Source organism: Macaca mulatta, chromosome Y (genome assembly GCF_049350105.2).
Source record: "Macaca mulatta isolate MMU2019108-1 chromosome Y, T2T-MMU8v2.0, whole genome shotgun sequence".
Taxonomy (NCBI): Eukaryota; Metazoa; Chordata; class Mammalia; order Primates; family Cercopithecidae; genus Macaca; species Macaca mulatta.
Genome location: NC_133427.1, coordinates 15308900 through 15453078, shown reverse-complemented (window position 1 = coordinate 15453078; position 144179 = coordinate 15308900).

Below are 144179 nucleotides of genomic sequence, written 5' to 3'. Positions count from 1 at the left end.
GCACCTCACGGAGTTACACTCTTCTCTTCAGTGATCAGTTTGCCAACACCGTTTTCTTGAAGCTTGCGATGAGATACTTCTCAGCGCTAGCAGCTTACGGTGACAAAGGAAATATCCTCAGATAAGAAATGAAAGAAGCTTCCTCGGGAATTGCTTTCAGATACGAGACTTCAGCTCCCAGAGTTACATCACTGTGTCTTGGAGCCGTTTCCTAGCACTGTTTTTGTGGATTCTGAGAACCGATAATTTAGGATGGGAACTGATAATTTCGGCTGGGAGGCAGGAACTATCCTCCGAGAAAAAGCGGAAGGAAGCTTTCTGAGAATCTGCTTTGTGATGTGTGAATTCATTTCAAAGGGTTACACCACTCTTTCATGAGGAGTTTGCTACCACTGTGTTTGTAGAATCTCACGAGTGATATCTTGGATAACGTTGAATCCCATGGTGAATCATGAAATCTCCTCAGACAAATCTGCAGAGAGGCCTCCTCTGAAACTCCTTTGCTGTGGGTGACTTCGGCTCACAGAGTTCTACCATTGTTTCCCTTGAGACGCTTGCTAACAGTGTTTTCGCAGAATCTGCTCTAAGACACACAGTGGGGCTCCGAGACCACAAATAACCTCAGCTCGAAAACGAAAAATAGAAGCTTTCTGAGAAACTGCTTTGTGATGTGTGACTTCAACTCACTGAATTACACCTGCGTTTCATGGAGCCGTTGGCTACCCCCGTTTCTGTGGAATCTGGAAACTGATATTTCAGACCCCTTTGAGGACTACGGGGCCAAAGGAAATATCAAAAGGCTTTCACCACTCTTGGGAGCACACGGAGGGATATGGTGAGAAAAGAAAGGTCCTCAGATAAAAACTGGAAAGAAGCCTTCGGAGAAACTGCATTGTGACATGTGAATGCGACTCCTAGACTTCCACGCAACTTTTCACTGACCCGTTTGCTAACTCTGTTTGATTGCAGTCTGCACTGGGCTATTTCTCAACGCAATGAAGCCTACGGTGACCCAGGAAATATCGTAAATGAAAACTGGAAAGAAGCTTTGTGAAATATCCTCCGTTACAAAGGAGAAAGAAGCTTTCTGAGAAACTTCTTTGTGATCTGTGAATTCATCTCACAGAATTGCAGCTTTCTCCTAATGAAGCCCTTTCCGAAGACTGTTCTCGTGGAATTTGCAAAGTGATATTTGGGAGCTCACTGAGGGCTCCGGTGAAAAGGAAATAGCCTCAGATGCACACTGGAAAGAAGCTTTGTGAGAAACTGCATTGCGCTGTGTGAGTGCACCTCCCAGAGTTACACTTTTCCGTGATGAGTTTGACAAGACCGTTTCCTAGAAATCCGCAATGGGAGACTTCTTGGAGCTACGCAGCTTACCGTGACAAAGGAAGTATCCCTAGATAAAAATGACAGAAGCTTCCTCAGAAATTGCTTTCAGATACGTGACTTCATCTGACCGAGTTACATCACTGTTTCTTGGAGCCGTTTCCCAGCACTGTTTATGTGGATTCTGAGAACTGATATTTCGGATGGGTTTGGAGAGTGTGGGGAGAAAGGGATTATCCTCCGAGAAAAAGCAGGGTGCAGCTTTCTGAGAAACAGCTTTGTGACGTGTGAGTTCATTTCAAAGGCTTTCACCACTCTTGGGAGCACACGGAGGGATATGGTGAGAAAAGAAAGGTCCTCAGATAAAAACTGGAAAGAAGCCTTCAGAGAAACTGCATTGTGACATGTGAATGCGACTCCTAGACTTCCACGCAACTTTTCACTGACCCGTTTGCTAACACTGTTTGATTGCAGTCTGCACTGGGCTATTTCTCAGCGCAATGAAGCTTACGGTGACCCAGGAAATATCGTAAATGAAAACTGGAAAGAAGCTTTGTGAGAAACTTCTCAGTGAAACGTGAATTCATCTCACAGAGTTCCCACTTAGTCTTCGCGAAGCAGTTTGCTAACACCGTTTTCCTGGAATCTGCGTAGTACTATCTGGGAGCGCATTGAGGGCCCACGGTGAAAACGGAAACATCCTCAGATCGTAACGAGAAAGAAGCTGTCTCCGAAATTGCTTTGTGATGTGTCAGTTCACCACACAGAGATTCACCTTCCCTTCTTGTAGCCCTTTGCCAGCACTGTTTCCCTGGATTCTGCAAAGTGATATTTGGGAGCTCATTGAGGGCTACGGGGAAAAGGAAATAGCCTCAGATAGAAACTGGAAGGAAGCGTTCTGAGAAACTGCATTGCGATGTGTGAATGCAACTCACAGAGTGACACTTGTCTCTTCAGTGACCAGTTTGCTCACACAGTTTCCTTGAAATCTGCCTTGGGATGCTTCTTAGCGCAATGAAGCTTACGGTGACAAAGGAAATCTCCTCAGAAAACATTAAAAGAAGCTTTCTTAGAAACTGGTTTGCGATGTGTGAAATCATCTCCCGGCGTTACGTCGGCGTTTCGTGGGGCAGTCGTTTAACACTGTCTCTCAGGAACCCGAGAAGGGCTACTTTGGATGGAATTGAGGCCTACGCTGATGAAGGACATATCCCCCATTAAAAACGTGAGAGAAGCTTTGTGAGACACTTCTCTGTGCTACGTGAATTCAACACATAGAGTTACAGCTGAATCTTCAGGAAGCAGTTTGCCACCACTGTTTTCCGGGAATCTGCAAAGTGATATTTGGGGGCGCATTCAGGGCCCATGGTGCAAAAGGAAACATCCTCGGACCATAACTAGAAAGAAGCTGACTCAGACATTGCTTTGTGATGTTGAATTCCCCACACGGAGCTTCACCTTTACCCTCTTGTAGCAGTATGCTAACACTGTTTTCATGGATTCCGCAAAGGGATGTTTGGGAGCTCATTGAGGCCTATGGTGAAAAGGGAAATATCCTCAGACACAAACAAGAAAGAAGTGTTTTGAGAAACGGCGTTGGGATGTGTGAATGCAACTCACGGAGTTACAGTTTTCTCTTCAGTGATCAACTTGCTCACACAGTTTTCCTGAAATCTGCCATGGCATATATTTCTTAGCGCAATGAAGCTTACAGAGGGCATAGCCTCAGATAAAATGAGAAAAGAAGCTGTCTTAGAAACTGGATCGTGATGTGAGAATTCATCTCACAGAGTTACACACCCCTTTCGTGGAAGAGTCATTTAACACTGTCTTTGAGGAACCTGAGAAGGGCTACTTCGGTTCGAATTCAGGCCTACGCTGAAATACCCTCGATGCAAAACGTGAGCGAAGCTGTGTGAGAAACTTCTGTATGATACGTGAATTCATCACACAGAGTTACAACTGAGTCTTCAGGAAGCAGTTTGCTAACACCGTTTTCGTGGAATCTGCAAAGTGATATTTGGGGGCGCATTGAGGCCCATAGTGAACACAGAAACATCCTCCGATATTAACTAGAAAGAGGCAGTCTCAGAAATTGCTCTGTGATGTTGAATCCACCACACAGAGATTCACCTTTACCTTCTTGTAGCAGTTTGCTAACACTGTTGCCGTGGATTCTGCAAAGTGATCTTTGGGAGCTCATTGTGGGCTACGGGGAAAAGAAAATATCCTCAGATAAGAAGCGGTCAGAAGCTTTCTGAGAAACTGCATTGCGGTGTGTGAATGCACCTCACGGAGTTACACTCTTCTCTTCAGTGATCAATTTGCCAACACCGTTTTCTTGAAGCTTGCGATGAGATACTTCTCAGCGCTAGCAGCTTACGGTGACAAAGGAAATATCCTCAGATAAGAAATGAAAGAAGCTTCCTCGGGAATTGCTTTCAGATACGAGACTTCAGCTCCCAGAGTTACATCACTGTGTCTTGGAGCCGTTTCCTAGCACTGTTTTTGTGGATTCTGAGAACCGATAATTTCGGATGGGAACTGATAATTTCGGCTGGGAGGCAGGAACTATCCTCCGAGAAAAAGCGGAAGGAAGCTTTCTGAGAAACTGCTTTGTGATGTGTGAATTCATTTCAAAGGGTTACACCACTCTTTCATGAGGAGTTTGCTAGCACTGTGTTTGTAGAATCTCACGAGTGATATCTTGGATAACGTTGAATCCCATGGTGAATCATGAAATCTCCTCAGACAAATCTGCAGAGACGCCTCCTCTGAAACTCCTTTGCTCTGGGTGACTTCGGCTCACAGAGTTCTACCATTGTTTCCCTTGAGACGCTTGCTAACAGTGTTTTCGCAGAATCTGCTCTAAGACACACAGTGGGGCTCCGAGACCACAAATAACCTCAGCTCGAAAACGAAAAATAGAAGCTTTCTGAGAAACTGCTTTGTGATGTGTGACTTCAACTCACTGAATTACACCTGCGTTTCATGGAGCCGTTGGCTACCCCCGTTTCTGTGGAATCTGGAAACTGATATTTCAGACCCCTTTGAGGACTACGGGGCCAAAGGAAATATCAAAAGGCTTTCACCACTCTTGGGAGCACACGGAGGTATATGGTGAGAAAAGAAAGGTCCTCAGATAAAAACTGGAAAGAAGCCTTCGGAGAAACTGCATTGTGACATGTGAATGCGACTCCTAGACTTCCACGCAACTTTTCACTGACCCGTTTGCTAACACTGTTTGATTGCAGTCTGCACTGGGCTATTTCTCAGCGCAATGAAGCCTACGGTGACCCAGGAAATATCGTAAATGAAAACTGGAAAGAAGCTTTGTGAAATATCCTCCGTTACAATGGAGAAAGAAGCTTTCTGAGAAACTTCTTTGTGATCTGTGAATTCATCTCACAGAATTGCAGCTTTCTCCTAATGAAGCCCTTCGCGAAGACTGTTCTCGTGGAATTTGCAAAGTGATATTTGGGAGCTCACTGAGGGCTCCGGTGAAAAGGAAATAGCCTCAGATGCACACTGGAAAGAAGCTTTGTGAGAAACTGCATTGCGCTGTGTGAGTGCACCTCCCAGAGTTACACTTTTCCGTGATGAGTTTGACAAGACCGTTTCCTTGAAATCCGCAATGGGAGTCTTCTTGGAGCTACGCAGCTTACCGTGACAAAGGAAGTATCCCTAGATAAAAATGACAGAAGCTTCCTCAGAAATTGCTTTCAGATACGTGACTTCTTCTGACCGAGTTACATCACTGTTTCTTGGAGCCGTTTCCCAGCACTGCTTATGTGGATTCTGAGAACTGATATTTCGGATGGGTTTGGAGAGTGTGGGGAGAAAGGGATTATCCTCCGAGAAAAAGCAGGGTGCAGCTTTCTGAGAAAGCTTTGTGACGTGTGAGTTCATTTCAAAGGCTTTCACCACTCTTGGGAGCACACGGAGGGATATGGTGAGAAAAGAAAGGTCCTCAGATAAAAACTGGAAAGAAGCCTTCGGAGAAACTGCATTGTGACATGTGAATGCGACTCCTAGACTTCCACGCAACTTTTCACTGACCCGTTTGCTAACACTGTTTGATTACAGTCTGCACTGGGCTCGTTCTCAGCGCAATGAAGCTTACGGTGACCCAGGAAATATCGTAAATGAAAACTGGAAAGAAGCTTTGTGAGAAACTTCTCAGTGAAACGTGAATTCATCTCACAGAGTTCCCACTTAGTCTTCGCGAAGCAGTTTGCTAACACCGTTTTCCTGGAATCTGTGTAGTACTATCTGGGAGCGCATTGAGGGCCCACGGTGAAAACGGAAACATCCTCAGATCGTAACGAGAAAGAAGCTGTCTCCGAAATTGCTTTGTGATGTGTCAGTTCACCACACAGAGATTCACCTTCCCTTCTTGTAGCCCTTTGCCAGCACTGTTTCCCTGGATTCTGCAAAGTGATATTTGGGAGCTCATTGAGGGCTACGGGGAAAAGGAAATTGCCTCAGATAAAAACTGGAAGGAAGCGTTCTGAGAAACTGCATTGCGATGTGTGAATGCAACTCACAGAGTGACACTTGTCTCTTCAGTGACCAGTTTGCTCACACAGTTTCCTTGAAATCTGCCTTGGGATGCTTCTTAGCGCAATGAAGCTTACGGTGACAAAGGAAATCTCCTCAGAAAACATTAAAAGAAGCTTTCTTAGAAACTGGTTTGCGATGTGTGAAATCATCTCCCGGCGTTACGTCGGCGTTTCTTGGGGCAGTCGTTTAACACTGTCTCTCAGGAACCCGAGAAGGGCTACTTTGGATGGAATTGAGGCCTACGCTGATGAAGGACATATCCCCCATTAAAAACGTGAGAGAAGCTTTGTGAGACACTTCTCTGTGCTACGTGAATTCAACACTTAGAGTTACAGCTGAATCTTCAGGAAGCAGTTTGCCACCACTGTTTTCCGGGAATCTGCAAAGTGATATTTGGGGGCGCATTCAGGGCCCATGGTGCCAAAGGAAACATCCTCAGACGATAACTAGAAAGAAGCTGACTCAGACATTGCTTTGTGATGTTGAATTCCCCACACGGAGCTTCACCTTTACCATCTTGTAGCAGTATGCTAACACTGTTTTCATGGATTCCGCAAAGGGATGTTTGGGAGCTCATTGAGGCCTATGGTGAAAAGGGAAATATCCTCAGACACAAACAAGAAAGAAGTGTTTTGAGAAACGGCGTTGGGATGTGTGAATGCAACTCACGGAGTTACAGTTTTCTCTTCAGTGATCAACTTGCTCACACAGTTTTCCTGAAATCTGCCATGGCATATATTTCTTAGCGCAATGAAGCTTACAGAGGGCATAGCCTCAGATAAAATGAGAAAAGAAGCTGTCTTAGAAACTGGATCGTGATGTGAGAATTCATCTCACAGAGTTACACACCCCTTTCGTGGAAGAGTCATTTAACACTGTCTTTGAGGAACCTGAGAAGGGCTACTTCGGTTCGAATTCAGGCCTACGCTGAAATACCCTCGATGCAAAACGTGAGCGAAGCTGTGTGAAAAACTTCTCTGTGATACGTGAATTCATCACACAGAGTTACAACTGAGTCTTCAGGAAGCAGTTTGCGAACACCGTTTTCGTGGAATCTGCAAAGTGATATTTGGGGGCGCATTGAGGCCCACAGTGAACACGGAAACATCCTCCGATATTAACTAGAAAGAAGCAGTCTCAGAAATTGCTCTGTGATGTTGAATCCACCACACAGAGTTTCACCTTTACCTTCTTGTAGCAGTTTGCTAACACTGTTGCCGTGGATTCTGCAAAGTGACATTTGGGAGCTCATTGTGGGCTGCGGGGAAAAGAAAATATCCTCAGATAAGAAGCGGAAGGAAGCTTTCTGAGAAACTGCATTGCGGTGTGTGAATGCACCTCACGGAGTTACACTCTTCTCTTCAGTGATCAGTTTGCCAACACCGTTCTCTTGAAGCTTGCGATGAGATACTTCTCAGCGCTAGCAGCTTACGGTGACAAAGGAAATATCCTCAGATAAGAAATGAAAGAAGCTTCCTCGGGAATTGCTTTCAGATACGAGACTTCAGCTCCCAGAGTTACATCACTGTGTCTTGGAGCCGTTTCCTAGCACTGTTTTTGTGGATTCTGAGAACTGATAATTTCGGATGGGAACTGATAATTTCGGCTGGGAGGCAGGAACTATCCTCCGAGAGAAAGCGGAAGGAAGCTTTCTGAGAAACTGCTTTGTGATGTGTGAATTCATTTCAAAGGGTTACACCACTCTTTCATGAGGAGTTTGCTAGCACTGTGTTTGTAGAATCTCACGAGTGATATGTTGGATAGCGTTGAATCCCATGGTGAATCATGAAATCTCCTCAGACCAATCTGCAGAGAGGCCTCCTCTGAAACTCCTTTGCTGTGGGTGACTTCGGCTCACAGAGTTCTACCATTGTTTCCCTTGAGACGCTTGCTAACAGTGTTTTCGCAGAATCTGCTCTAAGACACACAGTGGGGCTCCGAGACCACAAATAACCTCAGCTCGAAAACAAAAAATAGAAGCTTTCTGAGAAACTGCTTTGTGATGTGTGACTTCAACTCACTGAATTACTCCTGCGTTTCATGGAGCCGTTGGCTACCCCCGTTTCTGTGGAATCTGGAAACTGATATTTCAGACCCCTTTGAGGACTACGGGGCCAAAGGAAATATCCTCCGTTACAAAGGAGAAAGAAGCTTTCTGAGAAACTTCTTTGTGATCTGTGAATTCATCTCACAGAATTGCAGCTTTCTCCTAATGAAGCCCTTCGCGAAGACTGTTCTCGTGGAATTTGCAAAGTGATATTTGGGAGCTCACTGAGGGCTCCGGTGAAAAGGAAATAGCCTCAGATGCACACTGGAAAGAAGCTTTGTGAGAAACTGCATTGCGCTGTGTGAGTGCACCTCCCAGAGTTACACTTTTCCGTGATGAGTTTGACAAGACCGTTTCCTTGAAATCCGCAATGGGAGACTTCTTGGAGCTACGCAGCTTACCGTGACAAAGGAAGTATCCCTAGATAAAAATGACAGAAGCTTCCTCAGAAATTGCTTTCAGATACGTGACTTCATCTGACCGAGTTACATCACTGTTTCTTGGAGCCGTTTCCCAGCACTGTTTATGTGGATTCCGAGAACTGATATTTCGGATGGGTTTGGAGAGTGTGGGGAGAAAGGGATTATCCTCCGAGAAAAAGCAGGGTGCAGCTTTCTGACAAACAGCTTTGTGACGTGTGAGTTCATTTCAAAGGCTTTCACCACTCTTGGGAGCACACGGAGGGATATGGTGAGAAAAGAAAGGTCCTCAGATAAAAACTGGAAAGAAGCCTTCGGAGAAACTGCATTGTGACATGTGAATGCGACTCCTAGACTTCCACGCAACTTTTCACTGACCCGTTTGCTAACACTGTTTGATTGCAGTCTGCACTGGGCTCGTTCTCAGCGCAATGAAGCTTACAGTGACCCAGGAAATATCGTAAATGAAAACTGGAAAGAAGCTTTGTGAGAAACTTCTCAGTGAAACGTGAATTCATCTCACAGAGTTCCCACTTAGTCTTCGCGAAGCAGTTTGCTAACACCGTTTTCCTGGAATCTGCGTAGTACTATCTGGGAGCGCATTGAGGGCCCACGGTGAAAACGGAAACATCCTCAGATCGTAACGAGAAAGAAGCTGTCTCCGAAATTGCTTTGTGATGTGTCAGTTCACCACACAGAGATTCACCTTCCCTTCTTGTAGCCCTTTGCCAGCACTGTTTCCCTGGATTCTGCAAAGTGATATTTGGGAGCTCATTGAGGGCTACGGGGAAAAGGAAATTGCCTCAGATAAAAACTGGAAGGAAGCGTTCTGAGAAACTGCATTGCGATGTGTGAATGCAACTCACAGAGTGACACTTGTCTCTTCAGTGACCAGTTTGCTCACACAGTTTCCTTGAAATCTGCCTTGGGATGCTTCTTAGCGCAATGAAGCTTACGGTGACAAAGGAAATCTCCTCAGAAAACATTAAAAGAAGCTTTCTTAGAAACTGGTTTGCGATGTGTGAAATCATCTCCCGGCGTTACGTCGGCGTTTCTTGGGGCAGTCGTTTAACACTGTCTCTCAGGAACCAGAGAAGGGCTACTTTGGATGGAATTGAGGCCTACGCTGATGAAGGACATATCCCCCATTAAAAACGTGAGAGAAGCTTTGTGAGACACTTCTCTGTGCTACGTGAATTCAACACTTAGAGTTACAGCTGAATCTTCAGGAAGCAGTTTGTCACCACTGTTTTCCGGGAATCTGCAAAGTGATATTTGGGGGCGCATTCAGGACCCATGGTGCCAAAGGAAACATCCTCAGACGATAACTAGAAAGAAGCTGACTCAGACATTGCTTTGTGATGTTGAATTCCCCACACGGAGCTTCACTTTTACCCTCTTGTAGCAGTATGCTAACACTGTTTTCATGGATTCCGCAAAGGGATGTTTGGGAGCTCATTGAGGCCTATGGTGAAAAGGGAAATATCCTCAGACACAAACAAGAAAGAAGTGTTTTGAGAAACGGCGTTGGGATGTGTGAATGCAACTCACGGAGTTACAGTTTTCTCTTCAGTGATCAACTTGCTCACACAGTTTTCCTGAAATCTGCCATGGCATACTTCTTAGCGCAATGAAGCTTACAGAGGGCATAGCCTCAGATAAAATGAGAAAAGAAGCTGTCTTAGAAACTGGATCGTGATGTGAGAATTCATCTCACAGAGTTACACACCCCTTTCGTGGAAGAGTCATTTAACACTGTCTTTGAGGAACCTGAGAAGGGCTACTTCGGTTCGAATTCAGGCCTACGCTGAAATACCCTCGATGCAAAACGTGAGCGAAGCTGTGTGAAAAACTTCTCTGTGATACGTGAATTCATCACACAGAGTTACAACTGAGTCTTCAGGAAGCAGTTTGCGAACACCGTTTTCGTGGAATCTGCAAAGTGATATTTGGGGGCGCATTGAGGCCCACAGTGAACACGGAAACATCCTCCGATATTAACTAGAAAGAAGCAGTCTCAGAAATTGCTCTGTGATGTTGAATCCACCACACAGAGTTTCACCTTTACCTTCTTGTAGCAGTTTGCTAACACTGTTGCCGTGGATTCTGCAAAGTGACATTTGGGAGCTCATTGTGGGCTGCGGGGAAAAGAAAATATCCTCAGATAAGAAGCGGAAGGAAGCTTTCTGAGAAACTGCATTGCGGTGTGTGAATGCACCTCACGGAGTTACACTCTTCTCTTCAGTGATCAGTTTGCCAACACCGTTCTCTTGAAGCTTGCGATGAGATACTTCTCAGCGCTAGCAGCTTACGGTGACAAAGGAAATATCCTCAGATAAGAAATGAAAGAAGCTTCCTCGGGAATTGCTTTCAGATACGAGACTTCAGCTCCCAGAGTTACATCACTGTGTCTTGGAGCCGTTTCCTAGCACTGTTTTTGTGGATTCTGAGAACTGATAATTTCGGATGGGAACTGATAATTTCGGCTGGGAGGCAGGAACTCTCCTCCGAGAAAAAGCGGAAGGAAGCTTTCTGAGAAACTGCTTTGTGATGTGTGAATTCATTTCAAAGGGTTACACCACTCTTTCATGAGGAGTTTGCTAGCACTGTGTTTGTAGAATCTCACGAGTGATATGTTGGATAGCGTTGAATCCCATGGTGAATCATGAAATCTCCTCAGACCAATCTGCAGAGAGGCCTCCTCTGAAACTCCTTTGCTGTGGGTGACTTCGGCTCACAGAGTTCTACCATTGTTTCCCTTGAGACGCTTGCTAACAGTGTTTTCGCAGAATCTGCTCTAAGACACACAGTGGGGCTCCGAGACCACAAATAACCTCAGCTCGAAAACAAAAAATAGAAGCTTTCTGAGAAACTGCTTTGTGATGTGTGACTTCAACTCACTGAATTACTCCTGCGTTTCATGGAGCCGTTGGCTACCCCCGTTTCTGTGGAATCTGGAAACTGATATTTCAGACCCCTTTGAGGACTACGGGGCCAAAGGAAATATCCTCCGTTACAAAGGAGAAAGAAGCTTTCTGAGAAACTTCTTTGTGATCTGTGAATTCATCTCACAGAATTGCAGCTTTCTCCTAATGAAGCCCTTCGCGAAGACTGTTCTCGTGGAATTTGCAAAGTGATATTTGGGAGCTCACTGAGGGCTCCGGTGAAAAGGAAATAGCCTCAGATGCACACTGGAAAGAAGCTTTGTGAGAAACTGCATTGCGCTGTGTGAGTGCACCTCCCAGAGTTACACTTTTCCGTGATGAGTTTGACAAGACCGTTTCCTTGAAATCCGCAATGGGAGACTTCTTGGAGCTACGCAGCTTACCGTGACAAAGGAAGTATCCCTAGATAAAAATGACAGAAGCTTCCTCAGAAATTGCTTTCAGATACGTGACTTCATCTGACCGAGTTACATCACTGTTTCTTGGAGCCGTTTCCCAGCACTGTTTATGTGGATTCCGAGAACTGATATTTCGGATGGGTTTGGAGAGTGTGGGGAGAAAGGGATTATCCTCCGAGAAAAAGCAGGGTGCAGCTTTCTGACAAACAGCTTTGTGACGTGTGAGTTCATTTCAAAGGCTTTCACCACTCTTGGGAGCACACGGAGGGATATGGTGAGAAAAGAAAGGTCCTCAGATAAAAACTGGAAAGAAGCCTTCGGAGAAACTGCATTGTGACATGTGAATGCGACTCCTAGACTTCCACGCAACTTTTCACTGACCCGTTTGCTAACACTGTTTGATTGCAGTCTGCACTGGGCTATTTCTCAGCGCAATGAAGCTTACGGTGACCCAGGAAATATCGTAAATGAAAACTGGAAAGAAGCTTTGTGAGAAACTTCTCAGTGAAACGTGAATTCATCTCACAGAGTTCCCACTTAGTCTTCGCGAAGCAGTTTGCTAACACCGTTTTCCTGGAATCTGCGTAGTACTATCTGGGAGCGCATTGAGGGCCCACGGTGAAAACGGAAACATCCTCAGATCGTAACGAGAAAGAAGCTGTCTCCGAAATTGCTTTGTGATGTGTCAGTTCACCACACAGAGATTCACCTTCCCTTCTTGTAGCCCTTTGCCAGCACTGTTTCCCTGGATTCTGCAAAGTGATATTTGGGAGCTCATTGAGGGCTACGGGGAAAAGGAAATTGCCTCAGATAAAAACTGGAAGGAAGCGTTCTGAGAAACTGCATTGCGATGTGTGAATGCAACTCACAGAGTGACACTTGTCTCTTTAGTGACCAGTTTGCTCAAACAGTTTCCTTGAAATCTGCCTTGGGATGCTTCTTAGCGCAATGAAGCTTACGGTGACAAAGGAAATCTCCTCAGAAAACATTAAAAGAAGCTTTCTTAGAAACTGGTTTGCGATGTGTGAAATCATCTCCCGGCGTTACGTCGGCGTTTCTTGGGGCAGTCGTTTAACACTGTCTCTCAGGAACCCGAGAAGGGCTACTTTGGATGGAATTGAGGCCTACGCTGATGAAGGACATATCCCCCATTAAAAACGTGAGAAAAGCTTTGTGAGACACTTCTCTGTCTACGTGAATTCAACACATAGAGTTACAGCTGAATCTTCAGGAAGCAGTTTGCCACCACTGTTTTCCGGGAATCTGCAAAGTGATATTTGGGGGCGCATTCAGGGCCCATGGTGCCAAAGGAAACATCCTCACACGATAACTAGAAAGAAGCTTACTCAGACATTGCTTTGTGATGTTGAATTCCCCACACGGAGCTTCACTTTTACCCTCTTGTAGCAGTATGCTAACACTGTTTTCATGGATTCCGCAAAGGGATGTTTGGGAGCTCATTGAGGCCTATGGTGAAAAGGGAAATATCCTCAGACACAAACAAGAAAGAAGTGTTTTGAGAAACGGCGTTGGGATGTGTGAATGCAACTCACGGAGTTACAGTTTTCTCTTCAGTGATCAACTTGCTCACACAGTTTTCCTGAAATCTGCCATGGCATATATTTCTTAGCGCAATGAAGCTTACAGAGGGCATAGCCTCAGATAAAATGAGAAAAGAAGCTGTCTTAGAAACTGGATCGTGATGTGAGAATTCATCTCACAGAGTTACACACCCCTTTCGTGGAAGAGTCATTTAACACTGTCTTTGAGGTACCTGAGAAGGGCTACTTCGGTTCGAATTCAGGCCTACGCTGAAATACCCTCGATGCAAAACGTGAGCGAAGCTGTGTGAGAAACTTCTCTGTGATACGTGAATTCATCACACAGAGTTATAACTGAGTCTTCAGGAAGCAGTTTGCTAACACCGTTTTCATGGAATCTGCAAAGTGATATTTGGGGGCGCATTGAGGCCCATAGTGAACACGGAAACATCCTCCGATATTAACTAGAAAGAAGCAGTCTCAGAAATTGCTCTGTGATGTTGAATCCACCACACAGAGGTTCACCTTTACCTTCTTGTAGCAGTTTGCTAACACTGTTGCCGTGGATTCTGCAAAGTGACATTTGGGAGCTCATTGTGGGCTACGGGGAAAAGAAAATATCCTCAGATAAGAAGCGGAAGGAAGCTTTCTGAGAAACTGCATTGCGGTGTGTGAATGCACCTCACGGAGTTACACTCTTCTCCTCTGTGATCAGTTTGCCAACACCGTTTTCTTGAAGCTTGCGATGAGATACTTCTCAGCGCTAGCAGCTTACAGTGACAAAGGAAATATCCTCAGATAAGAAATGAAAGAAGCTTCCTCGGGAATTGCTTTCAGATACGAGACTTCAGCTCCCAGAGTTACATCACTGTGTCTTGGAGCCGTTTCCTAGCACTGTTTTTGTGGATTCTGAGAACTGATAATTTCGGATGGGAACTGATAATTTCGGCTGGGAGGCAGGAACTATCCTCCGAGAAAAAGCGGAAGGAAGCTTTCTGAGAAACTGCTTTGTGATGTGTGAATTCATTTCAAAGGGTTACACCACTCTTTCATGAGGAGTTTGCTAGCACTGTGTTTGTAGAATCTCACGAGTGATATGTTGGATAGCGTTGAATCCCATGGTGAATCATGAAATCTCCTCAGACCAATCTGCAGAGAGGCCTCCTCTGAAACTCCTTTGCTGTGGGTGACTTCGGCTCACAGAGTTCTACCATTGTTTCCCTTGAGACGCTTGCTAACAGTGTTTTCGCAGAATCTGCTCTAAGACACACAGTGGGGCTCCGAGACCACAAATAACCTCAGCTCGAAAACAAAAAATAGAAGCTTTCTGAGAAACTGCTTTGTGATGTGTGACTTCAACTCACTGAATTACTCCTGCGTTTCATGGAGCCGTTGGTTACCCCCGTTTCTGTGGAATCTGGAAACTGATATTTCAGACCCCTTTGAGGACTACGGGGCCAAAGGAAATATCCTCCGTTACAAAGGAGAAAGAAGCTTTCTGAGAAACTTCTTTGTGATCTGTGAATTCATCTCACAGAATTGCAGCTTTCTCCTAATGAAGCCCTTCGCGAAGACTGTTCTCGTGGAATTTGCAAAGTGATATTTGGGAGCTCACTGAGGGCTCCGGTGAAAAGGAAATAGCCTCAGATGCACACTGGAAAGAAGCTTTGTGAGAAACTGCATTGCGCTGTGTGAGTGCACCTCCCAGAGTTACACTTTTCCGTGATGAGTTTGACAAGACCGTTTCTTTGAAATCCGCAATGGGAGACTTCTTGGAGCTACGCAGCTTACCGTGACAAAGGAAGTATCCCTAGATAAAAATGACAGAAGCTTCCTCAGAAATTGCTTTCAGATACGTGACTTTATCTGACCGAGTTACATCACTGTTTCTTGGAGCCGTTTCCCAGCACTGTTTATGTGGATTCTGAGAACTGATATTTCGGATGGGTTTGGAGAGTGTGGGGAGAAAGGGATTATCCTCCGAGAAAAAGCAGGGTGCAGCTTTCTGAGAAACAGCTTTGTGACGTGTGAGTTCATTTCAAAGGCTTTCACCACTCTTGGGAGCACACGGAGGGATATGGTGAGAAAAGAAAGGTCCTCAGATAAAAACTGGAAAGAAGCCTTCGGAGAAACTGCATTGTGACATGTGAATGCGACTCCTAGACTTCCACGCAACTTTTCACTGACCCGTTTGCTAACACTGTTTGATTGCAGTCTGCACTGGGCTATTTCTCAGCGCAATGAAGCTTACGGTGACCCAGGAAATATCGTAAATGAAAACTGGAAAGAAGCTTTGTGAGAAACTTCTCAGTGAAACGTGAATTCATCTCACAGAGTTCCCACTTAGTCTTCGCGAAGCAGTTTGCTAACACCGTTTTCCTGGAATCTGCGTAGTACTATCTGGGAGCGCATTGAGGGCCCACGGTGAAAACGGAAACATCCTCAGATCGTAACGAGAAAGAAGCTGTCTCCGAAATTGCTTTGTGATGTGTCAGTTCACCACACAGAGATTCACCTTCCCTTCTTGTAGCCCTTTGCCAGCACTGTTTCCCTGGATTCTGCAAAGTGATATTTGGGAGCTCATTGAGGGCTACGGGGAAAAGGAAATTGCCTCAGATAAAAACTGGAAGGAAGCGTTCTGAGAAACTGCATTGCGATGTGTGAATGCAACTCACAGAGTGACACTTGTCTCTTCAGTGACCAGTTTGCTCACACAGTTTCCTTGAAATCTGCCTTGGGATGCTTCTTAGCGCAATGAAGCTTACGGTGACAAAGGAAATCTCCTCAGAAAACATTAAAAGAAGCTTTCTTAGAAACTGGTTTGCGATGTGTGAAATCATCTCCCAGCGATACATCGGCGTTTCGTGGGGCAGTCGTTTAACACTGTCTCTCAGGAAACCGAGAAGGGCTACTTTGGATGGAATTGAGGCCTACGCTGATGAAGGACATATCCCCCATTAAAAACGTGAGAGAAGCTTTGTGAGACACTTCTCTGTGCTACGTGAATTCAACACATAGAGTTACAGCTGAATCTTCAGGAAGCAGTTTGCCACCACTGTTTTCCGGGAATCTGCAAAGTGATATTTGGGGGCGCATTCAGGGCCCATGGTGCCAAAGGAAACATCCTCAGACGATAACTAGAAAGAAGCTGACTCAGACATTGCTTTGTGATGTTGAATTCCCCACACGGAGCTTCACCTTTACCCTCTTGTAGCAGTATGCTAACACTGTTTTCATGGATTCCGCAAAGGGATGTTTGGGAGCTCATTGAGGCCTATGGTGAAAAGGGAAATATCCTCAGACACAAACAAGAAAGAAGTGTTTTGAGAAACGGCGTTGGGATGTGTGAATGCAACTCACGGAGTTACAGTTTTCTCTTCAGTGATCAACTTGCTCACACAGCTTTCCTGAAATCTGCCATGGCATATTTCTTAGCGCAATGAAGCTTACAGAGGGCATAGCCTCAGATAAAATGAGAAAAGAAGCTGTCTTAGAAACTGGATCGTGATGTGAGAATTCATCTCACAGAGTTACACACCCCTTTCGTGGAAGAGTCATTTAACACTGTCTTTGAGGAACCTGAGAAGGGCTACTTCGGTTCGAATTCAGGCCTACGCTGAAATACCCTCGATGCAAAACGTGAGCGAAGCTGTGTGAGAAACTTCTCTGTGATACGTGAATTCATCACACAGAGTTACAACTGAGTCTTCAGGAAGCAGTTTGCTAACACCGTTTTCGTGGAATCTGCAAAGTGATATTTGGGGGCGCATTGAGGCCCATAGTGAACACGGAAACATCCTGCGATATTAACTAGAAAGAAGCAGTCTCAGAAATTGCTCTGTGATGTTGAATCCACCACACAGAGATTCACCTTTACCTTCTTGTAGCAGTTTGCTAACACTGTTGCCGTGGATTCTGCAAAGTGACATTTGGGAGCTCATTGTGGGCTGCGGGGAAAAGAAAATATCCTCAGATAAGAAGCGGAAGGAAGCTTTCTGAGAAACTGCATTGCAGTGTATGAATGCACCTCACGGAGTTACACTCTTCTCTTCAGTGATCAGTTGGCCAACACCGTTTTCTTGAAGCTTGCGATGAGATACTTCTCAGCGCTAGCAGCTTACGGTGACAAAGGAAATATCCTCAGATAAGAAATGAAAGAAGCTTCCTCGGGAATTGCTTTCAGATACGAGACTTCAGCTCCCAGAGTTACATCACTGTGTCTTGGAGCCGTTTCCTATCACTGTTTTTGTGGATTCTGAGAACTGATAATTTCGGATGGGAACTGATAACTTCGGCTGGGAGGCAGGAACTCTCCTCCGAGAAAAAGCGGAAGGAAGCTTTCTGAGAAACTGCTTTGTGATGTGTGAATTCATTTCAAAGGTTTACACCACTCTTTCATGAGGAGTTTGCTAGCACTGTGTTTGTAGAATCTCACGAGTGATATGTTGGATATCGTTGAATCCCATGGTGAATCATGAAATCTCCTCAGACAAATCTGCAGAGAGGCCTCCTCTGAAACTCCTTTGCTGTGGGTGACTTCGGCTCACAGAGTTCTACCATTGTTTCCCTTGAGACGCTTGCTAACAGTGTTTTCGCAGAATCTGCTCTAAGACACACAGTGGGGCTCCGAGACCACAAATAACCTCAGCTCGAAAACGAAAAATAGAAGCTTTCTGAGAAACTGCTTTGTGATGTGTGACTTCAACTCACTGAATTACTCCTGCGTTTCATGGAGCCGTTGGCTACCCCCGTTTCTGTGGAATCTGGAAACTGATATTTCAGACCCCTTTGAGGACTACGGGGCCAAAGGAAATATCCTCCGTTACAAAGGAGAAAGAAGCTTTCTGAGAAACTTCTTTGTGATCTGTGAATTCATCTCACAGAATTGCAGCTTTCTCCTAATGAAGCCCTTCGCGAAGACTGTTCTCGTGGAATTTGCAAAGTGATATTTGGGAGCTCACTGAGGGCTCCGGTGAAAAGGAAATAGCCTCAGATGCACACTGGAAAGAAGCTTTGTGAGAAACTGCATTGCGCTGTGTAAGTGCACCTCCCAGAGTTACACTTTTCCGTGATGAGTTTGACAAGACCGTTTCCTTGAAATCCGCAATGGGAGACTTCTTGGAGCTACGCAGCTTACCGTGACAAAGGAAGTATCCCTAGATAAAAATGACAGAAGCTTCCTCAGAAATTGCTTTCAGATACGTGACTTCATCTGACCGAGTTACATCACTGTTTCTTGGAGCCGTTTCCCAGCACTGTTTATGTGGATTCTGAGAACTGATATTTCGGATGGGTTTGGAGAGTGTGGGGAGAAAGGGATTATCCTCCGAGAAAAAGCAGGGTGCAGCTTTCTGAGAAACAGCTTTGTGACGTGTGAGTTCATTTCAAAGGCTTTCACCACTCTTGGGAGCACACGGAGGGATATGGTGAGAAAAGAAAGGTCCTCAGATAAAAACTGGAAAGAAGCCTTCGGAGAAACTGCATTGTGACATGTGAATGCGACTCCTAGACTTCCACGCAACTTTTCACTGACCCGTTTGCTAACACTGTTTGATTGCAGTCTGCACTGGGCTATGTCTCAGCGCAATGAAGCTTACGGTGACCCAGGAAATATCGTAAATGAAAACTGGAAAGAAGCTTTGTGAGAAACTTCTCAGTGAAACGTGAATTCATCTCACAGAGTTCCCACTTAGTCTTCGCGAAGCAGTTTGCTAACACCGTTTTCCTGGAATCTGCGTAGTACTATCTGGGAGCGCATTGAGGGCCCACGGTGAAAACGGAAACATCCTCAGATCGTAACGAGAAAGAAGCTGTCTCCGAAATTGCTTTGTGATGTGTCAGTTCACCACACAGAGATTCACCTTCCCTTCTTGTAGCCCTTTGCCAGCACTGTTTCCCTGGATTCTGCAAAGTGATATTTGGGAGCTCATTGAGGGCTACGGGGAAAAGGAAATAGCCTCAGATAAAAACTGGAAGGAAGCGTTCTGAGAAACTGCATTGCGATGTGTGAATGCAACTCACAGAGTGACACTTGTCTCTTCAGTGACCAGTTTGCTCACACAGTTTCCTTGAAATCTGCCTTGGGATGCTTCTTAGCGCAATGAAGCTTACGGTGACAAAGGAAATCTCCTCAGAAAACATTAAAAGAAGCTTTCTTAGAAACTGGTTTGCGATGTGTGAAATCATCTCCCGGCGTTACGTCGGCGTTTCTTGGGGCAGTCGTTTAACACTGTCTCTCAGGAACCCGAGAAGGGCTACTTTGGATGGAATTGAGGCCTACGCTGATGAAGGACATATCCCCCATTAAAAACGTGAGAGAAGCTTTGTGAGACACTTCTCTGTGCTACGTGAATTCAACACTTAGAGTTACAGCTGAATCTTCAGGAAGCAGTTTGCCACCACTGTTTTCCGGGAATCTGCAAAGTGATATTTGGGGGCGCATTCAGGGCCCATGGTGCCAAAGGAAACATCCTCAGACGATAACTAGAAAGAAGCTGACTCAGACATTGCTTTGTGATGTTGAATTCCCCACACGGAGCTTCACTTTTACCCTCTTGTAGCAGTATGCTAACACTGTTTTCATGGATTCCGCAAAGGGATGTTTGGGAGCTCATTGAGGCCTATGGTGAAAAGGGAAATATCCTCAGACACAAACAAGAAAGAAGTGTTTTGAGAAACGGCGTTGGGATGTGTGAATGCAACTCACGGAGTTACAGTTTTCTCTTCAGTGATCAACTTGCTCACACAGTTTTCCTGAAATCTGCCATGGCATACTTCTTAGCGCAATGAAGCTTACAGAGGGCATAGCCTCAGATAAAATGAGAAAAGAAGCTGTCTTAGAAACTGGATCGTGATGTGAGAATTCATCTCACAGAGTTACACACCCCTTTCGTGGAAGAGTCATTTAACACTGTCTTTGAGGAACCTGAGAAGGGCTACTTCGGTTCGAATTCAGGCCTACGCTGAAATACCCTCGATGCAAAACGTGAGCGAAGCTGTGTGAAAAACTTCTCTGTGATACGTGAATTCATCACACAGAGTTACAACTGAGTCTTCAGGAAGCAGTTTGCGAACACCGTTTTCGTGGAATCTGCAAAGTGATATTTGGGGGCGCATTGAGGCCCACAGTGAACACGGAAACATCCTCCGATATTAACTAGAAAGAAGCAGTCTCAGAAATTGCTCTGTGATGTTGAATCCACCACACAGAGTTTCACCTGTACCTTCTTGTAGCAGTTTGCTAACACTGTTGCCGTGGATTCTGCAAAGTGACATTTGGGAGCTCATTGTGGGCTGCGGGGAAAAGAAAATATCCTCAGATAAGAAGCGGAAGGAAGCTTTCTGAGAAACTGCATTGCGGTGTGTGAATGCACCTCACGGAGTTACACTCTTCTCTTCAGTGATCAGTTTGCCAACACCGTTCTCTTGAAGCTTGCGATGAGATACTTCTCAGCGCTAGCAGCTTACGGTGACAAAGGAAATATCCTCAGATAAGAAATGAAAGAAGCTTCCTCGGGAATTGCTTTCAGATACGAGACTTCAGCTCCCAGAGTTACATCACTGTGTCTTGGAGCCGTTTCCTAGCACTGTTTTTGTGGATTCTGAGAACTGATAATTTCGGATGGGAACTGATAATTTCGGCTGGGAGGCAGGAACTCTCCTCCGAGAAAAAGCGGAAGGAAGCTTTCTGAGAAACTGCTTTGTGATGTGTGAATTCATTTCAAAGGGTTACACCACTCTTTCATGAGGAGTTTGCTAGCACTGTGTTTGTAGAATCTCACGAGTGATATGTTGGATAGCGTTGAATCCCATGGTGAATCATGAAATCTCCTCAGACCAATCTGCAGAGAGGCCTCCTCTGAAACTCCTTTGCTGTGGGTGACTTCGGCTCACAGAGTTCTACCATTGTTTCCCTTGAGACGCTTGCTAACAGTGTTTTCGCAGAATCTGCTCTAAGACACACAGTGGGGCTCCGAGACCACAAATAACCTCAGCTCGAAAACAAAAAATAGAAGCTTTCTGAGAAACTGCTTTGTGATGTGTGACTTCAACTCACTGAATTACTCCTGCGTTTCATGGAGCCGTTGGCTACCCCCGTTTCTGTGGAATCTGGAAACTGATATTTCAGACCCCTTTGAGGACTACGGGGCCAAAGGAAATATCCTCCGTTACAAAGGAGAAAGAAGCTTTCTGAGAAACTTCTTTGTGATCTGTGAATTCATCTCACAGAATTGCAGCTTTCTCCTAATGAAGCCCTTCGCGAAGACTGTTCTCGTGGAATTTGCAAAGTGATATTTGGGAGCTCACTGAGGGCTCCGGTGAAAAGGAAATAGCCTCAGATGCACACTGGAAAGAAGCTTTGTGAGAAACTGCATTGCGCTGTGTGAGTGCACCTCCCAGAGTTACACTTTTCCGTGATGAGTTTGACAAGACCGTTTCCTTGAAATCCGCAATGGGAGACTTCTTGGAGCTACGCAGCTTACCGTGACAAAGGAAGTATCCCTAGATAAAAATGACAGAAGCTTCCTCAGAAATTGCTTTCAGATACGTGACTTCATCTGACCGAGTTACATCACTGTTTCTTGGAGCCGTTTCCCAGCACTGTTTATGTGGATTCCGAGAACTGATATTTCGGATGGGTTTGGAGAGTGTGGGGAGAAAGGGATTATCCTCCGAGAAAAAGCAGGGTGCAGCTTTCTGACAAACAGCTTTGTGACGTGTGAGTTCATTTCAAAGGCTTTCACCACTCTTGGGAGCACACGGAGGGATATGGTGAGAAAAGAAAGGTCCTCAGATAAAAACTGGAAAGAAGCCTTCGGAGAAACTGCATTGTGACATGTGAATGCGACTCCTAGACTTCCACGCAACTTTTCACTGACCCGTTTGCTAACACTGTTTGATTGCAGTCTGCACTGGGCTCGTTCTCAGCGCAATAAAGCTTACGGTGACCCAGGAAATATCGTAAATGAAAACTGGAAAGAAGCTTTGTGAGAAACTTCTCAGTGAAACGTGAATTCATCTCACAGAGTTCCCACTTAGTCTTCGCGAAGCAGTTTGCTAACACCGTTTTCCTGGAATCTGCGTAGTACTATCTGGGAGCGCATTGAGGGCCCACGGTGAAAACGGAAACATCCTCAGATCGTAACGAGAAAGAAGCTGTCTCCGAAATTGCTTTGTGATGTGTCAGTTCACCACACAGAGATTCACCTTCCCTTCTTGTAGCCCTTTGCCAGCACTGTTTCCCTGGATTCTGCAAAGTGATATTTGGGAGCTCATTGAGGGCTACGGGGAAAAGGAAATAGCCTCAGATAAAAACTGGAAGGAAGCGTTCTGAGAAACTGCATTGCGATGTGTGAATGCAACTCACAGAGTGACACTTGTCTCTTCAGTGACCAGTTTGCTCACACAGTTTCCTTGAAATCTGCCTTGGGATGCTTCTTAGCGCAATGAAGCTTACGGTGACAAAGGAAATCTAGTCAGAAAACATTAAAAGAAGCTTTCTTAGAAACTGGTTTGAGATGTGTGAAATCATCTCCCAGCGTTACTTCGGCGTTTCGTGGGGCAGTCGTTTAACACTGCCTCTCAGGAACCCGAGAAGGGCTACTTTGGATGGAATTGAGGCCTACGCTGATGAAGGACATATCCCCCATTAAAAACGTGAGAGAAGCTTTGTGAGACACTTCTCTGTGCTACGTGAATTCAACACATAGAGTTACAGCTGAATCTTCAGGAAGCAGTTTGCCACCACTGTTTTCCGGGAATCTGCAAAGTGATATTTGGGGGCGCATTCAGGGCCCATGGTGCCAAAGGAAACATCCTCAGACGATAACTAGAAAGAAGCTGACTCAGACATTGCCTTGTGATGTTGAATTCCCCACACGGAGCATCACCTTTACCATCTTGTAGCAGTATGCTAACACTGTTTTCATGGATTCCGCAAAGGGATGTTTGGGAGCTCATTGAGGCCTATGGTGAAAAGGGAAATATCCTCAGACACAAACAAGAAAGAAGTGTTTTGAGAAACGGCGTTGGGATGTGTGAATGCAACTCACGGAGTTACAGTTTTCTCTTCAGTGATCAACTTGCTCACACAGTTTTCCTGAAATATGCCATGGCATATTTCTTAGCGCAATGAAGCTTACAGAGGGCATAGCCTCAGATAAAATGAGAAAAGAAGCTGTCTTAGAAACTGGATCGTGATGTGAGAATTCATCTCACAGAGTTACACACCCCTTTCGTGGAAGAGTCATTTAACACTGTCTTTGAGGAACCTGAGAAGGGCTACTTCGGTTCGAATTCAGGCCTACGCTGAAATACCCTCGATGCAAAACGTGAGCGAAGCTGTGTGAGAAACTTCTCTGTGATACGTGAATTCATCACACAGAGTTACAACTGAGTCTTCAGGAAGCAGTTTGCTAACACCGTTTTCGTGGAATCTGCAAAGTGATATTTGGGGGCGCATTGAGGCCCATAGTGAACACGGAAACATCCTCCGATATTAACTAGAAAGAAGCAGTCTCAGAAATTGCTCTGTGATGTTGAATCCACCACACAGAGATTCACCTTTACCTTCTTGTAGCAGTTTGCTAACACTGTTGCCGTGGATTTTGCAAAGTGATCTTTGGGAGCTCATTGTGGGCTACGGGGAAAAGAAAATATCCTCAGATAAGAAGCGGAAGGAAGCTTTCTGAGAAACTGCATTGCGGTGTGTGAATGCACCTCACGGAGTTACACTCTTCTCTTCAGTGATCAGTTTGCCAACACCGTTTTCTTGAAGCTTGCGATGAGATACTTCTCAGCGCTAGCAGCTTACAGTGACAAAGGAAATATCCTCAGATAAGAAATGAAAGAAGCTTCCTCGGGAATTGCTTTCAGATACGAGACTTCAGCTCCCAGAGTTACATCACTGTGTCTTGGAGCCGTTTCCTAGCACTGTTTTTGTGGATTCTGAGAACTGATAATTTCGGATGGGAACTGATAATTTCGGCTGGGAGGCAGGAACTCTCCTCCGAGAAAAAGCGGAAGGAAGCTTTCTGAGAAACTGCTTTGTGATGTGTGAATTCATTTGAAAGGTTTACACCACTCTTTCATGAGGAGTTTGCTAGCACTGTGTTTGTAGAATCTCACGAGAGATATGTTGGATATCGTTGAATGCCATGGTGAATCATGAAATCTCCTCAGACCAATCTGCAGAGAGGCCTCCTCTGAAACTCCTTTGCTGTGGGTGACTTCGGCTCACATAGTTCTACCATTGTTTCCCTTGAGACGCTTGCTAACAGTGTTTTCGCAGAATCTGCTCTAAGACACAGAGTGGGGCTCTGAGACCACAAATAACCTCAGCTCGAAAACGAAAAATAGAAGCTTTCTGAGAAACTGCTTTGTGATGTGTGACTTCAACTCACTGAACTACACCTGCGTTTCATGGAGCCGTTGGCTACCCCCGTTTCTGTGGAATCTGGAAACTGATATTTCAGACCCCTTTGAGGACTACGGGGCCAAAGGAAATATCCTCCGTTACAAAGGAGAAAGAAGCTTTCTGAGAAACTTCTTTGCGATCTGTGAATTCATCTCACAGAATTGCAGCTTTCTCCTAATGAAGCCCTTCGCGAAGACTGTTCTCGTGGAATTTGCAAAGTGATATTTGGGAGCTCACTGAGGGCTCCGGTGAAAAGGAAATAGCCTCAGATGCACACTGGAAAGAAGCTTTGTGAGAAACTGCATTGCGCTGTGTGAGTGCACCTCCCAGAGTTACACTTTTCCGTGATGAGTTTGACAAGACCGTTTCCTTGAAATCCGCAATGGGAGACTTCTTGGAGCTACGCAGCTTACCGTGACAAAGGAAGTATCCCTAGATAAAAATGACAGAAGCTTCCTCAGAAATTGCTTTCAGATACGTGACTTCATCTGACCGAGTTACATCACTGTTTCTTGGAGCCGTTTCCCAGCACTGTTTATGTGGATTCTGAGAACTGATATTTCGGATGGGTTTGGAGAGTGTGGGGAGAAAGGGATTATCCTCCGAGAAAAAGCAGGGTGCAGCTTTCTGAGAAACAGCTTTGTGACGTGTGAGTTCATTTCAAAGGCTTTCACCACTCTTGGGAGCACACGGAGGGATATGGTGAGAAAAGAAAGGTCCTCAGATAAAAACTGGAAAGAAGCCTTCGGAGAAACTGCATTGTGACATGTGAATGCGACTCCTAGACTTCCACGCAACTTTTCACTGACCCGTTTGCTAACACTGTTTGATTGCAGTCTGCACTGGGCTATTTCTCAGCGCAATGAAGCTTACGGTGACCCAGGAAATATCGTAAATGAAAACTGGAAAGAAGCTTTGTGAGAAACTTCTCAGTGAAACGTGAATTCATCTCACAGAGTTCCCACTTAGTCTTCGCGAAGCAGTTTGCTAACACCGTTTTCCTGGAATCTGCGTAGTACTATCTGGGAGCGCATTGAGGGCCCACGGTGAAAACGGAAACATCCTCAGATCGTAACGAGAAAGAAGCTGTCTCCGAAATTGCTTTGTGATGTGTCAGTTCACCACACAGAGATTCACCTTCCCTTCTTGTAGCCCTTTGCCAGCACTGTTTCCCTGGATTCTGCAAAGTGATATTTGGGAGCTCATTGAGGGCTACGGGGAAAAGGAAATAGCCTCAGATAAAAACTGGAAGGAAGCGTTCTGAGAAACTGCATTGCGATGTGTGAATGCAACTCACAGAGTGACACTTGTCTCTTCAGTGACCAGTTTGCTCACACAGTTTCCTTGAAATCTGCCTTGGGATGCTTCTTAGCGCAATGAAGCTTACGGTGACAAAGGAAATCTCCTCAGAAAACATTAAAAGAAGCTTTCTTAGAAACTGGTTTGCGATGTGTGAAATCATCTCCCAGCGTTACATCGGCGTTTCGTGGGGCAGTCGTTTAACACTGCCTCTCAGGAACCCGAGAAGGGCTACTTTGGATGGAATTGAGGCCTACGCTGATGAAGGACATATCCCCCATTAAAAACGTGAGAGAAGCTTTGTGAGACACTTCTCTGTGCTACGTGAATTCAACACATAGAGTTACAGCTGAATCTTCAGGAAGCAGTTTGCCACCACTGTTTTCCGGGAATCTGCAAAGTGATATTTGGGGGCGCATTCAGGGCCCATGGTGCCAAAGGAAACATCCTCAGACGATAACTAGAAAGAAGCTGACTCAGACATTGCTTTGTGATGTTGAATTCCCCACACGGAGCTTCACCTTTACCATCTTGTAGCAGTATGCTAACACTGTTTTCATGGATTCCGCAAAGGGATGTTTGGGAGCTCATTGAGGCCTATGGTGAAAAGGGAAATATCCTCAGACACAAACAAGAAAGAAGTGTTTTGAGAAATGGCGTTGGGATGTGTGAATGCAACTCTCGGAGTTACAGTTTTCTCTTCAGTGATCAACTTGCTCACACAGTTTTCCTGAAATCTGCCATGGCATATATTTCTTAGCGCAATGAAGCTTACAGAGGGCATAGCCTCAGATAAAATGAGAAAAGAAGCTGTCTTAGAAACTGGATCGTGATGTGAGAATTCATCTCACAGAGTTACACACCCCTTTCGTGGAAGAGTCATTTAACACTGTCTTTGAGGAACCTGAGAAGGGCTACTTCGGTTCGAATTCAGGCCTACGCTGAAATACCCTCGATGCAAAACGTGAGCGAAGCTGTGTGAGAAACTTCTCTGTGATACGTGAATTCATCACACAGAGTTACAACTGAGTCTTCAGGAAGCAGTTTGCTAACACCGTTTTCGTGGAATCTGCAAAGTGATATTTGGGGGCGCATTGAGGCCCATAGTGAACACGGAAACATCCTCCGATATTAACTAGAAAGAAGCAGTCTCCGAAATTGCTCTGTGATGTTGAATCCACCACACAGAGATTCACCTTTACCTTCTTGTAGCAGTTTGCTAACACTGTTGCCGTGGATTCTGCAAAGTGATCTTTGGGAGCTCATTGTGGGCTACGGGGAAAAGAAAATATCCTCAGATAAGATGCGGAAGGAAGCTTTCTGAGAAACTGCATTGCGGTGTGTGAATGCACCTCACGGAGTTACACTCTTCTCTTCAGTGATCAGTTTGCCAACACCGTTTTCTTGAAGCTTGCGATGAGATACTTCTCAGCGCTAGCAGCTTACGGTGACAAAGGAAATATCCTCAGATAAGAAATGAAAGAAGCTTCCTCGGGAATTGCTTTCAGATACGAGACTTCAGCTCCCAGAGTTACATCACTGTGTCTTGGAGCCGTTTCCTAGCACTGTTTTTGTGGATTCTGAGAACGGAGAATTTCGGATGGGAACTGATAATTTCGGCTGGGAGGCAGGAACTATCCTCCGAGAAAAAGCGGAAGGAAGCTTTCTGAGAAACTGCTTTGTGATGTGTGAATTCATTTCAAAGGGTTACTCCACTCTTTCATGAGGAGTTTGCTAGCACTGTGTTTGTAGAATCTCACGAGTGATATCTTGGATAGCGTTGAATCCCATGGTGAATCATGAAATCTCCTCAGACCAATCTGCAGAGAGGCCTCCTCTGAAACTCCTTTGCTGTGGGTGACTTCGGCTCACAGAGTTCTACCATTGTTTCCCTTGAGACGCTTGCTAACAGTGTTTTCGCAGAATCTGCTCTAAGACACACAGTGGGGCTCCGAGACCACAAATAACCTCAGCTCGAAAACGAAAAATAGAAGCTTTCTGAGAAACTGCTTTGTGATGTGTGACTTCAACTCACTGAATTACTCCTGCGTTTCATGGAGCCGTTGGCTACCCCCGTTTCTGTGGAATCTGGAAACTGATATTTCAGACCCCTTTGAGGACTACGGGGCCAAAGGAAATATCCTCCGTTACAAAGGAGAAAGAAGCTTTCTGAGAAACTTCTTTGTGATCTGTGAATTCATCTCACAGAATTGCAGCTTTCTCCTAATGAAGCCCTTCGCGAAGACTGTTCTCGTGGAATTTGCAAAGTGATATTTGGGAGCTCACTGAGGGCTCCGGTGAAAAGGAAATAGCCTCAGATGCACACTGGAAAGAAGCTTTGTGAGAAACTGCATTGCGCTGTGTGAGTGCACCTCCCAGAGTTACACTTTTCCGTGATGAGTTTGACAAGACCGTTTCCTTGAAATCCGCAATGGGAGACTTCTTGGAGCTACGCAGCTTACCGTGACAAAGGAAGTATCCCTAGATAAAAATGACAGAAGCTTCCTCAGAAATTGCTTTCAGATACGTGACTTCATCTGACCGAGTTACATCACTGTTTCTTGGAGCCGTTTCCCAGCACTGTTTATGTGGATTCTGAGAACTGATATTTCGGATGGGTTTGGAGAGTGTGGGGAGAAAGGGATTATCCTCCGAGAAAAAGCAGGGTGCAGCTTTCTGAGAAACAGCTTTGTGACGTGTGAGTTCATTTCAAAGGCTTTCACCACTCTTGGGAGCACACGGAGGGATATGGTGAGAAAAGAAAGGTCCTCAGATAAAAACTGGAAAGAAGCCTTCGGAGAAACTGCATTGTGACATGTGAATGCGACTCCTAGACTTCCACGCAACTTTTCACTGACCCGTTTGCTAACACTGTTTGATTGCAGTCTGCACTGGGCTATTTCTCAGCGCAATGTAGCTTACGGTGACCCAGGAAATATCGTAAATGAAAACTGGAAAGAAGCTTTGTGAGAAACTTCTCAGTGAAACGTGAATTCATCTCACAGAGTTCCCACTTAGTCTTCGCGAAGCAGTTTGCTAACCCCGTTTTCCTGGAATCTGCGTAGTACTATCTGGGAGCGCATTGAGGGCCCACGGTGAAAACGGAAACATCCTCAGAACGTAACGAGAAAGAAGCTGTCTCCGAAATTGCTTTGTGATGTGTCAGTTCACCACACAGAGATTCACCTTCCCTTCTTGTAGCCCTTTGCCAGCACTGTTTCCCTGGATTCTGCAAAGTGATATTTGGGAGCTCATTGAGGGCTACGGGGAAAAGGAAATAGCCTCAGATAAAAACTGGAAGGAAGCGTTCTGAGAAACTGCATTGCGATGTGTGAATGCAACTCACAGAGTGACACTTGTCTCTTCAGTGACCAGTTTGCTCACACAGTTTCCTTGAAATCGGCCTTGGGATGCTTCTTAGCGCAATGAAGCTTACGGTGACAAAGGAAATCTCCTCAGAAAACATTAAAAGAAGCTTTCTTAGAAACTGGTTTGCGATGTGTGAAATCATCTCCCGGCTTTACATCGGCGTTTCGTGGGGCAGTCGTTTAACACTGTCTCTCAGGAACCCGAGAAGGGCTACTTTGGATGGAATTGAGGCCTACGCTGTTGAAGGACATATCCCCCATTAAAAACGTGAGAGAAGCTTTGTGAGACACTTCTCTGTGCTACGTGAATTCAACACATAGAGTTACAGCTGAATCTTCAGGAAGCAGTTTGCCACCACTGTTTTCCGGGAATCTGCAAAGTGATATTTGGGGGCGCATTCAGGGCCCATGGTGCAAAAGGAAACATCCTCAGACGATAACTAGAAAGAAGCTGACTCAGACATTGCTTTGTGATGTTGAATTCCCCACACGGAGCTTCACCTTTACCATCTTGTAGCAGTATGCTAACACTGTTTTCATGGATTCCGCAAAGGGATGTTTGGGAGCTCATTGAGGCCTATGGTGAAAAGGGAAATATCCTCAGACACAAACAAGAAAGAAGTGTTTTGAGAAACGGCGTTGGGATGTGTGAATGCAACTCACGGAGTTACAGTTTTCTCTTCAGTGATCAACTTGCTCACACAGTTTTCCTGAAATCTGCCATGGCATATATTTCTTAGCGCGATGAAGCTTACAGAGGGCATAGCCTCAGATAAAATGAGAAAAGAAGCTGTCTTAGAAACTGGATCGTGATGTGAGAATTCATCTCACAGAGTTACACACCCCTTTCGTGGAAGAGTCATTTAACACTGTCTTTGAGGAACCTGAGAAGGGCTACTTCGGTTCGAATTCAGGCCTACGCTGAAATACCCTCGATGCAAAACGTGAGCGAAGCTGTGTGAGAAACTTCTCTGTGATACGTGAATTCATCACACAGAGTTACAACTGAGTCTTCAGGAAGCAGTTTGCTAACACCGTTTTCGTGGAATCTGCAAAGTGATATTTGGGGGCGCATTGAGGCCCATAGTGAACACAGAAACATCCTCCGATATTAACTAGAAAGAAGCAGTCTCAGAAATTGCTCTGTGATGTTGAATCCACCACACAGAGATTCACCTTTACCTTCTTGTAGCAGTTTGCTAACACTGTTGCCGTGGATTCTGCAAAGTGATCTTTGGGAGCTCATTGTGGGCTACGGGGAAAAGAAAATATCCTAAGATAAGAAGCGGAAGGAAGCTTTCTGAGAAACTGCATTGCGGTGTGTGAATGCACCTCACGGAGTTACACTCTTCTCTTCAGTGATCAGTTTGCCAACACCGTTTTCTTGAAGCTTGCGATGAGATACTTCTAAGCGCTAGCAGCTTACGGTGACAAAGGAAATATCCTCAGATAAGAAATGAAAGAAGCTTCCTCGGGAATTGCTTTCAGATACGAGACTTCAGCTCCCAGAGTTACATCACTGTGTCTTGGAGCCGTTTCCTAGCACTGTTCTTGTGGATTCTGAGAACTGATAATTTCGGATGGGAACTGATAATTTCGGCTGGGAGGCAGGAACTCTCCTCCGAGAAAAAGCGGAAGGAAGCTTTCTGAGAAACTGCTTTGTGATGTGTGAATTCATTTCAAAGGGTTACACCACTCTTTCATGAGGAGTTTGCTAGCACTGTGTTTGTAGAATCTCACGAGTGATATCTTGGATAGCGTTGAATCCCATGGTGAATCATGAAATCTCCTCAGACCAATCTGCAGAGAGGCCTCCTCTGAAACTCCTTTGCTGTGGGTGACTTCGGCTCACAGAGTTCTACCATTGTTTCCCTTGAGACGCTTGCTAACAGTGTTTTCGCAGAATCTGCTCTAAGACACACAGTGGGGCTCCGAGACCACAAATAACCTCAGCTCGAAAACGAAAAATAGAAGCTTTCTGAGAAACTGCTTTGTGATGTGTGACTTCAACTCACTGAATTACTCCTGCGTTTCATGGAGCCGTTGGCTACCCCCGTTTCTGTGGAATCTGGAAACTGATATTTCAGACCCCTTTGAGGACTACGGGGCCAAAGGAAATATCCTCCGTTACAAAGGAGAAAGAAGCTTTCTGAGAAACTTCTTTGTGATCTGTGAATTCATCTCACAGAATTGCAGCTTTCTCCTAATGAAGCCCTTCGCGAAGACTGTTCTCGTGGAATTTGCAAAGTGATATTTGGGAGCTCACTGAGGGCTCCGGTGAAAAGGAAATAGCCTCAGATGCACACTGGAAAGAAGCTTTGTGAGAAACTGCATTGCGCTGTGTGAGTGCACCTCCCAGAGTTACACTTTTCCGTGATGAGTTTGACAAGACCATTTCCTTGAAATCCGCAATGGGAGACTTCTTGGAGCTACGCAGCTTACCGTGACAAAGGAAGTATCCCTAGATAAAAATGACAGAAGCTTCCTCAGAAATTGCTTTCAGATACGTGACTTCATCTGACCGAGTTACATCACTGTTTCTTGGAGCCGTTTCCCAGCACTGTTTATGTGGATTCTGAGAACTGATATTTCGGATGGGTTTGGAGAGTGTGGGGAGAAAGGGATTATCCTCCGAGAAAAAGCAGGGTGCAGGTTTCTGAGAAACAGCTTTGTGACGTGTGAGTTCATTTCAAAGGCTTTCACCACTCTTGGGAGCACACGGAGGGATATGGTGAGAAAAGAAAGGTCCTCAGATAAAAACTGGAAAGAAGCCTTCGGAGAAACTGCATTGTGACATGTGAATGCGACTCCTAGACTTCCACGCAACTTTTCACTGACCCGTTTGCTAACACTGTTTGATTGCAGTCTGCACTGGGCTATTTCTCAGCGCAATGAAGCTTACGGTGACCCAGGAAATATCGTAAATGAAAACTGGAAAGAAGCTTTGTGAGAAACTTCTCAGTGAAACGTGAATTCATCTCACAGAGTTCCCACTTAGTCTTCGCGAGGCAGTTTGCTAACACCGTTTTCCTGGAATCTGCGTAGTACTATCTGGGAGCGCATTGAGGGCCCACGGTGAAAACGGAAACATCCTCAGATCGTAACGAGAAAGAAGCTGTCTCCGAAATTGCTTTGTGATGTGTCAGTTCACCACACAGAGATTCACCTTCCCTTCTTGTAGCCCTTTGCCAGCACTGTTTCCCTGGATTCTGCAAAGTGATATTTGGGAGCTCATTGAGGGCTACGGGGAAAAGGAAATTGCCTCAGATAAAAACTGGAAGGAAGCGTTCTGAGAAACTGCATTGCGATGTGTGAATGCAACTCACAGAGTGACACTTGTCTCTTCAGTGACCAGTTTGCTCACACAGTTTCCTTGAAATCTGCCTTGGGATGCTTCTTAGCGCAATGAAGCTTACGGTGACAAAGGAAATCTCCTCAGAAAACATTAAAAGAAGCTTTCTTAGAAACTGGTTTGCGATGTGTGAAAACATCTCCCGGCGTTACGTCGGCGTTTCGTGGGGCAGTCGTTTAACACTGTCTCTCAGGAACCCGAGAAGGGCTACTTTGGATGGAATTGAGGCCTACGCTGATGAAGGACATATCCCCCATTAAAAACGTGAGAGAAGCTTTGTGAGACACTTCTCTGTGCTACGTGAATTCAACACATAGAGTTACAGCTGAATCTTCAGGAAGCAGTTTGCCACCACTGTTTTCCGGGAATCTGCAAAGTGATATTTGGGGGCGCATTCAGGGCCCATGGTGCAAAAGGAAACATCCTCGGATGATAACTAGAAAGAAGCTGACTCAGACATTGCTTTGTGATGTTGAATTCCCCACACGGAGCTTCACCTTTACCATCTTGTTGCAGTATGCTAACACTGTTTTCATGGATTCCGCAAAGGGATGTTTGGGAGCTCATTGAGGCCTATGGTGAAAAGGGAAATATCCTCAGACACAAACAAGAAAGAAGTGTTTTGAGAAACGGCGTTGGGATGTGTGAATGCAACTCACGGAGTTACAGTTTTCTCTTCAGTGATCAACTTGCTCACACAGTTTTCCTGAAATCTGCCATGGCATATATTTCTTAGCGCAATGAAGCTTACAGAGGGCATAGCCTCAGATAAAATGAGAAAAGAAGCTGTCTTAGAAACTGGATCGTGATGTGAGAATTCTTCTCACAGAGTTACACACCCCTTTCGTGGAAGAGTCATTTAACACTGTCTTTGAGGAACCTGAGAAGGGCTACTTCGGTTCGAATTCAGGCCTACGCTGAAATACCCTCGATGCAAAACGTGAGCGAAGCTGTGTGAGAAACTTCTCTGTGATACGTTAATTCATCACACAGAGTTACAACTGAGTCTTCAGGAAGCAGTTTGCTAACACCGTTTTCGTGGAATCTGCAAAGTGATATTTGGGGGTGCATTGAGGCCCATAGTGAACACGGAAACATCCTCCGATATTAACTAGAAAGAAGCAGTCTCAGAAATTGCTCTGTGATGTTGAATCCACCACACAGAGATTCACCTTTACCTTCTTGTAGCAGTTTGCTAACACTGTTGCCGTGGATTCTGCAAAGTGATCTTTGGGAGCTCATTGTGGGCTACGGGGAAAAGAAAATATCCTCAGATAAGAAGCGGACAGAAGCTTTCTGAGAAACTGCATTGCGGTGTGTGAATGCACCTCACGGAGTTACACTCTTCTCTTCAGTGATCAGTTTGCCAACACCGTTTTCTTGAAGCTTGCGATGAGATACTTCTCAGCGCTAGCAGCTTACGGTGACAAAGGAAATATCCTCAGATAAGAAATGAAAGAAGCTTCCTCGGGAATTGCTTTCAGATACGAGACTTCAGCTCCCAGAGTTACATCACTGTGTCTTGGAGCCGTTTCCTAGCACTGTTTTTGTGGATTCTGAGAACCGATAATTTAGGATGGGAACTGATAATTTCGGCTGGGAGGCAGGAACTATCCTCCGAGAAAAAGCGGAAGGAAGCTTTCTGAGAAACTGCTTTGTGATGTGTGAATTCATTTCAAAGGGTTACACCACTCTTTCATGAGGAGTTTGCTACCACTGTGTTTGTAGAATCTCACGAGTGATATCTTGGATAACGTTGAATCCCATGGTGAATCATGAAATCTCCTCAGACAAATCTGCAGAGAGGCCTCCTCTGAAACTCCTTTGCTGTGGGTGACTTCGGCTCACAGAGTTCTACCATTGTTTCCCTTGAGACGCTTGCTAACAGTGTTTTCGCAGAATCTGCTCTAAGACACACAGTGGGGCTCCGAGACCACAAATAACCTCAGCTCGAAAACGAAAAATAGAAGCTTTCTGAGAAACTGCTTTGTGATGTGTGACTTCACTCACTGAATTACACCTGCGTTTCATGGAGCCGTTGGCTACCCCCGTTTCTGTGGAATCTGGAAACTGATATTTCAGACCCCTTTGAGGACTACGGGGCCAAAGGAAATATCAAAAGGCTTTCACCACTCTTGGGAGCACACGGAGGTATATGGTGAGAAAAGAAAGGTCCTCAGATAAAAACTGGAAAGAAGCCTTCGGAGAAACTGCATTGTGACATGTGAATGCGACTCCTAGACTTCCACGCAACTTTTCACTGACCCGTTTGCTAACACTGTTTGATTGCAGTCTGCACTGGGCTATTTCTCAACGCAATGAAGCCTACGGTGACCCAGGAAATATCGTAAATGAAAACTGGAAAGAAGCTTTGTGAAATATCCTCCGTTACAAAGGAGAAAGAAGCGTTCTTAGAAACTTCTTTGTGATCTGTGAATTCATCTCACAGAATTGCAGCTTTCTCCTAATGAAGCCCTTTCCGAAGACTGTTCTCATGGAATTTGCAAAGTGATATTTGGGAGCTCACTGAGGGCTCCGGTGAAAAGGAAATAGCCTCAGATGCACACTGGAAAGAAGCTTTGTGAGAAACTGCATTGCGCTGTGTGAGTGCACCTCCCAGAGTTACACTTTTCCGTGATGAGTTTGACAAGACCGTTTCCTAGAAATCCGCAATGGGAGACTTCTTGGAGCTACGCAGCTTACCGTGACAAAGGAAGTATCCCTAGATAAAAATGACAGAAGCTTCCTCAGAAATTGCTTTCAGATACGTGACTTCATCTGACCGAGTTACATCACTGTTTCTTGGAGCCGTTTCCCAGCACTGTTTATGTGGATTCTGAGAACTGATATTTCGGATGGGTTTGGAGACTGTGGGGAGAAAGGGATTATCCTCCGAGAAAAAGCAGGGTGCAGCTTTCTGAGAAACAGCTTTGTGACGTGTGAGTTCATTTCAAAGGCTTTCACCACTCTTGGGAGCACACGGAGGTATATGGTGAGAAAAGAAAGGTCCTCAGATAAAAACTGGAAAGAAGCCTTCGGAGAAACTGCATTGTGACATGTGAATGCGACTCCTAGACTTCCACGCAACTTTTCACTGACCCGTTTGCTAACACTGTTTGATTGCAGTCTGCACTGGGCTATTTCTCAGCGCAATGAAGCTTACGGTGACCCAGGAAATATCGTAAATGAAAACTGGAAAGAAGCTTTGTGAGAAACTTCTCAGTGAAACGTGAATTCATCTCACACAGAGTTCCCACTTAGTCTTCGCGAAGCAGTTTGCTAACACCGTTTTCCTGGAATCTGCGTAGTACTATCTGGGAGCGCATTGAGGGCCCACGGTGAAAACGGAAACATCCTCAGAACGTAACGAGAAAGAAGCTGTCTCCGAAATTGCTTTGTGATGTGTCAGTTCACCACACAGAGATTCACCTTCCCTTCTTGTAGCCCTTTGCCAGCACTGTTTCCCTGGATACTGCAAAGTGATATTTGGGAGCTCATTGAGGGCTACGGGGAAAAGGAAATAGCCTCAGATAAAAACTGGAAGGAAGCGTTCTGAGAAACTGCATTGCGATGTGTGAATGCAACTCACAGAGTGACACTTGTCTCTTCAGTGACCAGTTTGCTCACACAGTTTCCTTGAAATCTGCCTTGGGATGCTTCTTAGCGCAATGAAGCTTACGGTGACAAAGGAAATCTCCTCAGAAAACATTAAAAGAAGCTTTCTTAGAAACTGGTTTGCGATGTGTGAAATCATCTCCCAGCGTTACATCGGCGTTTCGTGGGGCAGTCGTTTAACACTGTCTCTCAGGAACCCGAGAAGGGCTACTTTGGATGGAATTGAGGCCTACGCTGATGAAGGACATATCCCCCATTAAAAACGTGAGAGAAGCTTTGTGAGACACTTCTCTGTGCTACGTGAATTCAACACATAGAGTTACAGCTGAATCTTCAGGAAGCAGTTTGCCACCACTGTTTTCCGGGAATCTGCAAAGTGATATTTGGGGGCGCATTCAGGGCCCATGGTGCAAAAGGAAACATCCTCAGACGATAACTAGAAAGAAGCTGTCTCAGACATTGCTTTGTGATGTTGAATTCCCCACACGGAGCTTCACCTTTACCATCTTGTAGCAGTATGCTAACACTGTTTTCATGGATTCCGCAAAGGGATGTTTGGGAGCTCATTGAGGCCTATGGTGAAAAGGGAAATATCCTCAGACACAAACAAGAAAGAAGTGTTTTGAGAAACGGCGTTGGGATGTGTGAATGCAACTCACGGAGTTACAGTTTTCTCTTCAGTGATCAACTTGCTCACACAGTTTTCCTGAAATCTGCCATGGCATATATTTCTTAGCGCGATGAAGCTTACAGAGGGCATAGCCTCAGATAAAATGAGAAAAGAAGCTGTCTTAGAAACTGGATCGTGATGTGAGAATTCATCTCACAGAGTTACACACCCCTTTCGTGGAAGAGTCATTTAACACTGTCTTTGAGGAACCTGAGAAGGGCTACTTCGGTTCGAATTCAGGCCTACGCTGAAATACCCTCGATGCAAAACGTGAGCGAAGCTGTGTGAGAAACTTCTCTGTGATACGTGAATTCATCACACAGAGTTACAACTGAGTCTTCAGGAAGCAGTTTGCTAACACCGTTTTCGTGGAATCTGCAAAGTGATATTTGGGGGCGCATTGAGGCCCATAGTGAACACGGAAACATCCTCCGATATTAACTAGAAAGAAGCAGTCTCAGAAATTGCTCTGTGATGTTGAATCCACCACACAGAGATTCACCTTTACCTTCTTGTAGCAGTTTGCTAACACTGTTGCCGTGGATTCTGCAAAGTGATCTTTGGGAGCTCATTGTGGGCTACGGGGAAAAGAAAATATCCTCAGATAAGAAGCGGAAGGAAGCTTTCTGAGAACCTGCATTGCGGTGTGTGAATGCACCTCACGGAGTTACACTCTTCTCTTCAGTGATCAGTTTGCCAACACCGTTTTCTTGAAGCTTGCGATGAGATACTTCTCAGCGCTAGCAGCTTACGGTGACAAAGGAAATATCCTCAGATAAGAAATGAAAGAAGCTTCCTCGGGAATTGCTTTCAGATACGAGACTTCAGCTCCCAGAGTTACATCACTGTGTCTTGGAGCCGTTTCCTAGCACTGTTTTTGTGGATTCTGAGAACTGATAATTTCGGATGGGAACTGATAATTTCGGCTGGGAGGCAGGAACTCTCCTCCGAGAAAAAGCGGAAGGAAGCTTTCTGAGAAACTGCTTTGTGATGTGTGAATTCATTTCAAAGGGTTACACCACTCTTTCATGAGGAGTTTGCTAGCACTGTGTTTGTAGAATCTCACGAGTGATATCTTGGATAGCGTTGAATCCCATGGTAAATCATGAAATCTCCTCAGACCAATCTGCAGAGAGGCCTCCTCTGAAACTCCTTTGCTGTGGGTGACTTCGGCTCACAGAGTTCTACCATTGTTTCCCTTGAGACGCTTGCTAACAGTGTTTTCGCAGAATCTGCTCTAAGACACACAGTGGGGCTCCGAGACCACAAATATCCTCAGCTCGAAAACGAAAAATAGAAGCTTTCTGAGAAACTGCTTTGTGATGTGTGACTTCAACTCACTGAATTACTCCTGCGTTTCATGGAGCCGTTGGCTACCCCCGTTTCTGTGGAATCTGGAAACTGATATTTCAGACCCCTTTGAGGACTATGGGGCCAAAGGAAATATCCTCCGTTACAAAGGAGAAAGAAGCTTTCTGAGAAACTTCTTTGTGATCTGTGAATTCATCTCACAGAATTGCAGCTTTCTCCTAATGAAGCCCTTCGCGAAGACTGTTCTCGTGGAATTTGCAAAGTGATATTTGGGAGCTCACTGAGGGCTCCGGTGAAAAGGAAATAGCCTCAGATGCACACTGGAAAGAAGCTTTGTGAGAAACTGCATTGCGCTGTGTGAGTGCACCTCCCAGAGTTACACTTTTCCGTGATGAGTTTGACAAGACCGTTTCCTTGAAATCCGCAATGGGAGACTTCTTGGAGCTACGCAGCTTACCGTGACAAAGGAAGTATCCCTAGATAAAAATGACAGAAGCTTCCTCAGATATTGCTTTCAGATACGTGACTTCATCTGACCGAGTTACATCACTGTTTCTTGGAGCCGTTTCCCAGCACTGTTTATGTGGATTCTGAGAACTGATATTTCGGATGGGTTTGGAGAGTGTGGGGAGAAAGGGATTATCCTCCGAGAAAAAGCAGGGTGCAGCTTTCTGAGAAACAGCTTTGTGACGTGTGAGTTCATTTCAAAGGCTTTCACCACTCTTGGGAGCACACGGAGGGATATGGTGAGAAAAGAAAGGTCCTCAGATAAAAACTGGAAAGAAGCCTTCGGAGAAACTGCATTGTGACATGTGAATGCGACTCCTAGACTTCCACGCAACTTTTCACTGACCCGTTTGCTAACACTGTTTGATTGCAGTCTGCACTGGGCTGTTTCTCAGCGCAATGAAGCTTACGGTGACCCAGGAAATATCGTAAATGAAAACTGGAAAGAAGCTTTGTGAGACACTTCTCAGTGAAACGTGAATTCATCTCACAGAGTTCCCACTTAGTCTTCGTGAAGCAGTTTGCTAACACCGTTTTCCTGGAATCTGCGTAGTACTATCTGGGAGCGCATTGAGGGCCCACGGTGAAAACGGAAACATCCTCAGATCGTAACGAGAAAGAAGCTGTCTCCGAAATTGCTTTGTGATGTGTCAGTTCACCACACAGAGATTCACCTTCCCTTCTTGTAGCCCTTTGCAAGCACTGTTTCCCTGGATTCTGCAAAGTGATATTTGGGAGCTCATTGAGGGCTACGGGGAAAAGGAAATAGCCTCAGATAAAAACTGGAAGGAAGCGTTCTGAGAAACTGCATTGCGATGTGTGAATGCAACTCACAGAGTGACACTTGTCTCTTCAGTGACCAGTTTGCTCACACAGTTTCCTTGAAATCTGCCTTGGGATGCTTCTTAGCGCAATGAAGCTTACGGTGACAAAGGAAATCTCCTCAGAAAACATTAAAAGAAGCTTTCTTAGAAACTGGTTTGCGATGTGTGAAATCATCTCCCGGCGTTACGTCGGCGTTTCGTGGGGCAGTCGTTTAACACTGTCTCTCAGGAACCCGAGAAGGGCTACTTTGGATGGAATTGAGGCCTACGCTGATGAAGGACATATCCCCCATTAAAAACGTGAGAGAAGCTTTGTGAGACACTTCTCTGTGCTACGTGAATTCAACACATAGAGTTACAGCTGAATCTTCAGGAAGCAGTTTGCCACCACTGTTTTCCGGGAATCTGCAAAGTGATATTTGGGGGCGCATTCAGGGCCCATGGTGCAAAAGGAAACATCCTCGGACGATAACTAGAAAGAAGCTGACTCAGACATTGCTTTGTGATGTTGAATTCCCCACACGGAGCTTCACCTTTACCATCTTGTAGCAGTATGCTAACACTGTTTTCATGGATTCCGCAAAGGGATGTTTGGGAGCTCATTGAGGCCTATGGTGAAAAGGGAAATATCCTCAGACACAAACAAGAAAGAAGTGTTTTGAGAAACGGCGTTGGGATGTGTGAATGCAACTCACGGAGTTACAGTTTTCTCTTCAGTGATCAACTTGCTCACACAGTTTTCCTGAAATCTGCCATGGCATATATTTCTTAGCGCAATGAAGCTTACAGAGGGCATAGCCTCAGATAAAATGAGAAAAGAAGCTGTCTTAGAAACTGGATCGTGATGTGAGAATTCATCTCACAGAGTTACACACCCCTTTCGTGGAAGAGTCATTTAACACTGTCTTTGAGGAACCTGAGAAGGGCTACTTCGGTTCGAATTCAGGCCTACGCTGAAATACCCTCGATGCAAAACGTGAGCGAAGCTGTGTGAGAAACTTCTCTGTGATACGTGAATTCATCACACAGAGTTACAACTGAGTCTTCAGGAAGCAGTTTGCTAACACCGTTTTCGTGGAATCTGCAAAGTGATATTTGGGGGCGCATTGAGGCCAATAGTGAACACGGAAACATCCTCCGATATTAACTAGAAAGAGGCAGTCTCAGAAATTGCTCTGTGATGTTGAATCCACCACTCAGAGATTCACCTTTACCTTCTTGCAGCAGTTTGCTAACACTGTTGCCGTGGATTCTGCAAAGTGATCTTTGGGAGCTCATTGTGGGCTACGGGGAAAAGAAAATATCCTCAGATAAGAAGAGGACAGAAGCTTTCTGAGAAACTGCATTGCGGTGTGTGAATGCACCTCACGGAGTTACACTCTTCTCTTCAGTGATCAGTTTGCCAACACCGTTTTCTTGAAGCTTGCGATGAGATACTTCTCAGCGCTAGCAGCTTACGGTGACAAAGGAAATAACCTCAGATAAGAAATGAAAGAAGCTTCCTCGGGAATTACTTTCAGATACGAGACTTCAGCTCCCAGAGTTACATCACTGTGTCTTGGAGCCGTTTCCTAGCACTGTTTTTGTGGATTCTGAGAACCGATAATTTCGGATGGGAACTGATAATTTCGGCTGGGAGGCAGAAGCTATCCTCCGAGAAAAAGCGGAAGGAAGCTTTCTGAGAAACTGCTTTGTGATGTGTGAATTCATTTCAAAGGGTTACACCACTCTTTCATGAGGAGTTTGCTAGCACTGTGTTTGTAGAATCTCACGAGTGATATCTTGGATAGCGTTGAATCCCATGGTGAATCATGAAATCTCCTCAGACCAATCTGCAGAGAGGCCTCCTCTGAAACTCCTTTGCTGTGGGTGACTTCGGCTCACAGAGTTCTACCATTGTTTCCCTTGAGACGCTTGCTAACAGTGTTTTCGCAGAATCTGCTCTAAGACACACAGTGGGGCTCCGAGACCACAAATAACCTCAGCTCGAAAACGAAAAATAGAAGCTTTCTGAGAAACTGCTTTGTGATGTGTGACTTCAACTCACTGAATTACTCCTGCGTTTCATTGAGCCGTTGGCTACCCCCGTTTCTGTGGAATCTGGAAACTGATATTTCAGACCCCTTTGAGGACTACGGGGCCAAAGGAAATATCCTCCGTTACAAAGGAGAAAGAAGCTTTCTGAGAAACTTCTTTGTGATCTGTGAATTCATCTCACAGAATTGCAGCTTTCTCCTAATGAAGCCCTTCGCGAAGACTGTTCTCGTGGAATTTGCAAAGTGATATTTGGGAGCTCATTGAGGGCTCCGGTGAAAAGGAAATAGCCTCAGATGCACACTGGAAAGAAGCTTTGTGAGAAACTGCATTGCGCTGTGTGAGTGCACCTCCCAGAGTTACACTTTTCCGTGATGAGTTTGACAAGACCGTTTCCTTGAAATCCGCAATGGGAGACTTCTTGGAGCTACGCAGCTTACCGTGACAAAGGAAGTATCCCTAGATAAAAATGACAGAAGCTTCCTCAGAAATTGCTTTCAGATACGTGACTTCATCTGACCGAGTTACATCACTGTTTCTTGGAGCCGTTTCCCAGCACTGTTTATGTGGATTCTGAGAACTGATATTTCGGATGGGTTTGGAGAGTGTGGGGAGAAAAGGATTATCCTCCGAGAAAAAGCAGGGTGCAGCTTTCTGAGAAACAGCTTTGTGACGTGTGAGTTCATTTCAAAGGCTTTCACCACTCTTGGGAGCTCACGGAGGGATATGGTGAGAAAAGAAAGGTCCTCAGATAAAAACTGGAAAGAAGCCTTCGGAGAAACTGCATTGTGACATGTGAATGCGACTCCTAGACTTCCACGCAACTTTTCACTGACCCGTTTGCTAACACTGTTTGATTGCAGTCTGCACTGGGCTATTTCTCAGCGCAATGAAGCTTACGGTGACCCAGGAAATATCGTAAATGAAAACTGGAAAGAAGCTTTGTGAGAAACTTCTCAGTGAAACGTGAATTCATCTCACAGAGTTCCCACTTAGTCTTCGCGAAGCAGTTTGCTAACACCGTTTTCCTGGAATCTGCGTAGTACTATCTGGGAGCGCATTGAGGGCCCACGGTGAAAACGGAAACATCCTCAGAACGTAACGAGAAAGAAGCTGTCTCTGAAATTGCTTTGTGATGTGTCAGTTCACCACACAGAGATTCACCTTCCCTTCTTGTAGCCCTTTGCCAGCACTGTTTCCCTGGATTCTGCAAAGTGATATTTGGGAGCTCATTGAGGGCTACGGGGAAAAGGAAATAGCCTCAGATAAAAACTGGAAGGAAGCGTTCTGAGAAACTGCATTGCGATGTGTGAATGCAACTCACAGAGTGACACTTGTCTCTTCAGTGACCAGTTTGCTCACACAGTTTCCTTGAAATCTGCCTTGGGATGCTTCTTAGCGCAATGAAGCTCACGGTGACAAAGGAAATCTCCTCAGAAAACATTAAAAGAAGCTTTCTTAGAAACTGGTTTGCGATGTGTGAAATCATCTCCCAGCGTTACATCGGCGTTTCGTGGGGCAGTCGTTTAACGCTGTCTCTCAGGAACCCTAGAAGGGCTACTTTGGATGGAATTGAGGCCTACGCTGATGAAGGACATATCCCCCATTAAAAACGTGAGAGAAGCTTTGTGAGACACTTCTCTGTGCTATGTGAATTCAACACATAGCGTTACAGCTGAATCTTCAGGAAGCAGTTTGCCACCACTGTTTTCCGGGAATCTGCAAAGTGATATTTGGCGGCGCATTCAGGGCCCATGGTGCAAAAGGAAACATCCTCAGACGATAACTAGAAAGAAGCTGACTCAGACATTGCTTTGTGATGTTGAATTCCCCACACGGAGCTTCACATTTACCATCTTGTAGCAGTATGCTAACACTGTTTTCATGGATTCCGCAAAGGGATGTTTGGGAGCTCATTGAGGCCTATGGTGAAAAGGGAAATATCCTCAGACACAAACAAGAAAGAAGTGTTTTGAGAAACGGCGTTGGGATGTGTGAATGCAACTCACGGAGTTACAGTTTTCTCTTCAGTGATCAACTTGCTCACACAGTTTTCCTGAAATCTGCCATGGCATATTTCTTAGCGCAATGAACCTTACAGAGGGCATAGCCTCAGATAAAATGAGAAAAGAAGCTGTCTTAGAAACTGGATCGTGATGTGAGAATTCATCTCACAGAGTTACACACCCCTTTCGTGGAAGAATCATTTAACACTGTCTTTGAGGAACCTGAGAAGGGCTACTTCGGTTCGAATTCAGGCCTACGCTGAAATACCCTCGATGCAAAACGTGAGCGAAGCTGTGTGAGAAACTTCTCTGTGATACGTGAATTCATCACACAGAGTTACAACTGAGTCTTCAGGAAGCAGTTTGCTAACACCGTTTTCGTGGAATCTGCAAAGTGATATTTGGGGGCGCATTGAGGCCCATAGTGAACACGGAAACATCCTCCGATATTAACTAGAAAGAAGCAGTCTCAGAAATTGCTCTGTGATGTTGAATCCACCACACAGAGATTCACCTTTACCTTCTTGTAGCAGTTTGCTAACACTGTTGCCGTGGATTCTGCAAAGTGATCTTTGGGAGCTCATTGTGGGCTACGGGGAAAAGAAAATAACCTCAGATAAGAAGCGGACAGAAGCTTTCTGAGAAACTGCATTGCGGTGTGTGAATGCACCTCACGGAGTTACACTCTTCTCTTCAGTGATCAGTTTGCCAACACCGTTTTCTTGAAGCTTGCGATGAGATACTTCTCAGCGCTAGCAGCTTACGGTGACAAAGGAAATATCCTCAGATAAGAAATGAAAGAAGCTTCCTCGGGAATTGCTTTCAGATACGAGACTTCAGCTCCCAGAGTTACATCACTGTGTCTTGGAGCCGTTTCCTAGCACTGTTTTTGTGGATTCTGAGAACCGATAATTTAGGATGGGAACTGATAATTTCGGCTGGGAGGCAGGAACTATCCTCCGAGAAAAAGCGGAAGGAAGCTTTCTGAGAAACTGCTTTGTGATGTGTGAATTCATTTCAAAGGGTTACACCACTCTTTCATGAGGAGTTTGCTACCACTGTGTTTGTAGAATCTCACGAGTGATATCTTGGATAACGTTGAATCCCATGGTGAATCATGAAATCTCCTCAGACAAATCTGCAGAGAGGTCTCCTCTGAAACTCCTTTGCTCTGGGTGACTTCGGCTCACAGAGTTCTACCATTGTTTCCCTTGAGACGCTTGCTAACAGTGTTTTCGCAGAATCTGCTCTAAGACACACAGTGGGGCTCCGAGACCACAAATAACCTCAGTTCGAAAACGAAAAATAGAAGCTTTCTGAGAAACTGCTTTGTGATGTGTGACTTCAACTCACTGAATTACACCTGCGTTTCATGGAGCCGTTGGCTACCCCCGTTTCTGTGGAATCTGGAAACTGATATTTCAGACCCCTTTGAGGACTACGGGGCCAAAGGAAATATCAAAAGGCTTTCACCACTCTTGGGAGCACACGGAGGGATATGGTGAGAAAAGAAAGGTCCTCAGATAAAAACTGGAAAGAAGCCTTCGGAGAAACTGCATTGTGACATGTGAATGCGACTCCTAGACTTCCACGCAACTTTTCACTGACCCGTTTGCTAACTCTGTTTGATTGCAGTCTGCACTGGGCTATTTCTCAACGCCATGAAGCCTACGGTGACCCAGGAAATATCGTAAATGAAAACTGGAAAGAAGCTTTGTGAAATATCCTCCGTTACAAAGGAGAAAGAAGCTTTCTGAGAAACTTCTTTGTGATCTGTGAATTCATCTCACAGAATTGCAGCTTTCTCCTAATGAAGCCCTTTCCGAAGACTGTTCTCGTGGAATTTGCAAAGTGATATTTGGGAGCTCACTGAGGGCTCCGGTGAAAAGGAAATAGCCTCAGATGCACACTGGAAAGAAGCTTTGTGAGAAACTGCATTGCGCTGTGTGAGTGCACCTCCCAGAGTTACACTTTTCCGTGATGAGTTTGACAAGACCGTTTCCTAGAAATCCGCAATGGGAGACTTCTTGGAGCTACGCAGCTTACCGTGACAAAGGAAGTATCCCTAGATAAAAATGACAGAAGCTTCCTCAGAAATTGCTTTCAGATACGTGACTTCATCTGACCGAGTTACATCACTGTTTCTTGGAGCCGTTTCCCAGCGCTGTTTATGTGGATTCTGAGAACTGATATTTCGGATGGGTTTGGAGAGTGTGGGGAGAAAGGGATTATCCTCCGAGAAAAAGCAGGGTGCAGCTTTCTGAGAAACAGCTTTGTGACGTGTGAGTTCATTTCAAAGGCTTTCACCACTCTTGGGAGCACACGGAGGGATATGGTGAGAAAAGAAAGGTCCTCAGATAAAAACTGGAAAGAAGCCTTCGGAGAAACTGCATTGTGACATGTGAATGCGACTCCTAGACTTCCACGCAACTTTTCACTGACCCGTTTGCTAACACTGTTTGATTGCAGTCTGCACTGGGCTCGTTCTCAGCGCAATGAAGCTTACGGTGACCCAGGAAATATCGTAAATGAAAACTGGAAAGAAGCTTTGTGAGAAACTTCTCAGTGAAACGTGAATTCATCTCACAGAGTTCCCACTTAGTCTTCGCGAAGCAGTTTGCTAACACCGTTTTCCTGGAATCTGCGTAGTACTATCTGGGAGCGCATTGAGGGCCCACGGTGAAAACGGAAACATCCTCAGATCGTAACGAGAAAGAAGCTGTCTCCGAAATTGCTTTGTGATGTGTCAGTTCACCACACAGAGATTCACCTTCCCTTCTTGTAGCCCTTTGCCAGCACTGTTTCCCTGGATTCTGCAAAGTGATATTTGGGAGCTCATTGAGGGCTAGAGGGAAAAGGAAATTGCCTCAGATAAAAACTGGAAGGAAGCGTTCTGAGAAACTGCATTGCGATGTGTGAATGCAACTCACAGAGTGACACTTGTCTCTTCAGTGACCAGTTTGCTCACACAGTTTCCTTGAAATCTGCCTTGGGATGCTTCTTAGCGCAATGAAGCTTACGGTGACAAAGGAAATCTCCTCAGAAAACATTAAAAGAAGCTTTCTTAGAAACTGGTTTGCGATGTGTGAAATCATCTCCCGGCGTTACGTCGGCGTTTCGTGGGGCAGTCGTTTAACACTGTCTCTCAGGAACCCGAGAAGGGCTACTTTGGATGGAATTGAGGCCTACGCTGATGAAGGACATATCCCCCATTAAAAACGTGAGAGAAGCTTTGTGAGACACTTCTCTGTGCTACGTGAATTCAACACATAGAGTTACAGCTGAATCTTCAGGAAGCAGTTTGCCACCACTGTTTTCCGGGAATCTGCAAAGTGATATTTGGGGGCGCATTCAGGGCCCATGGTGCAAAAGGAAACATCCTCGGACCATAACTAGAAAGAAGCTGACTCAGACATTGCTTTGTGATGTTGAATTCCCCACACGGAGCTTCACCTTTACCCTCTTGTAGCAGTATGCTAACACTGTTTTCATGGATTCCGCAAAGGGATGTTTGGGAGCTCATTGAGGCCTATGGTGAAAAGGGAAATATCCTCAGACACAAACAAGAAAGAAGTGTTTTGAGAAACGGCGTTGGGATGTGTGAATGCAACTCACGGAGTTACAGTTTTCTCTTCAGTGATCAACTTGCTCACACAGTTTTCCTGAAATCTGCCATGGCATATATTTCTTAGCGCAATGAAGCTTACAGAGGGCATAGCCTCAGATAAAATGAGAAAAGAAGCTGTCTTAGAAACTGGATCGTGATGTGAGAATTCATCTCACAGAGTTACACACCCCTTTCGTGGAAGAGTCATTTAACACTGTCTTTGAGGAACCTGAGAAGGGCTACTTCGGTTCGAATTCAGGCCTACGCTGAAATACCCTCGATGCAAAACGTGAGCGAAGCTGTGTGAGAAACTTCTGTGTGATACGTGAATTCATCACACAGAGTTACAACTGAGTCTTCAGGAAGCAGTTTGCTAACACCGTTTTCGTGGAATCTGCAAAGTGATATTTGGGGGCGCATTGAGGCCCATAGTGAACACAGAAACATCCTCCGATATTAACTAGAAAGAGGCAGTCTCAGAAATTGCTCTGTGATGTTGAATCCACCACACAGAGATTCACCTTTACCTTCTTGTAGCAGTTTGCTAACACTGTTGCCGTGGATTCTGCAAAGTGATCTTTGGGAGCTCATTGTGGGCTACGGGGAAAAGAAAATATCCTCAGATAAGAAGCGGTCAGAAGCTTTCTGAGAAACTGCATTGCGGTGTGTGAATGCACCTCACGGAGTTACACTCTTCTCTTCAGTGATCAGTTTGCCAACACCGTTTTCTTGAAGCTTGCGATGAGATACTTCTCAGCGCTAGCAGCTTACGGTGACAAAGGAAATATCCTCAGATAAGAAATGAAAGAAGCTGCCTCGGGAATTGCTTTCAGATACGAGACTTCAGCTCCCAGAGTTACATCACTGTGTCTTGGAGCTGTTTCCTAGCACTGTTTTTGTGGATTCTGAGAACCGATAATTTCGGATGGGAACTGATAATTTCGGCTGGGAGGCAGGAACTATCCTCCGAGAAAAAGCGGAAGGAAGCTTTCTGAGAAACTGCTTTGTGATGTGTGAATTCATTTCAAAGGGTTACACCACTCTTTCATGAGGAGTTTGCTAGCACTGTGTTTGTAGAATCTCACGAGTGATATCTTGGATAACGTTGAATCCCATGGTGAATCATGAAATCTCCTCAGACAAATCTGCAGAGACGCCTCCTCTGAAACTCCTTTGCTCTGGGTGACTTCGGCTCACAGAGTTCTACCATTGTTTCCCTTGAGACGCTTGCTAACAGTGTTTTCGCAGAATCTGCTCTAAGACACACAGTGGGGCTCCGAGACCACAAATAACCTCAGCTCGAAAACGAAAAATAGAAGCTTTCTGAGAAACTGCTTTGTGATGTGTGACTTCAACTCACTGAATTACACCTGCGTTTCATGGAGCCGTTGGCTACCCCCGTTTCTGTGGAATCTGGAAACTGATATTTCAGACCCCTTTGAGGACTACGGGGCCAAAGGAAATATCAAAAGGCTTTCACCACTCTTGGGAGCACACGGAGGTATATGGTGAGAAAAGAAAGGTCCTCAGATAAAAACTGGAAAGAAGCCTTCGGAGAAACTGCATTGTGACATGTGAATGCGACTCCTAGACTTCCACGCAACTTTTCACTGACCCGTTTGCTAACACTGTTTGATTGCAGTCTGCACTGGGCTATTTCTCAGCGCAATGAAGCCTACGGTGACCCAGGAAATATCGTAAATGAAAACTGGAAAGAAGCTTTGTGAAATATCCTCCGTTACAATGGAGAAAGAAGCTTTCTGAGAAACTTCTTTGTGATCTGTGAATTCATCTCACAGAATTGCAGCTTTCTCCTAATGAAGCCCTTCGCGAAGACTGTTCTCGTGGAATTTGCAAAGTGATATTTGGGAGCTCACTGAGGGCTCCGATGAAAAGGAAATAGCCTCAGATGCACACTGGAAAGAAGCTTTGTGAGAAACTGCATTGCGCTGTGTGAGTGCACCTCCCAGAGTTACACTTTTCCGTGATGAGTTTGACAAGACCGTTTCCTTGAAATCCGCAATGGGAGACTTCTTGGAGCTACGCAGCTTACCGTGACAAAGGAAGTATCCCTAGATAAAAATGACAGAAGCTTCCTCAGAAATTGCTTTCAGATACGTGACTTCATCTGACCGAGTTACATCACTGTTTCTTGGAGCCGTTTCCCAGCACTGTTTATGTGGATTCTGAGAACTGATATTTCGGATGGGTTTGGAGAGTGTGGGGAGAAAAGGATTATCCTCCGAGAAAAAGCAGGGTGCAGCTTTCTGAGAAACAGCTTTGTGACGTGTGAGTTCATTTCAAAGGCTTTCACCACTCTTGGGAGCTCACGGAGGGATATGGTGAGAAAAGAAAGGTCCTCAGATAAAAACTGGAAAGAAGCCTTCGGAGAAACTGCATTGTGACATGTGAATGCGACTCCTAGACTTCCACGCAACTTTTCACTGACCCGTTTGCTAACACTGTTTGATTGCAGTCTGCACTGGGCTATTTCTCAGCGCAATGAAGCTTACGGTGACCCAGGAAATATCGTAAATGAAAACTGGAAAGAAGCTTTGTGAGAAACTTCTCAGTGAAACGTGAATTCATCTCACAGAGTTCCCACTTAGTCTTCGCGAAGCAGTTTGCTAACACCGTTTTCCTGGAATCTGCGTAGTACTATCTGGGAGCGCATTGAGGGCCCACGGTGAAAACGGAAACATCCTCAGAACGTAACGAGAAAGAAGCTGTCTCTGAAATTGCTTTGTGATGTGTCAGTTCACCACACAGAGATTCACCTTCCCTTCTTGTAGCCCTTTGCCAGCACTGTTTCCCTGGATTCTGCAAAGTGATATTTGGGAGCTCATTGAGGGCTACGGGGAAAAGGAAATAGCCTCAGATAAAAACTGGAAGGAAGCGTTCTGAGAAACTGCATTGCGATGTGTGAATGCAACTCACAGAGTGACACTTGTCTCTTCAGTGACCAGTTTGCTCACACAGTTTCCTTGAAATCTGCCTTGGGATGCTTCTTAGCGCAATGAAGCTCACGGTGACAAAGGAAATCTCCTCAGAAAACATTAAAAGAAGCTTTCTTAGAAACTGGTTTGCGATGTGTGAAATCATCTCCCAGCGTTACATCGGCGTTTCGTGGGGCAGTCGTTTAACGCTGTCTCTCAGGAACCCTAGAAGGGCTACTTTGGATGGAATTGAGGCCTACGCTGATGAAGGACATATCCCCCATTAAAAACGTGAGAGAAGCTTTGTGAGACACTTCTCTGTGCTATGTGAATTCAACACATAGCGTTACAGCTGAATCTTCAGGAAGCAGTTTGCCACCACTGTTTTCCGGGAATCTGCAAAGTGATATTTGGCGGCGCATTCAGGGCCCATGGTGCAAAAGGAAACATCCTCAGACGATAACTAGAAAGAAGCTGACTCAGACATTGCTTTGTGATGTTGAATTCCCCACACGGAGCTTCACATTTACCATCTTGTAGCAGTATGCTAACACTGTTTTCATGGATTCCGCAAAGGGATGTTTGGGAGCTCATTGAGGCCTATGGTGAAAAGGGAAATATCCTCAGACACAAACAAGAAAGAAGTGTTTTGAGAAACGGCGTTGGGATGTGTGAATGCAACTCACGGAGTTACAGTTTTCTCTTCAGTGATCAACTTGCTCACACAGTTTTCCTGAAATCTGCCATGGCATATTTCTTAGCGCAATGAACCTTACAGAGGGCATAGCCTCAGATAAAATGAGAAAAGAAGCTGTCTTAGAAACTGGATCGTGATGTGAGAATTCATCTCACAGAGTTACACACCCCTTTCGTGGAAGAATCATTTAACACTGTCTTTGAGGAACCTGAGAAGGGCTACTTCGGTTCGAATTCAGGCCTACGCTGAAATACCCTCGATGCAAAACGTGAGCGAAGCTGTGTGAGAAACTTCTCTGTGATACGTGAATTCATCACACAGAGTTACAACTGAGTCTTCAGGAAGCAGTTTGCTAACACCGTTTTCGTGGAATCTGCAAAGTGATATTTGGGGGCGCATTGAGGCCCATAGTGAACACGGAAACATCCTCCGATATTAACTAGAAAGAAGCAGTCTCAGAAATTGCTCTGTGATGTTGAATCCACCACACAGAGATTCACCTTTACCTTCTTGTAGCAGTTTGCTAACACTGTTGCCGTGGATTCTGCAAAGTGATCTTTGGGAGCTCATTGTGGGCTACGGGGAAAAGAAAATAACCTCAGATAAGAAGCGGACAGAAGCTTTCTGAGAAACTGCATTGCGGTGTGTGAATGCACCTCACGGAGTTACACTCTTCTCTTCAGTGATCAGTTTGCCAACACCGTTTTCTTGAAGCTTGCGATGAGATACTTCTCAGCGCTAGCAGCTTACGGTGACAAAGGAAATATCCTCAGATAAGAAATGAAAGAAGCTTCCTCGGGAATTGCTTTCAGATACGAGACTTCAGCTCCCAGAGTTACATCACTGTGTCTTGGAGCCGTTTCCTAGCACTGTTTTTGTGGATTCTGAGAACCGATAATTTAGGATGGGAACTGATAATTTCGGCTGGGAGGCAGGAACTATCCTCCGAGAAAAAGCGGAAGGAAGCTTTCTGAGAAACTGCTTTGTGATGTGTGAATTCATTTCAAAGGGTTACACCACTCTTTCATGAGGAGTTTGCTACCACTGTGTTTGTAGAATCTCACGAGTGATATCTTGGATAACGTTGAATCCCATGGTGAATCATGAAATCTCCTCAGACAAATCTGCAGAGAGGTCTCCTCTGAAACTCCTTTGCTCTGGGTGACTTCGGCTCACAGAGTTCTACCATTGTTTCCCTTGAGACGCTTGCTAACAGTGTTTTCGCAGAATCTGCTCTAAGACACACAGTGGGGCTCCGAGACCACAAATAACCTCAGTTCGAAAACGAAAAATAGAAGCTTTCTGAGAAACTGCTTTGTGATGTGTGACTTCAACTCACTGAATTACACCTGCGTTTCATGGAGCCGTTGGCTACCCCCGTTTCTGTGGAATCTGGAAACTGATATTTCAGACCCCTTTGAGGACTACGGGGCCAAAGGAAATATCAAAAGGCTTTCACCACTCTTGGGAGCACACGGAGGGATATGGTGAGAAAAGAAAGGTCCTCAGATAAAAACTGGAAAGAAGCCTTCGGAGAAACTGCATTGTGACATGTGAATGCGACTCCTAGACTTCCACGCAACTTTTCACTGACCCGTTTGCTAACTCTGTTTGATTGCAGTCTGCACTGGGCTATTTCTCAACGCCATGAAGCCTACGGTGACCCAGGAAATATCGTAAATGAAAACTGGAAAGAAGCTTTGTGAAATATCCTCCGTTACAAAGGAGAAAGAAGCTTTCTGAGAAACTTCTTTGTGATCTGTGAATTCATCTCACAGAATTGCAGCTTTCTCCTAATGAAGCCCTTTCCGAAGACTGTTCTCGTGGAATTTGCAAAGTGATATTTGGGAGCTCACTGAGGGCTCCGGTGAAAAGGAAATAGCCTCAGATGCACACTGGAAAGAAGCTTTGTGAGAAACTGCATTGCGCTGTGTGAGTGCACCTCCCAGAGTTACACTTTTCCGTGATGAGTTTGACAAGACCGTTTCCTAGAAATCCGCAATGGGAGACTTCTTGGAGCTACGCAGCTTACCGTGACAAAGGAAGTATCCCTAGATAAAAATGACAGAAGCTTCCTCAGAAATTGCTTTCAGATACGTGACTTCATCTGACCGAGTTACATCACTGTTTCTTGGAGCCGTTTCCCAGCGCTGTTTATGTGGATTCTGAGAACTGATATTTCGGATGGGTTTGGAGAGTGTGGGGAGAAAGGGATTATCCTCCGAGAAAAAGCAGGGTGCAGCTTTCTGAGAAACAGCTTTGTGACGTGTGAGTTCATTTCAAAGGCTTTCACCACTCTTGGGAGCACACGGAGGGATATGGTGAGAAAAGAAAGGTCCTCAGATAAAAACTGGAAAGAAGCCTTCGGAGAAACTGCATTGTGACATGTGAATGCGACTCCTAGACTTCCACGCAACTTTTCACTGACCCGTTTGCTAACACTGTTTGATTGCAGTCTGCACTGGGCTCGTTCTCAGCGCAATGAAGCTTACGGTGACCCAGGAAATATCGTAAATGAAAACTGGAAAGAAGCTTTGTGAGAAACTTCTCAGTGAAACGTGAATTCATCTCACAGAGTTCCCACTTAGTCTTCGCGAAGCAGTTTGCTAACACCGTTTTCCTGGAATCTGCGTAGTACTATCTGGGAGCGCATTGAGGGCCCACGGTGAAAACGGAAACATCCTCAGATCGTAACGAGAAAGAAGCTGTCTCCGAAATTGCTTTGTGATGTGTCAGTTCACCACACAGAGATTCACCTTCCCTTCTTGTAGCCCTTTGCCAGCACTGTTTCCCTGGATTCTGCAAAGTGATATTTGGGAGCTCATTGAGGGCTAGAGGGAAAAGGAAATTGCCTCAGATAAAAACTGGAAGGAAGCGTTCTGAGAAACTGCATTGCGATGTGTGAATGCAACTCACAGAGTGACACTTGTCTCTTCAGTGACCAGTTTGCTCACACAGTTTCCTTGAAATCTGCCTTGGGATGCTTCTTAGCGCAATGAAGCTTACGGTGACAAAGGAAATCTCCTCAGAAAACATTAAAAGAAGCTTTCTTAGAAACTGGTTTGCGATGTGTGAAATCATCTCCCGGCGTTACGTCGGCGTTTCGTGGGGCAGTCGTTTAACACTGTCTCTCAGGAACCCGAGAAGGGCTACTTTGGATGGAATTGAGGCCTACGCTGATGAAGGACATATCCCCCATTAAAAACGTGAGAGAAGCTTTGTGAGACACTTCTCTGTGCTACGTGAATTCAACACATAGAGTTACAGCTGAATCTTCAGGAAGCAGTTTGCCACCACTGTTTTCCGGGAATCTGCAAAGTGATATTTGGGGGCGCATTCAGGGCCCATGGTGCAAAAGGAAACATCCTCGGACCATAACTAGAAAGAAGCTGACTCAGACATTGCTTTGTGATGTTGAATTCCCCACACGGAGCTTCACCTTTACCCTCTTGTAGCAGTATGCTAACACTGTTTTCATGGATTCCGCAAAGGGATGTTTGGGAGCTCATTGAGGCCTATGGTGAAAAGGGAAATATCCTCAGACACAAACAAGAAAGAAGTGTTTTGAGAAACGGCGTTGGGATGTGTGAATGCAACTCACGGAGTTACAGTTTTCTCTTCAGTGATCAACTTGCTCACACAGTTTTCCTGAAATCTGCCATGGCATATATTTCTTAGCGCAATGAAGCTTACAGAGGGCATAGCCTCAGATAAAATGAGAAAAGAAGCTGTCTTAGAAACTGGATCGTGATGTGAGAATTCATCTCACAGAGTTACACACCCCTTTCGTGGAAGAGTCATTTAACACTGTCTTTGAGGAACCTGAGAAGGGCTACTTCGGTTCGAATTCAGGCCTACGCTGAAATACCCTCGATGCAAAACGTGAGCGAAGCTGTGTGAGAAACTTCTGTGTGATACGTGAATTCATCACACAGAGTTACAACTGAGTCTTCAGGAAGCAGTTTGCTAACACCGTTTTCGTGGAATCTGCAAAGTGATATTTGGGGGCGCATTGAGGCCCATAGTGAACACAGAAACATCCTCCGATATTAACTAGAAAGAGGCAGTCTCAGAAATTGCTCTGTGATGTTGAATCCACCACACAGAGATTCACCTTTACCTTCTTGTAGCAGTTTGCTAACACTGTTGCCGTGGATTCTGCAAAGTGATCTTTGGGAGCTCATTGTGGGCTACGGGGAAAAGAAAATATCCTCAGATAAGAAGCGGTCAGAAGCTTTCTGAGAAACTGCATTGCGGTGTGTGAATGCACCTCACGGAGTTACACTCTTCTCTTCAGTGATCAGTTTGCCAACACCGTTTTCTTGAAGCTTGCGATGAGATACTTCTCAGCGCTAGCAGCTTACGGTGACAAAGGAAATATCCTCAGATAAGAAATGAAAGAAGCTGCCTCGGGAATTGCTTTCAGATACGAGACTTCAGCTCCCAGAGTTACATCACTGTGTCTTGGAGCTGTTTCCTAGCACTGTTTTTGTGGATTCTGAGAACCGATAATTTCGGATGGGAACTGATAATTTCGGCTGGGAGGCAGGAACTATCCTCCGAGAAAAAGCGGAAGGAAGCTTTCTGAGAAACTGCTTTGTGATGTGTGAATTCATTTCAAAGGGTTACACCACTCTTTCATGAGGAGTTTGCTAGCACTGTGTTTGTAGAATCTCACGAGTGATATCTTGGATAACGTTGAATCCCATGGTGAATCATGAAATCTCCTCAGACAAATCTGCAGAGACGCCTCCTCTGAAACTCCTTTGCTCTGGGTGACTTCGGCTCACAGAGTTCTACCATTGTTTCCCTTGAGACGCTTGCTAACAGTGTTTTCGCAGAATCTGCTCTAAGACACACAGTGGGGCTCCGAGACCACAAATAACCTCAGCTCGAAAACGAAAAATAGAAGCTTTCTGAGAAACTGCTTTGTGATGTGTGACTTCAACTCACTGAATTACACCTGCGTTTCATGGAGCCGTTGGCTACCCCCGTTTCTGTGGAATCTGGAAACTGATATTTCAGACCCCTTTGAGGACTACGGGGCCAAAGGAAATATCAAAAGGCTTTCACCACTCTTGGGAGCACACGGAGGTATATGGTGAGAAAAGAAAGGTCCTCAGATAAAAACTGGAAAGAAGCCTTCGGAGAAACTGCATTGTGACATGTGAATGCGACTCCTAGACTTCCACGCAACTTTTCACTGACCCGTTTGCTAACACTGTTTGATTGCAGTCTGCACTGGGCTATTTCTCAGCGCAATGAAGCCTACGGTGACCCAGGAAATATCGTAAATGAAAACTGGAAAGAAGCTTTGTGAAATATCCTCCGTTACAATGGAGAAAGAAGCTTTCTGAGAAACTTCTTTGTGATCTGTGAATTCATCTCACAGAATTGCAGCTTTCTCCTAATGAAGCCCTTCGCGAAGACTGTTCTCGTGGAATTTGCAAAGTGATATTTGGGAGCTCACTGAGGGCTCCGATGAAAAGGAAATAGCCTCAGATGCACACTGGAAAGAAGCTTTGTGAGAAACTGCATTGCGCTGTGTGAGTGCACCTCCCAGAGTTACACTTTTCCGTGATGAGTTTGACAAGACCGTTTCCTTGAAATCCGCAATGGGAGTCTTCTTGGAGCTACGCAGCTTACCGTGACAAAGGAAGTATCCCTAGATAAAAATGACAGAAGCTTCCTCAGAAATTGCTTTCAGATACGTGACTTCATCTGACCGAGTTACATCACTGTTTCTTGGAGCCGTTTCCCAGCACTGTTTATGTGGATTCTGAGAACTGATATTTCGGATGGGTTTGGAGAGTGTGGGGAGAAAGGGATTATCCTCCGAGAAAAAGCAGGGTGCAGCTTTCTGAGAAAGCTTTGTGACGTGTGAGTTCATTTCAAAGGCTTTCACCACTCTTGGGAGCACACGGAGGGATATGGTGAGAAAAGAAAGGTCCTCAGATAAAAACTGGAAAGAAGCCTTCGGAGAAACTGCATTGTGACATGTGAATGCGACTCCTAGACTTCCACGCAACTTTTCACTGACCCGTTTGCTAACACTGTTTGATTGCAGTCTGCACTGGGCTCGTTCTCAGCGCAATGAAGCTTACGGTGACCCAGGAAATATCGTAAATGAAAACTGGAAAGAAGCTTTGTGAGAAACTTCTCAGTGAAACGTGAATTCATCTCACAGAGTTCCCACTTAGTCTTCGCGAAGCAGTTTGCTAACACCGTTTTCCTGGAATCTGCGTGGTACTATCTGGGAGCGCATTGAGGGCCCACGGTGAAAACGGAAACATCCTCAGATCGTAACGAGAAAGAAGCTGTCTCCGAAATTGCTTTGTGATGTGTCAGTTCACCACACAGAGATTCACCTTCCCTTCTTGTAGCCCTTTGCCAGCACTGTTTCCCTGGATTCTGCAAAGTGATATTTGGGAGCTCATTGAGGGCTACGGGGAAAAGGAAATTGCCTCAGATAAAAACTGGAAGGAAGCGTTCTGAGAAACTGCATTGCGATGTGTGAATGCAACTCACAGAGTGACACTTGTCTCTTCAGTGACCAGTTTGCTCACACAGTTTCCTTGAAATCTGCCTTGGGATGCTTCTTAGCGCAATGAAGCTTACGGTGACAAAGGAAATCTCCTCAGAAAACATTAAAAGAAGCTTTCTTAGAAACTGGTTTGCGATGTGTGAAATCATCTCCCGGCGTTACGTCGGCGTTTCGTGGGGCAGTCGTTTAACACTGTCTCTCAGGAACCCGAGAAGGGCTACTTTGGATGGAATTGAGGCCTACGCTGATGAAGGACATATCCCCCATTAAAAACGTGAGAGAAGCTTTGTGAGACACTTCTCTGTGCTACGTGAATTCAACACTTAGAGTTACAGCTGAATCTTCAGGAAGCAGTTTGCCACCACTGTTTTCCTGGAATCTGCAAAGTGATATTTGGGGGCGCATTCAGGGCCCATGGTGCCAAAGGAAACATCCTCAGACGATAACTAGAAAGAAGCTGACTCAGACATTGCTTTGTGATGTTGAATTCCCCACACGGAGCTTCACTTTTACCCTCTTGTAGCAGTATGCTAACACTGTTTTCATGGATTCCGCAAAGGGATGTTTGGGAGCTCATTGAGGCCTATGGTGAAAAGGGAAATATCCTCAGACACAAACAAGAAAGAAGTGTTTTGAGAAACGGCGTTGGGATGTGTGAATGCAACTCACGGAGTTACAGTTTTCTCTTCAGTGATCAACTTGCTCACACAGTTTTCCTGAAATCTGCCATGGCATACTTCTTAGCGCAATGAAGCTTACAGAGGGCATAGCCTCAGATAAAATGAGAAAAGAAGCTGTCTTAGAAACTGGATCGTGATGTGAGAATTCATCTCACAGAGTTACACACCCCTTTCGTGGAAGAGTCATTTAACACTGTCTTTGAGGAACCTGAGAAGGGCTACTTCGGTTCGAATTCAGGCCTACGCTGAAATACCCTCGATGCAAAACGTGAGCGAAGCTGTGTGAAAAACTTCTGTGTGATACGTGAATTCATCACACAGAGTTACAACTGAGTCTTCAGGAAGCAGTTTGCGAACACCGTTTTCGTGGAATCTGCAAAGTGATATTTGGGGGCGCATTGAGGCCCACAGTGAACACGGAAACATCCTCCGATATTAACTAGAAAGAAGCAGTCTCAGAAATTGCTCTGTGATGTTGAATCCACCACACAGAGTTTCACCTTTACCTTCTTGTAGCAGTTTGCTAACACTGTTGCCGTGGATTCTGCAAAGTGACATTTGGGAGCTCATTGTGGGCTGCGGGGAAAAGAAAATATCCTCAGATAAGAAGCGGAAGGAAGCTTTCTGAGAAACTGCATTGCGGTGTGTGAATGCACCTCACGGAGTTACACTCTTCTCTTCAGTGATCAGTTTGCCAACACCGTTTTCTTGAAGCTTGCGATGAGATACTTCTCAGCGCTAGCAGCTTACGGTGACAAAGGAAATATCCTCAGATAAGAAATGAAAGAAGCTTCCTCGGGAATTGCTTTCAGATACGAGACTTCAGCTCCCAGAGTTACATCACTGTGTCTTGGAGCCGTTTCCTAGCACTGTTTTTGTGGATTCTGAGAACTGATAATTTCGGATGGGAACTGATAATTTCGGCTGGGAGGCAGGAACTATCCTCCGAGAAAAAGCAGAAGGAAGCTTTCTGAGAAACTGCTTTGTGATGTGTGAATTCATTTCAAAGGGTTACACCACTCTTTCATGAGGAGTTTGCTAGCACTGTGTTTGTAGAATCTCACGAGTGATATCTTTGATAGCGTTGAATCCCAAGGTGAATCGTGAAATCTCCTCAGACCAATCTGCAGAGAGGCCTCCTCTGAAACTCCTTTGCTGTGGGTGACTTCGGCTCACAGAGTTCTACCATTGTTTCCCTTGAGACGCTTGCTCACAGTGATTTCGCAGAATCTGCTCTAAGACACACAGTGGGGCTCCGATACCACAAATAACCTCAGCTCGAAAACGAAAAATAGAAGCTTTCTGAGAAACTGCTTTGTGATGTGTGACTTCAACTCACTGAATTACACCTGCGTTTCATGGAGCCGTTGGCTACCCCCGTTTCTGTGAATCTGGAAACTGATATTTCAGACCCCTTTGAGGACTACGGGGCCAAAGGAAATATCCTCCGTTACAAAGGAGAAAGAAGCTTTCTGAGAAACTTCTTTGTGATCTGTGAATTCATCTCACAGAATTGCAGCTTTCTCCTAATGAAGCCCTTCGCGAAGACTGTTCTCGTGGAATTTGCAAAGTGATATTTGGGAGCTCACTGAGGGCTCCGGTGAAAAGGAAATAGCCTCAGATGCACACTGGAAAGAAGCTTTGTGAGAAACTGCATTGCGCTGTGTGAGTGCACCTCCCAGAGTTACACTTCTCCGTGATGAGTTTGACAAGACCGTTTCCTTGAAATCCGCAATGGGAGACTTCTTGGAGCTACGCAGCTTACCGTGACAAAGGAAGTATCCCTAGATAAAAATGACAGAAGCTTCCTCAGAAATTGCTTTCAGATACGTGACTTCATCTGACCGAGTTACATCACTGTTTCTTGGAGCCGTTTCCCAGCACTGTTTATGTGGATTCCGAGAACTGATATTTCGGATGGGTTTGGAGAGTGTGGGGAGAAAGGGATTATCCTCCGAGAAAAAGCAGGGTGCAGCTTTCTGACAAACAGCTTTGTGACGTGTGAGTTCATTTCAAAGGCTTTCACCACTCTTGGGAGCACACGGAGGGATATGGTGAGAAAAGAAAGGTCCTCAGATAAAAACTGGAAAGAAGCCTTCGGAGAAACTGCATTGTGACATGTGAATGCGACTCCTAGACTTCCACGCAACTTTTCACTGACCCGTTTGCTTACACTGTTTGATTGCAGTCTGCACTGGGCTGTTTCTCAGCGCAATGAAGCTTACGGTGACCCAGGAAATATCGTAAATGAAAACTGGAAAGAAGCTTTGTGAGAAACTTCTCAGTGAAACGTGAATTCATCTCACAGAGTTCCCACTTAGTCTTCGCGAAGCAGTTTGCTAACACTGTTTTCCTGGAATCTGCGTAGTACTATCTGGGAGCGCATTGAGGGCCCACGGTGAAAACGGAAACATCCTCAGATCGTAACGAGAAAGAAGCTGTCTCCGAAATTGCTTTGTGATGTGTCAGTTCACCACACAGAGATTCACCTTCCCTTCTTGTAGCCCTTTGCCAGCACTGTTTCCCTGGATTCTGCAAAGTGATATTTGGGAGCTTATTGAGGGCTACGGGGAAAAGGAAATAGCCTCAGATAAAAACTGGAAGGAAGCGTTCTGAGAAACTGCATTGCGATGTGTGAATGCAACTCACAGAGTGACACTTGTCTCTTCAGTGACCAGTTTGCTCACACAGTTTCCTTGAAATCTGCCTTGGGATGCTTCTTAGCGCAATGAAGCTTACGGTGACAAAGGAAATCTCCTCAGAAAACATTAAAAGAAGCTTTCTTAGAAACTGGTTTGCGATGTGTGAAATCATCTCCCAGCGTTACATCGGCGTTTCGTGGGGCAGTCGTTTAACACTGTCTCTCAGGAACCCGAGAAGGGCTACTTTGGATGGAATTGAGGCCTACGCTGATGAAGGACATATCCCCCATTAAAAACGTGAGAGAAGCTTTGTGAGACACTTCTGCGTGCTACGTGAATTCAACACATAGAGTTACAGCTGAATCTTCAGGAAGCAGTTTGCCACCACTGTTTTCCGGGAATCTGCAAAGTGATATTTGGGGGCGCATTCAGGGCCCATGGTGCCAAAGGAAACATCCTCAGACGATAACTAGAAAGAAGCTGACTCAGACATTGCTTTGTGATGTTGAATTCCCCACACGGAGCTTCACCTTTACCATCTTGTAGCAGTATGCTAACACTCTTTTCATGGATTCCGCAAAGGGATGTTTGGGAGCTCATTGAGGCCTATGGTGAAAAGGGAAATATCCTCAGACACAAACAAGAAAGAAGTGTTTTGAGAAACGGAGTTGGGATGTGTGAATGCAACTCACGGAGTTACAGATTTCTCTTCAGTGATCAACTTGCTCACACAGTTTTCCTGAAATCTGCCATGGCATATTTCTTAGCGCAATGAAGCTTACAGAGGGCATAGCCTCAGATAAAATGAGAAAAGAAGCTGTCTTAGAAACTGGATCGTGATGTGAGAATTCATCTCACAGAGTTACACACCCCTTTCGTGGAAGAGTCATTTAACACTGTCTTTGAGGAACCTGAGAAGGGCTACTTCGGTTCGAATTCGGGCCTACGCTGAAATACCCTCGATGCAAAACGTGAGCGAAGCTGTGTGAGAAACTTCTCTGTGATACGTGAATTCATCACACAGAGTTACAACTGTGTCTTCAGGAAGCAGTTTGCTAACACCGTTTTCGTGGAATCTGCAAAGTGATATTTTGGAGCGCATTGAGGCCCATAGTGAACACGGAAACATCCTCCGATATTAACTAGAAAGAAGCAGTCTCAGAAATTGCTCTGTGATGTTGAATCCACCACACAGAGATTCACCTTTACCTTCTTGTAGCAGTTTGCTAACACTGTTGCCGTGGATTCTGCAAAGTGATCTTTGGGAGCTCATTGTGGGCTACGGGGAAAAGAAAATATCCTCAGATAAGAAGCGGAAGGAAGCTTTCTGAGAAACTGCATTGCGGTGTGTGAATGCACCTCACGGAGTTACACTCTTCTCTTCAGTGATCAGTTTGCCAACACCGTTTTCTTGAAGCTTGCGATGAGATACTTCTCAGCGCTAGCAGCTTACGGTGACAAAGGAAATATCCTCAGATAAGAAATGAAAGAAGCTTCCTCGGGAATTGCTTTCAGATACGAGACTTCAGCTCCCAGAGTTACATCACTGTGTCTTGGAGCCGTTTCCTAGCACTGTTCTTGTGGATTCTGAGAACTGATAATTTCGGATGGGAACTGATAATTTCGGCTGGGAGGCAGGAACTCTCCTCCGAGAAAAAGCGGAAAGAAGCTTTCTGAGAAACTGCTTTGTGATGTGTGAATTCATTTCAAAGGGTTACACCACTCTTTCATGAGGAGTTTGCTAGCACTGTGTTTGTAGAATCTCACGAGTGATATCTTGGATAGCGTTGAATCCCATGGTGAATCATGAAATCACCTCAGACCAATCTGCAGAGAGGCCTCCTCTGAAACTCCTTTGCTGTGGGTGACTTCGGCTCACAGAGTTCTACCATTGTTTCCCTTGAGACGCTTGCTAACAGTGTTTTCGCAGAATCTGCTCTAAGACACACAGTGGGGCTCCGAGACCACAAATAACCTCAGCTCGAAAACGAAAAATAGAAGCTTTCTGAGAAACTGCTTTGTGATGTGTGACTTCAACTCACTGAATTACACCTGCGTTTCATGGAGCCGTTGGCTACCCCCGTTTCTGTGGAATCTGGAAACTGATATTTCAGACCCCTTTGAGGACTACGGGGCCAAAGGAAATATCCTCCGTTACAAAGGAGAAAGAAGCTTTCTGAGAAACTTATTTGTGATCTGTGAATTCATCTCACAGAATTGAAGCTTTCTCCTAATGAAGCCCTTCGCGAAGACTGTTCTCGTGGAATTTGCAAAGTGATATTTGGGAGCTCACTGAGGGCTCCGGTGAAAAGGAAATAGCCTCAGATGCACACTGGAAAGAAGCTTTGTGAGAAACTGCATTGCGCTGTGTGAGTGCACCTCCCAGAGTTACACTTTTCCGTGATGAGTTTGACAAGACCGTTTCCTAGAAATCCGCAATGGGAGACTTCTTGGAGCTACGCAGCTTACCGTGACAAAGGAAGTATACCTAGATAAAAATGACAGAAGCTTCCTCAGAAATTGCTTTCAGATACGTGACTTCATCTGACCGAGTTACATCACTGTTTCTTGGAGCCGTTTCCCAGCACTGTTTATGTGGATTCTGAGAACTGATATTTCGGATGGGTTTGGAGAGTGTGGGGAGAAAGGGATTATCCTCCGAGAAAAAGCAGGGTGCAGCTTTCTGAGAAACAGCTTTGTGACGTGTGAGTTCATTTCAAAGGCTTTCACCACTCTTGGGAGCACACGGAGGGATATGGTGAGAAAAGAAAGGTCCTCAGATAAAAACTGGAAAGAAGCCTTCGGAGAAACTGCATTGTGACATGTGAATGCGACTCCTAGACTTCCACGCAACTTTTCACTGACCCGTTTGCTAACACTGTTTGATTGCAGTCTGCACTGGGCTATTTCTCAGCGCAATGAAGCTTACGGTGACCCAGGAAATATCGTAAATGAAAACTGGAAAGAAGCTTTGTGAGAAACTTCTCAGTGAAACGTAAATTCATCTCACAGAGTTCCCACTTAGTCTTCGCGAAGCAGTTTGCTAACACCGTTTTCCTGGAATCTGCGTAGTACTAACTGGGAGCGCATTGAGGGCCCACGGTGAAAATGGAAACATCCTCAGATCGTAACGAGAAAGAAGCTGTCTCCGAAATTGCTTTGTGATGTGTCAGTTCACCACACAGAGATTCACCTTCCCTTCTTGTAGCCCTTTGCCAGCACTGTTTCCGTGGATTCTGTAAAGTGATATTTGGGAGCTCATTGAGGGCTACGGGGAAAAGGAAATAGCCTCAGATAAAAACTGGAAGGAAGCGTTCTGAGAAACTGCATTGCGATGTGTGAATGCAACTCACAGAGTGACACTTGTCTCTTCAGTGACCAGTTTGCTCACACAGTTTCCTTGAAATCTGCCTTGGGATGCTTCTTAGCGCAATGAAGCTTACGGTGACAAAGGAAATCTCCTCAGAAAACATTAAAAGAACCTTTCTTAGAAACTGGTTTGCGATGTGTGAAATCATCTCCCAGCGTTACATCGGCGTTTCGTGGGGCAGTCGTTTAACACTGTCTCTCAGGAACCCGAGAAGGGCTACTTTGGATGGAATTGAGGCCTACGCTGATGAAGGACATATCCCCCATTAAAAACGTGAGAGAAGCTTTGTGAGACACTTCTGCGTGCTACGTGAATTCAACACATAGAGTTACAGCTGAATCTTCAGGAAGCAGTTTGCCACCACTGTTTTCCGGGAATCTGCAAAGTGATATTTGGGGGCGCATTCAGGGCCCATGGTGCCAAAGGAAACATCCTCAGACGATAACTAGAAAGAAGCTGACTCAGACATTGCTTTGTGATGTTGAATTCCCCAAACGGAGCTTCACCTTTACCATCTTGTAGCAGTATGCTAACACTGTTTTCATGGATTCCGCAAAGGGATGTTTGGGAGCTCATTGAGGCCTATGGTGAAAAGGGAAATATCCTCAGACACAAACAAGAAAGAAGTGTTTTGAGAAACGGCGTTGGGATGTGTGAATGCAACTCACGGAGTTACAGTTTTCTCTTCAGTGATCAACTTGCTCACACAGCTTTCCTGAAATCTGCCATGGCATATTTCTTAGCGCAATGAAGCTTACAGAGGGCATAGCCTCAGATAAAATGAGAAAGGAAGCTGTCTTAGAAACTGGATCGTGATGTGAGAATTCATCTCACAGAGTTACACACCCCTTTCGTGGAAGAGTCATTTAACACTGTCTTTGAGGAACCTGAGAAGGGCTACCTCGGTTCGAATTCAGGCCTACGCTGAAATACCCTCGATGCAAAACGTGAGCGAAGCTGTGTGAGAAACTTCTCTGTGATACGTGAATTCATCACACAGAGTTACAACTGAGTCTTCAGGAAGCAGTTTGCTAACACCGTTTTCGTGGAATCTGCAAAGTGATATTTGGGGGCGCATTGAGGCCCATAGTGAACACGGAAACATCCTCCGATAATAACTAGAAAGAAGCAGTCTCAGAAATTGCTCTGTGATGTTGAATCCACCACACAGAGATTCACCTTTACCTTCTTGTAGCAGTTTGCTAACACTGTTGCCGTGGATTCTGCAAAGTGATCTTTGGGAGCTCATTGTGGGCTACGGGGAAAAGAAAATATCCTCAGATAAGAAGCGGAAGGAAGCTTTCTGAGAAACTGCATTGCGGTGTGTGAATGCACCTCACGGAGTTACACTCTTCTCTTCAGTGATCAGTTTGCCAACACCGTTTTCTTGAAGCTTGCGATGAGATACTTCTCAGCGCTAGCAGCTTACGGTGACAAAGGAAATATCCTCAGATAAGAAATGAAAGAAGCTTCCTCGGGAATTGCTTTCAGATACGAGACTTCAGCTCCCAGAGTTACATCACTGTATCTTGGAGCCGTTTCCTAGCACTGTTTTTGTGGATTCTGAGAACCGATAATTTCGGATGGGAACTGATAATTTCGGCTGGGAGGCAGGAACTCTCCTCCGAGAAAAAGCGGAAGGAAGCTTTCTGAGAAACTGCTTTGTGATGTGTGAATTCATTTCAAAGGGTTACACCACTCTTTCATGAGGAGTTTGCTAGCACTGTGTTTGTAGAATCTCACGAGTGATATCTTGGCTAGCGTTGAATCCCATGGTGAATCATGAAATCTCCTCAGACCAATCTGCAGAGAGGCCTCCTCTGAAACTCCTTTGCTGTGGGTGACTTCGGCTCACAGAGTTCTACCATTGTTTCCCTTGAGACGCTTGCTAACAGTGTTTTCGCAGAATCTGCTCTAAGACACACAGTGGGGCTCCGAGACCACAAATAACCTCAGCTCGAAAACGAAAAATAGAAGCTTTCTGAGAAACTGCTTTGTGATGTGTGACTTCAACTCACTGAATTACACCTGCCTTTCATGGAGCCGTTGGCTACCCCCGTTTCTGTGGAATCTGGAAACTGATATTTCAGACCCCTTTGAGGACTACGGGGCCGAAGGAAATATCCTCCGTTACAAAGGAGAAAGAAGCTTTCTGAGAAACTTCTTTGTGATCTGTGAATTCATCTCACAGAATTGCAGCTTTCTCCTAATGAAGCCCTTCGCGAAGACTGTTCTCGTGGAATTTGCAAAGTGATATTTGGGAGCTCACTGAGGGCTCCGGTGAAAAGGAAATAGCCTCAGATGCACACTGGAAAGAAGCTTTGTGAGAAACTGCATTGCGCTGTGTGAGTGCACCTCCCAGAGTTACACTTTTCCGTGATGAGTTTGACAAGACCGTTTCCTTGAAATCCGCAATGGGAGACTTCTTGGAGCTACGCAGCTTACCGTGACAAAGGAAGTATCCCTAGATAAAAATGACAGAAGCTTCCTCAGAAATTGCTTTCAGATACGTGACTTCATCTGACCGAGTTACATCACTGTTTCTTGGAGCCGTTTCCCAGCACTGTTTATGTGGATTCTGAGAACTGATATTTCGGATGGGTTTGGAGAGTGTGGGGAGAAAGGGATTATCCTCCGAGAAAAAGCAGGGTGCAGCTTTCTGAGAAACAGCTTTGTGACGTGTGAGTTCATTTCAAAGGCTTTCACCACTCTTGGGAGCACACGGAGGGATATGGTGAGAAAAGAAAGGTCCTCAGATAAAAACTGGAAAGAAGCCTTCGGAGAAACTGCATTGTGACATATGAATGCGACTCCTAGACTTCCACGTAACTTTTCACTGACCCGTTTGCTAACACTGTTTGATTGCAGTCTGCACTGGGCTGTTTCTCAGCGCAATGAAGCTTACGGTGACCCAGGAAATATCGTAAATGAAAACTGGAAAGAAGCTTTGTGAGAAACTTCTCAGTGAAACGTGAATTCATCTCACAGAGTTCCCACTTAGTCTTCGCGAAGCAGTTTGCTAACACCGTTTTCCTGGAATCTGCGTAGTACTATCTGGGAGCGCATTGAGGGCCCACGGTGAAAACGGAAACATCCTCAGATCGTAACGAGAAAGAAGCTGTCTCCGAAATTGCTTTGTGATGTGTCAGTTCACCACACAGAGATTCACCTTCCCTTCTTGTAGCCCTTTGCCAGCACTGTTTCCCTGGATTCTGCAAAGTGATATTTGGGAGCTCATTGAGGGCTACGGGGAAAAGGAAATAGCCTCAGATAAAAACTGGAAGGAAGCGTTCTGAGAAACTGCATTGCGATGTGTGAATGCAACTCACAGAGCGACACTTGTCTCTTCAGTGACCAGTTTGCTCACACAGTTTCCTTGAAATCTGCCTTGGGATGCTTCTTAGCGCAATGAAGCTTACGGTGACAAAGGAAATCTCCTCAGAAAACATTAAAAGAAGCTTTCTTAGAAACGGGTGTGCGATGTGTGAAATCATCTCCCAGCGTTACATCGGCGTTTCGTGGGGCAGTCGTTTAACACTGTCTCTCAGGAACCCGAGAAGGGCTACTTTGGATGGAATTGAGGCCTACGCTGATGAAGGACATATCCCCCATTAAAAACGTGAGAGAAGCTTTGTGAGACACTTCTCTGTGCTACGTGAATTCAACACATAGAGTTACAGCTGAATCTTCAGGAAGCAGTTTGCCACCACTGTTTTCCGGGAATCTGCAAAGTGATATTTGGGGGCGCATTCAGGGCCCATGGTGAAAAAGGAAACATCCTCAGACGATAACTAGAAAGAAGCTGACTCAGACATTGCTTTGTGATGTTGAATTCCCCACACGGAGCTTCACCTTTACCATCTTGTAGCAGTATGTTAACACTGTTTTCATGGATTCCGCAAAGGGATGTTTGGGAGCTCATTGAGGCCTATGGTGAAAAGGGAAATATCCTCAGACACAAACAAGAAAGAAGTGTTTTGAGAAACGGCGTTGGGATGTGTGAATGCAACTCACGGAGTTACAGTTTTCTCTTCAGTGAACAACTTGCTCACACAGTTTTCCTGAAATCTGCCATGGCATATTTCTTAGCGCAATGAAGCTTACAGAGGGCATAGCCTCAGATAAAATGAGAAAAGAAGCTGTCTTAGAAACTGGATCGTGATGTGAGAATTCATCTCACAGAGTTACACACCCCTTTCGTGGAAGAGTCATTTAACACTGTCTTTGAGGAACCTGAGAAGGGCTACTTCGGTTCGAATTCAGGCCTACGCTGAAATACCCTCGATGCAAAACGTGAGCGAAGCTGTGTGAGAAACTTCTCTGTGATACGTGAATTCATCACACAGAGTTACAACTGAGTCTTCAGGAAGCAGTTTGCTAACACCGTTTTCGTGGAATCTGCAAAGTGATATTTGGGGGCGCATTGAGGCCCATAGTGAACACGGAAACATCCTCCGATATTAACTAGAAAGAAGCAGTCTCAGAAATTGCTCTGTGATGTTGAATCCACCACACAGAGATTCACCTTTACCTTCTTGTAGCAGTTTGCTAATACTGTTGCCGTGGATTCTGCAAAGTGATCTTTGGGAGCTCATTGTGGGCTACGGGGAAAAGAAAATATCCTCAGATAAGAAGCGGAAGGAAGCTTTCTGAGAAACTGCATTGCGGTGTGTGAATGCACCTCACGGAGTTACACTCTTCTCTTCAGTGATCAGTTTGCCAACACCGTTTTCTTGAAGCTTGCGATGAGATACTTCTCAGCGCTAGCAGCTTACGGTGACAAAGGAAATATCCTCAGATAAGAAATGAAAGAAGCTGCCTCGGGAATTGCTTTCAGATACGAGACTTCAGCTCCCAGAGTTACATCACTGTGTCTTGGAGCCGTTTCCTAGCACTGTTTTTGTGGATTCTGAGAACAGATAATTTCGGATGGGAACTGATAATTTCGGCTGGGAGGCAGGAGCTATCCTCCGAGAAAAAGCGGAAGGAAGCTTTGTGAGAAACTGCTTTGTGATGTGTGAATTCATTTCAAAGGGTTACACCACTCTTTCATGAGGAGTTTGCTAGCACTGTGTTTGTAGAATCTCACGAGTGATATCTTGGCTAGCGTTGAATCCCATGGTGAATCATGAAATCTCCTCAGACCAATCTGCAGAGAGGCCTCCTCTGAAACTCCTTTGCTGTGGGTGACTTCGGCTCACAGAGTTCTACCATTGTTTCCCTTGAGACGCTTGCTAACAGTGTTTTCGCAGAATCTGCTCTAAGACACACAGTGGGGCTCCGAGACCACAAATAACCTCAGCTCGAAAACGAAAAATAGAAGCTTTCTGAGAAACTGCTTTGTGATGTGTGACTTCAACTCACTGAATTACACCTGCGTTTCATGGAGCCGTTGGCTATCCCGTTTCTGTGGAATCTGGAAACTGATATTTCAGACTCCTTTGAGGACTACGGGGCCAAAGGAAATATCCTCCGTTACAAAGGAGAAAGAAGCTTTCTGAGAAACTTCTTTGTGATCTGTGAATTCATCTCACAGAATTGCAGCTTTCTCCTAATGAAGCCCTTCGCGAAGACTGTTCTCGTGGAATTTGCAAAGTGATATTTGGGAGCTCACTGAGGGCTCCGGTGAAAAGGAAATAGCCTCAGATGCACACTGGAAAGAAGCTTTGTGAGAAACTGCATTGCGCTGTGTGAGTGCACCTCCCAGAGTTACACTTTTCCGTGATGAGTTTGACAAGACCGTTTCCTTGAAATCCGCAATGGGAGACTTCTTGGAGCTACGCAGCTTACCGTGACAAAGGAAGTATCCCTAGATAAAAATGACAGAAGCTTCCTCAGAAATCGCTTTCAGATACGTGACTTCATCTGACCGAGTTACATCACTGTTTCTTGGAGCCGTTTCCCAGCACTCTTTATGTGGATTCCGAGAACTGATATTTCGGATGGGTTTGGAGAGTGTGGGGAGAAAGGGATTATCCTCCGAGAAAAAGCAGGGTGCAGCTTTCTGAGAAACAGCTTTGTGACGTGTGAGTTCATTTCAAAGGCTTTCACCACTCTTGGGAGCACACGGAGGGATATGGTGAGAAAAGAAAGGTCCTCAGATAAAAACTGGAAAGAAGCCTTCGGAGAAACTGCATTGTGACATGTGAATGCGACTCCTAGACTTCCACGCAACTTTTCACTGACCCGTTTGCTAACACTGTTTGATTGCAGTCTGCACTGGGCTATTTCTCAGCGCAATGAAGCTTACGGTGACCCAGGAAATATCGTAAATGAAAACTGGAAAGAAGCTTTGTGAGAAACTTCTCAGTGAAACGTGAATTCATCTCACAGAGTTCCCACTTAGTCTTCGCGAAGCAGTTTGCTAACACCGTTTTCCTGGAATCTGCGTAGTACTATCTGGGAGCGCATTTAGGGCCCACGGTGAAAACGGAAACATCCTCAGATCGTAACGAGAAAGAAGCTGTCTCCGAAATTGCTTTGTGATGTGTCAGTTCACCACACAGAGATTCACCTTCCCTTCTTGTAGCCCTTTGCCAGCACTGTTTCCGTGGATTCTGCAAAGTGATATTTGGGAGCTCATTGAGGGCTACGGGGAAAAGGAAATAGCCTCAGATAAAAACTGGAAGGAAGCGTTCTGAGAAACTGCATTGCGATGTGTGAATGCAACTCACAGAGCGACACTTGTCTCTTCAGTGACCAGTTTGCTCACACAGTTTCCTTGAAATCTGCCTTGGGATGCTTCTTAGCGCAATGAAGCTTACGGTGACAAAGGAAATCTCCTCAGAAAACATTAAAAGAAGCTTTCTTAGAAACGGGTGTGCGATGTGTGAAATCATCTCCCAGCGTTACATCGGCGTTTCGTGGGGCAGTCGTTTAACACTGTCTCTCAGGAACCCGAGAAGGGCTACTTTGGATGGAATTGAGGCCTACGCTGATGAAGGACATATCCCCCATTAAAAACGTGAGAGAAGCTTTGTGAGACACTTCTCTGTGCTACGTGAATTCAACACATAGAGTTACAGCTGAATCTTCAGGAAGCAGTTTGCCACCACTGTTTTCCGGGAATCTGCAAAGTGATATTTGGGGGCGCATTCAGGGCCCATGGTGCCAAAGGAAACATCCTCAGACGATAACTAGAAAGAAGCTGACTCAGACATTGCTTTGTGATGTTGAATTCCCCACACGGAGCTTCACCTTTACCATCTTGTAGCAGTATGTTAACACTGTTTTCATGGATTCCGCAAAGGGATGTTTGGGAGCTCTTTGAGGCCTATGGTGAAAAGGGAAATATCCTCAGACACAAACAAGAAAGAAGTGTTTTGAGAAACGGCGTTGGGATGTGTGAATGCAACTCACGGAGTTACAGTTTTCTCTTCAGTGAACAACTTGCTCACACAGTTTTCCTGAAATCTGCCATGGCATATTTCTTAGCGCAATGAAGCTTACAGAGGGCATAGCCTCAGATAAAATGAGAAAAGAAGCTGTCTTAGAAACTGGATCGTGATGTGAGAATTCATCTCACAGAGTTACACACCCCTTTCGTGGAAGAGTCATTTAACACTGTCTTTGAGGAACCTGAGAAGGGCTACTTCGGTTCGAATTCAGGCCTACACTGAAATACCCTCGATGCAAAACGTGAGCGAAGCTGTGTGAGAAACTTCTCTGTGATACGTGAATTCATCACACAGAGTTACAACTGAGTCTTCAGGAAGCAGTTTGCTAACACCGTTTTCGTGGAATCTGCAAAGTGATATTTGGGGGCGCATTGAGGCCCATAGTGAACACGGAAACATCCTCCGATATTAACTAGAAAGAAGCAGTCTCAGAAATTGCTCTGTGATGTTGAATCCACCACACAGAGATTCACCTTTACCTTCTTGTAGCAGTTTGCTAACACTGTTGCCGTGGATTCTGCAAAGTGATCTTTGGGAGCTCATTGTGGGCTACGGGGAAAAGAAAATATCCTCAGATAAGAAGTGGAAGGAAGCTTTCTGAGAAACTGCATTGCGGTGTGTGAATGCACCTCACGGAGTTACACTCTTCTCTTCAGTGATCAGTTTGCCAACACCGTTTTCTTGAAGCTTGCGATGAGATACTTCTCAGCGCTAGCAGCTTACGGTGACAAAGGAAATATCCTCAGATAAGAAATGAAAGAAGCTTCCTCGGGAATTGCTTTCAGATACGAGACTTCAGCTCCCAGAGTTACATCACTGTGTCTTGGAGCCGTTTCCTAGCACTGTTTTTGTGGATTCTGAGAACTGATAATTTCGGATGGGAACTGATAATTTCGGCTGGGAGGCAGGAGCTATCCTCCGAGAAAAAGCGGAAGGAAGCTTTGTGAGAAACTGCTTTGTGATGTGTGAATTCATTTCAAAGGTTTACACCACTCTTTCATGAGGAGTTTGCTAGCACTGTGTTTGTAGAATCTCACGAGTGATATCTTGGCTAGCGTTGAATCCCATGGTGAATCATGAAATCTCCTCAGACCAATCTGCAGAGAGGCCTCCTCTGAAACTCCTTTGCTGTGGGTGACTTCGGCTCACAGAGTTCTACCATTGTTTCCCTTGAGACGCTTGCTAACAGTGTTTTCGCAGAATCTGCTCTAAGACACACAGTGGGGCTCCGAGACCACAAATAACCTCAGCTCGAAAACGAAAAATAGAAGCTTTCTGAAAACTGCTTTGTGATGTGTGACTTTAACTCACTGAATTACACCTGCCTTTCATGGAGCCGTTGGCTACCCCCGTTTCTGTGGAATCTGGAAACTGATATTTCAGACCCCTTTGAGGACTACGGGGCCAAAGGAAATATCCTCCGTTACAAAGGAGAAAGAAGCTTTCTGAGAAACTTCTTTGTGATCTGTGAATTCATCTCACAGAATTGCAGCTTTCTCCTAATGAAGCCCTTCGCGAAGACTGTTCTCGTGAAATTTGCAAAGTGATATTTGGGAGCTCACTGAGGGCTCCGGTGAAAAGGAAATAGCCTCAGATGCACACTGGAAAGAAGCTTTGTGAGAAACTGCATTGCGCTGTGTGAGTGCACCTCCCAGAGTTACACTTTTCCGTGATGAGTTTGACAAGACCGTTTCCTTGAAATCCGCAATGGGAGACTTCTTGGAGCTACGCAGCTTACCGTGACAAAGGAAGTATCCCTAGATAAAAATGACAGAAGCTTCCTCAGAAATTGCTTTCAGATACGTGACTTCATCTGACCGAGTTACATCACTGTTTCTTGGAGCCGTTTCCCAGCACTCTTTATGTGGATTCCGAGAACTGATATTTCGGATGGGTTTGGAGAGTGTGGGGAGAAAGGGATTATCCTCCGAGAAAAAGCAGGGTGCAGCTTTCTGAGAAACAGCTTTGTGACGTGTGAGTTCATTTCAAAGGCTTTCACCACTCTTGGGAGCACACGGAGGGATATGGTGAGAAAAGAAAGGTCCTCAGATAAAAACTGGAAAGAAGCCTTCGGAGAAACTGCATTGTGACATGTGAATGCGACTCCTAGACTTCCACGCAACTTTTCACTGACCCGTTTGCTAACACTGTTTGATTGCAGTCTGCACTGGGCTATTTCTCAGCGCAATGAAGCTTACGGTGACCCAGGAAATATCGTAAATGAAAACTGGAAAGAAGCTTTGTGAGAAACTTCTCAGTGAAACGTGAATTCATCTCACAGAGTTCCCACTTAGTCTTCGCGAAGCAGTTTGCTAACACCGTTTTCCTGGAATCTGCGTAGTACTATCTGGGAGCGCATTGAGGGCCCACGGTGAAAACGGAAACATCCTCAGATCGTAACGAGAAAGAAGCTGTCTCCGAAATTGCTTTGTGATGTGTCAGTTCACCACACAGAGATTCACCTTCCCTTCTTGTAGCCCTTTGCCAGCACTGTTTCCCTGGATTCTGCAAAGTGATATTTGGGAGCTCATTGAGGGCTACGGGGAAAAGGAAATAGCCTCAGATAAAAACTGGAAGGAAGCGTTTTGAGAAACTGCATTGCGATGTGTGAATGCAACTCACAGAGCGACACTTGTCTCTTCAGTGACCAGTTTGCTCACACAGTTTCCTTGAAATCTGCCTTGGGATGCTTCTTAGCGCAATGAAGCTTACGGTGACAAAGGAAATCTCCTCAGAAAACATTAAAAGAAGCTTTCTTAGAAACGGGTGTGCGATGTGTGAAATCATCACCCAGCGTTACATCGCCGTTTCGTGGGGCAGTCGTTTAACACTGTCTCTCAGGAACCCGAGAAGGGGTACTTTGGATGGAATTGAGGCCTACGCTGATGAAGGACATATCCCCCATTAAAAACGTGAGAGAAGCTTTGTGAGACACTTCTCTGTGCTACGTGAATTCAACACATAGAGTTACAGCTGAATCTTCAGGAAGCAGTTTGCCACCACTGTTTTCCGGGAATCTGCAAAGTGATATTTGGGGGCGCATTCAGGGCCCATGGTGCCAAAGGAAACATCCTCAGACGATAACTAGAAAGAAGCTGACTCAGACATTGCTTTGTGATGTTGAATTCCCCACACGGAGCTTCACCTTTACCATCTTGTAGCAGTATGTTAACACTGTTTTCATGGATTCCGCAAAGGGATGTTTGGGAGCTCATTGAGGCCTATGGTGAAAAGGGAAATATCCTCAGACACAAACAAGAAAGAAGTGTTTTGAGAAACGGCGTTGGGATGTGTGAATGCAACTCACGGAGTTACAGTTTTCTCTTCAGTGAACAACTTGCTCACACAGTTTTCCTGAAATCTGCCATGGCATATTTCTTAGCGCAATGAAGCTTACAGAGGGCATAGCCTCAGATAAAATGAGAAAAGAAGCTGTCTTAGAAACTGGATCGTGATGTGAGAATTCATCTCACAGAGTTACACACCCCTTTCGTGGAAGAGTCATTTAACACTGTCTTTGAGGAACCTGAGAAGGGCTACTTCGGTTCGAATTCAGGCCTACGCTGAAATACCCTCGATGCAAAACGTGAGCGAAGCTGTGTGAGAAACTTCTCTGTGATACGTGAATTCATCACACAGAGTTACAACTGAGTCTTCAGGAAGCAGTTTGCTAACACCGTTTTCGTGGAATCTGCAAAGTGATATTTGGGGGCGCATTGAGGCCCATAGTGAACACGGAAACATCCTCCGATATTAACTAGAAAGAAGCAGTCTCAGAAATTGCTCTGTGATGTTGAATCCACCACACAGAGATTCACCTTTACCTTCTTGTAGCAGTTTGCTAACACTGTTGCCGTGGATTCTGCAAAGTGATCTTTGGGAGCTCATTGTGGGCTACGGGGAAAAGAAAATATCCTCAGATAAGAAGCGGAAGGAAGCTTTCTGAGAAACTGCATTGCGGTGTGTGAATGCACCTCACGGAGTTACACTCTTCTCTTCAGTGATCAGTTTGCCAACACCGTTTTCTTGAAGCTTGCGATGAGATACTTCTCAGCGCTAGCAGCTTACGGTGACAAAGGAAATATCCTCAGATAAGAAATGAAAGAAGCTGCCTCGGGAATTGCTTTCAGATACGAGACTTCAGCTCCCAGAGTTACATCACTGTGTCTTGGAGCCGTTTCCTAGCACTGTTTTTGTGGATTCTGAGAACTGATAATTTCGGATGGGAACTGATAATTTCGGCTGGGAGGCAGGAGCTATCCTCCGAGAAAAAGCGGAAGGAAGCTTTGTGAGAAACTGCTTTGTGATGTGTGAATTCATTTCAAAGGGTTACACCACTCTTTCATGAGGAGTTTGCTAGCACTGTGTTTGTAGAATCTCACGAGTGATATCTTGGCTAGCGTTGAATCCCATGGTGAATCATGAAATCTCCTCAGACCAATCTGCAGAGAGGCCTCCTCTGAAACTCCTTTGCTGTGGGTGACTTCGGCTCACAGAGTTCTACCATTGTTTCCCTTGAGACGCTTGCTAACAGTGTTTTCGCAGAATCTGCTCTAAGACACACAGTGGGGCTCCGAGACCACAAATAACCGCAGCTCGAAAACGAAAAATAGAAGCTTTCTGAGAAACTGCTTTGTGATGTGTGACTTCAACTCACTGAATTACACCTGCGTTTCATGGAGCCGTTGGCTATCCCGTTTCTGTGGAATCTGGAAACTGATATTTCAGACCCCTTTGAGGACTACGGGGCCAAAGGAAATATCCTCCGTTACAAAGGAGAAAGAAGCTTTCTGAGAAACTTCTTTGTGATCTGTGAATTCATCTCACAGAATTGCAGCTTTCTCCTAATGAAGCCCTTCGCGAAGACTGTTCTCGTGGAATTTGCAAAGTGATATTTGGGAGCTCACTGAGGGCTCCGGTGAAAAGGAAAGAGCCTCAGATGCACACTGGAAAGAAGCTTTGTGAGAAACTGCATTGCGCTGTGTGAGTGCACCTCCCAGAGTTACACTTTTCCGTGATGAGTTTGACAAGACCGTTTCCTTGAAATCCGCAATGGGAGACTTCTTGGAGCTACGCAGCTTACCGTGACAAAGGAAGTATCCCTAGATAAAAATGACAGAAGCTTCCTCAGAAATCGCTTTCAGATACGTGACTTCATCTGACCGAGTTACATCACTGTTTCTTGGAGCCGTTTCCCAGCACTGTTTATGTGTATTCCGAGAACTGATATTTCGGATGGGTTTGGAGAGTGTGGGGAGAAAGGGATTATCCTCCGAGAAAAAGCAGGGTGCAGCTTTCTGAGAAACAGCTTTGTGACGTGTGAGTTCATTTCAAAGGCTTTCACCACTCTTGGGAGCACACGGAGGGATATGGTGAGAAAAGAAAGGTCCTCAGATAAAAACTGGAAAGAAGCCTTCGGAGAAACTGCATTGTGACATGTGAATGCGACTCCTAGACTTCCACGCAACTTTTCACTGACCCGTTTGCTAACACTGTTTGATTGCAGTCTGCACTGGGCTATTTCTCAGCGCAATGAAGCTTACGGTGACCCAGGAAATATCGTAAATGAAAACTGGAAAGAAGCTTTGTGAGAAACTTCTCAGTGAAACGTGAATTCATCTCACAGAGTTCCCACTTAGTCTTCGCGAAGCAGTTTGCTAACACCGTTTTCCTGGAATCTGCGTAGTACTATCTGGGAGCGCATTGAGGGCCCACGGTGAAAACGGAAACATCCTCAGATCGTAACGAGAAAGAAGCTGTCTCCGAAATTGCTTTGTGATGTGTCAGTTCACCACACAGAGATTCACCTTCCCTTCTTGTAGCCCTTTGCCAGCACTGTTTCCCTGGATTCTGCAAAGTGATATTTGGGAGCTCATTGAGGGCTACGGGGAAAAGGAAATAGCCTCAGATAAAAACTGGAAGGAAGCGTTCTGAGAAACTGCATTGCGATGTGTGAATGCAACTCACAGAGCGACACTTGTCTCTTCAGTGACCAGTTTGCTCACACAGTTTCCTTGAAATCTGCCTTGGGATGCTTCTTAGCGCAATGAAGCTTACGGTGACAAAGGAAATCTCCTCAGAAAACATTAAAAGAAGCTTTCTTAGAAACTGGTGTGCGATGTGTGAAATCATCTCCCAGCGTTACATCGGCGTTTCGTGGGGCAGTCGTTTAACACTGTCTCTCAGGAACCCAAGAAGGGCTACTTTGGATGGAATTGAGGCCTACGCTGATGAAGGACATATCCCCCATTAAAAACGTGAGAGAAGCTTTGTGAGACACTTCTCTGTGCTACGTGAATTCAACACATAGAGTTACAGCTGAATCTTCAGGAAGCAGTTTGCCACCACTGTTTTCCGGGAATCTGCAAAGTGATATTTGGGGGCGCATTCAGGGCCCATGGTGCAAAAGGAAACATCCTCAGACGATAACTAGAAAGAAGCTGACTCAGACATTGCTTTGTGATGTTGAATTCCCCACACGGAGCTTCACCTTTACCATCTTGTAGCAGTATGCTAACACTGTTTTCATGGATTCCGCAAAGGGATGTTTGGGAGCTCATTGAGGCCTATGGTGAAAAGGGAAACATCCTCAGACACAAACAAGAAAGAAGTGTTTTGAGAAACGGCGTTGGGATGTGTGAATGCAACTCACGGAGTTACAGTTTTCTCTTCAGTGATCAACTTGCTCACACAGTTTTCCTGAAATCTGCCATGGCATATTTCTTAGCGCAATGAAGCTTAGAGAGGGCATAGCCTCAGATAAAATGAGAAAAGAAGCTGTCTTAGAAACTGGATCGTGATGTGAGAATTCATCTCACAGAGTTACACACCCCTTTCGTGGAAGAGTCATTTAACACTGTCTTTGAGGAACCTGAGAAGGGCTACTTCGGTTCGAATTCAGGCCTACGCTGAAATACCCTCGATGCAAAACGTGAGCGAAGCTGTGTGAGAAACTTCTCTGTGATACGTGAATTCATCACACAGAGTTACAACTGAGTCTTCAGGAAGCAGTTTGCTAACACCATTTTCGTGGAATTTGCAAAGTGATATTTGGGGGCGCATTGAGGCCCATAGTGAACACGGAAACATCCTCCGATATTAACTAGAAAGAAGCAGTCTCAGAAATTGCTCTGTGATGTTGAATCCACCACACAGAGATTCACCTTTACATTCTTGTAGCAGTTTGCTAACACTGTTGCCGTGGATTCTGCAAAGTGATCTTTGGGAGCTCATTGTGGGCTACGGGGAAAAGAAAATATCCTCAGATAAGAAGCGGAAGGAAGCTTTCTGAGAAACTGCATTGCGGTGTGTGAATGCACCTCACGGAGTTACACTCTTCCCTTCAGTGATCAGTTTGCCAACACCGTTTTCTTGAAGCTTGCGATGAGATACTTCTCAGCGCTAGCAGCTTACGGTGACAAAGGAAGTATCATCAGATAAGAAAAGAAAGAAGCTTCCTCGGGAATTGCTTTCAGATACGAGACTTCAGCTCCCAGAGTTACATCACTGTGTCTTGGAGCCGTTTCCTAGCACTGTTTTTGTGGATTCTGAGAACTGATAATTTCGGATGGGAACTGATAATTTCGGCTGGGAGGCAGGAACTATCCTCCGAGAAAAAGCGGAAGGAAGCTTTCTGAGAAACTGCTTTGTGATGTGTGAATTCATTTCAAAGGGTTACACCACTCTTTCATGAGGAGTTTGCTAGCACTGTGTTTGTAGAATCTCACGAGTGATATCTTGGATAGCGTTGAATCCCATGGTGAATCATGAAATCTCCTCAGACCAGTCTGCAGAGAGGCCTCCTCTGAAACTCCTTTGCTGTGGGTGACTTCGGCTCACAGAGTTCTACCATTGTTTCCCTTGAGACGCTTGCTAACAGTGTTTTCGCAGAATCTGCTCTAAGACACACAGTGGGGCTCCGAGACCACAAATAACCTCAGCTCGAAAACGAAAAATAGAAGCTTTCTGAGAAACTGCTTTGTGATGTGTGACTTCAACTCACTGAATTACACCTGCGTTTCATGGAGCCGTTGGCTACCCCCGTTTCTGTGGAATCTGGAAACTGATATTTCAGACCCCTTTGAGGACTACGGGGCCAAAGGAAATATCCTCCGTTACAAAGGAGAAAGAAGCTTTCTGAGAAACTTCTTTGTGATCTGTGAATTCATCTCACAGAATTGCAGCTTTCTCCTAATGAAGCCCTTCGCGAAGACTGTTCTCGTGGAATTTGCAAAGTGATATTTGGGAGCTCACTGAGGGCTCCGGTGAAAAGGAAATAGCCTCAGATGCACACTGGAAAGAAGCTTTGTGAGAAACTGCATTGCGCTGTGTGAGTGCACCTCCCAGAGTTACACTTTTCCGTGATGAGTTTGACAAGACCGTTTCCTTGAAATCCGCAATGGGAGACTTCTTGGAGCTACGCAGCTTACCGTGACAAAGGAAGTATCCCTAGATAAAAATGACAGAAGCTTCCTCAGAAATTGCTTTCAGATACGTGACTTCATCTGACCGAGTTACATCACTGTTTCTTGGAGCCGTTTCCCAGCACTGTTTATGTGGATTCTGAGAACTGATATTTCGGATGGGTTTGGAGAGTGTGGGGAGAAAGGGATTATCCTCCGAGAAAAAGCAGGGTGCAGGTTTCTGAGAAACAGCTTTGTGACGTGTGAGTTCATTTCAAAGGCTTTCACCACTCTTGGGAGCACACGGAGGGATATGGTGAGAAAAGAAAGGTCCTCAGATAAAAACTGGAAAGAAGCCTTCGGAGAAACTGCATTGTGACATGTGAATGCGACTCCTAGACTTCCACGCAACTTTTCACTGACCCGTTTGCTAACACTGTTTGATTGCAGTCTGCACTGGGCTATTTCTCAGCGCAATGAAGCTTACGGTGACCCAGGAAATATCGTAAATGAAAACTGGAAAGAAGCTTTGTGAGAAACTTCTCAGTGAAACGTGAATTCATCTCACAGAGTTCCCACTTAGTCTTCGCGAAGCAGTTTGCTAACACCGTTTTCATGGAATCTGCATAGTACTATCTGGGAGCGCATTGAGGGCCCACGGTGAAAATGGAAACATCCTCAGATCGTAACGAGAAAGAAGCTGTCTCCGAAATTGCTTTGTGATGTGTCAGTTCACCACACAGAGATTCACCTTCCCTTCTTGTAGCCCTTTGCCAGCACTGTTTCCCTGGATTCTGCAAAGTGATATTTGGGAGCTCATTGAGGGCTACGGGGAAAAGGAAATAGCCTCAGATACAAACTGGAAGGAAGCGTTCTGAGAAACTGCATTGCGATGTGTGAATGCAACTCACAGAGTGACACTTGTCTCTTCAGTGACCAGTTTGCTCACACAGTTTCCTTGAAATCTGTCTTGGGATGCTTCTTAGCGCAATGAAGCTTACGGTGACAAAGGAAATCTCCTCAGAAAACATTAAAAGAAGCTTTCTTAGAAACTGGTTTGCGATGTTTGAAATCGTCTCCCAGCGTTACATCGGCGTTTCGTGGGGCAGTCGTTTAATACTGTCTCTCAGGAACCCGAGAAGGGCTACTTTGGATGGAATTGAGGCCTACGCTGATGAAGGACATATCCCCCATTAAAAACGTGAGAGAAGCTTTGTGAGACACTTCTCTGTGCTACGTGAATTCAACACATAGAGTTACAGCTGAATCTTCAGTAAGCAGTTTGCCACCACTGTTTTCCGGGAATCTGCAAAGTGATATTTGGGGGCGCATTCAGGGCCCATGGTGCAAAAGGAAACATCCTCAGACGATAACTAGAAAGAAGCTGACTCAGACATTGCTTTGTGATGTTGAATTCCCCACACGGAGCTTCACCTTTACCCTCTTGTAGCAGTATGCTAACACTGTTTTCATGGATTCCGCAAAGGGATGTTTGGGAGCTCATTGAGGCCTATGGTGAAAAGGGAAATATCCTCAGACACAAACAAGAAAGAAGTGTTTTGAGAAACGGCGTTGGGATGTGTGAATGCAACTCACGGAGTTACAGTTTTCTCTTCAGTGATCAACTTGCTCACACAGTTTTCCTGAAATCTGCCATGGCATATTTCTTAGCGCAATGAAGCTTACAGAGGGCATAGCCTCAGATAAAATGAGAAAAGAAGCTGTCTTAGAAACTGGATCGTGATGTGAGAATTCATCTCACAGAGTTACACACCCCTTTCGTGGAAGATTCATTTAACACTGTCTTTGAGGAACCTGAGAAGGGCTACTTCGGTTCGAATTCAGGCCTACGCTGAAATACCCTCGATGCAAAACGTGAGCGAAGCTGTGTGAGAAACTTCTCTGTGATACGTGAATTCATCACACAGAGTTACAACTGAGTCTTCAGGAAGCAGTTTGCTAACACCGTTTTCGTGGAATCTGCAAAGTGATATTTGGGGGCGCATTGAGGCCCATAGTGAACACGGAAACATCCTCCGATATTAACTAGAAAGAAGCAGTCTCAGAAATTGCTCTGTGATGTTGAATCCACCACACAGAGATTCACCTTTACCTTCTTGTAGCAGTTTGCTAACACTGTTGCCGTGGATTCTGCAAAGTGATCTTTGGGAGCTCATTGTGGGCTACGGGGAAAAGAAAATATCCTCAGATAAGAAGCGGAAAGAAGCTTTCTGAGAACCTGCATTGCGGTGTGTGAATGCACCTCACGGAGTTACACTCTTCTCTTCAGTGATCAGTTTGCCAACACCGTTTCCTTGAAGCTTGCGATGAGATACTTCTCAGCGCTAGCAGCTTACGGTGACAAAGGAAATATCCTCAGATAAGAAATGAAAGAACCTTCCTCGGGAATTGCTTTCAGATACGAGACTTCAGATCCCAGAGTTACATCACTGTGACTTGGAGCCGTTTCCTAGCACTGTTTTTGTGGATTCTGAGAACTGATAATTTCGGATGGGAACTGATAATTTCGGCTGGGAGGCAGGAACTATCCTCCGAGAAAAAGCGGAAGGAAGCTTTCTGAGAAACTGCTTTGTGATGTGTGAATTCATTTCAAAGGGTTACACCACTCTTTCATGAGGAGTTTGCTAGCACTGTGTTTGTAGAATCTCACGAGTGATATCTTGGATAGCGTTGAATCCCGTGGTGAATCATGAAATCTCCTCAGACAAATCTGCAGAGAGGCCTCCTCTGAAACTCCTTTGCTGTGGGTGACTTCGGCTCACAGAGTTCTACCATTGTTTCCCTTGAGACGCTTGCTAACAGTGTTTTCGCAGAATCTGCTCTAAGACACACAGTGGGGCTCCGAGACCACAAATAACCTCAGCTCGAAAACGAAAAATAGAAGCTTTCTGAGAAACTGCTTTGTGATGTGTGACTTCAACTCACTGAATTCCACCTGCGTTTCATGGAGCCGTTGGCTACCCCCGTTTCTGTGGAATCTGGAAACTGATATTTCAGACCCCTTTGAGGACTACCGGGCCAAAGGAAATGTCCTCCGTTACAAAGGAGAAAGAAGCTTTCTGAGAAACTTCTTTGTGATCTGTGAATTCATCTCACAGAATTGCAGCTTTCTCCTAATGAAGCCCTTTCCGAAGACTGTTCTCGTGGAATTTGCAAAGTGATATTTGGGAGCTCACTGAGGGCTCCGGTGAAAAGGAAATAGCCTCAGATGCACACTGGAAAGAAGCTTTGTGAGAAACAGCATTGCGCTGTGTGAGTGCACCTCCCAGAGTTACACTTTTCCGTGATGAGTTTGACAAGACCGTTTCCTTGAAATCCGCAATGGGGGACTTCTTGGAGCTACGCAGCTTAGCGTGACAAAGGAAGTATCCCTAGATAAAAATGACAGAAGCTTCCTCAGAAATTGCTTTCAGATACGTGACTTCATCTGACCGAGTTACATCACTGTTTCTTGGAGCCGTTTCCCAGCACTGTTTATGTGGATTCTGAGAACTGATATTTCGGATGGGTTTGGAGAGTGTGGGGAGGAAGGGATTATCCTCCGAGAAAAAGCAGGGTGCAGCTTTCTGAGAAACAGCTTTGTGACGTGTGAGTTCATTTCAAAGGCTTTCACCACTCTTGGGAGCACACGGAGGGATATGGTGAGAAAAGAAAGGTCCTCAGATAAAAACTGGAAAGAAGCCTTCGGAGAAACTGCATTGTGACATGGGAATGCGACTCCTAGACTTCCACGCAACTTTTCACTGACCCGTTTGCTAACACTGTTTGATTGCAGTCTGCACTGGGCTATTTCTCAGCGCAATGAAGCTTACGGTGACCCAGGAAATACCGTAAATGAAAACTGGAAAAAAGCTTTGTGAGAAACTTCTCAGTGAAACGTGAATTCACCTCACAGAGTTCCCACTTAGTCTTCGCGAAGCAGTTTGCTAACACCGTTTTCGTGGAATCTGCATAGTACTATCTGGGAGCGCATTGAGGGCCCACGGTGAAAACGGAAACATCCTCAGATCGTAACGAGAAAGAAGCTGTCTCCGAAATTGCTTTGTGATGTGTCAGTTCACCACACAGAGATTCACCTTCCCTTCTTGTAGCCCTTTGCCAGCACTGTTTCCCTGGATTCTGCAAAGTGATATTTGGGAGCTCGTTGAGGGCTACGGGGAAAAGGAAATAGCCTCAGATAAAAACTGGAAGGAAGCGTTCTGAGAAACTGCATTGCGATGTGTGAATGCAACTCACAGAGTGACACTTGTCTCTTCAGTGACCAGTTTGCTCACACAGTTTCCTTGAAATCTGCCTTGGGATGCTTCTTAGCGCAATGAAGCTTACGGTGACAAAGGAAATCTCCTCAGAAAACATTAAAAGAAGCTTTCTTAGAAACTGGTTTGCGATGTGTGAAATCATCTCCCAGCGTTACATCGGCATTTCGTGGGGCAGTCGTTTAACACTGTCTCTCAGGAACCCGAGAAGGGCTACTTTGGATGGAATTGAGGCCTACGCTGATGAAGGACATATCCCCCATTAAAAACGTGAGAGAAGCTTTGTGAGACACTTCTCTGTGCTACGTGAATTCAACACATAGAGTTACAGCTGAATCTTCAGGAAGCAGTTTGCCACCACTGTTTTCCGGGAATCTGCAAAGTGATATTTGGGGGCGCATTCAGGGCCCATGGTGCAAAAGGAAACATCCTCAGACGATAACTAGAAAGAAGCTGACTCAGACATTGCTTTGTGATGTTGAATTCCCCACACGGAGCTTCACCTTTACCCTCTTGTAGCAGTATGCTAACACTCTTTTCATGGATTCCGCAAAGGGATGTTTGGGAGCTCATTGAGGCCTATGGTGAAAAGGGAAATATCCTCAGACACAAACAAGAAAGAAGTGTTTTGAGAAACGGCGTTGGGATGTGTGAATGCAACTCACGGAGTTACAGTTTTCTCTTCAGTGATCAACTTGCTAACACAGTTTTCCTGAAATCTGCCATGGCATATTTCTTAGCGCAATGAAGCTTACAGAGGGCATAGCCTCAGATAAAATGAGAAAAGAAGCTGTCTTAGAAACTGGATCGTGATGTGAGAATTCATTTCACAGAGTTACACACCCCTTTCGTGGAAGAGTCATTTAACACTGTCTTTGAGGAACCTGAGAAGGGCTACTTCGGTTCGAATTCAGGCCTACGCTGAAATACAATCGATGCAAAACGTGAGCGAAGCTGTGTGAGAAACTTCTCTGTGATACGTGAATTCATCACACAGAGTTACAACTGAGTCTTCAGGAAGCAGTTTGCTAACACCGTTTTCGTGGAATCTGCAGAGTGATATTTGGGGGCGCATTGAGGCCCATAGTGAACACGGAAACATCCTCCGATATTAACTAGAAAGAAGCAGTCTCAGAAATTGCTCTGTGATGTTGAATCCACCACACAGAGATTCACCTTTACCTTCTTGTAGCAGTTTGCTAACACCGTTGCCGTGGATTCTGCAAAGTGATCTTTGGGAGCTCATTGTGGGCTACGGGGAAAAGAAAATATCCTCAGATAAGAAGCGGAAAGAAGCTTTCTGAGAACCTGCATTGCGGTGTGTGAATGCACCTCTCGGAGTTACACTGTTCTCTTCAGTGATCAGTTTGCCAACACCGTTTTCTTGAAGCTTGCGATGAGATACTTCTCAGCGCTAGCAGCTTACGGTGACAAAGGAAATATCCTCAGATAAGAAATGAAAGAAGCTGCCTCGGGAATTGCTTTCAGATACGAGACTTCAGCTCCCAGAGTTACATCACTGTGTCTTGGATCCGTTTCCTAGCACTGTTTTTGTGGATTCTGAGAACTGATAATTTCGGATGGGAACTGATAATTTCGGCTGGGAGGCAGGAACTATCCTCCGAGAAAAAGCGGAAGGAAGCTTTCTGAGAAACTGCTTTGTGATGTGTGAATTCATTTCAAAGGGTTACACCACTCTTTCATGAGGAGTTTGCTAGCACTGTGTTTGTAGAATCTCACGAGTGATATCTTGGATAGCGTTGAATCCCATGGTGAATCATGAAATCTCCTCAGACAAATCTGCAGAGAGGCCTCCTCTGAAACTCCTTTGCTGTGGGTGACTTCGGCTCACAGAGTTCTACCATTGTTTCCCTTGAGACGCTTGCTAACAGTGTTGTCGCAGAATCTGCTCTAAGACACACAGTGGGGCTCCGAGACCACAAATAACTTCAGCTCGAAAACGAAAAATAGAAGCTTTCTGAGAAACGGCTTTGTGATGTGTGACTTCAACTAACTGAATTACACCTGCGTTTCATGCAGCCGTTGGCTACCCCCGTTTCTGTGGAATCTGGAAACTGATATTTCAGACCCCTTTGAGGACTACGGGGCCAAAGGAAATATCCTCCGTTACAAAGGAGAAAGAAGCTTTCTGAGAAACTTCTTTGTGATCTGTGAATTCATCTCACAGAATTGCAGCTTTCTCCTAATGAAGCCCTTCGCGAAGACTGTTCTCGTGGAATTTGCAAAGTGATATTTGGGAGCTCACTGAGGGCTCCGGTGAAAAGGAAATAGCCTCAGATGCACACTGGAAAGAAGCTTTGTGAGAAACTGCATTGCGCTGTGTGAGTGCACCTCCCAGAGTTACACTTTTCCGTGATGAGTTTGACAAGACCGTTTCCTTGAAATCCGCAATGGGAGACTTCTTGGAGCTACGCAGCTTACCGTGACAAAGGAAGTATCCCTAGATAAAAATGACAGAAGCTTCCTCAGAAATTGCTTTCAGATACGTGACTTCATCTGACCGAGTTACATCACTGTTTCTTGGAGCCGTTTCCCAGCACTGTTTATGTGGATTCTGAGAACTGATATTTCGGATGGGTTTGGAGAGTGTGGGGAGAAAGGGATTATCCTCCGAGAAAAAGCAGGGTGCAGGTTTCTGAGAAACAGCTTTGTGACGTGTGAGTTCATTTCAAAGGCTTTCACCACTCTTGGGAGCACACGGAGGGATATGGTGAGAAAAGAAATGTCCTCAGATAAAAACTGGAAAGAAGCCTTCGGAGAAACTGCATTGTGACATGGGAATGCGACTCCTAGACTTCCACGCAACTTTTCACTGACCCGTTTGCTAACACTGTTTGATTGCAGTCTGCACTGGGCTATTTCTCAGCGCAATGAAGCTTACGGTGACCCAGGAAATACCGTAAATGAAAACTGGAAAGAAGCTTTGTGAGAAACTTCTCAGTGAAACGTGAATTCATCTCACAGAGTTCCCACTTAGTCTTCGCGAAGCAGTTTGCTAACACCGTTTTCGTGGAATCTGCATAGTACTATCTGGGAGCGCATTGAGGGCCCACGGTGAAAACGGAAACATCCTCAGATCGTAACGAGAAAGAAGCTGTCTCCGAAATTACTTTGTGATGTGTCAGTTCACCAAACAGAGATTCACCTTCCCTTCTTGTAGCCCTTTGCCAGCACTGTTTCCCTGGATTCTGCAAAGTGATATTTGGGAGCTCATTGAGGGCTACGGGGAAAAGGAAATAGCCTCAGATAAAAACTGGAAGGAAGCGTTCTGAGAAACTGCATTGCGATGTGTGAATGCAACTCACAGAGTGACACTTGTCTCTTCAGTGACCAGTTTGCTCACACAGTTTCCTTGAAATCTGCCTTGGGATGCTTCTTAGCGCAATGAAGCTTACGGTGACAAAGGAAATCTCCTCAGAAAACATTAAAAGAAGCTTTCTTAGAAACTGGTTTGCGATGTGTGAAATCATCTCCCAGCGTTACATCGGCATTTCGTGGGGCAGTCGTTTAACACTGTCTCTCAGGAACCCGAGAAGGGCTACTTTGGATGGAATTGAGGCCTACGCTGATGAAGGACATATCCCCCATTAAAAACGTGAGAGAAGCTTTGTGAGACACTTCTCTGTGCTACGTGAATTCAACACATAGAGTTACAGCTGAATCTTCAGGAAGCAGTTTGCCACCACTGTTTTCCGGGAATCTGCAAAGTGATATTTGGGGTCGCATTCAGGGCCCATGGTGCAAAAGGAAACATCCTCAGACGATAACTAGAAAGAAGCTGACTCAGACATTGCTTTGTGATGTTGAATTCCCCACACGGAGCTTCACCTTTACCCTCTTGTAGCAGTATGCTAACACTCTTTTCATGGATTCCGCAAAGGGATGTTTGGGAGCTCATTGAGGCCTATGGTGAAAAGGGAAATATCCTCAGACACAAACAAGAAAGAAGTGTTTTGAGAAACGGCGTTGGGATGTGTGAATGCAACTCACGGAGTTACAGTTTTCTCTTCAGTGATCAACTTGCTAACACAGTTTTCCTGAAATCTGCCATGGCATATTTCTTAGCGCAATGAAGCTTACAGAGGGCATAGCCTCAGATAAAATGAGAAAAGAAGCTGTCTTAGAAACTGGATCGTGATGTGAGAATTCATGTCACAGAGTTACACACCCCTTTCGTGGAAGAGTCATTTAACACTGTCTTTGAGGAACCTGAGAAGGGCTACTTCGGTTCGAATTCAGGCCTACGCTGAAATACAATCGATGCAAAACGTGAGCGAAGCTGTGTGAGAAACTTCTCTGTGATACGTGAATTCATCACACAGAGTTACAACTGAGTCTTCAGGAAGCAGTTTGGTAACACCGTTTTCGTGGAATCTGCAGAGTGATATTTGGGGGCGCATTGAGGCCCATAGTGAACACGGAAACATCCTCCGATATTAACTAGAAAGAAGCAGTCTCAGAAATTGCTCTGTGATGTTGAATCCACCACACAGAGATTCACCTTTACCTTCTTGTAGCAGTTTGCTAACACCGTTGCCGTGGATTCTGCAAAGTGATCTTTGGGAGCTCATTGTGGGCTACGGGGAAAAGAAAATTTCCTCAGATAAGAAGCGGAAAGAAGCTTTCTGAGAACCTGCATTGCGGTGTGTGAATGCACCTCTCGGAGTTACACTGTTCTCTTCAGTGATCAGTTTGCCAACACCGTTTTCTTGAAGCTTGCGATGAGATACTTCTCAGCGCTAGCAGCTTACGGTGACAAAGGAAATATCCTCAGATAAGAAATGAAAGAAGCTGCCTCGGGAATTGCTTTCAGATACGAGACTTCAGCTCCCAGAGTTACATCACTGTGTCTTGGAGCCGTTTCCTAGCACTGTTTTTGTGGATTCTGAGAACTGATAATTTCGGATGGGAACTGATAATTTCGGCTGGGAGGCAGGAACTATCCTCCGAGAAAAAGCGGAAGTAAGCTTTCTGAGAAACTGCTTTGTGATGTGTGAATTCATTTCAAAGGGTTACACCACTCTTTCATGAGGAGTTTGCTAGCACTGTGTTTGTAGAATCTCACGAGTGATATCTTGGATAGCGTTGAATCCCATGGTGAATCATGAAATCTCCTCAGACAAATCTGCAGAGAGGCCTCCTCTGAAACTCCTTTGCTGTGGGTGACTTCGGCTCACAGAGTTCTACCATTGTTTCCCTTGAGACGCTTGCTAACAGTGTTTTCGCAGAATCTGCTCTAAGACACACAGTGGGGCTCCGAGACCACAAATAACCTCAGCTCGAAAACGAAAAATAGAAGCTTTCTGAGAAACGGCTTTGTGATGTGTGACTTCAACTAACTGAATTACACCTGCGTTTCATGCAGCCGTTGGCTACCCCCGTTTCTGTGGAATCTGGAAACTGATATTTCAGACCCCTTTGAGGACTACGGGGCCAAAGGAAATATCCTCCGTTACAAAGGAGAAAGAAGCTTTCTGAGAAACTTCTTTGTGATCTGTGAATTCATCTCACAGAATTGCAGCTTTCTCCTAATGAAGCCCTTCGCGAAGACTGTTCTCGTGGAATTTGCAAAGTGATATTTGGGAGCTCACTGAGGGCTCCGGTGAAAAGGAAATAGCCTCAGATGCACACTGGAAAGAAGCTTTGTGAGAAACTGCATTGCGCTGTGTGAGTGCACCTCCCAGAGTTACACTTTTCCGTGATGAGTTTGACAAGACCGTTTCCTTGAAATCCGCAATGGGAGACTTCTTGGAGCTACGCAGCTTACCGTGACAAAGGAAGTATCCCTAGATAAAAATGACAGAAGCTTCCTCAGAAATTGCTTTCAGATACGTGACTTCATCTGACCGAGTTACATCACTGTTTCTTGGAGCCGTTTCCCAGCACTCTTTATGTGGATTCTGAGAACTGATATTTCGGATGGGTTTGGAGAGTGTGGGGAGAAAGGGATTATCCTCCGAGAAAAAGCAGGGTGCAGCTTTCTGAGAAACAGCTTTGTGACGTGTGAGTTCATTTCAAAGGCTTTCACCACTCTTGGGAGCACACGGAGGGATATGGTGAGAAAAGAAATGTCCTCAGATAAAAACTGGAAAGAAGCCTTCGGAGAAACTGCATTGTGACATGGGAATGTGACTCCTAGACTTCCACGCAACTTTTCACTGACCCGTTTGCTAACACTGTTTGATTGCAGTCTGCACTGGGCTATTTCTCAGCGCAATGAAGCTTACGGTGACCCAGGAAATACCGTAAATGAAAACTGGAAAGAAGCTTTGTGAGAAACTTCTCAGTGAAACGTGAATTCATCTCACAGAGTTCCCACTTAGTCTTCGCGAAGCAGTTTGCTAACACCGTTTTCGTGGAATCTGCATAGTACTATCTGGGAGCGCATTGAGGGCCCACGGTGAAAACGGAAACATCCTCAGATCGTAACGAGAAAGAAGCTGTCTCCGAAATTACTTTGTGATGTGTCAGTTCACCAAACAGAGATTCACCTTCCCTTCTTGTAGCCCTTTGCCAGCACTGTTTCCCTGGATTCTGCAAAGTGATATTTGGGAGCTCATTGAGGGCTACGGGGAAAAGGAAATAGCCTCAGATAAAAACTGGAAGGAAGCGTTCTGAGAAACTGCATTGCGATGTGTGAATGCAACTCACAGAGTGACACTTGTCTCTTCAGTGACCAGTTTGCTCACACAGTTTCCTTGAAATCTGCCTTGGGATGCTTCTTAGCGCAATGAAGCTTACGGTGACAAAGGAAATCTCCTCAGAAAACATTAAAAGAAGCTTTCTTAGAAACTGGTTTGCAATGTGTGAAATCATCTCCCAGCGTTACATCGGCGTTTCGTGAGGCAGTCGTTTAACACTGTCTCTCAGGAACCCGAGAAGGGCTACTTTGGATGGAATTGAGGCCTACGCTGATGACGGACATATCCCCCATTAAAAACGTGAGAGAAGCTTTGTGAGACACTTCTCTGTGCTACGTGAATTCAACACATAGAGTTACAGCTGAATCTTCAGGAAGCAGTTTGCCACCACTGTTTTCCGGGAATCTGCAAAGTGATATTTGGGGGCGCATTCAGGGCCCATGGTGCAAAAGGAAACATCCTCAGACGATAACTAGAAAGAAGCTGACTCAGACATTGCTTTGTGATGTTGAATTCCCCACACGGAGCTTCACGTTTACCCTCTTGTAGCAGTATGCGAACACTGTTTTCATGGATTCCGCAAAGGGATGTTTGGGAGCTCATTGAGGCCTATGGTGAAAAGGGAAATATCCTCAGACACAAACAAGAAAGAAGTGTTTTGAGAAACGGCGTTGGGATGTGTGAATGCAACTCACGGAGTTACAGTTTTCTCTTCAGTGATCAACTTGCTAACACAGTTTTCCTGAAATCTGCCATGGCATATTTCTTAGCGCAATGAAGCTTACAGAGGGCATAGCCTCAGATAAAATGAGAAAAGAAGCTGTCTTAGAAACTGGATCGTGATGTGAGAATTCATCTCACAGAGTTACACACCCCTTTCGTGGAAGAGTCATTTAACACTGTCTTTGAGGAACCTGAGAAGGGCTACTTCGGTTCGAATTCAGGCCTACGCTGAAATACCCTCGATGCAAAACGTGAGCGAAGCTGTGTGAGAAACTTCTCTGTGATACGTGAATTCATCACACAGAGTTACAACTGAGTCTTCAGGAAGCAGTTTCCTAACACCGTTTTCGTGGAATCTGCAGAGTGATATTTGGGGGCGCATTGAGGCCCATAGTGAACACGGAAACATCCTCCGATATTAACTAGAAAGAAGCAGTCTCAGAAATTGCTCTGTGATGTTGAATCCACCACACAGAGATTCACCTTTACCTTCTTGTAGCAGTTTGCTAACACCGTTGCCGTGGATTCTGCAAAGTGATCTTTGGGAGCTCATTGTGGGCTACGGGGAAAAGAAAATATCCTCAGATAAGAAGCGGAAAGAAGCTTTCTGAGAACCTGCATTGCGGTGTGTGAATGCACCTCACGGAGTTACACTCTTCTCTTCAGTGATCAGTTTGCCAACACCGTTTTCTTGAAGCTTGCGATGAGATACTTCTCAGCGCTAGCACCTTACGGTGACAAAGGAAATATCCTCAGATAAGAAATGAAAGAAGCTTCCTCGGGAATTGCTTTCAGATACGAGACTTCAGCTCCCAGAGTTACATCACTGTGTCTTGGAGCCGTTTCCTAGCACTGTTTTTGTGGATTCTGAGAACCGATAATTTCGGATGGGAACTGATAATTTCGGCTGGGAGGCAGGAACTATCCTCCGAGAAAAAGCGGAAGGAAGCTTTCTGAGAAACTGCTTTGTGATGTGTGAATTCATTTCAAAGGGTTACACCACTCTTTCACGAGGAGTTTGCTAGCACTGTGTTTGTAGAATCTCACGAGTGATATCTTGGATAGCGTTGAATCCCATGGTGAATCATGAAATCTCCTCAGACCAATCTGCAGAGAGGCCTCCTCTGAAACTCCTTTGCTGTGGGTGACTTCGGCTCACAGAGTTCTACCATTGTTTCCCTTGAGACGCTTGCTAACAGTGTTTTCGCAGAATCTGCTCTAAGAAACAGAGTGGGGCTCCGAGACCACAAATAACCTCAGCTCGAAAACGAAAAATAGAAGCTTTCTGAGAAACTGCTTTGTGATGTGTGACTTCAACTCACTGAATTACAACTGCGTTTCATGGAGCCGTTGGCTACCCCCGTTTCTCTGGAATCTGGAAACTGATATTTCAGACCCCTTTGAGGACTATGGGGCCAAAGGAAATATCCTCCGTTACAAAGGAGAAAGAAGCTTTCTGAGAAACTTCCTTGTGATCTGTGAATTCATCTCACAGAATTGCAGCTTTCTCCTAATGAAGCCCTTCGCGAAGACTGTTCTCGTGGAATTTGCAAAGTGATATTTGGGAGCTCACTGAGGGCTCCGGTGAAAAGGAAATAGCCTCAGATGCACACTGGAAAGAAGCTTTGTGAGAAACTGCATTGCGCTGTGTGAGTGCACCTCCCAGACTTACACTTTTCCGTGATGAGTTTGACAAGACCGTTTCCTTGAAATCCGCAATGGGAGACTTCTTGGAGCTACGCAGCTTACCGTGACAAAGGAAGTATCCCTAGATAAAAATGACAGAAGCTTCCTCAGAAATTGCTGTCAGATACGTGACTTCATCTGACCGAGTTACATCACTGTTTCTTGGAGCCGTTTCCCAGCACTGTTTATGTGGATTCTGAGAACTGATATTTCGGATGGGTTTGGAGAGTGTGGGGAGAAAGGGATTATCCTCCGAGAAAAAGCAGGGTGCAGCTTTCTGAGAAACAGCTTTGTGACGTGTGAGTTCATTTCAAAGGCTTTCACCACTCTTGGGAGCACACGGAGGGATATGGTGAGAAAAGAAAGGTCCTCAGATAAAAACTGGAAAGAAGCCTTCGGAGAAACTGCATTGTGACATGGGAATGCGAATCCTAGACTTCCACGCAACTTTTCACTGACCCGTTTGCTAACACTGTTTGATTGCAGTCTGCACTGGGCTATTTCTCAGCGCAATGAAGCTTACGGTGACCCAGGAAATATCGTAAATGAAAACTGGAAAGAAGCTTTGTGAGAAACTTCTCAGTGAAACGTGAATTCATCTCACAGAGTTCCCACTTAGTCTTCGCGAAGCAGTTTGCTAACACCGTTTTCCTGGAATCTGCGTAGTACTATCTGGGAGCGCATTGAGGGCCCACGGTGAAAACGGAAACATCCTCAGATCGTAACGAGAAAGAAGCTGTCTCCGAAATTGCTTTGTGATGTGTCAGTTCACCACACAGAGATTCACCTTCCCTTCTTGTAGCCCTTTGCCAGCACTGTTTCCCTGGATTCTGCAAAGTGATATTTGGGAGCTCATTGAGGGCTACGGGGAAAAGGAAATAGCCTCAGATAAAAACTGGAAGGAAGCGTTCTGAGAAACTGCGTTGCGATGTGTGAATGCAACTCACAGAGTGACACTTGTCTCTTCAGTGACCAGTTTGCTCACACAGTTTCCTTGAAATCTGCCTTGGGATGCTTCTTAGCGCAATGAAGCTTACGGTGACAAAGGAAATCTCCTCAGAAAACATTAAAAGAAGCTTTCTTAGAAACTGGTTTGCGATGTGTGAAATCATCTCCCAGCGTTACATCGGCGTTTCGTGGGGCAGTCGTTTAACACTGTCTCTCAGGAACCCGAGAAGGGCTACTTTGGATGGAATTGAGGCCTACGCTGATGAAGGACATATCCCCCATTAAAAACGTGAGAGAAGCTTTGTGAGACACTTCTCTGTGCTACGTGAATTCAACACATAGAGTTACAGCTGAATCTTCAGGAAGCAGTTTGCCACCACTGTTTTCCGGGAATCTGCAAAGTGATATTTGGGGGCGCATTCAGGGCCCATGGTGCAAAAGGAAACATCCTCAGACGATAACTAGAAAGAAGCTGACTCAGACATTGCTTTGTGATGTTGAATTCCCCACACGGAGCTTCACCTTTACCCTCTTGTAGCAGTATGCTAACACTGTTTTCATGGATTCCGCAAAGGGATGTTTGGGAGCTCATTGAGGCCTATGGTGAAAAGGGAAATATCCTCAGACACAAACAAGAAAGAAGTGTTTTGAGAAACGGCGTTGGGATGTGTGAATGCAACTCACGGAGTTACAGTTTTCTCTTCAGTGATCAACTTGCTCACACAGTTTTCCTGAAATCTGCCATGGCATATTTCTTAGCGCAATGAAGCTTACAGAGGGCATAGCCTCAGATAAAATGAGAAAAGAAGCTGTCTTAGAAACTGGATCGTGATGTGAGAATTCATCTCACAGAGTTACACACCCCTTTCGTGGAAGAGTCATTTAACACTGTCTTTGAGGAACCTGAGAAGGGCTACTTCGGTTCGAATTCAGGCCTACGCTGAAATACCCTCGATGCAAAACGTGAGCGAAGCTGTGTGAGAAACTTCTCTGTGATACGTGAATTCATCACACAGAGTTACAACTGAGTCTTCAGGAAGCAGTTTGCTAACACCGTTTTCGTGGAATCTGCAGAGTGATATTTGGGGGCGCATTGAGGCCCATAGTGAACACGGAAACATCCTCCGATATTAACTAGAAAGAAGCAGTCTCAGAAATTGCTCTGTGATGTTGAATCCACCACACAGAGATTCACCTTTACCTTCTTGTAGCAGTTTGCTAACACTGTTGCCGTGGATTCTGCAAAGTGATCTTTGGGAGCTCATTGTGGGCTACGGGGAAAAGAAAATATCCTCAGATAAGAAGCTTAAAGAAGCTTTCTGAGAACCAGCATTACGGTGTGTGAATGCACCTCACGGAGTTACACTCTTCTCTTCAGTGATCAGTTTGCCAACACCGTTTTCTTGAAGCTTGCGATGAGATACTTCTCAGCGCTAGCACCTTACGGTGACAAAGGAAATATCCTCAGATAAGAAATGAAAGAAGCTTCCTCGGGAATTGCTTTCAGATACGAGACTTCAGCTCCCAGAGTTACATCACTGTGTCTTGGAGCCGTTTCCTAGCACTGTTTATGTGGATTCTGAGAACTGATAATTTCGGATGGGAACTGATAATTTTGGCTGGGAGGCAGGAACTATCCTCCGAGAAAAAGCGGAAGGAAGCTTTCTGAGAAACTGCTTTGTGATGTGTGAATTCATTTCAAAGGGTTACACCACTCTTTCATGAGGAGTTTGCTAGCACTGTGTTTGTAGAATCTCACGAGTGATATCTTGGATAGCGTTAAATCCCATGGTGAATCATGAAATCTCCTCAGACCAATCTGCAGAGAGGCCTCCTTTGAAACTCCTTTGCTGTGGGTGACTTCGGCTCACAGAGTTCTACCATTGTTTCCCTTGAGACGCTTGCTAACAGTGTTTTCGCAGAATCTGCTCTAAGACACACAGTGGGGCTCCGAGACCACAAATAACCTCAGCTCGAAAACGAAAAATAGAAGCTTTCTGAGAAACTGCTTTGTGATGTGTGACTTCAACTCACTGAATTACAACTGCGTTTCATGGAGCCGTTGGCTACCCCCGTTTCTCTGGAATCTGGAAACTGATATTTCAGACCCCTTTGAGGACTATGGGGCCAAAGGAAATATCCTCCGTTACAAAGGAGAAAGAAGCTTTCTGAGAAACTTCCTTGTGATCTGTGAATTCATCTCACAGAATTGCAGCTTTCTCCTAATGAAGCCCTTCGCGAAGACTGTTCTCGTGGAATTTGCAAAGTGATATTTGGGAGCTCACTGAGGGCTCCGGTGAAAAGGAAATAGCCTCAGATGCACACTGGAAAGAAGCTTTGTGAGAAACTGCATTGCGCTGTGTGAGTGCACCTCCCAGACTTACACTTTTCCGTGATGAGTTTGACAAGACCGTTTCCTTGAAATCCGCAATGGGAGACTTCTTGGAGCTACGCAGCTTACCGTGACAAAGGAAGTATCCCTAGATAAAAATGACAGAAGCTTCCTCAGAAATTGCTGTCAGATACGTGACTTCATCTGACCGAGTTACATCACTGTTTCTTGGAGCCGTTTCCCAGCACTGTTTATGTGGATTCTGAGAACTGATATTTCGGATGGGTTTGGAGAGTGTGGGGAGAAAGGGATTATCCTCCGAGAAAAAGCAGGGTGCAGCTTTCTGAGAAACAGCTTTGTGACGTGTGAGTTCATTTCAAAGGCTTTCACCACTCTTGGGAGCACACGGAGGGATATGGTGAGAAAAGAAAGGTCCTCAGATAAAAACTGGAAAGAAGCCTTCGGAGAAACTGCATTGTGACATGGGAATGCGAATCCTAGACTTCCACGCAACTTTTCACTGACCCGTTTGCTAACACTGTTTGATTGCAGTCTGCACTGGGCTATTTCTCAGCGCAATGAAGCTTACGGTGACCCAGGAAATATCGTAAATGAAAACTGGAAAGAAGCTTTGTGAGAAACTTCTCAGTGAAACGTGAATTCATCTCACAGAGTTCCCACTTAGTCTTCGCGAAGCAGTTTGCTAACACCGTTTTCCTGGAATCTGCGTAGTACTATCTGGGAGCGCATTGAGGGCCCACGGTGAAAACGGAAACATCCTCAGATCGTAACGAGAAAGAAGCTGTCTCCGAAATTGCTTTGTGATGTGTCAGTTCACCACACAGAGATTCACCTTCCCTTCTTGTAGCCCTTTGCCAGCACTGTTTCCCTGGATTCTGCAAAGTGATATTTGGGAGCTCATTGAGGGCTACGGGGAAAAGGAAATAGCCTCAGATAAAAACTGGAAGGAAGCGTTCTGAGAAACTGCGTTGCGATGTGTGAATGCAACTCACAGAGTGACACTTGTCTCTTCAGTGACCAGTTTGCTCACACAGTTTCCTTGAAATCTGCCTTGGGATGCTTCTTAGCGCAATGAAGCTTACGGTGACAAAGGAAATCTCCTCAGAAAACATCAAAAGAAGCTTTCTTAGAAACTGGTTTGCGATGTGTGAAATCATCTCCCAGCGTTACATCGGCGTTTCGTGGGGCAGTCGTTTAACACTGTCTCTCAGGAACCCGAGAAGGGCTACTTTGGATGGAATTGAGGCCTACGCTGATGAAGGACATATCCCCCATTAAAAACGTGAGAGAAGCTTTGTGAGACACTTCTCTGTGCTACGTGAATTCAACACATAGAGTTACAGCTGAATCTTCAGGAAGCAGTTTGCCACCACTGTTTTCCGGGAATCTGCAAAGTGATATTTGGGGGCGCATTCAGGGCCCATGGTGCAAAAGGAAACATCCTCAGACGATAACTAGAAAGAAGCTGACTCAGACATTGCTTTGTGATGTTGAATTCCCCACACGGAGCTTCACCTTTACCCTCTTGTAGCAGTATGCTAACACTGTTTTCATGGATTCCGCAAAGGGATGTTTGGGAGCTCATTGAGGCCTATGGTGAAAAGGGAAATATCCTCAGACACAAACAAGAAAGAAGTGTTTTGAGAAACGGCGTTGGGATGTGTGAATGCAACTCACGGAGTTACAGTTTTCTCTTCAGTGATCAACTTGCTCACACAGTTTTCCTGAAATCTGCCATGGCATATATTTCTTAGCGCAATGAAGCTTACAGAGGGCATAGCCTCAGATAAAATGAGAAAAGAAGCTGTCTTAGAAACTGGATCGTGATGTGAGAATTCATCTCACAGAGTTACACACCCCTTTCGTGGAAGAGTCATTTAACACTGTCTTTGAGGAACCTGAGAAGGGCTACTTCGGTTCGAATTCAGGCCTACGCTGAAATACCCTCGATGCAAAACGTGAGCGAAGCTGTGTGAGAAACTTCTCTGTGATACGTGAATTCATCACACAGAGTTACAACTGAGTCTTCAGGAAGCAGTTTGCTAACACCGTTTTCGTGGAATCTGCAAAGTGATATTTGGGGGCGCATTGAGGCCCATAGTGAACACGGAAACATCCTCCGATATTAACTAGAAAGAGGCAGTCTCAGAAATTGCTCTGTGATGTTGAATCCACCACACAGAGATTCACCTTTACCTTCTTGTAGCAGTTTGCTAACACTGTTGCCGTGGATTCTGCAAAGTGATCTTTGGGAGCTCATTGTGGGCTACGGGGAAAAGAAAATATCCTCAGATAAGAAGCGGAAAGAAGCTTTCTGAGAAACTGCATTGCGGTGTGTGAATGCACCTCACGGAGTTACACTCTTCTCTTCAGTGATCAGTTTGCCAACACCGTTTTCTTGAAGCTTGCGATGAGATACTTCTCAGCGCTAGCAGCTTATGGTGACAAAGGAAATATCCTCAGATAAGAAATGAAAGAAGCTTCCTCGGGAATTGCTTTCAGATACGAGACTTCAGCTCCCAGAGTTACATCACTGTGTCTTGGAGCCGTTTCCTAGCACTGTTTTTGTGGATTCTGAGAACCGATAATTTTGGATGGGAACTGATAATTTCGGCTGGGAGGCAGGAACTATCCTCCGAGAAAAAGCGAAAGGAAGCTTTCTGAGAAACTGCTTTGTGATGTGTGAATTCATTTCAGAGGGTTACACCACTCTTTCATGAGGAGTTTGCTAGCACTGTGTTTGTAGAATCTCACGAGTGATATCTTGGATAGCGTTGAATCCCATGGTGAATCATGAAATCTCCTCAAACAAATCTGCAGAGAGGCCTCCTCTGAAACTCCTTTGCTGTGGGTGACTTCGGCTCACAGAGTTCTACCATTGTTTCCCTTGAGACGCTTGCTAACAGTGTTTTCGCAGAATCTGCTCTAAGACACACAGTGGGGCTCCGAGACCACAAATATCCTCAGCTCGAAAACGAAAAATAGAAGCTTTCTGAGAAACTGCTTTGTGATGTGTGACTTCAACTCACTGAATTACACCTGCGTTTCATGGAGCCGTTGGCTACCCCCGTTTCTGTGGAATCTGGAAACTGATATTTCAGACCCCTTTGAGGACTACGGGGCCAAAGGAAATATCCTCCGTTACAAAGGAGAAAGAAGCTTTCTGAGAAACTTCTTTGTGATCTGTGAATTCATCTCACAGAATTGCAGCTTTCTCCTAATGAAGCCCTTCGCGAAGACTGTTCTCGTGGAATTTGCAAAGTGATATTTGGGAGCCCACTGAGGGCTCCGGTGAAAAGGAAATAGCCTCAGATGCACACTGGAAAGAAGCTTTGTGAGAAACTGCATTGCGCTGTGTGAGTGCACCTCCCAGAGTTACACTTTTCCGTGATGAGTTTGACAAGACCGTTTCCTTGAAATCCGCAATGGGAGACTTCTTGGAGCTACGCAGCTTACCGTGACAAAGGAAGTATCCCTAGGTAAAAATGACAGAAGCTACCTCAGAAATTGCTTTCAGATACGTGACTTCATCTGACCGAGTTACATCACTGTTTCTTGGAGCCGTTTCCCAGCACTGTTTATGTGGATTCTGAGAACTGATATTTCGGATGGGTTTGGAGAGTGTGGGGAGAAAGGGATTATCCTCCGAGAAAAAGCAGGGTGCAGCTTTCTGAGAAACAGCTTTGTGACGTGTGAGTTCATTTCAAAGGCTTTCACCACTCTTGGGAGCACACGGAGGGATATGGTGAGAAAAGAAAGGTCCTCAGATAAAAACTGGAAAGAAGCCTTCGGAGAAACTGCATTGTGACATGGGAATGCGACTCCTAGACTTCCACGCAACTTTTCACTGACCCGTTTGCTAACACTGTTTGATTGCAGTCTGCACTGGGCTATTTCTCAGCGCAATGAAGCTTACGGTGACCCAGGAAATATCGTAAATGAAAACTGGAAAGAAGCCTTGTGAGAAACTTCTCAGTGAAACGTGAATTCATCTCACAGAGTTCCCACTTAGTCTTCGCGAAGCAGTTTGCTAACACCGTTTTCCTGGAATCTGCGTAGTACTATCTGTGAGCGCACTGAGGGCCCACGGTGAAAACGGAAACATCCTCAGATCGTAACGAGAAAGAAGCTGTCTCCGAAATTGCTTTGTGATGTGTCAGTTCACCACACAGAGATTCACCTTCCCTTCTTGGAGCCCTTTGCCAGCACTGTTTCCCTGGATTCTGCAAAGTGATATTTGGGAGCTCATTGAGGGCTACGGGGAAAAGGAAATAGCCTCAGATAAAAACTGGAAAGAAGCGTTCTGAGAAACTGCATTGCGATGTGTGAATGCAACTCACAGAGTGACACTTGTCTCTTCAGTGACCAGTTTGCTCACACAGTTTCCTTGAAATCTGCCTTGGGATGCTTCTTAGTGCAATGAAGCTTACGGTGACAAAGGAAATCTCCTCAGAAAACATTGAAAGAAGCTTTCTTAGAAACTGGTTTGCGATGTGTGAAATCATCTCCCAGCGTTACATCGGCGTTTCGTGGGGCAGTCGTTTAACACTGTCTCTCAGGAACCCGAGAAGGGCTACTTTGGATGGAATTGAGGCCTACGCTGATGAAGGACATATCCCCCATTAAAAACGTGAGAGAAGCTTTGTGAGACACTTCTCTGTGCTACGTGAATTCAACACATAGAGTTACAGCTGAATCTTCAGGAAGCAGTTTGCCACCACTGTTTTCCGGGAATCTGCAAAGTGATATTTGGGGGCGCATTCAGGGCCCATGGTGCCAAAGGAAACATCCTCAGACGATAACTAGAAGGAAGCTGACTCAGACATTGCTTTGTGATGTTGAATTCCCCACACGGAGCTTCACCTTTACCATCTTGTAGCAGTATGCTAACACTGTTTTCATGGATTCCGCAAAGGGATGTTTGGGAGCTCATTGAGGCCTATGGTGGAAAGGGAAATATCCTCAGACACAAACAAGAAAGAAGTGTTTTGAGAAACGGCGTTGGGATGTGTGAATGCAACTCACGGAGTTACAGTTTTCTCTTCAGTGATCAACTTGCTCACACAGTTTTCCTGAAATCTGCCATGGCATATTTCTTAGCGCAATGAAGCTTACAGAGGGCATAGCCTCAGATAAAATGAGAAAAGAAGCTGTCTTAGAAACTGGATCGTGATGTGAGAATTCATCTCACAGAGTTACACACCCCTTTCGTGGAGGAGTCATTTAACACTGTCTTTGAGGAACCTGAGAAGGGCTACTTCGGTTCGAATTCAGGCCTACGCTGAAATACCCTCGATGCAAAACGTGAGCGAAGCTGTGTGAGAAACTTCTCTGTGATACGTGAATTCATCACACAGAGTTACAACTGAGTCTTCAGGAAGCAGTTTCCTAACACCGTTTTCGTGGAATCTGCAAAGCGATATTTGGGGGCGCATTGAGGCCCATAGTGAACACGGAAACATCCTCCGATATTAACTAGAAAGAAGCAGTCTCAGAAATTGCTCTGTGATGTTGAATCCACCACACAGAGATTCACCTTTACCTTCTTGTAGCAGTTTGCTAACACCGTTGCCGTGGATTCTGCAAAGTGATCTTTGGGAGCTCATTGTGGGCTACGGGGAAAAGAAAATATCCTCAGATAAGAAGCGGAAGGAAGCTTTCTGAGAAACTGCATTGCGGTGTGTGAATGCACCTCACGAAGTTACACTCTTCTCTTCAGTGATCAGTTTGCCAACACCGTTTTCTTGAAGCTTGCGATGAGATACTTCTCAGCGCTAGCAGCTTATGGTGACAATGGAAATATCCTCAGATAAGAAATGAAAGAAGCTTCCTCGGGAATTGCTTTCAGATACGAGACTTCAGCTCCCAGAGTTACATCACTGTGTCTTGGAGCCGTTTCCTAGCACTGTTTTTGTGGATTCTGAGAACTGATAATTTCGGATGGGAACTGATAATTTCGGCTGGGAGGCAGGAACGGTCCTCAGAGAAAAAGCGGAAGGAAGCTTTCTGAGAAACTGCTTTGTGATGTGTGAATTCATTTCAAAGGGTTACACCACTCTTTCATGAGGAGTTTGCTAGCACTGTGTTTGTAGAATCTCACGAGTGATATCTTGGATAGCGTTGAATCCCATGGTGAATCATGAAATCTCCTCAGACCAATCTGCAGAGAGGCCTCCTCTGAAACTCCTTTGCTGTGGGTGACTTCGGCTCACAGAGTTCTACCATTGTTTCCCTTGAGACGCTTGCTAACAGTGTTTTCGCAGAATCTGCTCTAAGACACACAGCGGGGCTCCGAGACCACAAATAACCTCAGCTCGATAACGAAAAATAGAAGCTTTCTGAGAAACTGCTTTGTGATGTGTGACTTCAACTCACTGAATTACACCTGCGTTTCATGGAGCCGTTGGCTACCCCCGTTTCTGTGGAATCTGGAAACTGATATTTCAGACCCCTTTGAGGACTACGGGGCCAAAGGAAATATCCTCCGTTACAAAGGAGAAAGAAGCTTTCTGAGAAACTTCTTTGTGATCTGTGAATTCATCTCACAGAATTGCAGCTTTCTCCTAATGAAGCCCTTCGCGAAGACTGTTCTCGTGGAATTTGCAAAGTGATATTTGGGAGCCTACTGAGGGCTCCGGTGAAAAGGAAATAGCCTCAGATGCACACTGGAAAGAAGCTTTGTGAGAAACTGCATTGCGCTGTGTGAGTGCACCTCCCAGAGTTACACTTTTCCGTGATGAGTTTGACAAGACCGTTTCCTTGAAATCCGCAATGGGAGACTTCTTGGAGCTACGCAGCTTACCGTGACAAAGGAAGTATCCCTAGGTAAAAATGACAGAAGCTTCCTCAGAAATTGCTTTCAGATACGTGACTTCATCTGACCGAGTTACATCACTGTTTCTTGGAGCCGTTTCCCAGCACTGTTTATGTGGATTCTGAGAACTGATATTTCGGATGGGTTTGGAGAGTGTGGGGAGAAAGGGATTATCCTCCGAGAAAAAGCAGGGTGCAGCTTTCTGAGAAACAGCTTTGTGACGTGTGAGTTCATTTCAAAGGCTTTCACCACTCTTGGGAGCACACGGAGGGATATGGTGAGAAAAGAAAGGTCCTCAGATAAAAACTGGAAAGAAGCCTTCGGAGAAACTGCATTGTGACATGTGAATGCGACTCCTAGACTTCCACGCAACTTTTCACTGACCCGTTTGCTAACACTGTTTGATTGCAGTCTGCACTGGGCTATTTCTCAGCGCAATGAAGCTTACGGTGACCCAGGAAATATCGTAAATGAAAACTGGAAAGAAGCTTTGTGAGAAACTTCTCAGTGAAACGTGAATTCATCTCACAGAGTTCCCACTTAGTCTTCGCGAAGCAGTTTGCTAACACCGTTTTCCTGGAATCTGCGTAGTACTATCTGGGAGCGCATTGAGGGCCCACGGTGAAAACGGAAACATCCTCAGATCGTAACGAGAAAGAAGCTGTCTCCGAAATTGCTTTGTGATGTGTCAGTTCACCACACAGAGATTCACCTTCCCTTCTTGTAGCCCTTTGCCAGCACTGTTTCCCTGGATTCTGCAAAGTGATATTTGGGAGCTCATTGAGGGCTACGGGGAAAAGGAAATAGCCTCAGATAAAAACTGGAAGGAAGCGTTCTGAGAAACTGCGTTGCGATGTGTGAATGCAACTCACAGAGTGACACTTGTCTCTTCAGTGACCAGTTTGCTCACACAGTTTCCTTGAAATCTGCCTTGGGATGCTTCTTAGTGCAATGAAGCTTACGGTGACAAAGGAAATCTCCTCAGAAAACATTGAAAGAAGCTTTCTTAGAAACTGGTTTGCGATGTGTGAAATCATCTCCCAGCATTACATCGGCGTTTCGTGGGGCGGTCGTTTAACACTGTCTCTCAGGAACCCGAGAAGGGCTACTTTGGATGGAATTGAGGCCTACGCTGATGAAGGACATATCCCCCATTAAAAACTTGAGAGAAGCTTTGTGAGACACTTCTCTGTGCTACGTGAATTCAACACATAGAGTTACAGCTGAATCTTCAGGAAGCAGTTTGCCACCACTGTTTTCCGGGAATCTGCAAAGTGATATTTGGGGGCGCATTCACGGCCCATGGTGCCAAAGGAAACATCCTCAGACGATAACTAGAAAGAAGCTGACTCAGACATTGCTTTGTGATGTTGAATTCCCCACACGGAGCTTCACCTTTACCATCTTGTAGCAGTATGCTAACACTGTTTTCATGGATTCCGCAAAGGGATGTTTGGGAGCTCATTGAGGCCTATGGTGGAAAGGGAAATATCCTCAGACACAAACAAGAAAGAAGTGTTTTGAGAAACGGCGTTGGGATGTGTGAATGCAACTCACGGAGTTACAGTTTTCTCTTCAGTGATCAACTTGCTCACACAGTTTTCCTGAAATCTGCCATGGCATATTTCTTAGCGCAATGAAGCTTACAGAGGGCATAGCCTCAGATAAAATGAGAAAAGAAGCTGTCTTAGAAACTGGATCGTGATGTGAGAATTCATCTCACAGAGTTACACACCCCTTTCGTGGAGGAGTCATTTAACACTGTCTTTGAGGAACCTGAGAAGGGCTACTTCGGTTCGAATTCAGGCCTACGCTGAAATACCCTCGATGCAAAACGTGAGCCAAGCTGTGTGAGAAACTTCTCTGTGATACGTGAATTCATCACACAGAGTTACAACTGAGCCTTCAGGAAGCAGTTTGCTAACACCGTTTTCGTGGAATCTGCAAAGTGATATTTGGGGGCGCATTGAGGCCCATAGTGAACACGGAAACATCCTCCGATATTAACTAGAAAGAAGCAGTCTCAGAAATTGCTCTGTGATGTTGAATCCACCACACAGAGATTCACCTTTACTTTCTTGTAGCAGTTTGCTAACACTGTTGCCGTGGATTCTGCAAAGTGATATTTGGGAGCTCATTGTGGGCTACGGGGAGAAGAAAATATCCTCAGATAAGAAGCGGAAGGAAGCTTTCTGAGAAGCTGCATTGCGGTGTGTGAATGCACCTCACGAAGTTACACTCTTCTCTTCAGTGATCAGTTTGCCAACACCGTTTTCTTGAAGCTTGCGATGAGATACTTCTCAGCGCTAGCAGCTTATGGTGACAAAGGAAATATCCTCAGATAAGAAATGAAAGAAGCTTCCTCGGGAATTGCTTTCAGATACGAGACGTCAGCTCCCAGAGTTACATCACTGTGTCTTGGAGCCGTTTCCTAGCACTGTTTTTGTGGATTCTGAGAACTGATAATTTCGGATGGGAACTGATAATTTCGGCTGGGAGGCAGGAACTGTCCTCAGAGAAAAAGCGGAAGGAAGCTTTCTGAGAAACTGCTTTGTGATGTGTGAATTCATTTCAAAGGGTTACACCACTCTTTCATGAGGAGTTTGCTAGCACTGTGTTTGTAGAATCTCACGAGTGATATCTTGGATAGCGTTGAATCCCATGGTGAATCATGAAATCTCCTCAGACCAATCTGCAGAGAGGCCTCCTCTGAAACTCCTTTGCTGTGGGTGACTTCGGCTCACAGAGTTCTACCATTGTTTCCCTTGAGACGCTTGCTAACAGTGTTTTCGCAGAATCTGCTCTAAGACACACAGCGGGGCTCCGAGACCACAAATAACCTCAGCTCGAAAACGAAAAATAGAAGCTTTCTGAGAAACTGCTTTGTGATGTGTGACTTCAACTCACTGAATTACAACTGCGTTTCATGGAGCCGTTGGCTACCCCCGTTTCTGTGGAATCTGGAAACTGATATTTCAGACCCCTTTGAGGACTACGGGGCCAAAGGAAATATCCTCCGTTACAAAGGAGAAAGAAGCTTTCTGAGAAACTTCTTTGTGATCTGTGAATTCATCTCACAGAATTGCAGCTTTCTCCGAATGAAGCCCTTCGCGAAGACTGTTCTCGTGGAATTTGCAAAGTGATATTTGGGAGCCCACTGAGGGCTCCGGTGAAAAGGAAATAGCCTCAGTAGCACACTGGAAAGAAGCTTTGTGAGAAACTGCATTGCGCTGTGTGAGTGCACCTCCCAGAGTTACACTTTTCCGTGATGAGTTTGACAAGACCGTTTCCTTGAAATCCGCAATGGGAGACTTCTTGGAGCTACGCAGCTTACCGTGACAAAGGAAGTATCCCTAGGTAAAAATGACAGAAGCTTCCTCAGAAATTGCTTTCAGATACGTGACTTCATCTGACCGAGTTACATCACTGTTTCTTGGAGCCGTTTCCCAGCACTGTTTATGTGGATTCTGAGAACTGATATTTCGGATGGGTTTGGAGAGTGTGGGGAGAAAGGGATTATCCTCCGAGAAAAAGCAGGGTGCAGCTTTCTGAGAAACAGCTTTGTGACGTGTGAGTTCATTTCAAAGGCTTTCACCACTCTTGGGAGCACACGGAGGGATATGGTGAGAAAAGAAAGGTCCTCAGATAAAAACTGGAAAGAAGCCTTCGGAGAAACTGCATTGTGACATGTGAATGCGACTCCTAGACTTCCACGCAACTTTTCACTGACCCGTTTGCTAACACTGTTTGATTGCAGTCTGCACTGGGCTATTTCTCAGCGCAATGAAGCTTACGGTGACCCAGGAAATATTGTAAATGAAAACTGGAAAGAAGCTTTGTGAGAAACTTCTCAGTGAAACGTGAATTCATCTCACAGAGTTCCCACTTAGTCTTCGCGAAGCAGTTTGCTAACACCGTTTTCCTGGAATCTGCGTAGTACTATCTGGGAGCGCATTGAGGGCCCACGGTGAAAATGGAAACATCCTCAGATCGTAACGAGAAAGAAGCTGTCTCCGAAATTGCTTTGTGATGTGTCAGTTCACCACACAGAGATTCACCTTCCCTTCTTGTAGCCCTTTGCCAGCACTGTTTCCCTGGATTCTGCAAAGTGATATTTGGGAGCTCATTGAGGGCTACGGGGAAAAGGAAATAGCCTCAGATAAAAACTGGAAAGAAGCGTTCTGAGAAACTGCATTGCGATGTGTGAATGCAACTCACAGAGTGACACTTGTCTCTTCAGTGACCAGTTTGCTCACACAGTTTCCTTGAAATCTGCCTTGGGATGCTTCTTAGCGCAATGAAGCTTACGGTGACAAAGGAAATCTCCTCAGAAAACATTGAAAGAAGCTTTCTTAGAAACTGGTTTGCGATGTGTGAAATCATCTCCCAGCATTACATCGGCGTTTCGTGGGGCAGTCGTTTAACACTGTCTCTCAGGAACCCGAGAAGGGCTACTTTGGATGGAATTGAGGCCTACGCTGATGAAGGACATATCCCCCATTAAAAACGTGAGAGAAGCTTTGTGAGACACTTCTCTGTGCTATGTGAATTCAACACATAGAGTTACAGCTGAATCTTCAGGAAGCAGTTTGCCACCACTGTTTTCCGGGAATCTGCAAAGTGATATTTGGGGGCGCATTCAGGGCCCATGGTGCCAAAGGAAACATCCTCAGACGATAACTAGAAAGAAGCTGACTCAGACATTGCTTTGTGATGTTGAATTCCCCACACGGAGCTTCACCTTTACCATCTTGTAGCAGTATGCTAACACTGTTTTCATGGATTCCGCAAAGGGATGTTTGGGAGCTCATTGAGGCCTATGGTGGAAAGGGAAATATCCTCAGACACAAACAAGAAAGAAGTGTTTTGAGAAACGGCGTTGGGATGTGTGAATGCAACTCACGGAGTTACAGTTTTCTCTTCAGTGATCAACTTGCTCACACAGTTTTCCTGAAATCTGCCATGGCATATTTCTTAGCGCAATGAAGCTTACAGAGGGCATAGCCTCAGATAAAATGAGAAAAGAAGCTGTCTTAGAAACTGGATCGTGATGTGAGAATTCATCTCACAGAGTTACACACCCCTTTCGTGGAGGAGTCATTTAACACTGTCTTTGAGGAACCTGAGAAGGGCTACTTCGGTTCGAATTCAGGCCTACGCTGAAATACCCTCGATGCAAAACGTGAGCGAAGCTGTGTGAGAAACTTCTCTGTGATACGTGAATTCATCACACAGAGTTACAACTGAGCCTTCAGGAAGCAGTTTGCTAACACCGTTTTCGTGGAATCTGCAAAGTGATATTTGGGGGCGCATTGAGGCCCATAGTGAACACGGAAACATCCTCCGATATTAACTAGAAAGAAGCAGTCTCAGAAATTGCTCTGTGATGTTGAATCCACCACACAGAGATTCACCTTTACCTTCTTGAAGCAGTTTGCTAACACTGTTGCCGTGGATTCTGCAAAGTGATCTTTGGGAGCTCATTGTGGGCTACGGGGAGAAGAAAATATCCTCAGATAAGAAGCGGAAGGAAGCTTTCTGAGAAACTGCATTGCGGTGTGTGAATGCACCTCACGAAGTTACACTCTTCTCTTCAGTGATCAGTTTGCCTACACCGTTTTCTTGAAGCTTGCGATGAGATACTTCTCAGCGCTAGCAGCTTATGGTGACAAAGGAAATATCCTCAGATAAGAAATGAAAGAAGCTTCCTCGGGAATTGCTTTCAGATACGAGACTTCAGCTCCCAGAGTTACATCACTGTGTCTTGGAGGCGTTTCCTAGCACTGTTTTTGTGGATTCTGAGAACTGATAATTTCGGATGGGAACTGATAATTTCGGCTGGGAGGCAGGAACTGTCCTCAGAGAAAAAGCGGAAGGAAGCTTTCTGAGAAACTGCTTTGTGATGTGTGAATTCATTTCAAAGGGTTACACCACTCTTTCATGAGGAGTTTGCTAGCACTGTGTTTGTAGAATCTCACGAGTGATATCTTGGATAGCGTTGAATCCCATGGTGAATCATGAAATCTCCTCAGACCAATCTGCAGAGAGGCCTCCTCTGAAACTCCTTTGCTGTGGGTGACTTCGGCTCACAGAGTTCTACCATTGTTTCCCTTGAGACGCTTGCTAACAGTGTTTTCGCAGAATCTGCTCTAAGACACACAGCGGGGCTCCGAGACCACAAATAACCTCAGCTCGAAAACGAAAAATAGAAGCTTTCTGAGAAACTGCTTTGTGATGTGTGACTTCAACTCACTGAATTACACCTGCCTTTCATGGAGCCGTTGGCTACCCCCGTTTCTGTGGAATCTGGAAACTGATATTTCAGACCCCTTTGAGGACTACGGGGCCAAAGGAAATATCCTCCGTTACAAAGGAGAAAGAAGCTTTCTGAGAAACTTCTTTGTGATCTGTGAATTCATCTCACAGAATTGCAGCTTTCTCCTAATGAAGCCCTTCGCGAAGACTGTTCTCGTGGAATTTCCAAAGTGATATTTGGGAGCCCACTGAGGGCTCCGGTGAAAAGGAAATAGCCTCAGATGCACACTGGAAAGAAGCTTTGTGAGAAACTGCATTGCGCTGTGTGAGTGCACCTCCCAGAGTTACACTTTTCCGTGATGAGTTTGACAAGACCGTTTCCTTGAAATCCGCAATGGGAGACTTCTTGGAGCTACGCAGCTTACCGTGACAAAGGAAGTATCCCTAGGTAAAAATGACAGAAGCTTCCTCAGAAATTGCTTTCAGATACGTGACTTCATCTGACCGAGTTACATCACTGTTTCTTGGAGCCGTTTCCCAGCACTGTTTATGTGGATTCTGAGAACTGATATTTCGGATGGGTTTGGAGAGTGTGGGGAGAAAGGGATTATCCTCCGAGAAAAAGCAGGGTGCAGCTTTCTGAGAAACAGCTTTGTGACGTGTGAGTTCATTTCAAAGGCTTTCACCACTCTTGGGAGCACACGGAGGGATATGGTGAGAAAAGAAAGGTCCTCAGATAAAAACTGGAAAGAAGCCTTCGGAGAAACTGCATTGTGACATGTGAATGCGACTCCTAGACTTCCACGCAACTTTTCACTGACCCGTTTGCTAACACTGTTTGATTGCAGTCTGCACTGGGCTATTTCTCAGCGCAATGAAGCTTACGGTGACCCAGGAAATATCGTAAATGAAAACTGGAAAGAAGCTTTGTGAGAAACTTCTCAGTGAAACGTGAATTCATCTCACAGAGTTCCCACTTAGTCTTCGCGAAGCAGTTTGCTAACACCGTTTTCCTGGAATCTGCGTAGTACTATCTGGGAGCGCATTGAGGGCCCACGGTGAAAACGGAAACATCCTCAGATCGTAACGAGAAAGAAGCTGTCTCCGAAATTGCTTTGTGATGTGTCAGTTCACCACACAGAGATTCACCTTCCCTTCTTGTAGCCCTTTGCCAGCACTGTTTCCCTGGATTCTGCAAAGTGATATTTGGGAGCTCATTGAGGGCTACGGGGAAAAGGAAATTGCCTCAGATAAAAACTGGAAGGAAGCGTTCTGAGAAACTGCATTGCGATGTGTGAATGCAACTCACAGAGTGACACTTGTCTCTTCAGTGACCAGTTTGCTCACACAGTTTCCTTGAAATCTGCCTTGGGATGCTTCTTAGCGCAATGAAGCTTACGGTGACAAAGGAAATCTCCTCAGAAAACATTAAAAGAAGCTTTCTTAGAAACTGGTTTGCGATGTGTGAAATGATCTCCCAGCGTTACATCGGCGTTTCGTGGGGCAGTCGTTTAACACTGTCTCTCAGGAACCCGAGAAGGGCTACTATGGATGGAATTGAGGCCTACACTGATGAAGGACATATCCCCCATGAAAAACGTGAGAGAAGCTTTGTGAGACACTTCTCTGTGCTACGTGAATTCAACACATAGAGTTACAGCTGAATCTTCAGGAAGCAGTTTGCCACCACTGTTTTCCGGGAATCTGCAAAGTGATATTTGGGGGCGCATTCAGGGCCCATGGTGCCAAAGGAAACATCCTCAGACGATAACTAGAAAGAAGCTGACTCAGACATTGCTTTGTGATGTTGAATTCCCCACACGGAGCTTCACCTTTACCATCTTGTAGCAGTATGCTAACACTGTTTCCATGGATTAGGCAAAGGGATGTTTGGGAGCTCATTGAGGCCTATGGTGAAAAGGGAAATATCCTCAGACACAAACAAGAAAGAAGTGTTTTGAGAAACGGCGTTGGGATGTGTGAATGCAACTCACGGAGTTACAGTTTTCTCTTCAGTAATCAACTTGCTCACACAGTTTTCCTGAAATCTGTAATGGCATATTTCTTAGCGCAATGAAGCTTACAGAGGGCATAGCCTCAGATAAAATGAGAAAAGAAGCTGTCCTAGAAACTGGATCGTGATGTGAGAATTCATCTCACAGAGTTACACACCCCTTTCGTGGAAGAGTCATTTAACACTGTCTTTGAGGAACCTGAGAAGGGCTACTTCGGTTCGAATTCAGGCCTACGCTGAAATACCCTCGATGCAAAACGTGAGCGAAGCTGTGTGAGAAACTTCTCTGTGATACGTGAATTCATCACACAGAGTTACAACTGAGTCTTCAGGAAGCAGTTTGCTAACACCGTTTTCGTGGAATCTGCAAAGTGATATTTGGGGGCGCATTGAGGCCCATAGTGAACACGGAAACATCCTCCGATATTAACTAGAAAGAAGCAGTCTCAGAAATTGCTCTGTGATGTTGAATCCACCACACAGAGATTCACCTTTACCTTCTTGTAGCAGTTTGCTAACACTGTTGCCGTGGATTCTGCAAAGTGATCTTTGGGAGCTCATTGTGGGCTACGGGGAAAAGAAAATATCCTCAGATAAGAAGCAGACAGAAGCTTTCTGAGAAACTGCATTGCGGTGTGTGAATGCACCTCACGGAGTTACACTCTTCTCTTCAGTGATCAGTTTGCCAACACCGTTTTCTTGAAGCTTGCGATGAGATACTTCTCAGCGCTAGGAGCTTACGGTGACAGAGGAAATATCCTCAGATAAGAAATGAAAGAAGCTTCCTCGGGAATTGCTTTCAGATACGAGACTTCAGCTCCCAGATTTACATCACTGTGTCTTGGAGCCGTTTCCCAGCACTGTTTTTGTGGATTCTGAGAACTGATAATTTCGGATGGGAACTGATAATTTCGGCTGGGAGGCAGGAACTCTCCTCCGAGAAAAAGCGGAAGGAAGCTTTCTGAGAAACTGCTTTGTGATGTGTGAATTCATTTCAAAGGGTTACACCACTCTTTCATGAGGAGTTTGCTAGCACTGTGTTTGTAGAATCTCACGAGTGATATCTTGGATAGCGTTGAATCCCATGGTGAATCATGAAATCTCCTCAGACCAATCTGCAGAGAGGCCTCCTCTGAAACTCCTTTGCTGTGGGTGACTTCGGCTCACAGAGTTCTACCATTGTTTCCCTTGAGACGCTTGCTAACAGTGTTTTCGCAGAATCTGCTCTAAGACACACAGTGGGGCTCCGAGACCACAAATAACCTCAGCTCGAAAACGAAAAATAGAAGCTTTCTGAGAAACTGCTTTGTCATGTGTGACTTCAACTCACTGAATTACACCTGCGTTTCATGGAGCCGTTGGCTACCCCCGTTTCTGTGGAATCTGGAAACTGATATTTCAGACCCCTTTGAGGACTACGGGGCCAAAGGAAATATCCTCCGTTACAAAGGAGAAAGAAGCTTTCTGAGAAACTTCTTTGTGATCTGTGAATTCATCTCACAGAATTGCAGCTTTCTCCTAATGAAGCCCTTCGCGAAGACTGTTCTCGTGGAAATTGCAAAGTGATATTTGGGAGCCCACTGAGGGCTCCGGTGAAAAGGAAATAGCCTCAGATGCACACTGGAAAGAAGCTTTGTGAGAAACTGCATTGCGCTGTGTGAGTGCACCTCCCAGAGTTACACTTTTCCGTGATGAGTTTGACAAGACCGTTTCCTTGAAATCCGCAATGGGAGACTTCTTGGAGCTACGCAGCTTACCGTGACAAAGGAAGTATCCCTAGATAAAAATGACAGAAGCTTCCTCAGAAATTGCTTTCAGATACGCGACTTCATCTGACCGAGTTACATCACTGTTTCTTGGAGCCGTTTCCCAGCACTGTTTATGTGGATTCTGAGAACTGCTATTTCGGATGGGTTTGGAGAGTGTGGGGAGAAAGGGATTATCCTCCGAGAAAAAGCAGGGTGCAGCTTTCTGAGAAACAGCTTCGTGACGTGTGAGTTCATTTCAAAGGCTTTCACCACTCTTGGGAGCACACGGAGGGATATGGTGAGAAAATAAAGGTCCTCAGATAAAAACTGGAAAGAAGCCTTCGGAGAAACTGCATTGTGACATGTGAATGCGACTCCTAGACTTCCACGCAACTTTTCACTGACCCGTTTGCTAACACTGTTTGATTGCAGTCTGCACTGGGCTATTTCTCAGCGCAATGAAGCTTACGGTGACCCAGGAAATATCGTAAATGAAAACTGGAAAGAAGCTTTGTGAGAAACTTCTCAGTGAAACGTGAATTCATCTCACAGAGTTCCCACTTAGTCTTCGCGAAGCAGTTTGCTAACACCGTTTCCCTGGAATCTGCATAGTACTATCTGGGAGCGCATTGAGGGCCCACGGTGAAAACGGAAACATCCTCAGATCGTAACGAGAAAGAAGCTGTCTCCGAAATTGCTTTGTGATGTGTCAGTTCACCACACAGAGATTCACCTTCCCTTCTTGTAGCCCTTTGCCAGCACTGTTTCCCTGGATTCTGCAAAGTGATATTTGGGAGCTCATTGAGGGCTACGGGGAAAAGGAAATTGCCTCAGATAAAAACTGGAAGGAAGCGTTCTGAGAAACTGCATTGCGATGTGTGAATGCAACTCACAGAGTGACACTTGTCTCTTCAGTGACCAGTTTGCTCACACAGTTTCCTTGAAATCTGCCTTGGGATGCTTCTTAGCGCAATGAAGCTTACGGTGACAAAGGAAATCTCCTCAGAAAACATTAAAAGAAGCTTTCTTAGAAACTGGTTTGCGATGTGTGAAATCATCTCTCAGCGTTACATCGGCGTTTCGTGGGGCAGTCGTTTAACACTGTCTCTCAGGAACCCGAGAAGGGCTACTTTGGATGGAATTGAGGCCTACGCTGATGAAGGACATATCCCCCATTAAAAACGTGAGAGAAGCTTTGTGAGACACTTCTCTGTGCTACGTGAATTCAACACATAGAGTTACAGCTGAATCTTCAGGAAGCAGTTTGCCACCACTGTTTTCCGGGAATCTGCAAAGTGATATTTGGGGGCGCATTCAGGGCCCATGGTGCAAAAGGAAACATCCTCAGACGATAACTAGAAAGAAGCTGACTCAGACATTGCTTTGTGATGTTGAATTCCCCACACGGAGCTTCACCTTTACCATCTTGTAGCAGTATGCTAACACTGTTTTCATGGATTCCGCAAAGGGATGTTTGGGAGCTCATTGAGGCCTATGGTGAAAAGGGAAACATCCTCAGACACAAACAAGAAAGAAGTGTTTTGAGAAACGGCGTTGGGATGTGTGAATGCAACTCACGGAGTTACAGTTTTCTCTTCAGTGATCAACTTGCTCACACAGTTTTCCTGAAATCTGCCATGGCATATATTTCTTAACGCAATGAAGCTTACAGAGGGCATAGCCTCAGATAAAATGAGAAAAGAAGCTGTCTTAGAAACTGGATGGTGATGTGAGAATTCATCTCACAGAGTTACACACCCCTTTCGTGAAAGAGTCATTTAACACTGTCTTTGAGGAACCTGAGAAGGGCTACTTCGGTTCGAATTCAGGCCTACGCTGAAATACCCTCGATGCAAAACGTGAGCGAAGCTGTGTGAGAAACTTCTCTGTGATACGTGAATTCATCACACAGAATTACAATTGAGTCTTCAGGAAGCAGTTTGCTAACACCGTTTTCGTGGAATCTGCAAAGTGATATTTGGGGGCGCATTGAGGCCCATAGTGAACACGGAAACATCCTCCGATATTAACTAGAAAGAAGCAGTCTCAGAAATTGCTCTGTGATGTTGAATCCACCACACAGAGATTCACCTATACCTTCTTGTAGAAGTTTGCTAACACTGTTACCGTGGATTCTACAAAGTGATCTTTGGGAGCTCATTGTGGGCTACGGGGAAAAGAAAATATCCTCAGATAAGAAGCGGAAGGAAGCTTTCTGAGAAACGGCATTGCGGTGTGTGAATGCACCTCACGGAGTTGCACTCTTCTCTTCAGTGATCAGTTTGCCAACACCATTTTCTTGAAGCTTGCGATGAGATACTTCTCAGCGCTAGCAGCTTACGGTGACAAAGGAAATATCCTCAGATAAGAAATGAAAGAAGCTTCCTCGGGAATTGCTTTCAGATACGAGACTTCAGCTCCCAGAGTTACATCACTGTGTCTTGGAGCCGTTTCCTAGCACTGTTTTTGTGGATTCGGAGAACTGATAATTTCGGATGGGAACTGATAATTCCGGTTGGGAGGCAGGAACTATCCTCCGAGAAAAAGCGGAAGGAAGCTTTCTGAGAAACTGCTTTATGATGTGTGAATTCATTTCAAAGGGTTACACCACTCTTTCATGAGGAGTTTGCTAGCACTGTGTTTGTAGAATCTCACGAGTGATATGTTGGATAGCGTTGAATCCCATGGTGAATCATGAAATCTCCTCAGACCAATCTGCAGAGAGGCCTCCTCTGAAACTCCTTTGCTGTGGGTGACTTCGGCTCACAGAGTTCTACCATTGTTTCCCTTGAGACGCTTGCTAACAGTGTTTTCGCAGAATCTGCTCTAAGACACACAGTGGGGCTCCGAGACCACAAATAACCTCAGCTCGAAAACGAAAAATAGAAGCTTTCTGAGAAACTGCTTTGTGATGTGTGACTTCAACTCACTGAATTACACCTGCGTTTCATGGAGCCGTTGGCTACCCCCGTTTCTGTGGAATCTGGAAACTGATATTTCAGACCCCTTTGAGGACTACGGGGCCAAAGGAAATATCCTCCGTTACAAAGGAGAAAGAAGCTTTCTGAGAAACTTCTTTGTGATCTGTGAATTCATCTCACAGAATTGCAGCTTTCTCCTAATGAAGCCCTTCGCGAAGACTGTTCTCGTGGAATTTGCAAAGTGATATTTGGGAGCTCACTGAGGGCTCCGGTGAAAAGGAAATAGCCTCAGATGCACACTGGAAAGAAGCTTTGTGAGAAACTGCATTGTGCTGTGTGAGTGCACCTCCCAGAGTTACACTTTTCAGGGATGAGTTTGACAAGACCGTTTCCTTGAAATCCGCAATGGGAGACTTCTTGGAGCTACGCAGCTTACCGTGACAAAGGAAGTATCCCTAGATAAAAATGACAGAAGCTTCCTCAGAAATTGCTTTCAGATACGTGACTTCATCTGACCGAGTTACATCACTGTTTCTTGGAGCCGTTTCCCAGCACTGTTTATGTGGATTCTGAGAACTGATATTTCGTATGGGTTTGGAGAGTGTGGGGAGAAAGGGATTATCCTCCGAGAAAAAGCAGGGTGCAGCTTTCTGAGAAACAGCTTTGTGAGGTGTGAGTTCATTTCAAAGGCTTTCACCACTCTTGGGAGCACACGGAGGGATATGGTGAGAAAAGAAAGGTCCTCAGATAAAAACTGGAAAGAAGCCTTCGGAGAAACTGCATTGTGACATGTGAATGCGACTCCTAGACTTCCACGCAACTTTTCACTGACCCGTTTGCTAACACTGTTTGATTGCAGTCTGCACTGGGCTATTTCTCAGCGCAATGAAGCTTACGGTGACCCAGGAAATATCGTAAATGAAAACTGGAAAGAAGCTTTGTGAGAAACTTCTCAGTGAAACATGAATTCATCTCACAGAGTTCCCACTTAGTCTTCGCGAAGCAGTTTGCTAACACCGTTTTCCTGGAATCTGCGTAGTACTATCTGGGAGCGCATTGAGGGCCCACGGTGAAAACGGAAACATCCTCAGATCGTAACGAGAAAGAAGCTGTCTCCGAAATTGCTTTGTGATGTGTCAGTTCACCACACAGAGATTCACCTTCCCTTCTTGTAGCCCTTTGCCAGCACTGTTTCCCTGGATTCTGCAAAGTGATATTTGGGAGCTCATTGAGGGCTACGGGGAAAAGGAAATAGCCGCAGATAAAAACTGGAAGGAAGCGTTCTGAGAAACTGCATTGCGATGTGTGAATGCAACTCACAGAGTGACACTTGTCTCTTCAGTGACCAGTTTGCTCACACAGTTTCCTTGAAATCTGCCTTGGGATGCTTCTTAGCGCAATGAAGCTTACGGTGACAAAGGAAATCTCCTCAGAAAACATTAAGAGAAGCTTTCTTAGAAACTGGTTTGCGATGTGTGAAATCATCTCCCAGCGTTACATCGGCGTTTCGTGGGGCAGTCGTTTAACACTGTCTCTCAGGAACCCGAGAAGGGCTAATTTGGATGGAATTGAGGCCTCCGCTGATGAAGGACATATCCCCCATTAAAAACTTGAGGGAAGCTTTTGAGACACTTCTCTGTGCTACGTGAATTCAACACATAGAGTTACAGCTGAATCTTCAGGAAGCAGTTTGCCACCACTGTTTTCCGGGAATCTGCAAAGTGATATTTGGGGGCGCATTCAGGGCCCATGGTGCCAAAGGAAACATCCGCGGACGATAACTAGAAGGAAGCTGACTCAGACATTGCTTTGTGATGTTGAATTCCCCACACAGAGCTTCACCTTTACCCTCTTGTAGCAGTATGCTAACATTGTTTTCATGGATTCCGCAAAGGGATGTTTGGGAGCTCATTGAGGCCTATGGTGAAAAGGGAAATATCCACAGACACAAACAAGAAAGAAGTGTTTTGAGAAACGGCGTTGGGATGTGTGAATGCAACTCACGGAGTTACAGTTTTCTCTTCAGTGATCAACTTGCTCACACAGTTTTCCTGAAATCTGCCATGGCATATTTCTTAGCGCAATGAAGCTTACAGAGGGCATAGCCTCAGATAAAATGAGAAAAGAAGCTGTCTTAGAAACTGGATCGTGATGTGAGAATTCATCTCACAGAGTTACACACCCCTTTCGTGGAAGAGTCATTTAACGCTGTCTCTGAGGAACCTGAGAAGGGCTACTTCGGTTCGAATTCAGGCCTACGCTGAAATACCCTCGATGCAAAACGTGAGCGAAGCTGTGTGAGAAACTTCTCTGTGATACGTGAATTCATCACACAGAGTTACAACTGAGTCTTCAGGAAGCAGTTTGCTAACACCGTTTTCGTGGAATCTGCAAAGTGATATTTGGGGGCGCATTGAGGCCCATAGTGAACACGGAAACATCCTCCGATATTAACTAGAAAGAAGCAGTCTCCGAAATTGCTCTGTGATGTTGAATCCACCACACAGAGATTCACCTTTACCTTCTTGTAGCAGTTTGCTAACACTGTTGCCGTGGATTCTGCAAAGTGATCTTTGGGAGCTCATTGTGGGCTACGGGGAAAAGAAAATATCCTCAGATAAGAAGCGGAAGGAAGCTTTCTGAGAAACGGCATTGCGGTGTGTGAATGCACCTCACGGAGTTACACTCTTCTCTTCAGTGATCAGTTTGCCAACACCGTTTTCTTGAAGCTTGCGATGAGATACTTCTCAGCGCTAGCAGCTTACGGTGACAAAGGAAATATCCTCAGATAAGAAATGAATAAAGCTTCCTCGGGAATTGCTTTCAGATACGAGACTTCAGCTCCCAGAGTTACATCACTGTGTCTTGGAGCCGTTTCCTAGCACTGTTTTTGTGGATTCTGAGAACTGATAATTTCGGATGGGAACTGATAATTCCGGCTGGGAGGCAGGAACTATCCTCCGAGAAAAAGTGGAAGGAAGCTTTCTGAGAAACTGCTTTGTGATGTGTGAATTCATTTCAAAGGGTTACACCACTCTTTCATGAGGAGTTTGCTGGCACTGTGTTTGTAGAATCTCACGAGTGATATCTTGGATAGCGTTGAATCCCATGGTGAATCATGAAATCTCCTCAGACCAATCTGCAGAGAGGCCTCCTCTGAAACTCCTTTGCTGTGGGTGACTTCGGCTCACAGAGTTCTACCATTGTTTCCCTTGAGACGCTTGCTAACAGTGTTTTCGCAGAATCTGCTCTAAGACACACAGTGGGGCTCCGAGACCACAAATAACCTCAGCTTGAAAACGAAAAATAGAAGCTTTCTGAGAAACTGCTTTGTGATGTGTGACTTCAACTCACTGAATTACACCTGCGTTTCATGGAGCCGTTGGCTACCCCCGTTTCTGTGGAATCTGGAAACTGATATTTCAGACCCCTTTGAGGACTACGGGGCCAAAGGAAATATCCTCCGTTACAAAGGAGAAAGAAGCTTTCTGAGAAACTTCTTTGTGATCTGTGAATTCATCTCACAGAATTGCAGCTTTCTCCTAATGAAGCCCTTCGCGAAGACTGTTCTCGTGGAATTTGCAAAGTGATATTTGGGAGCTCACTGAGGGCTCCGGTGAAAAGGAAATAGCCTCAGATGCACACTGGAAAGAAGCTTTGTGAGAAACTGCATTGCGCTGTGTGAGTGCACCTCCCAGAGTTACACTTTTCCGTGATGAGTTTGACAAGACCGTTTCCTTGAAATCCGCAATGGGAGACTTCTTGGAGCTACGCAGCTTACCGTGACAAAGGAAGTATCCCTAGATAAAAATGACAGAAGCTTCCTCAGAAATTGCTTTCAGATACGTGACTTCATCTGACCGAGTTACATCACTGTTTCTTGGAGCCGTTTCCCAGCACTGTTTATGTGGATTCTGAGAACTGATATTTCGGATGGGTTTGGAGAGTGTGGGGAGAAAGGGATTATCCTCCGAGAAAAAGCAGGGTGCAGCTTTCTGAGAAACAGCTTTGTGACGTGTGAGTTCATTTCAAAGGCTTTCACCACTCTTGGGAGCCCACGGAGGGATATGGTGAGAAAAGAAAGGTCCTCAGATAAAAACTGGAAAGAAGCCTTCGGAGAAACTGCATTGTGACATGTGAATGCGACTCCTAGACTTCCACGCAACTTTTCACTGACCCGTTTGCTAACACTGTTTGATTGCAGTCTGCACTGGGCTATTTCTCAGCGCAATGAAGCTTACGGTGACCCAGGAAATATCGTAAATGAAAACTGGAAAGAAGCTTTGTGAGAAACTTCTCAGTGAAACGTGAATTCATCTCACAGAGTTCCCACTTAGTCTTCGCGAAGCAGTTTGCTAACACCGTTTTCCTGGAATCTGCGTAGTACTATCTGGGAGCGCATTGAGGGCCCACGGTGAAAACGGAAACATCCTCAGATCGTAACGAGAAAGAAGCTGTCTCCGAAATTGCTTTGTGATGTGTCAGTTCACCACACAGAGATTCACCTTCCCTTCTTGTAGCCCTTTGCCAGCACTGTTTCCCTGGATTCTGCAAAGTGATATTTGGGAGCTCATTGAGGGCTACGGGGAAAAGGAAATAGCCTCAGATAAAAACTGGAAGGAAGCGTTCTGAGAAACTGCATTGCGATGTGTGAATGCAACTCACAGAGTGACACTTGTCTCTTCAGTGACCAGTTTGCTCACACAGTTTCCTTGAAATCTGCCTTGGGATGCTTCTTAGCGCAATGAAGCTTACGGTGACAAAGGAAATCTCCTCAGAAAACATTAAAAGAAGCTTTCTTAGAAACTGGTTTGCGATGTGTGAAATCATCTCCCAGCGTTACATCGGCGTTTCGTGGGGCAGTCGTTTAACACTGTCTCTCAGAAATCCGAGAAGGGCTACTTTGGATGGAATTGAGGCCTACGCTGATGAAGGACATATCCCCCATTAAAACGTGAGGGAAGCTTTGTGAGACACTTCTCTGTGCTACGTGAATTCAACACATAGAGTTACAGCTGAATCTTCAGGAAGCAGTTTGCCACCACTGTTTTCCGGGAATCTGCAAAGTGATATTTGGGGGCGCATTCAGGGCCCATGGTGCCAAGGAAACATCCTCAGACGATAACTAGAAAGAAGCTGACTCAGACATTGCTTTGTGATGTTGAATTCCCCACACGGAGCTTCACCTTTACCATCTTGTAGCAGTATGCTAACACTGTTTTCATGGATTCCGCAAAGGGATGTTTGGGAGCTCATTGAGGCCTATGGTGAAAAGGGAAATATCCTCAGACACAAACAAGAAAGAAGTGTTTTGAGAAACGGCGTTGGGATGTGTGAATGCAACTCACGGAGTTACAGTTTTCTCTTCAGTGATCAACTTGCTCACACAGCTTTCCTGAAATCTGCCATGGCATATTTCTTAGCGCAATGAAGCTTACAGAGGGCATAGCCTCAGATAAAATGAGAAAAGAAGCTGTCTTAGAAACTGGATCGTGATGTCAGAATTCATCTTACAGAGTTACACACCCCTTTCGTGGAAGAGTCATTTAACACTGTCTCTGAGGAACCTGAGAAGGGCTACTTCGGTTCGAATTCAGGCCTACGCTGAAATACTCTCGATGCAAAACGTGAGCGAAGCTGTGTGAGAAACTTCTCTGTGATACGTGAATTCATCACACAGAGTTACAACTGAGTCTTCAGGAAGCAGTTTGCTAACACCGTTTTCGTGGAATCTGCAAAGTGATATTTGGGGGCGCATCGAGGCCCATAGTGAACATGGAAACATCCTCCGATATTAACTAGTAAGAAGCAGTCTCAGAAATTGCTCTGTGATGTTGAATCCACCACACAGAGATTCAGCTTTACCTTCTTGTAGCAGTTTGCTAACACTGTTGCCGTGGATTCTACAAAGTGATTTTTGGGAGCTCATTGTGGGCTACGGGGAAAAGAAAATATCCTCAGATAAGAAGCGGAAGGAAGCTTTCTGAGAAACGGCATTGCGGTGTGTGAATGCACCTCACGGAGTTACACTCTTCTCTTCAGTGATCAGTTTGCCAACACCGTTTTCTTGAAGCTTGCGATGAGATACTTCTCAGCGCTAGCAGCTTACGGTGACAAAGGAAATATCCTCAGATAAGAAATGAATAAAGCTTCCTCGGGAATTGCTTTCAGATACGAGACTTCAGCTCCCAGAGTTACATCACTGTGTCTTGGAGCCGTTTCCTAGCACTGTTTTTGTGGATTCTGAGAACTGATAATTTCGGATGGGAACTGATAATTTCGGCTGGGAGGCAGGAACTATCCTCCGAGAAAAAGCGGAAGGAAGCTTTCTGAGAAACTGCTTTGTGATGTGTGAATTCATTTCAAAGGGTTACACCACTCTTTCATGAGGAGTTCGCTAGCACTGTGTTGTAGAATCTCAAGAGTGATATCTTGGATAGCGTTGAATCCCATGGTGAATCATGAAATCTCCTCAGACCAATCTGCAGAGAGGCCTCCTCTGAAACTCCTTTGCTGTGGGTGACTTCGGCTCACAGAGTTCTACCATTGTTTCCCTTGAGACGCTTGCTAACAGTGTTTTCGCAGAATCTGCTCTAAGACACACAGTGGGGCTCCGAGACCACAAATAACCTCAGCTCGAAAACGAAAAATAGAAGCTTTCTGAGAAACTGCTTTGTGATGTGTGACTTCAACTCACTGAATTACACCTGCCTTTCATGGAGCCGTTGGCTACCCCCGTTTCTGTGGAATCTGGAAACTGATATTTCAGACCCCTTTGAGGACTACGGGGCCAAAGGAAATATCCTCCGTTACAAAGGAGAAAGAAGCTTTCTGAGAAACTTCTTTGTGATCTGTGAATTCATCTCACAGAATTGTAGCTTTCTCCTAATGAAGCCCTTCGCGAAGACTGTTCTCGTGGAATTTGCAAAGTGATATTTGGGAGCTCACTGAGGGCTCCGGTGAAAAGGAAATAGCCTCAGATGCACACTGGAAAGAAGCTTTGTGAGAAACTGCATTGCGCTGTGTGAGTGCACCTCCCAGAGTTACACTTTTCCGTGATGAGTTTGACAAGACCGTTTCCTTGAAATCCGCAATGGGAGACTTCTTGGAGCTACGCAGCTTACCGTGACAAAGGAAGTATCCCTAGATAAAAATGACAGAAGCTTCCTCAGAAATTGCTTTCAGATACGTGACTTCATCGGACCGAGTTACATCACTGTTTCTTGGAGCCGTTTCCCAGCACTGTTTATGTGGATTCCGAGAACTGATATTTCGGATGGGTTTGGATAGTGTGGGGAGAAAGGGATTATTCTAAGAGAAAAAGCAGGGTGCATCTTTCTGAGAAACAGCTTTGTGACGTGTGAGTTCATTTCAAAGGCTTTCACCACTCTTGGGAGCACACGGAGGGATATGGTGAGAAAAGAAAGGTCCTCAGATAAAAACTGGAAAGAAGCCTTCGGAGAAACTGCATTGTGGCATGTGAATGCAACTCCTAGACTTCCACGCAAGTTTTCACTGACCCGTTTGCTAACACTGTTTGATTGCAGTCTGCACTGGGCTATTTCTCAGCGCAATGAAGCTTACTGTGACCCAGGAAATATCGTAAATGAAAACTGGAAAGAAGCTTTGTGAGAAACTTCTGAGTGAAACGTGAATTCATCTCAAAGAGTTCCCACTTAGTCTTCGCGAAGCCGTTTGCTAACACCGTTTTCCTGGAATCTGCGTAGTACTATATGGGAGCGCATTGAGGGCCCACGGTGAAAACGGAAACATCCTCAGATCGTAACGAGAAAGAAGCTGTCTCCGAAATTGCTTTGTGATGTGTCAGTTCACCACACAGAGATTCACCTTCCCTTCTTGTAGCCCTTTGCCAGCACTGTTTCCCTGGATTCTGCAAAGTGATATTTGGGAGCTGATTGAGGGCTACGGGGAAAATGAAATAGCCTCAGATAAAAACTGGAAGGAAGCGTTCTGAGAAACTGCATTGCGATGTGTGAATGCAACTCACAGAGTGACACTTGTCTCTTCAGTGACCAGTTTGCTCACACAGTTTCCTTGAAATCTGTCTTGGGATGCTTCTTAGCGCAATGAAGCTTACGGTGACAAAGGAAATCTCCTCAGAAAACATTAAAAGAAGCTTTCTTAGAAACTGGTTTGCGATGTGTGAAATCATCTCCCAGCGTTACATCGGCGTTTCGTGGGGCAGTCGTTTAACACTGTCTCTCAGGAACCCGAGAAGGGCTACTTTGGATGGAATTGAGGCCTACGCTGATGAAGGACATATCCCCCATTAAAAACGTGAGAGAAGCTTTGTGAGACACTTCTCTGTGCTACGTGAATTCAACACATAGAGTTACAGCTGAATCTTCAGGAAGCAGTTTGCCACCACTGTTTTCCGGGAATCTGCAAAGTGATATTTGGGGGCGCATTCAGGGCCCATGGTGCCAAAGGAAACATCCTCAGACGATAACTAGAAAGAAGCTGACTCAGACATTGCTTTGTGATGTTGAATTCCCCACACGGAGCTTCACCTTTACCATCTTGTAGCAGTATGCTAACACTGTTTTCATGGATTCCGCAAAGGGATGTTTGGGAGCTCATTGAGGCCTATGGTGAAAAGGGAAATATCCTCAGACTCAAACAAGAAAGAAGTGTTTTGAGAACCGGCTTTGGGATGTGTGAATGCAACTCACGGAGTTATAGTTTTCTCTTCAGTGATCAACTTGCTCACACAGTTTTCCTGAAATCTGCCATGGCATATATTTCTTAGCGCAATGAAGCTTACAGAGGGCATAGCCTCAGATAAAATGAGAAAAGAAGCTGTCTTAGAAACTGGATCGTGATGTGAGAATTCATCTCACAGAGTTACACACCCCTTTCGTGGAAGAGTCATTTAACACTGTCTTTGAGGAACCTGAGAAGGGCTACTTCGGTTCAAATTCAGGCCTACGCTGAAATACCCTCGATGCAAAACGTGAGCGAAGCTGTGTGAGAAACTTCTCTGTGATACGTGAATTCATCACACAGAGTTACAACTGAGTCTTCAGGAAGCAGTTTGCTAACACCGTTTTCGTGGAATCTGCAAAGTGATATTTGGGGGCGCATTGAGGCCCATAGTGAACACGGAAACATCCTCCGATATTAACTAGAAAGAAGCAGTCTCAGAAATTGCTCTGTGATGTTGAATCCACCTCACAGAGATTCACCTTTACCTTCTTGTAGCAGTTTGCTAACACTGTTGCCGTGGATTCTGCAAAGTGATCTTTGGGAGCTCATTGTGGGCTACGGGGAAAAGAAAATATCCTCAGATAAGAAGCGGAAGGAAGCTTTCTGAGAAACTGCATTGCGGTGTGTGAATGCACCTCACGGAGTTACACTCTTCTCTTCAGTGATCAGTTTGCCAACACCGTTTTCTTGAAGCTTGCGATGAGATACTTCTCAGCGCTAGCAGCTTACGGTGACAAAGGAAATATTCTCAGATACGCAATGAAAGAAGCTGCCTCGGGAATTGCTTTTAGATACGAGACTTCAGCTCCCAGAGTTGCATCACTGTGTCTTGGAGCCGTTTCCTAGCACTGTTTTTGTGGATTCTGAGAACCGATAATTTCGGATGGGAACTGATAATTTCGGCTGGGAGGCAGGAACTCTCCTCCGAGAAAAAGCGGAAGGAAGCTTTCTGAGAAACTGCTTTGTGATGTGTGAATTCATTTCAAAGGGTTACACCACTCTTTCATGAGGAGTTTGCTAGCACTGTGTTTGTAGAATCTCACGAGTGATATCTTGGATAGCGTTGAATCCCTTGGTGAATCATGAAATCTCCTCAGACCAATCTGCAGAGAGGCCTCCTCTGAAACTCCTTTGCTGTGGGTGACTTCGGCTCACAGAGTTCTACCATTGTTTCCCTTGAGACGCTTGCTAACAGTGTTTTCGCAGAATCTGCTCTAAGACACACAGTGGGGCTCCGAGACCACAAATAACCTCAGCTCGGAAACGAAAAATAGAAGCTTTCTGAGAAACGGCTTTGTGATGTGTGACTTCAACTCACTGAATTACACCTGCCTTTCATGGAGCCGTTGGCTACCCCCGTTTCTGTGGAATCTGGAAACTGATATTTCAGACCCCTTTGAGGACTACGGGGCCAAAGGAAATATCCTCCGTTACAAAGGAGAAAGAAGCTTTCTGAGAAACTTCTTTGTGATCTGTGAATTCATCTCACAGAATTGCAGCTTTCTCCTAATGAAGAAATTCGCGAAGACTGTTCTCGTGGAATTTGCAAAGTGATATTTGGGAGCTCACTGAGGGCTCCGGTGAAAAGGAAATAGCCTCAGATGCACACTGGAAAGAAGCTTTGTGAGAAACTGCATTGCGCTGTGTGAGTGCACCTCCCAGAGTTACACTTTTCCGTGATGAGTTTGACAAGACCGTTTCCTTGAAATCCGCAATGGGAGACTTCTTGGAGCTACGCAGCTTACCGTGACAAAGGAAGTATCCCTAGATAAAAATGACAGAAGCTTCCTCAGAAATTGCTTTCAGATACGTGACTTCATCTGACCGAGTTACATCACTGTTTCTTGGAGCCGTTTCCCAGCACTGTTTATGTGGATTCTGAGAACTGATATTTCGGATGGGTTTGGAGAGTGTGGGGAGAAAGGGATTATCCTCCGAGAAAAAAGCAGGGTGCAGCTTTCTGAGAAACAGCTTTGTGACGTGTGAGTTCATTTCAAAGGCTTTCACCACTCTTGGGAGCACACGGAGGGATATGGTGAGAAAAGAAAGGTCCTCAGATAAAAACTGGAAAGAAGCCTTCGGAGAAACTGCATTGTGACATGTGAATGCGACTCCTAGACTTCCACGCAACTTTTCACTGACCCGTTTGCTAACACTGTTTGATTGCAGTCTGCACTGGGCTATTTCTCAGCGCAATGAAGCTTACGGTGACCCAGGAAATATCGTAAATAAAAACTGGAAAGAAGCTTTGTGAGAAACTTCTCAGTGAAACGTGAATTCATCTCACAGAGTTCCCACTTAGTCTTCGCGAAGCAGTTTGCTAACACCGTTTTCCTGGAATCTGCGTAGTACTATCTGGGAGCGCATTGAGGGCCCACGGTGAAAACGGAAACATCCTCAGATCGTAACGAGAAAGAAGCTGTCTCCGAAATTGCTTTGTGATGTGTCAGTTCACCACACAGAGATTCACCTTCCCTTCTTGTAGCCCTTTGCCAGCACTGTTTCCCTGGATTCTGCAAAGTGATATTTGGGAGCTCATTGAGGGCTACGGGGAAAAGGAAATAGCCTCAGATAAAAACTGGAAGGAAGCGTTCTGAGAAACTGCATTGCGATGTGTGAATGCAACTCACAGAGCGACACTTGTCTCTTCAGTGACCAGTTTGCTCACACAGTTTCCTTGAAATCTGCCTTGGGATGCTTCTTAGCGCAATGAAGCTTACGGTGACAAAGGAAATCTCCTCAGAAAACATTAAAAGAAGCTTTCTTAGAAACTGGTTTGCGATGTGTGAAATCATCTCAAAGCGTTACATCGGCGTTTCGTGGGGCAGTCGTTTAACACTGTCTCTCAGGAACCCGAGAAGGGCTACTTTGGATGGAATTGAGGCCTACGCTGATGAAGGACATATCCCCCATTAAAAACGTGAGAGAAGCTTTGTGAGACACTTCTCTGTGCTACGTGAATTCAACACATAGAGTTACAGCTGAATCTTCTGGAAGCTGTTTGCCACCACTGTTTTCCGGGAATCTGCAAAGTGATATTTGGGGGCGCATTCAGGGCCCATGGTGCCAAAGGAAACATCCTCAGACGATAACTAGAAAGAAGCTGACTCAGACATTGCTTTGTGATGTTGAATTCCCCACACGGAGCTTCACCTTTACCATCTTGTAGCAGTATGCTAACACTGTTTTCATGGATTCCGCAAAGGGATGTTTGGGAGCTCATTGAGGCCTATGGTGAAAAGGGAAATATCCTCAGACACAAACAAGAAAGAAGTGTTTTGAGAAAAGGCGTTGGGATGTGTGAATGCAACTCACGGAGTTACAGTTTTCTCTTCAGTGATCAACTTGCTCACACAGTTTTCTTGAAATCTGCCATGGCATATATTTCTTAGCGCAATGAAGTTTACAGAGGGCATAGCCTCAGATAAAATGAGAAAAGAAGCTGTCTTAGAAACTGGATCGTGATGTGAGAATTCATCTCACAGAGTTACACACCCCTTTCGTGGAAGAGTCATTTAACACTGTCTTTGAGGAACCTGAGAAGGGCTACTTCGGTTCGAATTCAGGCCTACGCTGAAATACCCTCGATGCAAAACGTGAGCGAAGCTGTGTGAGAAACTTCTCTGTGATACGTGAATTCATCACACAGAGTTACAACTGAGTCTTCAGGAAGCAGTTTGCTAACTCCGTTTTCGTGGAATCTGCAAAGTGATATTTGGGGGCGCATTGAGGCCCATAGTGAACACGGAAACATCCTCCGATATTAACTAGAAAGAAGCAGTCTCAGAAATTGCTCTGTGATGTTGAATCCACCACACAGAGATTCACCTTTACCTTCTTGTAGCAGTTTGCTAACACCGTTGCCGTGGATTCTGCAAAGTGATCTTTGGGAGCTCATTGTGGGCTACGGGGAAAAGAAAATATCCTCAGATAAGAAGCGGAAGGAAGCTTTCTGAGAAACTGCATTGCGGTGTGTGAATGCACCTCACGGAGTTACACTCTTCTCTTCAGTGATCAGTTTGCCAACACCGTTTTCTTGAAGCTTGCGATGAGATACTTCTCAGCGCTAGCAGCTTACGGTGACAAAGGAAATATCCTCAGATAAGAAATGAAAGAAGCTTCCTCGGGAATTGCTTTCAGATACGAGACTTCAGCTCCCAGAGTTACATCACTGTGTCTTGGAGCCGTTTCCTAGCACTGTTTTTGTGGATTCTGAGAACTGATAAATTCGGATGGGAACTGATAATTTCGGCTGGGAGGCAGGAACTATCCTCCGAGAAAAAGCGGAAGGAAGCTTTCTGAGAAACTGCTTTGTGATGTGTGAATTCATTTCAAAGGGTTACACCACTCTTTCATGAGGAGTTTGCTAGCACTGTGTTGGTAGAATCTCACGAGTGATATCTTGGCTAGCGTTGAATCCCATGGTGAATCATGAAATCTCCTCAGACCAATCTGCAGAGAGGCCTCCTCTGAAACTCCTTTGCTGTGGGTGACTTCGGCTCACAGAGTTCTACCATTGTTTCCCTTGAGACGCTTGCTAACAGTGTTTTCGCAGAATCTGCTCTAAGACACACAGTGGGGCTCCGAGACCACAAATAACCTCAGCTCGAAAACGAAAAATAGAAGCTTTCTGAGAAACTGCTTTGTGATGTGTGACTTCAACTCACTGAATTACACCTGCCTTTCATGGAGCCGTTGGCTACCCCCGTTTCTGTGGAATCTGGAAACTGATATTTCAGACCCCTTTGAGGACTACGGGCCCAAAGGAAATATCCTCCGTTACAAAGGAGAAAGAAGCTTTCTGAGAAACTTCTTTGTGATCTGTGAATTTATCTCACAGAATTGCAGCTTTCTCCTATTGAAGCCCTTCGCGAAGACTGTTCTCGTGGAATTTGCAAAGTGATATTTGGGAGCTCACTGAGGGCTCCGGTGAAAAGGAAATAGCCTCAGATGCACACTGGAAAGAAGCTTTGTGAGAAACTGCATTGCGCTGTGTGAGTGCACCTCCCAGAGTTACACTTTTCAGGGATGAGTTTGACAAGACCGTTTCCTTGAAATCCGCAATGGGAGACTTCTTGGAGCTACGCAGCTTACCGTGACAAAGGAAGTATCCCTAGATAAAAATGACAGAAGCTTCCTCAGAAATTGCTTTCAGATACGTGACTTCATCTGACCGAGTTACATCACTGTTTCTTGGAGCCGTTTCCCAGCACTGTTTATGTGGATTCCGAGAACTGATATTTCGTATGGGTTTCGAGAGTGTGGGGAGAAAGGGATTATCCTCCGAGAAAAAGCAGGGTGCAGCTTTCTGAGAAACAGCTTTGTGACGTGTGAGTTCATTTCAAAGGCTTTCACCACTCTTGGGAGCACACGGAGGGATATGGTGAGAAAAGAAAGGTCCTCAGATAAAAACTGGAAAGAAGCCTTCGGAGAAACTGCATTGTGACATGTGAATGCGACTCCTAGACTTCCACGCAACTTTTCACTGACCCGTTTGCTAACACTGTTTGATTGCAGTCTGCACTGGGCTATTTCTCAGCGCAATGAAGCTTACGGTGACCCAGGAAATATAGTAAATGAAAACTGGAAAGAAGCTTTGTGAGAAACTTCTCAGTGAAACGTGAATTCATCTCACAGAGTTCCCACTTAATCTTCGCGAAGCAGTTTGCTAACACCGTTTTCCTGGAATCTGCGTAGTACTATCTGGGAGTGCATTGAGGGCCCACGGTGAAAACGGAAACATCCTCAGATCGTAACGAGAAAGAAGCTGTCTCCGAAATTGCTTTGTGATGTGTCAGTTCACCACACAGAGATTCACCTTCCCTTCTTGTAGCTCTTTGCCAGCACTGTTTCCCTGGATCCTGCAAAGTGATATTTGGGAGCTCATTGAGGGCTACGGGGAAAAGGAAATTGCCTCAGATAAAAACTGGAAAGAAGTGTTCTGAGAAACTGCACTGCGATGTGTGAATGCAACTCACAGAGCGACACTTGTCTCTTCAGTGACCAGTTTGCTCACACAGTTTCCTTGAAATCTGCCTTGGGATGCTTCTTAGTGCAATGAAGCTTACGGTGACAAAGGAAATCTCCTCAGAAAACATTGAAAGAAGCTTTCTTAGAAACTGGTTTGCGATGTGTGAAATCATCTCCCAGCATTACATCGGCGTTTCGTGGGGCAGTCGTTTAACACTGTCTCTCAGGAACCCGAGAAGGGCTACTTTGGATGGAATTGAGGCCTACGCTGATGAAGGACATATCCCCCATTAAAAACGTGAGAGAAGCTTTGTGAGACACTTCTCTGTGCTACGTGAATTCAACACATAGAGTTACAGCTGAATCTTCAGGAAGCAGTTTGCCACCACTGTTTTCCGGGAATCTGCAAAGTGATATTTGGGGGCGCATTCAGGGCCCATGGTGCCAAAGGAAACATCCTCAGACGATAACTAGAAAGAAGCTGACTCAGACATTGCTTTGTGATGTTGAATTCCCCACACGGAGCTTCACCTTTACCATCTTGTAGCAGTATGCTAACACTGTTTTCATGGATTCCGCAAAGGGATGTTTGGGAGCTCATTGAGGCCTATGGTGGAAAGGGAAATATCCTCAGACACAAACAAGAAAGAAGTGTTTTGAGAAACGGCGTTGGGATGTGTGAATGCAACTCACGGAGTTACAGTTTTCTCTTCAGTGATCAACTTGCTCACACAGTTTTCCTGAAATCTGCCATGGCATATTTCTTAGCGCAATGAAGCTTACAGAGGGCATAGCCTCAGATAAAATGAGAAAAGAAGCTGTCTTAGAAACTGGATCGTGATGTGAGAATTCATCTCACAGAGTTACACACCCCTTTCGTGGAAGAGTCATTTAACACTGTCTTTGAGGAACCTGAGAAGGGCTACTTCGGTTCGAATTCAGGCCTACGCTGAAATACCCTCGATGCAAAACGTGAGCGAAGCTGTGTGAGAAACTTCTCTGTGATACGTGAATTCATCACACAGAGTTACAACTGAGTCTTCAGGAAGCAGTTTGCTAACACCGTTTTCGTGGAATCTGCAAAGTGATATTTGGGGGCGCATTGAGGCCCATAGTGAACACGGAAACATCCTCCGATATTAACTAGAAAGAAGCAGTCTCAGAAATTGCTCTGTGATGTTGAATCCACCACACAGAGATTCACCTTTACCTTCTTGTAGCAGTTTGCTAACACTGTTGCCGTGGATTCTGCAAAGTGATCTTTGGGAGCTCATTGTGGGCTACGGGGAAAAGAAAATATCCTCAGATAAGAAGCGGAAGGAAGCTTTCTGAGAAACGGCATTGCGGTGTGTGAATGCACCTCACGGAGTTACACTCTTCTCTTCAGTGATCAGTTTGCCAACACCGTTTTCTTGAAGCTTGCGATGAGATACTTCTCAGCGCTAGCAGCTTACGGTGACAAAGGACATATCCTCAGATAAGAAATGAAAGAAGCTTCCTCGGGAATTGCTTTCAGATACGAGATTTCAGCTCCCAGAGTTACATCACTGTGTCTTGGAGCCGTTTCCTAGCACTCTTTTTGTGGATTCTGAGAACTGATAATTTCGGATGGGAACTGATAATTTCGGCTGGGAGGCAGGAACTATCCTCCGAGAAAAAGCGGAAGGAAGCTTTCTGAGAAACTGCTTTGTGATGTGTGAATTCATTTCAAAGGGTTACACCACTCTTTCATGAGGAGTTTGCTAGCACTGTGTTTGTAGAATCTCACGAGTGATATCTTGGATAGCGTTGAATCCCATGGTAAATCATGAAATCTCCTCAGACCAATCTGCAGAGAGGCCTCCTCTGAAACTCCTTTGCTGTGGGTGACTTCGGCTCACAGAGTTCTACCATTGTTTCCCTTGAGACGCTTGCTAACAGTGTTTTCGCAGAATCTGCTCTAAGACACACAGTGGGGCTCCGAGACCACAAATAACCTCAGCTCGAAAACGAAAAATAGAAGCTTTCTGAGAAACTGCTTTGTGATGTGTGACTTCAACTCACTGAATTACACCTGCCTTTCATGGAGCCGTTGGCTACCCCCGTTTCTGTGGAATCTGGAAACTGATATTTCAGACCCCTTTGAGGACTACGGGGCCAAAGGAAATATCCTCCGTTACAAAGGAGAAAGAAGCTTTCTGAGAAACTTCTTTGTGATCTGTGAATTCATCTCACAGAATTGCAGCTTTCTCCTAATGAAGCCCTTCGCGAAGACTGTTCTCGTGGAATTTGCAAAGTGATATTTGGGAGCTCACTGAGGGCTCCGGTGAAAAGGAAATAGCCTCAGATGCACACTGGAAAGAAGCTTTGTGAGAAACTGCATTGCGCTGTGTGAGTGCACCTCCCAGAGTTACACTTTTCAGTGATGAGTATGACAAGACCGTTTTCTTGAAATCCGCAATGGGAGACTTCTTGGAGCTACGCAGCTTACCGGGACAAAGGAAGTATCCCTAGATAAAAATGACAGAAGCTTCCTCAGAAATTGCTTTCAGATACGTGACTTCATCTGACCGAGTTACATCACTGTTTCTTGGAGCCGTTTCCAAGCACTGTTTATGTGGATTCCGAGAACTGATATTTCGGATGGGTTTGGAGAGTGTGGGGAGAAAGGGATTATCCTCCGAGAAAAAGCAGGGTGCATCTTTCTGAGAAACAGCTTTGTGACGTGTGAGTTCATTTCAAAGGCTTTCACCACTCTTGGGAGCACACGGAGGGATATGGTGAGAAAACAAAGGTCCTCAGATAAAAACTGGAAAGAAGCCTTCGGAGAAACTGCATTGTGACATGTGAATGCGACTCCTAGACTTCCACGCAACTTTTCACTGACCCGTTTGCTAACACTGTTTGATTGCAGTCTGCACTGGGCTGTTTCTCAGCGCAATGAAGCTTACGGTGACCCAGGAAATATCGTAAATGAAAACTGGAAAGAAGCTTTGTGACAAACTTCTCAGTGAAACGTGAATTCATCTCACAGAGTTCCCACTTAGTCTTCGCGAAGCAGTTTGCTAACACCGTTTTCCTGGAATCTGCGTAGTACTATCTGGGAGTGCATTGAGGGCCCACGGTGAAAACGGAAACATCCTCAGATCGTAACGAGAAAGAAGCTGTCTCCGAAATTGCTTTGTGATGTGTCAGTTCACCACACAGAGATTCACCTTCCCTTCTTGTAGCCCTTTGCCAGCACTGTTTCCCTGGATTCTGCAAAGTGATATTTGGGAGCTCATTGAGGGCTACGGGGAAAAGGATATAGCCTCAGATAAAAACTGGAAGGAAGCGCTCTGAGAAACTGCATTGCGATGTGTGAATGCAACTCACAGAGCGACACTTGTCTCTTCAGTGACCAGTTTGCTCACACAGATTCCTTGAAATCTGCCTTGGGATGCTTCTTAGCGCAATGAAGCTTACGGTGACAAAGGAAATCTCCTCAGAAAACATTAAAAGAAGCTTTCTTAGAAACTGGTTTGCGATGTGTGAAATCATCTCCCAGCGTTACATCGGCGTTTCGTGGGGCAGTCGTTTAACACTGTCTCTCAGGAACCCGAGAAGGACTACTTTGGATGGAATTGAGGCCTACGCTGATGAAGGACATATCCCCCATTAAAAACGTGAGGGAAGCTTTGTGAGACACTTCTCTGTGCTACGTGAATTCAACACATAGAGTTACAGCTGAATCTTCAGGAAGCAGTTTGCCACCACTGTTTTCCGGGAATCTGCAAAGTGATATTTGGGGGCGCATTCAGTGCCCATGGTGCAAAAGGAAACATCCGCAGACGATAACTAGAAAGAAGCTGACTCATACATTGCTTTGTGATATTGAATTCCCCACACGGAGCTTCACCTTTACCATCTTGTAGCAGTATGCTAACACTGTTTTCATGGATTCCGCAAAGGGATGTTTGGGAGCTCATTGAGGCCTATGGTGAAAAGGGAAATATCCTCAGACACAAACAAGAAAGAAGTCTTTTGAGAAACGGCGTTGGGATGTGTGAATGCAACTCACGGAGTTACAGTTTTCTCTTCAGTGATCAACTTGCTCACACAGTTTTCCTGAAATCTGCCATGGCATATTTCTTAGCGCAATGAAGCTTACAGAGGGCATAGCCTCAGATAAAATGAGAAAAGAAGCTGTCTTAGAAACTGGATCGTGATGGGAGAATTCATCTCACAGAGTTACACACCCCTTTCGTGGAAGAGTCATTTAACACTGTCTTTGAGGAACCTGAGAAGGGCTACTTCGGTTCGAATTCAGGCCTACGCTGAAATACCCTCGATGCAAAACGTGAGCGAAGCTGTGTGAGAAACTTCTCTGTGATACGTGAATTCATCACACAGAGTTACAACTGAGTCTTCAGGAAGCAGTTTGCTAACTCCGTTTTCGTGGAATCTGCAAAGTGATATTTGGGGGCGCATTGAGGCCCATAGTGAACACGGAAACATCCTCCGATATTAACTAGAAAGAAGCAGTCTCAGAAATTGCTCTGTGATGTTGAATCCACCACACAGAGATTCACCTTTACCTTCTTGTAGCAGTTTGCTAACACCGTTGCCGTGGATTCTGCAAAGTGATCTTTGGGAGCTCATTGTTGGCTACGGGGAAAAGAAAATATCCTCAGATAAGAAGCGGAAGGAAGCTTTCTGAGAAACGGCATTGCGGTGTGTGAATGCACCTCACGGAGTTACACTCTTCTCTTCAGTGATCAGTTTGCCAACACCGTTTTCTTGAAGCTTGCGATGAGATACTTCTCAGCGCTAGCAGCTTACGGTGACAAAGGAAATATCCTCAGATAAGAAATGAAAGAAGCTTCCTCGGGAATTGCTTTCAGATACGACACTTCAGCTCCCAGAGTTACATCACTGTGTCTTGGAGCCGTTTCCTAGCACTGTTTTTGTGGATTCTGAGAACTGATAAATTCGGATGGGAACTGATAATTTCGGCTGGGAGGCAGGAACTATCCTCCGAGAAAAAGCGGAAGGAAGCTTTCTGAGAAACTGCTTTGTGATGTGTGAATTCATTTCAAAGGGTTACACCACTCTTTCATGAGGAGTTTGCTAGCACTGTGTTTGTAGAATCTCACGAGTGATATCTTGGCTAGCGTTGAATCCCATGGTGAATCATGAAATCTCCTCAGACCAATCTGCAGAGAGGCCTCCTCTGAAACTCCTTTGCTGTGGGTGACTTCGGCTCACAGAGTTCTACCATTGTTTCCCTTGAGACGCTTGCTAACAGTGTTTTCGCAGAATCTGCTCTAAGACACACAGTGGGGCTCCGAGACCACAAATAACCTCAGCTCGAAACGAAAAATAGAAGCTTTCTGAGAAACTGCTTTGTGATGTGTGACTTCAACTCACTGAATTACACCTGCCTTTCATGGAGCCGTTGGCTACCCCCGTTTCTGTGGAATCTGGAAACTGATATTTCAGACCCCTTTGAGGACTACGGGGCCAAAGGAAATATCCTCCGTTACAAAGGAGAAAGAAGCTTTCTGAGAAACTTCTTTGTGATCTGTGAATTCATCTCACAGAATTGCAGCTTTCTCCTATTGAAGCCCTTCGCGAAGACTGTTCTCGTGGAATTTGCAAAGTGATATTTGGGAGCTCACTGAGGGCTCCGGTGAAAAGGAAATAGCCTCAGATGCACACTGGAAAGAAGCTTTGTGAGAAACTGCATTGCGCTGTGTGAGTGCACCTCCCAGAGTTACACTTTTCAGGGATGAGTTTGACAAGACCGTTTCCTTGAAATCCGCAATGGGAGACTTCTTGGAGCTACGCAGCTTACCGTGACAAAGGAAGTATCCCTAGATAAAAATGACAGAAGCTTCCTCAGAAATTGCTTTCAGATACGTGACTTCATCTGACCGAGTTACATCACTGTTTCTTGGAGCCGTTTCCCAGCACTGTTTATGTGGATTCCGAGAACTGATATTTCGCATGGGTTTGGAGAGTGTGGGGAGAAAGGGATTATCCTCCGAGAAAAAGCAGGGTGCATCTTTCTGAGAAACAGCTTTGTGACGTGTGAGTTCATTTCAAAGGCTTTCACCACTCTTGGGAGCACACGGAGGGATATGGTGAGAAAAGAAAGGTCCTCAGATAAAAACTGGAAAGAAGCCTTCGGAGAAACTGCATTGTGACATGTGAATGCGACTCCTAGACTTCCACGCAACTTTTCACTGACCCGTTTGCTAACACTGTTTGATTGCAGTCTGCACTGGGCTGTTTCTCAGCGCAATGAAGCTTACGGTGACCCAGGAAATATCGTAAATGAAAACTGGAAAGAAGCTTTGTGAGAAACTTCTCAGTGAAACGTGAATTCATCTCACAGAGTTCCCACTTAGTCTTCGTGAAGCAGTTTGCTAACACCGTTTTCCTGGAATCTGCGTAGTACTATCTGGGAGCGCATTGAGGGCCCACGGTGAAAACGGAAACATCCTCAGATCGTAACGAGAAAGAAGCTGTCTCCGAAATTGCTTTGTGATGTGTCAGTTCACCACACAGAGATTCACCTTCCCTTCTTGTAGCCCTTTGTCAGCACTGTTTCCCTGGATTCTGCAAAGTGATATTTGGGAGCTCATTGAGGGCTACGGGGAAAAGGAAATAGCCTCAGATAAAAACTGGAAGGAAGCGTTCTGAGAAACTGCATTGCGATGTGTGAGTGCAACTCACAGAGTGACACTTGTCTCTTCAGTGACCAGTTTGCTCACACAGTTTCCTTGAAATCTGCCTTGGGATGCTTCTTAGCGCAATGAAGCTTACGGTGACAAAGGAAATCTCCTCAGAAAACATTAAAAGAAGCTTTCTTAGAAACTGGTTTGCGATGTGTGAAATCATCTCCCAGCGTTACATCGGCGTTTCGTGGGGCAGTCGTTTAACACTGTCTCTCAGGAACCCGAGAAGGGCTACTTTGGATGGAATTGAGGCCTACGCTGATGAAGGACATATCCCCCATTAAAAACGTGAGAGAAGCTTTGTGAGACACTTCTCTGTGCTACGTGAATTCAACACATAGAGTTACAGCTGAATCTTCAGGAAGCAGTTTGCCACCACTGTTTTCCGGGAATCTGCAAAGTGATATTTGGGGGCGCATTCAGGGCCCATGGTGCAAAAGGAAACATCCTCAGACGATAACTAGAAAGAAGCTGACTCAGACATTGCTTTGTGATGTTGAATTCCCCACACGGAGCTTCACCTTTACCATCTTGTAGCAGTATGCTAACACTGTTTTCATGGATTCCGCAAAGGGATGTTTGGGAGCTCATTGAGGCCTATGGTGAAAAGGGAAATATCCTCAGACACAAACAAGAAAGAAGTGTTTTGAGAAACGGCGTTGGGATGTGTGAATGCAACTCACGGAGTTACAGTTTTCTCTTCAGTGATCAACTTGCTCGCACAGTTTTCCTGAAATCTGCCATGGCATATATTTCTTAGCGCAATGAAGCTTACAGAGGGCATAGCCTCAGATAAAATGAGAAAAGAAGCTGTCTTAGAAACTGGATCGTGATGTGAGAATTCATCTCACAGAGTTACACACCCCTTTCGTGGAAGAGTCATTTAACACTGTCTTTGAGGAACCTGAGAAGGGCTACTTCGGTTCGAATTCAGGCCTACGCTGAAATACCCTCGATGCAAAACGTGAGCGAAGCTGTGTGAGAAACTTCTCTGTGATACGTGAATTCATCACACAGAGTTACAACTGAGTCTTCAGGAAGCAGTTTGCTAACACCGTTTTCGTGGAATCTGCAAAGTGATATTTGGGGGCGCATTGAGGCCCATAGTGAACACGGAAACATCCTCCGATATTAACTAGAAAGAAGCAGTCTCAGAAATTGCTCTGTGATGTTGAATCCACCACACAGAGATTCACCTTTACCTTCTTGTAGCAGTTTGCTAACACTGTTGCCGTGGATTCTGCAAAGTGATCTTTGGGAGCTCATTGTGGGCTACGGGGAAAAGAAAATATCCTCAGATAAGAAGCGGAAGGAAGCTTTCTGAGAAACTGCACTGCGGTGTGTGAACGCACCTCACGGAGTTACACTCTTCTCTTCAGTGATCAGTTTGCCAACACCGTTTTCTTGAAGCTTGCGATGAGATACTTCTCAGCGCTAGCAGCTTACGGTGACAAAGGAAATATCCTCAGATAAGAAATGAAAGAAGCTTCCTCGGGAATTGCTTTCAGATACGAGACTTCAGCTCCCAGAGTTACCTCTCTGTGTCTTGGAGCCGTTTCCTAGCACTGTTTTTGTGGATTCTGAGAACTGATAATTTCGGATGGGAACTGATAATTTCGGCTGGGAGGCAGGAACTATCCTCCGAGAAAAAGCGGAAGGAAGCTTTCTGAGAATCTGCTTTGTGATGTGTGAATTCATTTCAAAGGGTTACACCACTCTTTCATGAGGAGTTTGCTAGCAATGTGTTTGTAGAATCTCACGAGTGATATCTTGGATAGCGTTGAATCCCATGGTGAATCATGAAATCTCCTCAGACCAATCTGCAGAGAGGCCTCCTCTGAAACTCCTTTGCTGTGGGTGACTTCGGCTCACAGAGTTCTACCATTGTTTCCCTTGAGACGCTTGCTAACAGTGTTTTCGCAGAATCTGCTCTAAGACACACAGTGGGGCTCCGAGACCACAAATAACCTCAGCTCGAAAACGAAAAATAGAAGCTTTCTGAGAAACTGCTTTGTGATATGTGACTTCAACTCACTGAATTACACCTGCGTTTCATGGAGCCGTTGGCTACCCCCGTTTCTGTGGAATCTGGAAACTGATATTTCAGACCCCTTTGAGGACTACGGGGCCAAAGGAAATATCCTCCGTTACAAAGGAGAAAGAAGCTTTCTGAGAAACTTCTTTGTGATCTGTGAATTCATCTCACAGAATTGCAGCTTTCTCCTAATGAAGCCCTTCGCGAAGACTGTTCTCGTGGAATTTGCAAAGTGATATTTGGGAGCCCACTGAGGGCTCCGGTGAAAAGGAAATAGCCTCAGATGCACACTGGAAAGAAGCTTTGTGAGAAACTGCATTGCGCTGTGTGAGTGCACCTCCCAGAGTTACACTTTTCAGGGATGAGTTTGACAAGACCGTTTCCTTGCAATCCGCAATGGGAGACTTCTTGGAGCTACGCAGCTTACCGTGACAAAGGAAGTATCCCTAGATAAAAATGACAGAAGCTTCCTCAGAAATTGCTTTCAGATACGTGACTTCATCTGACCGAGTTACATCACTGTTTCTTGGAGCCGTTTCCCAGCACTGTTTATGTGGATTCTGAGAACTGATATTTCGGATGGGTTTGGAGAGTGTGGGGAGAAAGGGATTATCCTCCGAGAAAAAGCAGGGTGCAGCTTTCTGCGAAACAGCTTTGTGACGTGTGAGTTAATTTCAAAGGCTTTCACCACTCTTGGGAGCACACGGAGGGATATGGTGAGAAAAGAAAGGTCCTCAGATAAAAACTGGAAAGAAGCCTTCGGAGAAACTGCATTGTGACATGTGAATGCGACTCCTAGACTTCCACGCAACTTTTCACTGACCCGTTTGCTAACACTGTTTGATTGCAGTCTGCACTGGGCTGTTTCTCAGCGCAATGAAGCTTACGGTGACCCAGGAAATATCGTAAATGAAAACTGGAAAGAAGCTTTGTGAGAAACTTCTCAGTGAAACGTGAATTCATCTCACAGAGTTCCCACTTAGTCTTCGCGAAGCAGTTTGCTAACACCGTTTTCCTGGAATCTGCGTAGTTCTATCTGGGAGCGCATTGAGGGCCCACGGTGAAAACGGAAACATCCTCAGATCGTAACGAGAAAGAAGCTGTCTCCGAAAATGCTTTGTGATGTGTCAGTTCACCACACAGAGATTCACCTTCCCTTCTTGTAGCCCTTTGTCAGCACTGTTTCCCTGGATTCTGCAAAGTGATATTTGGGAGCTCATTGAGGGCTACGGGGAAAAGGAAATAGCCTCAGATAAAAACTGGAAGGAAGCGTTCTGAGAAACTGCATTGCGATGTGTGAGTGCAACTCACAGAGTGACACTTGTCTCTTCAGTGACCAGTTTGCTCACACAGTTTCCTTGAAATCTGCCTGGGGATGCTTCTTAGCGCAATGAAGCTTACGGTGACAAAGGAAATCTCCTCAGAAAACATTAAAAGAAGCTTTCTTAGAAACTGGTTTGCGATGTGTGAAATCATCTCCCAGCGTTACATCGGCGTTTCGTGGGGCAGTCGTTTAACACTGTCTCTCAGGAAACCGAGAAGGGCTACTTTGGATGGAATTGAGGCCTACGCTGATGAAGGACATATCCCCCATTAAAAACGTGAGAGAAGCTTTGTGAGACACTTCTCTGTGCTACGTGAATTCAACACATAGAGTTACAGCTGAATCTTCAGGAAGCAGTTTGCCACCACTGTTTTCCGGGAATCTGCAAAGTGATATTTGGGGGCGCATTCAGGGCCCATGGTGCAAAAGGAAACATCCTCAGACGATAACTAGAAAGAAGCTGACTCAGACATTGCTTTGTGATGTTGAATTCCCCACACGGAGCTTCACCTTTACCATCTTGTAGCAGTATGCTAACACTGTTTTCATGGATTCCGCAAAGGGATGTTTGGGAGCTCATTGAGGCCTATGGTGAAAAGGGAAATATCCTCAGACACAAACAAGAAAGAAGTGTTTTGAGAAACGGCGTTGGGATGTGTGAATGCAACTCACGGAGTTACAGTTTTCTCTTCAGTGATCAACTTGCTCGCACAGTTTTCCTGAAATCTGCCATGGCATATATTTCTTAGCGCAATGAAGCTTACAGAGGGCATAGCCTCAGATAAAATGAGAAAAGAAGCTGTCTTAGAAACTGGATCGTGATGTGAGAATTCATCTCACAGAGTTACACACCCCTTTCGTGGAAGAGTCATTTAACACTGTCTTTGAGGAACCTGAGAAGGGCTACTTCGGTTCGAATTCAGGCCTACGCTGAAATACCCTCGATGCAAAACGTGAGCGAAGCTGTGTGAGAAACTTCTCTGTGATACGTGAATTCATCACACAGAGTTACAACTGAGTCTTCAGGAAGCAGTTTGCTAACACCGTTTTCGTGGAATCTGCAAAGTGATATTTGGGGGCGCATTGAGGCCCATAGTGAACACGGAAACATCCTCCGATATTAACTAGAAAGAAGCAGTCTCAGAAATTGCTCTGTGATGTTGAATCCACCACACAGAGATTCACCTTTACCTTCTTGTAGCAGTTTGCTAACACTGTTGCCGTGGATTCTGCAAAGTGATCTTTGGGAGCTCATTGTGGGCTACGGGGAAAAGAAAATATCCTCAGATAAGAAGCGGAAGGAAGCTTTCTGAGAAACTGCATTGCGGTGTGTGAATGCACCTCACGGAGTTACACTCTTCTCTTCAGTGATCAGTTTGCCAACACCGTTTTCTTGAAGCTTGCGATGAGATACTTCCCAGCGCTAGCAGCTAACGGTGACAAAGGAAATATCCTCAGATAAGAAATGAAAGAAGCTGCCTCGGGAATTGCTTTCAGATACGAGACTTCAGCTCCCAGAGTTACATCACTGTGTCTTGGAGCCGTTTCCTAGCACTGTTTTTGTGGATTCTGAGAACCGATAATTTCGGATGGGAACTGATAATTTCGGCTGGGAGGCAGGAACTCTCCTCCGAGAAAAAGTGGAAGGAAGCTTTCTGGAAACTGCTTTGTGATGTGTGAATTCATTTCAAAGGGTTACACCACTCTTTCATGAGGAGTTTGCTAGCACTGTGTTTGTAGAATCTCACGAGTGATATCTTGGATAGCGTTGAATCCCATGGTGAATCATGAAATCTCCTCAGACCAATCTGCAGAGAGGCCTCCTCTGAAACTCCTTTGCTGTGGGTGACTTCGGCTCACAGAGTTCTACCATTGTTTCCCTTGAGACGCTTGCTAACAGTGTTTTCGCAGAATCTGCTCTAAGACACACAGTGGGGCTCCGAGACCACAAATAACCTCATCTCGAAAACGAAAAATAGAAGCTTTCTGAGAAACTGCTTTGTGATGTGTGACTTCAACTCACTGAATTACACCTGCCTTTCATGGAGCCGTTGGCTACCCCCGTTTCTGTGGAATCTGGAAACTGATATTTCAGACCCCTTTGAGGACTACGGGGCCAAAGGAAATATCCTCCGTTACAAAGGATAAAGAAGCTTTCTGAGAAACTTCTTTGTGATCTGTGAATTCATCTCACAGAATTGAAGCTTTCTCCGAATGAAGCCCTTCGCGAAGACTGTTCTCGTGGAATTTGCAAACTGATATTTGGGAGCTCACTGAGGGCTCCGGTGAAAAGGAAATAGCCTCAGATGCACACTGGAAAGAAGCTTTGTGAGAAACTGCATTGCGCTGTGTGAGTGCACCTCCCAGAGTTACACTTTTCCGTGATGAGTTTGACAAGACCGTTTCCTTGCAATCCGCAATGGGAGACTTCTTGGAGCTACGCAGCTTACCGTGACAAAGGAAGTATCCCTAGATAAAAATGACAGAAGCTTCCTCAGAAATTGCTTTCAGATACGTGACTTCATCTGACCGAGTTACATCACTGTTTCTTGGAGCCGTTTCCCAGCACTCTTTATGTGGATTCTGAGAACTGATATTTCGGATGGGTTTGGAGAGTGTGGGGAGAAAGGGATTATCCTCCGAGAAAAAGCAGGGTGCAGCTTTCTGAGAAACAGCTTTGTGACGTGTGAGTTCATTTCAAAGACTTTCACCACTCTTGGGAGCACACGGAGGGATATGGTGAGAAAAGAAAGGTCCTCAGATAAAAACTGGAAAGAAGCCTTCGGAGAAACTGCATTGTGACATGTGAATGCGACTCCTAGACTTCCACGCAACTTTTCACTGACCCGTTTGCTAACACTGTTTGATTGCAGTCTGCACTGGGCTGTTTCTCAGCGCAATGAAGCTTACGGTGACCCAGGAAATATCGTAAATGAAAACTGGAAAGAAGCTTTGTGAGAAACTTCTCAGTGAAACGTGAATTCATCTCACAGAGTTCCCACTTAGTCTTCGCGAAGCAGTTTGCTAACACCGTTTTCCTGGAATCTGCGTAGTACTATCTGGGAGCGCATTGAGGGCCCACGGTGAAAACGGAAACATCCT